The sequence below is a fragment of the Balaenoptera acutorostrata genome, chromosome 15 (assembly GCF_949987535.1).
Source record: "Balaenoptera acutorostrata chromosome 15, mBalAcu1.1, whole genome shotgun sequence".
NCBI classification, from domain to species: Eukaryota; Metazoa; Chordata; class Mammalia; order Artiodactyla; family Balaenopteridae; genus Balaenoptera; species Balaenoptera acutorostrata.
In genome coordinates, this window is record NC_080078.1 from 85,673,229 (window position 1) to 85,816,172 (window position 142,944).

At 48.0% G+C, this 142,944-nt stretch overlaps 2 protein-coding genes and 2 long non-coding RNA genes across 13 annotated transcripts; 2 read left to right on the forward strand and 2 right to left on the reverse strand.

Moving 5' to 3' along the window:
- Nucleotides 1-20,541: 20,541 nt before the first annotated feature.
- On the reverse strand, nucleotides 20,542-52,936 carry LOC130704921 (uncharacterized). Of its 2 annotated transcripts, none has more exons than XR_009005484.1 (3): nucleotides 52,602-52,936; nucleotides 50,899-51,059; nucleotides 20,542-22,687 (listed from the first exon to the last, which is right to left on the reverse strand). It is a non-coding gene; the product is annotated as an uncharacterized LOC130704921 (long non-coding RNA). The 2 variants fall into 2 exon arrangements; XR_009005485.1 differs by lacking the exon at nucleotides 20,542-22,687 and adding an exon at nucleotides 44,394-44,518.
- On the forward strand, nucleotides 41,960-43,127 carry LOC103004158 (neuroendocrine secretory protein 55-like). The gene has a single exon (XM_007185236.2). It carries the CDS (start codon nucleotides 42,356-42,358, stop codon nucleotides 43,088-43,090), a length of 735 nt encoding a protein of 244 aa, XP_007185298.2. The 5' UTR covers nucleotides 41,960-42,355; the 3' UTR covers nucleotides 43,091-43,127.
- Nucleotides 52,937-55,329: 2,393 nt separating the features above from the next.
- GNAS (GNAS complex locus) lies at nucleotides 55,330-109,931 on the forward strand. Of its 9 annotated transcripts, XM_057528451.1 has the most exons (14): nucleotides 55,330-57,279; nucleotides 57,501-57,620; nucleotides 95,295-95,367; nucleotides 98,305-98,349; nucleotides 102,607-102,661; nucleotides 102,748-102,867; nucleotides 104,611-104,708; nucleotides 107,863-107,917; nucleotides 108,055-108,128; nucleotides 108,260-108,318; nucleotides 108,427-108,547; nucleotides 108,714-108,844; nucleotides 109,061-109,128; nucleotides 109,406-109,931. In XM_057528451.1, the coding sequence occupies exons 1-14, from the start codon at nucleotides 55,332-55,334 to the stop codon at nucleotides 109,550-109,552; spliced, it is 3,114 nt and encodes a 1,037-aa protein (XP_057384434.1). In that variant the 5' UTR covers nucleotides 55,330-55,331; the 3' UTR covers nucleotides 109,553-109,931. The 9 variants fall into 9 exon arrangements, with proteins under 9 accessions (XP_057384434.1, XP_057384435.1, XP_057384436.1 ...); XM_057528452.1 differs by lacking the exon at nucleotides 57,501-57,620; XM_057528459.1 differs by lacking the exons at nucleotides 55,330-57,279; nucleotides 57,501-57,620 and adding an exon at nucleotides 88,915-89,055.
- LOC130704829 (uncharacterized) lies at nucleotides 87,055-88,677 on the reverse strand. Its single transcript, XR_009005312.1, has 2 exons — nucleotides 87,970-88,677; nucleotides 87,055-87,677 (listed from the first exon to the last, which is right to left on the reverse strand). It is a non-coding gene; the product is annotated as an uncharacterized LOC130704829 (long non-coding RNA).
- Nucleotides 109,932-142,944: the final 33,013 nt, after the last annotated feature.

Here is a 142,944-nt window from a genome sequence, read left to right on the forward strand (position 1 = left end):
CAGAAAAAGCCCCTGAAGCGTGTTCTTTAGAAATGTGGGAAGAAGTGGCTACAAGAGCAGGTTAGGGATTCCGGGGTGGGACAAGGGACTGTCTTTTCCCTCAGGAGTGTATGGAACTCTTTGGCTTTTAAATTATGTACATGCATTACTTTGATCGAAAGGAAAAGTTAAAGCAGTACTAGATTTCCTTAATTCATATAATCAGAGTGAGCGGTTCCGAGATGCAGCGATACGGGAATGGGTTACACCAGGTTCATCCGAGGGTCATTACTTACAGGATGGTGAGGCCATCAATTGCGCGTACGCGGCAGTTAAAAAGAATGAGGCAAATCCGATGTACTGATGACAGAGCAGATGCACGTAGTGACCTCGCGTGGCGGAAACACGGAGGGTCCACCCCGCGCAGCTCGAGGGAGGCGGGCGGTACCCCGTGGCCAGATCATGGATGCTTTCCCTTCCTTTTTTATCCATTTCATCCAGGGTTTAATTTTTTTACGATAAACACGGATTTCTGTTGTAATCAGAACAGAGCTTATGCCATAAAAATATATAAAAATCAATTCAGGGGCTTCCCTGGTGGCGCAGTGGTTAAGAATCTGCCTGCCAATGCAGGGGACACGGGTTTGAGCCCTGGGCTGGGAAGATCCCACATGCCGCGGAGCGACTAAGCCCGTGAGCCACAGCTACTGAGCCTGCGCGTTTGGAGCCTGTGCTCCGCAACGAGAGGCTGCGACAGTGAGAGGCCCGCGCACCGCGATGAAGAGTGGCCCCCACTTGCCGCAACTAGAGAAAGCCCTCGCACAGAAACGAAGACCCAACACAGCCAAAAAAATATATAAATAAATAAATAAATTTATAAAAAAAAAATCAATTCAGAGGAAATAAATGTAGCTTCATGCTTGGACTAGAGAAACACATGACTCAAGAAACACGGGGGCTGGGGGTGGGCGGGTGGGAGGAAAGAGGCGAGAAGGATGCGTCAGCCTGGGGGTGGGGGGCCGTGAGGAGGGGATGCTTAGGGGCGGGTCCCCTTACTCTTCCTGTTGGGGTGCCGACACACACAGCCCCCCCAATCACACTGGAATTTCAGATGAACAATGGATAATTTCTTAGTACGAGTCTGTCCCAGGAAATATTTGGGACATCCTCATGTAAAAAAGTATTTCTTGTTTATCTGAAATTCTGATGTAACTGGGTCTCCTGTGTTTACATTTACCAACTCTGGCAGCCCTGCGTTTTGGGGACCTGGGCCCTATGAGAACGTGATGAAAACCCTAGGCCTTCCTCTGAAAAAATGTCCAGGCCCTACTTTGCAAACAATTCCAGGGAATTCACGGAACCCTCTGCAAATCCATCCATGGGTTTAGACCGGGGCTCAGGAAACTTCTTCTACAAAGCACCAGATAGTAAATATCTTCAACAAAAGCAGCCATAGACCGTACGTGTATACCAATGGGCGTGGCCGCACACCAATAAAACTTTACGGGAAATTCAAATTTCAGTTCCCATAAATAATTTCCGTCAGTCAAGAAAAATGGTCTCCTTCTTTTGACGTCTCCCCACCCCTGCCCAACCATTTAAAAATATAAAAACCGTTCTTGGCTGGCAGGCGGGACTTGGCCCTGGGGCCGTGGTTTGCCAACCCCAGGTCTAGAGCCCCCAGCTGGTTCCCTCCTTCGTGCCCCGCGCCCTCCTGGTCCTGCTGCAGCCCGGGTGCTCCCTGAATGGAGAGGGCAGTACATGTGCCCCCATGAAGCGTGAAGTCTTCGAAAGGTGCCAGGGAGGTGTTTTTAGGGAGACGGTTGTCATGGAAAGAATACGGGCTGGTTTCAGCGCGGTCTTTCTCTAATGGTTAAATCACACGTGGGCCCGCAGCCTCGGGGCTCCCTGTATCCCAGCTGCCGGAGGGTGAACGTGAAGGTGGTCTTTACCGTCGGGTGGTCCAGAGAGAAAGGCGACCTGCAGGGCCCCCTGCGGCAGGAGGAAGAGGATGCCGGTGCCCCACACGGCTCGCAGGAAGTGCTCGGTGCTTCCTGGAAGAGGCGGGGGGGAAATGGATGGTCAGGGGGCCATGCGGCCTGGGAAGGCCCAGGCAGCTCTCCTTCTGAGGCCAGGCCCTGCCCTCACCTCTAGCTGGGTCACTGGAGATGCGTCCCCAAGCGAGTGGTGGCTCCACTGGGATGTTTAGGAGGAGAAATGAAGTGAGCCGTCCCTTCTGGTCCCTATCACCCCCTCTCCTTGAGCTATTTGCTCCTTTGCTCTGTTTGCTGGCAGGACTCACAGCCGGTCTGTGTCCAGCCGGGCCACATCGGACCCCAGGGTGGGACCATATTGGATGTGTGTCTGTGCACATCACCGTCTAGAGACACGTGCGTGACCTCCCCGTGGCAGGGCGGGGTCGCAAACTTGGTGGCAAAGTGCTGGCGAGCACATCAAGGCCTCTCACGAGGCTGGTCCCGCTCTTCGGGGACGTGAGCCCAACGGGGACAGAGAGTGAGCTTTTCACCAGGCTGGATGTCCTCAGTTCAAAGGGTGATCTTTGCAGGCAGCGGGACCTGGTTTGCCCTGGGAGGCTCCCGGCAAATACTGGTCGAGGGAACACATTATTTAATCAGGCCTGAGATTCAGCCCTTCTTGTTCGTGTCGCCCTTAGGGAGTCCAAACGCTCTTCCTTTTATGAGAAGTGGCCTTAGAAGGTGACTGCTTCTTTTTTTTTTTTTTTTTTTTTTAAAAGGATTTTCTTATTTATTTATTTATTTATTTATTTATTTTTGGCTGTGTTGGGTCTTCGGTTCGTGCGAGGGCTTTCTCCAGTTGCGGCAAGCGGGGGCCACTCTTCATCGCGGTGCGGGGACCGCTCTTCATCGCGGTGCGCGGGCCTTTCTCTATCGCGGCCCCTCCCGTCGCGGGGCACAGGCTCCAGACGCGCAGGCTCAGCAATTGTGGCTCACGGGCCCAGCTGCTCCGTGGCATGTGGGATCTTCCCAGACCAGGGCTCGAACCCGTGTCCCCTGCATTAGCAGGCAGATTCTCAACCACTGCGCCACCAGGGAAGCCCGTGACTGCTTCTTAATGGCCTTTCTTGATGAAATAAAAAGTGGCAATCTCCCCTCTAATTTTTTTTTTTTACTAGTCTATAAAATCCCAAATCTGGGGATCAGTGCCTTAAGTGAAGAGTAGAAACAATCTTCCAGTGTGTTAATTTACTGGAGAGGAGTATCCCTAGACCCTCTGAGAATATTCCATATTTATCCATCTCTCCTACTGCCTCCGAAGGACTTTCTCACATGGAATGCTTCTGTGCTCCTCCGCCAGCTTTGTAAAACGAGGCATCGAAAAGTGTTTGACATTGATCCCTAGGAGGATACTGAGGAAACTCTCTGCCTGGAGCCAAAACACATAAAAAGGCTATTTTTCTAAAGGCTGGACGGTGGAATCTACAAGTTTGGCGTGTGATTTTGTTCACCACTCCCCCCACCCCGACCCACCTGCGTGCCTTGCGAGGGGGATGAAGGTGGCCTACCTCTCATGGAACTGGCCGAAGGTGAGCAGAGCAGCGAGCTCAGAAGCAGAAACGCCAGGTAGACCACTGAGAAGCCATTGTACCTGGAAAAAACAGCTGAAGGAGAAGGAAAAGTGAGCTGGGTCTAAGGTGCCCTAGGAGCCCCACAGTGGAAATGAAGACAAACAGGGGAGTGAGCGGGGAACAGATGTGCTGAAATTTCATTAAGAGGATCTTGAAAATCAACCTGTCAGGATTAGATGCTTGTTCTTTCCAAGTGGTTTTTGAATTCTCGGGGTTTTTTCTTCCTTTTTTTTTTTTTTTTTTTTAAGGAAATAAATACTTCTATAGATTCTTCTCCCCCAATCAGTTGCCTGCCTTTGAAATTAACCATTTCTCTGGCTCTCCCATTGATTGGGACCACATCCCCCCCCCCCCCCGTCAGTCTTTCAGAAGTGCTATTGTGCCGGCCGTGATTCGCTCCACACACAATGTAACTTTGAAATGTGATGGAAAAAAAATTAGCATTTCCAGTGAACTGGAAAGAATGCATCTGATTTCAAAATGTGTACTTAAAAAAGAAAAAAGAGCACCCAAATTGTCGCTCCCAACTACAGGGCTTATTCTGTCAAGCCAAGTCTGAAATGCATTTTTGCAGAGGGGCAACTTTATTTATGAATAAAGAGGAAGGGAAGGGAAGATCTGGGCACAGGGAGGAAAGCAATCTTTTTTCTTTTAGAGGAAGGGAATATGAAGATCTAGGCACAGGGAAGGAAAAAAAAAAAAAGAAAAGAAAAGCATCTTGAGGATTTAATGTAGCTTGGATTAATCAAAGCGCCGGCTTTTAAGCTGTGTGTCCCCACGGAGGAGTGAATTAATGAGCGATTTATGCAATGAATATATTTTTTTCTTTAATTATCTAGGTATTTCAGATGAACGTGCTTCTTCTGACTTGAATTCTCCAGGTACTTCTCTGAAATTTTAGCTTCACTTTGCATGTATAATTACAGCCTCAAGTTCTTCAGGGAACAAGTCTCAAGGTGGTGGAAAATGTCTCTGGGCCTCCCCCCTCATGCAAAGCAAGTCAGTTGCTCACCACTCAACCCCAACTCTCTCCTGAATCCTCTTGAATGAAGAATCTATTTTGGAATTATCCTTAGGCCAGCGTCTCCAAGGCTGGTTTTGGGGGAGGTGGGGAGAGGCTAATCAGAACCCGGGCCCTGGACTCCACCCTTGGAGACTCAGAACCAGCAGGTCTGGTATGGGGCCTGGGAAGCTGTATTTCTAAAGGTCCCCTCCCCCCACACACACACACAGTGAGAAGAAAATGCTCACTTAGGCAAGTTCGCTTATCTGCTGCCTGCCAAGGGCGAGCTGTAGACCCCAGGCTGAAGGCTGGGAAGATGGATTTTCCCCTCTCACAGCACAAACTCAGTTGGAATTTGGATCCCCAAGAAATGGGGAGTAGGGGCTGAGTTTGCAGCCTGCGCAGCTCCGGGGGTCCCTGACCACCCTGGGTTGGGTCTGCCGTCATTGTCCTGGCTTCCAGGAAATGCGGAGGGGGGCTGGCGGCACATGGCAGTGGAATGCCCAGGCTAGGCCCCCTCGTGTGTCAAGGTCAGTCTCATCTCCCCCGGCAGATTTACCGAAATGGATGGCCAGGTTGCAAGAAACAACGGGTTGAGGACCGCCGAGGCGGCTGGAGCTATTGAAAGCTCGGGGTGGCAGATGTCGGCTGGTGGGATGTCCCTTCCTCCTTCAGTAGCCATCGAGCCACCTTACCTGAGAACAGGTAAGCAGGGCTCGGAAGAGGAGCCGGGACGTCACATCTGAGGCCAGGGCCTGCGGGCCGCCTGGCCGACGCCCTTGTCTCTGCAGGGCCTCCTACCTGTCCTCTTCTGGGCACCTTCCCTGAGCGAGCCCCTGTCTTAAACCAGAGGAGGGGAGTTTGGGAAGAGCTGGAGATCACCGTGATCCGAAGTGCTTGGTCAGTGGAAAGAATCGATCCTTCTGCCTTCTCTCCTCTGCCCCCCACTTGGCCCGACTTCTGAGAGAAGGAGGGGCCTGGTTCTGAGACAGGCTGAGATAGATCCCCCCACCGGCCTCGCTCTCCTCTCCCCTACCCAAGAACTTTCGGGAACCAGAAGCTTCAAGCTCAGGAAAGTCCGAGAGTGGCCCCATTTCCATTAGCACCGAAGCCGCAGCCTCCAGGGCCCGGGCGGCTTCCTGGCTTGGGTAATTATATTTTCATTAGTTCCATTCACACTCACCTGCAACCTTCATTAGACCCTGGGGCATATAATGGTCATCTCTTGGCACACACGACCACCTGGGTTCGTGGCCCTGCCTGCCCGGCCTGCACCCCACGCCCACTCCCCCCACCGTGCAGTGCTGGCATCCGGCCCCAGTCTGCCCTGCACATCGCGTTGGGACGAAGCTGGCCCCGTGCGGCCTGCACACCCTCCCCCAGACACCTCCCTTGATGCCCGAAAGGCCCCCGTGAACTGAGCATCGCGCTGGGCTGAGAGTCACTGTATTCCTGGGCCCGGGAACGTGCGTGGGAAAGATCCCATAGGAACGGGGGAAGCAGTTGCTCCCCAACCCCGAGGTGCAGCCAGAGCACCTTCAGAGTCTGGAGGGGTCTCCCTCTGGGGCTCTGAAACGGCCAACTGTATACACTCACTCACCAGCATTTATTGAGCGCCTACTTTGTGGCAGGCACTGTTCTAGTGACTGGACTTCAGCAGGGAACCGAGGAAACCCATCTATTTGGTGACGACATGTGCAGTTGCCAGTATTTGGTGGTCTTTGACTCACGAAGGCCAGCCCTGACCTCCCTGGCCCCCTGGCCTTGGCCGTCCTTGGGTCCCGACTCAGGAGAACCCTGGCTGGCCTGGCCCTGCTCCCTCATCCTGCCTCTCAAGGTGGCTCCCGCCTCTGGACTCAGACCTGGATTTGAGTCCCGTCCCCATGTTCTGGGTCTGTGTGGCCAAGGGCAAGCAGCCCACCTTCTCCGAGCCTCTGTTTGCCCGTCTGTGAATGAGGATCACGCTAGCGCCTCCCTCGTTAGATCCAGTGGGAGGGCACGCGCACATCTGCAGTCTGCGCTCAGCCATGGCACCCAGCTGGGTTTATTCACAGCTGACAACGGGAGAGCTGGAGGCCCCCGACACAAAGTCTACTCATGTCTGTCTGTGCCTACTGGCCTCCAGCACCATTTTAAAACCTCAAAAAGACCTTCCAGAAACTTCTCCACAAACCAGCCAGAAACTCTAGCTCCCCAAGAACCTGCCTTTCCCAAGCTCAAGTCTAAATCAAAGTTGGGCAGAAAGAGTAACTAGGATTTCTAGAAGAAAACAACCAACCAATGGGGAGATGACCATGAGTTCATGCACGGGAGACCAGGCTGTAACCAGATGCCAATGAGCGAGCACTTTGGGTATTCCGAAGGCAGATGGGAGGGCTGGGGGCCTGAGAGGTGCTGCCTTTGTGTAGCAGTGACTCCTCTTGGTGCCCTTGGCCCGCCCTGCTGGAATGCCCTTTGCCCTAATCAGGACAAGCCCTTCTCCACTGGAACCCTCCCTGAGATTCCGCGGTGTGATTTAGCCTCACTTGTATTTAAGTATCTTGTAAAACAATATTGCCATCTCACGTGTTAACCAGTTGTTAGATCTTCTGAGGGGAGCTTTATCCCAGGACCCATCTCTGGCAGTCTCTTTATCCCAGGACCCATGTCTGCAGTCTCTCTGAGAATGCGTTGCAGGCAAGTGTCGATCCAGCCAAATGCTGGAGTTCATTAGGCTTCCCTTATCAGCTGAGGATTTGTGGCACTTAAGGCAAGAGTGACATCAGAGAATGGACAATATGTTCTAGAACAGAACGGAAAATACATTCTAAAATGGAATAGAAAGCAAGGGTCATCGTCTCTGAACAGAGGTGGGCAGACCCAGCAAAAGAGCACGGGGCACTTTGGGGAGACTCCCCACCCACCTGCCTGATTACAGGGCACCTGGATTTGCTTCTCGGCACGGTCACCGAAAGCTCACTGCAAATGCCTCTTTTTTCCTCTTTTCTTGATCATATTGAGTGAGAGAGTCCAAGAGGCCAGGTCATCGAAAGTCAAGTAGATTTGCAGGGGAAGAAGGGGTGATGTTGTGCAGAGCTGTGTGTCCCCAGTTTCAGCCCCCCGTGGCCCAGCTCTGTGGTTTGTGTGTAGCTGCAGGCTTAGCTGGGCGATTGTTTACTTAATATTGCTTTGCTCTTGCATTACTTATAAATTTATTTATTTATTTATTTTTGCTGTGTTGGGTCTTCGTTTCTGTGAGAGGGCTTTCTCTAGTTGCGGCGAGCGGGGGCCACTCTTCATCGCGGTGCGCGGGCCTCTCACTGTGGCGGCCTCTCTTGTTGCGGAGCACAGGCTCCAGACGCGCAGGCTCAGTAGTTGTGGCTCACGGGCCTAGTTGCTCCGCGGCATGTGGGATCTTCCCAGACCAGGGCTCGAACCCGTGTCCCCTGCATTGGCAGGCAGATTCTCAACCACTGCGCCACCAGGGAAGCCCCTTGCATTACTTAAATAAATTATTTGAAAGGGAACTTTTACAGTCCCATAGTGAATGGAAAAATCCATATCACTTGCCACCCATAGGAAATATCCATAAAACAAGTCCACGCTTATCAGCATAATAACGCACCCCGTTATCAGCAGCCACCTTGCTTAGAGGAAGGAGGTTCAGAGGCAAGGGTTCTAGAGTAAGTTGTGGCCCACGACTGCAGGCTGTTGTCAGCACGCTCTAATTTGGAGACACCCAAAGATCACAGCATATTAGCAAAGCAAAGAGTCTCGGAAAACAACAGCAAAATGAAACATTCCAAGATCCAGAGAGGTGCCCGGCTTTGCCCAAGGGGATACACTGGAGTTGGTTTTATAGAAATTCATCATCCCTTCTGCCTGAGGCGTTTTTCAGAACAAATTAGCAGGGGTGTGTGGTTGTTTTTTTCTTTTTAAAGGAAACTTGATTTTATAGATTAATTTCTGAGCACTTATTTCTGGTTCAAAAAATCAAAACATAGAAAAGGGTGTGCAGGGTCTCCCCCCCCCCACCCCGTCTCCCCCTTCCCCTCCTGGGACCCAGCCAGCACGATTCCCTAGTATATACACACTAGGTATATACAAGCCAACGCATACGTGTGTATTTTTTCCTTTTTTTATAAACACAGATGGTAGCACGCTATAAACACTGTTCCCCACCGTGCTTCAACAATGCGATGACGATGACGCATCTCCTCTCACTATACAATGAATCTCCTGGTCTGTTTTTAGCACGACGTGGTAATGCCATTGCAGGGAAGGAATGGGGTTATTTGACTGGTCCTCTACGGCGGGTATCTATGTGGTTTCCAGTCTGTTGCTATTACCAACCGCTCCGCAATGAATAAACTTGTATATTCATCATTGCCAGACCGAGCGAGGACAGCAGCAGGACAAATTCCGGGCAGTGCAATTAGCATGCGTTTCAGAATGCTGCTTCGCAGGTGTTTGTAATGTTCCCATCCCCATGGGATGGAGACCTGGGCTGAGGAGGTCAAGACCAGAGGACATGAGCTTCCAAGAGTTGCTTTTTATTTTCTCCATTTCAAGAAAATCCTTCTCCTAGCCTCAGTCTTAGGAAAAAAAAAAAAAGAAAAAGATAATTCAATTTGAGCTGCCCACCCCCTGACTGGGTTCTCTATGAATTATGGATTTTTAAAAAGACAGGAAGGGAGGTGAGATATTGAATTTCCAAACTGGTTTTATCTTAGTTTAAACTTCATCTCTTGATTCTAATGTAGGTGCTGGCATACCAAGTGACCGCAGTGGCACATGTCCTGGCCCTCTCCCAATTAGCAGGGGGCTTTGTGCACGGCCAGCGGGTTTGCTCTGGTCACTCAGCTGGAGCACAGCCTGCCTGACTGTCATTATTTGTAGGGAAACCGGAGCCCCAGACCTCACCACCTCCTGCTGGGACTTGTCCAAAGGACTCGGGGGCTCCCGGACCACCACGGGTCCCTGCCTGGGTGAGGGGCTGTGTCTCAGGTTGGAGAGACACAAAGGGAAGACTTTTGAAGATGGAAAACAGGGGCAGTGACTCAGAAATGCAGCAGACAAGCGTCCTGACTCAGGAGCCTGTACCATTGCTTTGAGGTCCTCTCTTTAAAACACCAGGCATGCCCGGCCAGTGGCTCTGCACCAACGTGATCTTGGCACTCCCCCGCCAGACCATTTGGCCTTGACTGGAGACATTTCGGGTTATCATGACTTGGGGGAGGAGGGGTGCTATTAGCATCTTGTGGGTGGAGGCTGGGGAGACTGCAAGACACCCTACCGTGTCCCTGCTCCCCCCCGCTCCCCCAAATGTCAACAGTGCCCTGGTGGAGAAACCCAGCCCTAGCCTGGCCTTGAGATGAAATCAAAGCGATCTGGGAGCTAAATGCTGTCTTGGAAAGGTGGGAGGACCCATCCCGCCCACCCTGAGAATAAGAGCACGTGGACCCCACTCTGTTTCCCAGTCCCTGGCACGTAGAAGACCCTCACTGAATACCAGCCTCCTAAATTTCTATGCTGCAAAAATGTACACATCACCTCAGAGGGGAAATACATGGGGAAAGCAATATCTCAGTGTTCTCAACGGTTTTTCTCCTCTGAGCTCGGAGAGCCTCTTTCCAGGACAATGTTACTTTATATTCCTACAATATCACGCAAGAAGGATTGTTCTTCTCACTTTCCAGATAGACATATTTTCCAGAGAGCTGTTCCTGACAGCTAGTTAGTGAGGGAACCAGATCAGAATTGATAAGTCCTGGATCCTTTTTTGCTTTTTACAAAATGAAAACAGCTGTTCTTTTCAGATTATTAAAATGATACACGCACCTTGTTCCTTACAAAATTCAAACAGTACCAAAAACATCAGGAAGAAAAATAAAAAATTACCCAAACCTGTTCACCAAGAGATAAACAAATTGTAGACGTTTTGGTGCTTATCTTTCCAGCACTTTCTCTGCGCCTGAGCATATGCATATATTTTACCCACACCGTTTTACCCACATCAGGGTTTCCCGACCTGGGTGCTGTTGACGTCCTGGGCTGGATAATTCTCTGTTGTAGGGCGTCCTAGGCATTTGTAGGACATTTAGCAGTATCCCTGGCCACCAGATGCTAATGGGATCTCCCCACCCCTGAGCTGTGACAACCAAAAATGTCCCTCGACATTGCCAAATGTCCCGGGGGGGGGGGGCAGCGGGGGGAGGGGAGCAAAACTGCCCTGAGTTGAGAACCACTGAATCCTGTACCGACTGTTCTGTATACACCCAGTGTCTGGAAAGAGAGAAGGGTGAGGCCTATGACTTCTGTGTCCTTTGGCTTTAGCGTCAGAACTAGGCATCAAAGCCCAGCTCTGGTATTTACAAGGTAAGAGCTCTAGGAAATTACTTGACTTCTCTGCGCCTCAGTTTCCGGTCTGCAGGCTGGAACAGCGATGGGACGTCTGTGTCAGGAATGATCCCACGGGGCCCATCCAAAGATTATGCTGCCAGGTTTGGCCCGCGTATGCCTCGCCCTGTGCTTCCTGCCGCAGGGACCCCAGGACCGGAAGGAGGCTGGCCCCTGCCCAGGCAGGAGAGGCGGGCTGCGGCGTGATTTAGTCCAGGCACCGAGGCGAGGGGAGCTGCGAGGGGCCTGGCGCAGATGGCGTCGTGAGGTTCTGTTTGTGGGCTTTGTTTTTTAATTCAATTCTTTCGGGAAACAGATAAGCACACGTCTGCTTCAATCTAGTGTGCTAGGTTTTTTTCTTTTCGTGTAAACTTTGGTTTCTTTTGAGCTTCAGATATTAAAAAAAAAAAAAAAAGACAAATGTACTAGATCAGTGGAGGTTTAAGCAAATTGGTTTCTTCCACTGCCGGGGGAATTGGGGTGGATGAGTCACCATCCCGGGTTTGTCAGCTTTTTACCGAGAAGCGTATGGTTTCCATGCTGATGAAGAAGAGGCCTGCAGCCTCCTGTTGGATGGGAGGTCAGGCCCCTAGGTCCACTGGCCCATTCGGGACCCTCCCTTCTCGGCCCCCAGTGGTCTTGGCTGGGCCTCTGCTCGCTCTGGCCTATGGTTCCTCGTCCATGAAATGATCCCGGAGACAGATCTGATTACGTCCCACCTCCTCCTTATAGCATCAGCGCATCCCCTCCCTCTCAGGACACTAAGCGCCGTCCTTTTCAGGGTCCGCGAGCCCTGAGCCCTGCCCGCTGCTCCGCCAGCTTGCCCGGCCTTCCTTGGGCGCCCCCTGCCTGCCCCCGGGTTCTCTCCCACAGGGCCTTTGCACCTGCTGGCACACTCCTCCTCCTGGCAGAGCCTCCCCGTCCTCGGCTCTCAGCCCCGCATCCCCTTCTCGAGGCAGGGGCATGGGGGGACCAGCCTGGGGCACCCCCTCATTTGCAGTGGTTGGTTTGGCAGGTGCTGCTGTGATTAGCCAATTAATGTCAGTCTCCCGTTCGGCCACAAGCACCCAGGGGGCTGGGGCCCTGTCTAGTTTTGTTCACTCTCCCACTACCAGCATTTCACACAACGCCAGGCACTGTCAGTAAATAAAGTTGCAAGGAAGGAAGGAGGGAAGGAGGGAAGGGGACCCTCCCATCTTTGAGAGAGAGATTTTCTTTTTTACCTTCCACATCTCACTCTTCCATATTCAGGTGGGACATGAACATAAGCTCTCTCGGATGCCCCCTCCTCTCCCATGAGTGACCGGGAGCCGCATCCATGAAGCCACCTGTGAGGGCCCGGCCACCTCCAGGCAGCACGTGGGTGAAGCCATGACTCAGCGCTTCCCCGGCACGGGAGCGTACGGAGCTGCCAGCGTTCCCGGGGAGCCGTCCCCGCCAGTAATGGAGAAGTTATGTGAGGCATCATTTATAGTAAAAATCAAATGAACATTAATTCTGGTGAGTCACCCATGCAGAAAGGGCACCCGGCGGCTGTGGACGTGGGTTGCGGGTGAGGATGGCTGGAGGTTTAATCAAAGGAGGGAAGGCGCTGCCGTCACGGTTCCCGAAGTTTGGAGGGTGGGGTAGGGGTACGGGGTCCGAGCCTCTCCCGGTGACCACAGTCCCACATCTGCAGCATCTCGGGGCTCCTGGGCTCGGAGGGGATTTGGCCAGTAGCCCAGCCAGCTCCCTTATTTTACAGATGGGGACTCGAAGAGCAGAGAGACACCGAACTCACGGGGTGTCTGGCCCCAAAGCACCCCTTCCCCGGCCTCGCCCATCCCTGCCGCGTCCTTGGTGGCCCCTCTGCGCAGCCCCCGGCGACCAGGGCCACCTGCGCCTGGCGCTCTGCCCTCCTCCCCCTCCCCCCCGGCCCAGTGCATCCACCTCTCAAGGGGCGGCTCCAACAGCCTCTCCCTGCACTTGTGTCCCCACTTCCCCTCTGGCCTCAGATGGCATTCTCGAAGGAACTTTCCAAAATGCAAATGGATTGTCACTGGTCTGAAACACTTCAATGGCTCTTTCTTCCCTGACCCCTCAGTCAAATCCAAGCTGGGAGTGGGGCTTGGGGGAGCTCTGCAAGGTCAAGGCCTTCCCATTCGCTGCCCCCTCCCCCCATGGGCACACCTCCCTTCTACCTAGTCATCTGGCTTCTCATCCCATGTACATGCCACCTTCTCCGAGAAGCCCTCCCTGCTTTTCCTGGCCAAGACCCTGCTATTCCCATGGCCAGGGTCTGTGTCAGGCATGGACTCTATGCTCCATGAGGACAGGCCCGTGTCTAGTTTGTCCTCCCCTGTGTCCCTGGGGCCCACGGCAGGGCCTGGCTTGCAGTAGGTGCACTTATGTCTTTTCACACTGTCTGCAGGGAGAGGTGGGTAGTGACTGGCCCCGGAGAGCTGGTGATGGCACTGGGCACCCCCTGCTCTTCTTCTTCCCCTGGCCTTTCAGGCTTCTTCCCAGAGGGAGCTGGCCCTCAGGAAAGTTGAGGGGCGCCCTTGCTCGCACCCACCTACCCTCCACAGATCCCCGGCTGCCCCATCCCAGCCCCTCCACTCGGCAGGAGGCTGCATCCTTCCCCCCAGCTCCGGGCCTGGACCGCAGGCCCAGACCTCACAGTGAGATGTGAAGGGACAGGCCCCAGATGGCTCCCGTTCGCAGGCGGGTGCGAGTGCCCAGGACACGGGCACGTTCTCTTCTCGAGAGGGTGGCATCAGTCCCAAGCCACCTCGGATGACGAGAACATCCTGCCTTTTTGAGAAAGGGAAGAATGTCGGGGGGGGGGCGGCGATATTTGGGGCAGACGGGGCCTCCCTGGATCTCCATCTCCAAGAGTGTGCTCTGAGTTTTCTTCACCTTGTGGAAACCACTGCCAGCTGCTAGGAAGGCTGGCGCGACACAGCCTCAGGGCCGCAGGGCAGGCTCTGCCAGGCAACCGGCCAGGGAGGCTCTGGAACTAGTGGTTCCGGCCCGAGGAGGCCTTTTCCCCAGGATGTCCTGGTGCGCACGGCAGGGGCATGTGGTAGCTTCCAGGGAGCAAAACCCCGCCACACCTGTCCTGTGCCTTAAACTCAGACCCAGCGCCCACCCCCGCACTTGCCCAATGCCTGTCTTTGGTGCCGAAGCCCCAGGCACCTCCTGTTCACCGACCTCCTCTTTCCTGCCCCCAGACATCCCCTCACAAGGGGCTGTCTCCCTCACCTCTTCCACCTGGACGTCGGCTGTGCACCTGCTGGGTGCCAGCACACCTGGGACTTGGGAGACCCAGTGGGCAGAGCAGAGCCCCTCCTTCTGGCAGAAGAGGGCCCCAAGCCCTGTGAATACGCACACAACAGTGCGACGCGGGGAAGCGGCATCGGGAGCCTCACTGGGTGGGGCTGGGACGAAGCACAACTCAAGGGCCCCGCAGTGGTTCTCTCTGCAGCGCCCAGCTCCGTCCAGGAAGGCCCGGTCCTTTGTTACTGTTTCTCATGAGGCTGAGCCCAAACTGTTTCCATATGTATACACCTGTATATTTTTTTATGGTGTTACCTCTAATTTTATTTCTGTACTGCTTTTTTTTTACCATTTTGGAGTGCCTTTTTCTTTTTCTTTTTTTAATTTTATTGGAGTATAGTTGATTTACAATATTGTGTTAGTTTCGGGCATACAGCAAAGTGATTCAGTTACATATACACATATATTCATTCTTTTGCAGATTCTTTTCTCATATAGGTTATCACAGAATATTGAGTAGAGTTTCCTGTGCTATACAGTACGTCCTTGTTGGTTGTCTATCTTATGTATAGTAGTGTATGTATGTTAATGCCAAGCTCCTGATTTATCCCTCCCCCCAATCCCATTTCCCCTTTGGTAACCATAAGTTTGTTTTCCATATCTATAAGTCCGTTTCTGTTTCATAAATAAGTTCAGTTGTATCATTTTTTAAAAATTAGATTCCACATATGAGTGATATCATATGATATTTGTCTTTGTCTGGCTTACTTTACTTAGTATGATCATCTCTAGGTCCATCCATGTTGCTGCAAACGGCATTATTTCGTTCTTTTTCTGAGTAGTATTCCATTGTGTATATATATATACCACATCTTCTTTATCCATTCCTCTCTGTATTTCTTTTTTTTTATTGAAGTATAGTTGATTTACAGCATCATGTTAATTTCTTCTGTATGGCAAGGCAATTCAGTTTTATATATATATATATATATATATATATATATATATATATATATATATAATGTCCTTTTTCATATTCTTTTCCATTATGGTTTTATCTTATTTTATTTTATTTTGCCGCACCTCACGGTTTGCAGGATCTTAGTTCCCCGACCAGAGACTGAACCTGGGCCACGGCAGTGAAAGCCCGGAATCCTAACCACTAGGCCACCAGGGAACGCCCTGTACACTTATATTTTAAGTAAACTTTGTATTTTAGAAGCTTTAGATTTACAGAGAAGTTCCCAGGCAGCAGTTTCTGTGTGCCCAGCACCTGGTTCTGCCACTGTCACGTGCCATGGTAATTCATCACAACTAATGAGCCAATATTGATACATTATTATTACCTGGACTCCCCCCGTTATTCTGGTCTCACTAGTTTTCCTCTGATGCCCCTTTTCTGTTCCGGAATCCCCTGGGGGACCCCACATGACACTCTGCTGTTATGGCCCCTTAGGCTCCTCTTGGCTGAGAGTTTCTCACATCTTCCTAGTTTTCGATGACCATTTTGAGGAGTGCTGGCAGGTATTTTGTAGGATGCCCCTGACGTCTGAGTCATGGGTTTGGGGGAAGCCCACGGATGCGAAGGCCTTCTCATCATGTCCCTTCAGGTCCACGCTCTCAGAAAGGCTCCACCACTGACGGGGGATGTAGCTCTAGGCTGTGACATTCCCTCTCCCTCCTTTCTACACTGGACTCTGGAAGCGAGTCCTCGCGTGCCGCCGAGACTTCAGGGTTGAGGAGTTATTTGCCCCTCCTTGAAGGGGCATCTGTATGAATTCTTTGGAGTTATGATATCCATGTGGTCTCGTGGACATAGATTTTACACACTGGGTTATGACCCAGTACTATGACTTGGTTAGTCAGATGGTCCTAGTCTGGGGCTCCAGGCTCGTCCTGCCGTCCTCGTCCCAGCCCAGGACTAAGCTCTTTTTGCAAGGAGACTGATTCCTTGTACTGGAAAGTGGTATTAGAAACCAAAATCTGAGCGTGGGGTGTGGTTGTTGCTACTGGGTGTCATTGCTTCTCAGAGCCCTGGATAGAGCTGGGAAACTTACGTATGTACACTCGCCCGTGTAGACACACTGGCCCGTGTAGACACACTAGCCCCTGTAGACACACTGCTCGAGGACCATTTCTTCATCCATCCATCAGTCTCTACATCGAGCTAAACATCCTCAATCAGCAGGACCCTTGAAGGGCATCTTCTTTACAACTCAGCTGCCCTGGTGCATTAAGTCTAGGTCAAGTTTAAAGAGGGCAAGAGGTGATGTGCTAAATCTCCTTTTTTTTTTTTTTCCTTTTCTCCCTGCCAAGCAGGTCAAGGTAAAATTTGTTTAAGCTACTTTTGCACCAGTAGTTCTCAACTAGGCATGAATTTCCCCCAGGAGGACACTGGGCAGTGTCTGCAGACGTTTTTGATTGTTACAGCTGGTGAGGGCGGCATCTCGTGGGTGGAGGCCAGGGGTGCTGCCCCACATCCCACAGTGCCCAGGACAGCCTCCACAGCAGAGGGTGATGCAGCCCCAAATGTCCCTGGTGCTGAAGGTGGAGAAGCCTCCAGGCAGAAAGATACAAGTGGGAAGTAACACTTGAGGGGCCCCCATTAAAGTCGTAACCTGCTTTCTTTTCTTCTCATGAAATTATACATAAATTTAATAGAAGTGATGTGTTATACTTTCTCATCCATGATATTCCAATCCTTTGATTTTTTAATTTTTTAAATTTAACTATAGTTAATTTACAGTATTGTGCTAGCTTCAAGTGTACAGCTTCAGCTTCTTTTCCATTACAGGTTATTACAAGATTTGAATATAGTTCCCTGTGCTCTACAGTAGGTCCTTGTTATCTATTTTATATACAGTCATGTGTATTTGTTAATCCCAAACTCCTAATTTATCCGTCTGGCCCCTTTTCCCCCATAAATTCATTTTCTATGTCTGTGAGTCTGTTTCTGATTTGTAAATAAGTTGAGTGTGCTATTTTTTTAGATTCCACATATAAGTGATATATAATATTTACCTTTCTCCGTCTAACTTACTTCACTAGGTCCATCCATGTTGCTGCAAATGGCCGTAACTCATTCTCTTCTATGGCTGAGTAATATTCCATTCCCTCTCTCTCTCTCTCTCTCTCTCTCTCTCTCTATATATATATATATCTCACATCTTCTTTATCCATTCATCTATTGATGGACACTTAGGTTGCTTCCATGTCTTGGCTATTGTAAATAGCACTGCTATGAACATTGGTGTGCATGTACCTTTTCCAATTACAGTTTTCATTTTTTCTGGAAATACGTCCAGGAGTGGGATTGCTGGATCATATGGTAACTCTATTCTTAGTTTCTTAAGGAACCTCCATTCAGTTCTCCGCAGTGGCTTCACCAATTTACATTCCCACCAACAGTGTAGGAGTGTTCCCTTTTCTCCACACCCTCTCCAGCATTTATTATCTGTAGACTTTTTGATGATGGCCATTCTGACTGGTGTGAGGTCACACCTCACTGTAGTTTTGATTTGCTTTTCTCTAATAATTAGCGACGTGGAGCATCTTTTCACGTGCCTGTTGGCCATCTGTATGTCTTCTTTGGAGGAATGTCTGTTTAGGTCTTCTACCCATTTTTTGATTGGGTTGTTTATTTTTATGATTTTTTTAAACATTAAAAAAATTGTTATTCATATATATATGAATCACTCTGCTGTACAATTGAAACTAATGCAACGTTGTAAATTAATTATACATATATATATTCTTTTGCACTATAGGTTATTACAAGATATTAAGTATAGTTCCCTGTGCTCTACAGTAGATCCTTGCTGTCTACCTGTTTTACATATAGTAGTGTGTATATGTTAATCCCAACCTCCGTATTTATCCCTCCCCCAACCTATCCACTTTGGTAACCATAAATTTGTTTTCTAAGTCTGCAAGTCGGTTTCTGTTTTGTAAATAAGTTCATTTGTATCATTTCTTTAGATTCCACATGTAAGTGATATCATATTTGTCTTTCTCTGTCTGCCTTACTTCACTTTGTATGATCATCTCTAGGTCCATCCGTGTCTCTACAAATGATCCAATTTCATTCCTTTTTATGGCTGAGTAATATTCCATTATATATATATGTACCACATCTTCCTTATCCACTCATCTGTTGATGGACATTTAGGTTGCTCCCATGTCTCGGCTATTGTAAATAGTGCTGCAGTAAACACTGGGGTGCGTGCATCTTTTCGAATTAGAGTTTTCTCTGGATATTTGCCCAGGAGTGGGATGGCTGGGTCATATGGTAGCTCTATTTTTAGTTTTTTAAGGAACCTCCATAATGTTCTCCACAGTGGCTGCACCAATTTACATTCCCACCAACAGTGTAGGAGGGTTCCTTGTCTCCACACCCTCTCCAGCATTCGTTATTTGTAGACTTTTTGATGACGGCCACTCTGATTGGTGTGAGGTGATACCGCATTGTAGTTTTGATTTGCATTTCTCTATTAACTAGCGATGTGAAGCATCTTTTCATGTATGTGTCTGTTGCCTATCCGCCATAGAGACCACATTTGGAAGAAATGTCTATTTAGGTCTTCTGCCCATTTTTTGATTGGGTTGTTTGTTTTTTTGATACTGAGTTGTATGAGCTGTCTGTATATTTGGAAATTAAGCCCTTGTCTGTTGCATCATTTGCAAATATTTTCTCCCAGTCTATAGGTTTGTCTTTTCGTTTTGTTTCTGCATAGTCTGCTTTCTTGCTTCTCCTACCCCACTACATTTTTCTGCAGAATTTATCAGTTTCTAATACACTACATAATTCCTGTTTCTCATTTAGGCCTTCCTCTTCCCACCAGAGGAAACTCCACGTGGAAGGGATGCTGGCCTCTCTTGCGTGCTAAGGGACCCCAGCCCCACGACGGGCCATGTGCCCATTGGCTTATTGGAGGGGCGGGAAGGGGGAGGTGGGAGTGGGGTGGAAGCCACAAGAAGGAAGGTTGGCCTTGGAGAGGATGGTTGCATTGTTCTCCCTGAGACAGAAGTAAGGGCTACAGTGAGAAACGGTTGGCAGTTGGTGTTACAGAAGGAGGGAGGCCAAGCCCACAGCAGCGCCAGGGGCAGTGAGAGACGCGGGCCTTGAGAACAGAAAAGGTTTGGAGCAGTGATGGGGCGGGTGGGAGGGGAGCAGGCGATCGAGGTGGGCAGCTCTGTGCCCGGTTCTGGGTGTGGAGGGGCACTCAAAGAGGAGACGGCTGGGGCGGGGGGGACTTCGCTGTAGAGCTCATGACCAACCTCCTACACAGTTCCCGAAGCGACACGACACTGCTTCTCCCAGCTCTGAGGGTGGCCTGGGAGCAAGGGCCTCACCGTAAACCTCGTCTCTTGGCCTTCCCCAGAGCCCTGGGCCTCGCCGTCCTGTTCACCCAAGGCCTCTTCTGCCCGGTACCTTGTTGTGGAAGGCACCCAAGCCCGGCTGGCATAACTCCTGGGGCAGGCAGAGGGGTGGCCGTCTCTGAGGGCCCGGCTCCCCAGCGCAAAGCCACTGTGGACCTGGCACCTTTCCTGCGGGGCCCCCTCAGCTCCCCTTCCCCGGCCTGTGGAACCAGGTAACAGCCTGCGAGGTCCGTGAACGGGGCCCAGGGGTCCTCGGGCTGCAGGAGCTGTACATCAACTACGTGTTGCCATTGGGATGGGGGGTCAGTTTCTCAGAGGAATCTGTCTTCAAGAATTCATGGCTCTACTGGGGACAAGGTGTCTTCCTACTGCCTCTACTCAGTACTCCCTGGGGACACGTCCTGCCTCCACACCACCCGCCTGTGCCCGGCGCGTCCCAGGAATTGCCGGGAAGCCACTCTGCACTTGTGACACATTCTTCAAGTTCAGTTGCCTTTTCCACACCCTCAAGTGTCTGAATCTTTTTGTTCTGTCCATCCATCCACCCACCCACCCACCCACCCATCCAGCAATCACCTGAAAGCCTATCTGGCTCTACGTGTGCTCTCTGGGGTTTAGTGTGGTGGGCAAGATGGGCATTAAGGAGATAAGCATACGATTCCCTGCTGTGCTGAATGCCATGAAGGAAAGGAGCAAACTGTACCGAGAAAAATGGCAGCGAAACTGACCCGACGTGGTCTGGGGTGGCGTAGGTGGGGTTTAGGCTTCCCGCGGGACCCCCAAAGCATCGACCATGAGTTAGGGGTACACTGGGAAGGGCCGATAGGGACGAGTGCACGTACACAGGCTACACGTGCGGAGCTGAGCTCAGTGGAGAAAGAACAAAGACAAAGAGACCCACCTACTCGTTCTACACAAATTTATTAGGCACCTACTTTGTGCCACGCGTGGAGACAGAAGCTGGAGAGCGTAACAGTCCGTGTGGCGGATCTGGCCGTCACCTTGGGGTTCAGTCTGGAAGAAGTAGAAGGCGTGGGCAGCAAACAAGCGTCCAACAAAGGGACCGAGACGAGAGGGGCTGTGACGCCCAGTGAGGGCTGGACGGTCAGGGGGCTTCCCAAGGGTGGGGAGGACTGGCCAGGCCAGGTGGGCAGCCAGGGTGAGAGCGAGCAAGACCCCCAGGAGGGGAGGAACAGGTCGGGTGCAGGCCTGCAGGCAGCTGTGGGCTAAAGAGCGTCGGGGGCCTCTGGGGAGCTGCAGGTGCTCAAGGCCAAGGTTGGCGCGGCTTGCATTCCAGGCGGTGGGGAGACACCAGAGACCTGGGGCAGCAGAACAGCAGGCGGGCTCTCATCTCGATGCCCACTGGCCACCACGGGGCGGCTGACCGCGCTGGGGCGTCCATGGGGGAGCAGGCAGGCGACGTGGCCGGGCCAGCCTTTCCCTCGTCCGACTCCCCACGTCCTGCCGCCTGAGCACACAGCCTGTGGGTGCAGCACTCCTCAGAGCCTTCAGGAAAGCCTCCGCCCAACCCTCTGAACCAAGCACAACAGGATTGGGGGGGGCCCTCCGGAAGGGTCCTTCACGGTCACTTCCCACAGGGCTGTGCCTGATGCCCCCTCCCAGCCCTGCCAACGCGGGGCCCAGACGGACTTGGACCTCCCTGTCCGCAGCCCAAGTTCTCACACGATCGTGAACCAAAGACCACGCCCCACCCGTTCAAACACGCACGTGGAAAGCTGCCTCCCAACTGCCCGCTTCCCCTCCCAGTTCGAAGGCAGCACCGTTTACTTTGAAGAAACAGCCTTTGAACGTGGGCTCGGCAGCAGGCTCAAGGCCCCCTGGAAAGGAAGAGAAGTGGATCGCGGCTCTGCCACCGTCTCACGCATGACGGCAGCCTTGACATTTCACTTCTGAAGGCTTCTCTCGGGAGGCTCTGTAGCCGCCTTGATTTGAGTGGCGGGCCGCGCCGACGATGTCGTCCTGCGTGGGGACCCGGGGTGAGCCGTGATGACGCCTCCCCCGCCCAGCCAGCGCCACGGCGACGGAGACCCCGCCCAGTACCGAACAAAAGCTGCAGATCAAAACGGGGCTGGCAGCCCACCGCGAAGCCAAGCAAAAGGCCCGTCCTTCGCGGCCCCAGGAAGCCCTCCTCGGCCCCCGGTCCTGTGTCCCGCCCCATAGGCCGGCCTCCACGACAGGTCCACGCGACTGACCGTGGGGGCTCTCGGCTGATGGGGCTGGACATCCTGCCTGGGGACAGTCGCTGTGGCCTAAAGAGAGTTAGAGACCCGCAAACGTGGCCAGAGCTGGAGGCAGGGAGCCTGGGTGCAGCCAGGACGCGAGTGATGCCCGGGGCTCCGTGGGGTGGGGAGCTCTGCCCTCCAGGGTGCTGCTTGGGGGCCGGACGGCCACAGATCTGAGTAGCCCGGCATCCCGGACGAGCAGGGACTGGGGGACGAGCCCGTGGCTACCTCAGCCAAGGTCACTACATCCAACAGGCTCGTTTACTATGCAGCAGTACAAAGTGTTTGCTCTAGGGCTGTGCTGCTGTTTATTTTATTTTTATTTTTAAACAGATGGTCTAGAGTTTCCTGCTTATCAGCTGATATGGCCTGGCAGTAAACTGGTACAGTAAATCCTCCTGTCTCAGGCGGCTACGGGCCATGGGGTGGCCACCATGAATTAATCAGAGCATCTTAAAGAAGCCCCGTGGTGAACCTAAGGTCAGCTGTGACGAGGTATTTCTAAGAGGCAACTTGCTGGGCCTTTATTCAAAGCTAGACGTGACCCAACTCTAATCTGCAGATCATGCAACATGGAAACCCTTAAGAACAGGCAGGTTCTGGTGGAGGGTGGAGACCGCGCCTCACCTCCCGAGACTGTGCATAAAATTCTGTTTTCTTAGCAAACCTTTCCTTCAGAGGGCGAGGTTAGACTACCATCAAGGAGGGGCTGAAGCATGAAGGTTTCAAACCAAGGAGGTGGCATCATGGAGGTTCAGTGGTACCGACAGAGTAGTGCTGGGGCTTCAGAGGGGGGGACACCGCTGCTGACGGCTCCAAGGACGCTCGAGAGCAGAAAGGCTTGGGGTAGAGAGAGAGAGAAGGGGGCAGAGGGTTAACAGGATGTAGGCAACCCCCACGCACACCCCACAACACCCCAAGGACACACTCGGACGGACCTTCGACTTGGCGTCCTTCTTCTAATGGCCCAAACAGCCCTCAGGGCAACGTATATCTACGGGCGATCTTTAGGCTGTCGTCTGCTACTGATTTAGGGAGAAGCGGTCATGGTTTTGAAAATGGGGCCCCTTTTCAGATGAAGGGGAGCAGGTTGTTAATGAAATGCGTTGAGTCGAGATCCCCCAGGCCTTTTCTGTGATCTTAGACAAATCCCCTGCCTGGAGCTGACTCCTTCGGGGCCCTAGCCAGGCTTAGAGGAGCTTCTCTGAAGCCCGTCCGGTTGACCGGAGGAAGGAGTCGGAGCCACGAGCTCCCGCTGTTTCTGTGGAGCAGGAACGGGGGTGGGGGCCCCTACCGTGTGGCGCTCGGGATGGAATGACAGAGCTGGTGGAACCCGTGGGCCCTGCACGGGTGACACGGGTCGTGTCACTTACCTGTGAGCACACAGCCAGGTCCAAGAGCAGGTCCAAGGTGTCCAGGGTGCGGGGAGCCGCAGGAGCCCCTACCCCGGAGTCTCCTGAGAAAGGGGCGCGGCCAGCTTGGTTACTGCAGCTGCGCCACCTGGTGGCGGGGGCCTGGGGCACTTCGTGCCAAGGCTCAGGCCCCCGGGAAGGTCAATCACCCAAAGAGAGGAGGACGCCGGGTGGGGCTCCAGTGGGAGCCTGGGGGTGTCCCAGAGACCCCTTCACAGTGGACCCACAGCACGAGACACCCACCCAGCCCCCCCGGCCTGCTGTTCCCGTCAGGGGGCTGGAGAAGCGGCCCCCAGCACTGATCCTCTCCCCAGGATCACTTTCCTCACGGGTCCAAAAACCCCCGGAAAACCTGTAACACCCTGGCAAGAGGATGGAGACGGGTGGCCCCTTCAGAAGGGGGCCGGTGGGAGGGAGGCGTTGCCGGAGCCTGGGTCACCGTGCACACTGGTGTCGCCAGTCTTGGCCATCTCCCCAGTGGGGACAACCTCCCCACCACGTGGGCTTCAGGCCAGAAGGAACCAGCTCCGAGGACAGGCTGAGCCCCAAAGGGCTGAGGAAGGGTCCAGAAGTACCAGGGACCCTCTTCTACACTGTCAATAACAAGGACTCAGAGGAAAAGCCTCCCTGAGACTGGTCCTGGGAAGCAGACCCCAGCCACCCCAAGTCACCGCTGACCCCTCTCATGCGCCCACCGGCCGTGCTGTGAGCCCCCCAGATCATCTCAGACACTCTCCCCGCCCACTGGTGGCTCCGGCCAGGCCTCATCTGGACGGACTGGTCCCCCGCTGCTCCCTCCTGCCTCTGACGATCTCCTCCGCGGTAGCAGGGAGGCTTTGTTTTTTCCTTTTGGCTGCCCTGGGTCTTCATTGAGGCACGCAGGGCTCTCTAGTTGCAGTGCGCAGGCTTCTCTATTTGTGGCGTGCGGGCTCAGCAGTTGTGGCGCGCAGGCTTAGTTGCCCTGCGGCACGTGGGATCCTCCCGGACCAGGGATCGAACCCACGTCCCCTGCGTTGGAAGGCGGATTCTTAACCGCTGCGCCACCAGGGAAGTCACAGCAGGGGGACTTTAGGAGGCGTGGGTTCAGACCACGGCTTAGACCCCTCAGCCTGCTGCCCTCCTCTCCCACCCTGCCGCTCCCCCCACCGCCTCCTGCAGTCAAGCTGGACTCTGCTGTCCCTACGGCCCACAGCCAGCTCTGCCCACGCCAGGGCCTTTCCCCAGCTTGCGACCCAGCAGGCTCCTGATTCAGTCCAAGCTCCATCTCAGACCCCTCCCTGGGGCCCCCTCATGCCCTGAGCAGCATTTGAAGGCAGTGGTTTGGAGAGTGAGCTCTGGAGCCCGACCCCCCCAGCTAACTTCCAATCTAGGCTCCCCCATTTTCCAGCTGTATGGCCTCGGGCAAGTTACTTGACCTCTCTGTGCCTCCGCTTCCCCGTAAGGTTACTGTAAAGACTAAGTGAATGATGTATTCTCCTCGTGTCTGGGAGAGGGCGGGCACCATGAGACACATCAAACGAAGAGGAACAAACAAATCAGGAGTAGGGCTTCTCCACGCCAAGACCGAGCGTGGGGCAGGCCGTGTGCTGACAGCCAACCCAGCGCTTCTCCCACAGGAGAAACGAGAGAGGAGGGACCTCCTACTAAGCCTCCACGTAGGTGGCCCTAAAGGCCCAGCCGCAGTCATGGCTGCCATGGCTCCTTCCCAGGGGCCTGGACAAGCAACAGAGAAGTCTGAAGTGCAGAGGACAAGGAGGAAATTCTGCATAGGAATAGGAATTAACTCAAGGGCTGCCCGCCGCCAGCCAAGGGCCCCAGGGGCCCCAAGAGAACCCCACCCCCAGCCCGGCCCCCTCCGCTTCTCCTTCCCCTGTGTCCAGGAGCTACACCCAGGTTTCGGCCCTGCCCTGGCCTCCTCACACCTTCCTGAGCCCCCGCCTGGCCACAGCCGAGAGGCCCAGAGACACACAAATGCCGGTGTAGCCGCGGTAACTGCCCTGACCCTGTCGAGTGTCTGTTCAGGCTACGAAGCGGCCATGGGGAGAAAACTGGGCCGCCTCGTTGGCCCCATGGGCCTGGCCGAGGCCTGGCGAGGGGCTCGCTGCCCCCTTCCTTCACCCGCTCCTCCCCAGGCTGGGCCACTCAGGGCTCATCCATGAGCCCAGGTCTCCCAGCCCAATGTCACGGCAAAGTCAAGGAGGCCCCGGCCAGCAGCTCAGAGGCTAATTCTGATGGCCCTCGTTCCTTCTGAGATAATAATAGCTCCACTTTACTGCCGGAGGACAAGTGCAAATGCCTACAGAGGCCAGGCCCTGCTCGGCCTTGAGTGACGGAGCCAGGTGATGGCGCGGTGGCGCGTGTGCGGCTCGCCGACAGGGGGCGCCCAGCCCTCAGCTTCAGGGGCCTGTGGATGGCGGGCCCCAGACACCCAGACGCTCCCTTAGGCCAAGAGAAGTCAAATCTCCAAAGCTTTTGGTCAGATCGCCTACTATCAAAGCGCTGGCGGCTATCAGAAGTCGGACCTAAACACATCTGCGCAGTGGAGACACAACCCGTCCCTGGGTGGGCTCAGGCCTGGGGGGGGCTTCCACCTCCACTCGAGGGGGGCGGCTGTGCACCGACGAGGTTCTGCTGCTGACAGCAGCAACGACGCTTGGCGGCTTGGTCCCCCAGAGCCCCAGGCCTTCCGGGGGAGGGAGGAAGCGCCCGGGCAGATGAGCCGTGGCCCAGGGGCGTGGGGTGGACGGGCAGGGCACTGAGCCTGGCGCTCCGGTCTGTTTGACACCCAAAACCAGGGGCCTGGACCACAGGCTGCATCCTCATCCCGTCCCTCTGAGCGGGGGGCTCAGTCCTGCCAACCTCCCACCTCCAGACCCGTCCTGGGCACGTCCCCTGCCCCCGGCACCTGCTCCGAGCCCTCACCTGCCCCTCCTCCGCCCGCCAGGGCCTACCACTCACTCCCATGACCCTCCTGCTCCCTCTTCACATGCTGGGCTTCTTCCCAGATGCTAATCCTGCCCAGCTCTCCCGACCAAATCTAGCTATGGCGAAGTGGTGTCCTCCAAATCCCCCTGCCCCTCTACCCTGCTGCCGACTGGGCTTCCATTTGTCCTGGGACATTTAAAAATATCTGTCCAGCCTTGGCATATAGAACCCAATACCCCCAGCTGTTTGAATACCGGGGCCTCACTCGGCCAGCACATGCCTCCGCTTCCAGTAAACGCGTCAGCTGACCCGGAACATGGGGTCGGCCGAGCCCTCCGTCCCCATCCCGCCACTCTTCGCTTGGCTCTTGCATCAAGCGTATTGCCAGCTCGAGCCCATTCCCGACCCTACAAGGAAAAGACAGGCGCGGGCTGGGGGGCCTCTGAGCCATCTGTGTGCCCGTGACACGGAGCACATGCCGGGAGCGTGGTGTGATGTCTACCACAGCTGTCCCTCTCTCCCTGGCTTCCGACCCCGACGGGCCCCGTGGCCCTGGTATTAATATAGCACAAAGGGGACCGGCAGCTGGCCGTGGCAAAATCTTTCCACACGGACGGTGACAACTGACATCACACTGATTTGGGGCCCGTATGTTCCAAACGGGCATTCTTTTAGAAAGACCGTGGCTGCAACCTGCCTGGTCACTGGAAATGTGTCCAACTTTGCTTTGGGAACTGGGGACATCTCCACTGAGCAATCGGGGGGCCGGAACCCAAACGATGGGTGGTGGCTTTAGGAGCCTCCTGGGGCTCACAGGAGTTAAGGGTCGCCTCCCCTGGCGAGGGTCCCCTCGGTCTGTGCGGTGATTAAACGCCTCGTGGAGAAGAGGCAGGGAAAGCAGGGCCCGTGACCCTGACACGCACTCCCTAGGGGCGGAGGAGGAGGGCGGCTTCAACAGACCCCAAAAGAACTCAGGAAGAGTGGGTGCAATGAGATGATTTCTGGGATTTAGATGCTTTAAAGGCCGCTGGAGAAAAGGTTGGGGGTGACGAGGGAAGCAGGGCGCCAGGGCTTATGGCCACGCAGCTGTGCTGGGGCCCTGGGCCTCAGCTCCGCCTGCCTCATCGCTGCCTCGGGGCGCTTGGAAATTCCCATTGCAACTTTACAAATACACACGTGAAAACAATATTCAGCAAAAGTTTGCTGAGGGCCTAGTGTGCACCGGAACTCTCCGGGCGCCGGTGAGCCTGTACACACAGCAGAGAAGCGAGCAGGCCCTGGCGGTCCACGGCACGACGGGTCCACTCCCCGCACGCCCTGGACTGGTGTCAGATGTCCCTTCCACCGATGCAGACCCTTTAAATTTAGTGTTTAAAAATCCTACAATGGGGCTTCCCTGGTGGCGCAGTGGTTGAGAATCTGCCTGCTAATGCAGGAGACACGGGTTCGAGCCCTGGTCTGGGAGGATCCCACATGCCGCGGAGCGGCTGGGCCCGTGAGCCACGGCTGCTGAGCCTGCGCTTCTGGAGCCTGTGCCCCGCGACGGGAGGGGCCGCGATAGTGAAAGGCCCGCGCACCGCGATGAAGGGCGGTCCCCGCACCGCGATGAAGAGTGGCCCCCACTTGCCGCAACTGGAGAAAGCCCTCGCACGAACCAAAGACCCAGCACAGCCAAAAATAAATAAATAAATAAATAAAAATAAAATTAAAAAAAAAAAAAAAAAAAAAAAATCCTACAATGAGCCCTGTAACCCTCCAGCCGACCCAAGGAAGCACAGTCGGTCACCTATCGACTAGAACCCCCTGCTCCCCTGCCCTGCCCACCTTCTCCACAGAGGCAACAAAGATGTCAGCTGGGGTTTATCGTGTGCTTATCGTGAACATCATTTCGGCTTCCTCATGCATATACCGCTTGCTTTTGAACTTTATGAAACGCGGATCCTACCACGTCTGAATATGGACTTTGAGGCACGGGCTCTTTTCTGGCATTTTCTGGCAGCCAGTCAAGAACAGAGAGCACGATGGAAGGAAAGACCCCACTGCCCCACGGAATTCCCGGAAAAGCCCCGAAGGAGAGGAGAGGCCGCGGCTCTGAGGGGAGAGGGCGGCCCTGCGAGACGCCCGGCGGGAAGGAAGAGGGGCCCGAGCCTGAGTGGCCGCTGCTTGCGACGCGGCTCGGCCGAGGCCAAGGGCACAGGGTGAACCCTCCCGGAGAAGCATGTTTCTTGGCTGCGTCTGCAAACAAAAACATGCGAAGTGACGGCAAATGTCACGGTAAAGGCAGAGCAAGACAACTACATCTGTCGATTTATTATTAGAAGGCAAATGTCATGGAAAGAAAATCCACCCCGAGCCATTCGGTCCTGTTGAAACTCCACAGGGTGCAGCTGGCTGGAACCAGAATCCTTCCCACCACGCCTCCGCTAGGAGCGGCCTTGCTCCATCCTGGGGTCAACTCTAATGTGTCCCCTTTGACGGCAAAAAGTCACTGGCGAGGGAGACAGGAAGACCACCTGTCTTCACAGCCTCCCTGGGGTCCACGTGAGTATGTGTCTCGGAGAAGAGGGCGCTGGACTAGATCCAGGCGGCGGCCGAGGCGATTGTGAGGGGCACGAGGCAACAGAGGGGCGGTCCGTTTTAAGAGCTACTCGCTGATCTCAGCGTGTATTTAAAAAATACTCAGCCAGGGGCTTCCCTGGTGGCGCAGTGGTTGAGAATCAGCCTGCCAATGCAGGGGACACGGGTTCGAGCCCTGGTCTGGGAGGATCCCACATGCCGCGGAGCAACTGGGCCCGTGAGCCACAATTACTGAGCCTGCGTGTCTGGAGCTTGTGCTCCGCAACGGGAGAGGCCGCGACAGTGAGAGGCCCGCGCACTGCGATGAAGAGTGGCCCCCGCTCGCCACAGCTGGAGAAAGCCCTCGCACAGAAACGAAGACCCAACACAGCCAAAAATTAAAAAAAAAAAAAAAACAACTCAGCCAGAAGCTAAGTGACGCTGGTATAATTTTCCTTTAAAACCAAACTCATTTACGTGAAGAAAGCAAGTCGGTTTAAAGAAAACTATTACGTGCTTAGAGGCTGGGGATACGACAGAACTCGTGAAGGCAGAACAGAAATACGTGAACTCTGAGCACAGATGATCTCGATGTTTCTAAGAGACTGTTGTAAAATTTTTTCTAACTTCTAAGGTACTGTTGAGCTCAGAAAGTTTTGACTATGTTCTCTGCCTAAAAATGGCCATTCCACAGAGCAGGCCAGCCACCCCAGCCTGGACTGAGCCTTCTCTGCTCGAGGCCCTGTGCTTCGGGGCGTTTCCACGGCTCTGCCGGCCCAGAGCCCACCCCCCTACCCACTGCAGCTGCTGCCAAAGGAAGCCCCAACAAGGGGGGTCGCTGGGCTCAGCTCTCGGTCAGGAACCCCAAGGAACCCCTGGAGAAGCTCCTGTTTCTCCTCTCCTGAGTTTGTTCTTTTCCCCAAGTTTCCACGATGACCTCAGAAAGAAACACAGATGAACAAATGTCACTCTTCGTGTAGGCAGTTCACCCAACTTAACAGGTGCTCTCAACGGCAGACCTTGCTCTCATCACACACAAGTCTATTTTAAAAATACTTGAAATGGGAACTGACTCTTTGAAACATGTTAAAAATAATTATATTATTGTTCACTGTATTACCTCATTTATTTATTTATTTGTAGTGTCACATTATTAGTAACAGTATTATTATTATTAAGGAAAAACCAGGTGCCCATACAGCCCAGTTTGCCAGGGAAGTCCTGCCTTACCTGTCATCCCAGTATCCCCCCGCAGTTAGCACTGCCTTGCACACTCAAACATGTCCCGGTTGGCTGACAAATGATTAGGTCACCCTAGTCACGCACCATGACTAACTTGTCTACGTCTGCAGTGAGTAGGGTGGGAAGCAGGGGAAGGACAGAGACCTGGATTTCAAAGGCTGGAGGGCATTCTTTAAATCGTGGCCATTCCCAACTTAAACTGTCTAGATCCGGAATTAGGAGAGGAGGTCTCCCGCTCAGGTTCAAAACAAGCCAGCGCGGCGGAGCTCTCCACCCCGAGGTAGTGCTGTGAACAGTGCTGTTTCTAAAGGAGCTCAGTTACCTTCAGGAAGAACTAAAAGTGGCCCCGACCCCAGCACACCCGGCCTCTCTCTTCTCAGATCTTTCAGTGGGGTTTCCCACCCCTTGTCTTCGTGGCAGATCTCTGAAACGAACTTCACTGAAGTTCAAGGTTTTTTCTTGACTGGTTCGAGACAAGAATGATGAAGCCAAGGTCACAGCCCCAGAGGCCCAGCCCCAAGCCCTCACTCCCAACCCAGGGAGGTCCGGGTTCTCTGGGTCAGAGGAACAGGGTGGTGTTGACAGTGGGGACACATGCACCGCTGGTGGGGACGAACTGGCGGCCTCGTACTGAAGGGCGGCTGAGCCAGAGCCCCATGTCTACCTGGGACCCAGCAGTCCCACTGCTTGAGATGGACCTGAGAGAAACCCCTGTGAACACGCACACGGAGCAGGTGCCGGGATGGGGGCAACGCTCTTCCAACAGGGACCAAGCGCACGTCAACAGGGAGGTGACTGTCAGTGTCTTCTATTCAGACCAGAGACAACGGGTGACAATCCAGGCAGCTTTCGGAAACCAGTGCAGAAGGGTCTCTAAGATACGGGGCCAAGTGAAAAGCCACAAAGTGGCATAGACGCTGCTTGTGTTTTTTTTAAAAAGCCATTTTTCTGTGGAAACTGGCCAGTAACCTCAGGGGGATTCGAGAGGTGGGTTATGGAGCCCGTGGCTGGTGGAGGGTCACTAAGGCAGCCTTTAGCCTTAGCTCTAGTTAGTATTTTTAACTTCTTATGTAATGTATCTAATTCATATGTTCCACATGTAATTAAACATTAAATCTTTTAAAGTAATGGCTGGGAGAAGCTGCTAATATACCACGGGTTTCATGGAGTAGACATCCTGAGAAAGGGTCTTGAGGAAGATTAACTTGCCTTTCTTGTACCTAATTCCCATATTTGAGGGACGAGCTTTAGGTAATAACTGGTACTTATGGAGTTGGCTGGATATTTGAATAACCGGCAGAAAAAGAGAGTGTCGCCAAACAATCTTCGCTTTAACCGCGCCCAAGTCCTTCTCCTGGCTGCCGTGTGGACTTTGCCAGGCTTGATTACTAAGGGCATGGTATAGTTCTATTTCTAGCTTCCAAACACTTGTAGCCAGCTCTTGCTTTGCTCTTTCTTTAATAAGGAGCCGGCAGAATGTCAGTTCTAAAGTGATCAAGAAAAGAATGTGAAGCTGTGAACTGTCCATTTGGATGCTGACAAAAAATAGATCTGGAATCAGGGGGCTGACATCCGAGCCCTTGGCTCGCATTCCGTGTCTCCGTGAAGGCCCCCGGTTGGCACAGCGAAACAGGCACTGAACCTGGACCACAAAAGATCCCGTCTGAGAGACGGCTTTGCCACTAGCTGGCAGGTCCCACCCACCTCTGAGCCTGTTTCCTCACCTGCACAGCCAAGGAGCTAAGATTTGGTCTCCCAGGTCCCTTCCAGCTCGGGGACAGCTTCTGTCCTCCATCGGGGTGCCCCTCCCTGGTGCCCCCCTTAACGCCAGATTCCTTCCGCTCCCACGGCTGCCCTTCCGTCGAGCTCCAGACCCATGACCTCTTTCTGCCCAGTCGACTCTTCCTCACACGTGGTCCAAAGGCACTTCTAACTCCACAGGTTAGGGACTTCCCTGGCGGTCCAGTGGTTAGGATTCAGCGCTTCCACTGCGGGGGGCACTGGTCTGATCGCTGGTCAAGGACTAAGAGTCCGCATGCTTCGTGGCATGGCCAAAAAAAAAAAAAAAAGACCCTAACCCCACAGGTTAGTTAGAATGGCCGCCTCTCACCCCACTCACCCCATCAGAACTCGAGGTCCCCCGTCCCCTCGAGCCCAGGGAAAGGCACTGACTTCGGCCAGTTCCGCCAGGTGTCATCCTTCACCCAGCCAATGCCCCACATCCATGCTGCTGCCAGGCCTTGTTGGTCAACCTCCTAAATAGCTCTCAAAGCCGTGCTCCCAGCCGCCACCATCTCTCTGCCCCTCAAATTCCATCCCCCTACCCCGCGGCCAGAGAGACTTTTGAAACCGACAACTTGATGACGGCACCTCCTGCCCATCAGGACAGAGGCTTCCCTGTTCAAGACACAATAAAGACCGCATTTCGTCTTGCCAGGCCAACGAGGCCCTGCGTGGCAGCCCCTGCCCACCCTCCAGACCCAGCTCACTCTGTGCCCCAGTTCTGCTGACCTTCGGCTGGTTCCCCTAACACGTCATCCTTTCCACTAGAGGGCTCGTGAACACGCTATTCCTGACCTTGGAACTGTACGCCCGACCCCCACCCCACGTTCATCCTTCAGTTCACAGCTCAAGTGTGCACACATCATTTTCTCAGGAAAGTATTCCCTGACGTGCCCAGATCGAGGGCAGCTTCCTCCGCCGTATACTCTGAAAAAAAAAAAAAAGCACGTTTCTTTTCCAGTGCCCTTAGCTCGAGTCGGGTTGTAATGAGAACCTCCTTCACGTGGTGGTTCATTGTTTCCAGATCCCCAGCTCTGGGTGGAGAGACAGGGTCGGAGAGAGCTCACCTTCATATCCTGGTGCCTAATACAGAGTATGGCCCATAGTGGGTACTCAGTGCATTTCTGTAGATCAAACTATGGCTTCTAAGACCTTCCATCGAGAGGCCACAAAGAGCTCATACAGCTTACTATCAAAAAAACAAACAACCCAATCAAAAAATGGGCAGAAGACCTAAATAGACATTTCTCCAAAGAAGACATACAGATGGCCAACAGGCACATGAAAAGATACCGAGTATCACTAATTATTAGAGAAACGCAAATCAAAACTACAATGAGGTATCACCTCACACCAGTCAGAATGGCCATCATTAAAAAGTCTACAAATAACAAATGCTGGAGAGGGTGTGGAGAAAAGGCAACCCTCCTACACTGTTAGTGGGAATGCAAGTTGGTGCAGCCACTATGGAGAACAGAATGGAGGTTCCTTAAAAAACTAAAAATAGAGCTACCATATGTCCCAGCCATCCCACTCCTGGGCATACATCCAGACAAAACTATAATTTGAAAAGATACCTGCACCCCTATGTTCACTGCAGCGCTATTTACAATAGTCAGGTCATGGAAGCAACCTAAGTGTCCAATGACAGATGAAAGAATAAAGAAGATGTGATATATAAGAGGGCACTAAGAGACAAGACCCAACATGACTGGTCTCTACCACTTTCCGTTAGGTCCTTTCTGCCTCGCTGGGCTCCTCCCAATCCTTACGATCACTTTCCTGCTTCTTGACCTTTACCACCACCATCAGTGACAGCTACCCTACCACTGACTGAACTCTCATTTCAGCAGCTCAGTACCAGTTTGCTTGCTATCAACCACTACTAATCACTTCCTATTTCTTTCCTCATTTGATCACCTCCACAACCCTGGAAGGCAGGTTTCTTTGGACCCTAGAAGGATCTTATTTTGCAACTGTGGAGGCAGAAGACCAGACAGGTAATGCCACTGGTTAGCTATGAAGCAGAAGGAGGCAAGGTGTATATTCAGCCCAGCTGGTCCCAAATCTGGCTTCTTGCTTCTCATCCCAACTCCCTCTGTTGAGTTCCTCTCATTGGATACCATCTTGTTTCCTTTTAAAACCCACCTAAATACTATCAGAAAAGACATTAAGAGAAAATCCTTTAAAGAAAGAAACACAAGGAGATGCCCCATTGCACCCATCTCATTTAGAAAAGGAGCAAAGATTCTTGTCTCTCACATACTTTCAGAGAACATGGCGACACACAAAGGAAGGGTGAAGAAACCAGAAAAAGATGAAAGAAGAAATAAAAACACCAATTTAACTAAATGATATGGCTAACTAGAAGACAAAAGAATAAACGAAAAATTATCTTAAATTTAAAAACAGCCCAGAATTACCAAATATCACAAAACTGTGGAGTCGGAAAGGACATGAGTTGGAAGTTCCTGATTTTGAGATTTCAGATGATGCTAAAATTTCCAAATAAATATGGAATGCCAACCTGGGTCGCCACCCAGTTTTTCTTTTTTTTCAATATGCTAAGTAAAGTCATTTAAAAAACTAAATAAAAACCAAATTTAAAAACAAAATCTTAAAACAAAAAACCCCATATTACTATCCATTGTCATTCAAAAAGAAATGACACTGAAATACCAAAAGGTAGGATGCTTATGCAGCCTCCATCTCAAGGACAGTCCCTTCCCTGAATAAATTTAACCTGATGAAACCCCCACTACATCATCTTTATTTTTCTCACTTCACTGCACATTGGCATTTGGCAACCACCGACTTAGCTCAACTCTCTCCCTTGTGCGGGATTGCCTTCTACAATATCCTCCTGCAGCAACCTCCTCTGAGCGTTTGCTTGAGCAGGCTCCTGGCTGCCTCATAAACCAACCAATTCTAAAGGTAGCAGAATAGGAGAAAAATGCACAAAACTCAACACCATTCCTATAAACACAAAATAAACAGCCTGAATATAATGATAAAAGAGAGTCCGTTCACAGTAGCAATAAACATATCAAATACTTGGGAAATATATGATATATATTCACATATCAAACTCCACATATATACATCAGAATTATATAAAGAAAACACAAATCCTTAATGGGAGAAATAGAAACTCAAACGAAGAGAGAGACCATACTTCCGGCTGAAGGCTAAACACAGAAAAAAATGACGCTATTTCCTAACTTGTAGATTAAATGAAATTCCAGTCAAAGCATCACCAGGGTCATTACGGAACTTGACAAGAATGATTCTTAAATTCTTTTTTCTTTTTTTTTTTGGCTGTGCTGGGTCTTCATTGTGGCGTGAGGGCTTAGTTCCCCTGCGGCGTGTGGGATCTTAATTCCCACATGGACGCGGGGATCGAACCTGCGTCCCCTGCATGGGAAGGCGGATTCTTAACCACTGGACCACAAGGGAAGTCCCGAATCTTAAATTCTATAGAAAAATAAATGGACAAAACCATCAGAGGAGTCTGAGATTAATACGCAGTAAGAAGATTCTTGCCCCAGCAGATCTTAAAATATAGCATGAAACGATATCATTAAGGCTGTAAACCAACTAAACCACTGGGGAATGATGCCACAGCTTAACAAACACAGCAGAAGTAAACTCGCTACCAATAAAAGATACATAAGCCGCACTATGCCACCGTAGTCTTGAGGACAGACTGATGTTTTTCAAAACTTTCCCATCTCAATTTGGAATAGGAAGTTTCAGAGTTTGTTTTTTTTAAACTAATTAAGCAACATCAGAAAACTTCAAAGTGACAAAGATGAAGATTTCCTGACAATCTAGAAAAACCTTTCGTATTCCTGTGTGTTTCGTATTCCTGTGTGTTTTGAATTCCTGTGTTTTGAATTCTTAGGGCCATCTCAAGCTCCCACCTCCGAGGCTCTCCAAAACACGATTTGAAATTCCTTAGATTCATCTTGTTCTCTAGTTGTGAGTGTGAGGGTGTGGTGGCGGAGGTGCCAGGGAACCTTCTGGGCTCCTTAGTCAGGGGCCGCGGCCCACCGGCCCAGCACCCAGCAGGCCCCACAGGGCCCTCTTGCTGTTCTCGACTTCCTAACTACACGGATGGTTCTCAAGGGCAATTAGGCCTGAAGTCCTCACTTGCCGCAAATCAATCAGACCTCAGCGATCTGGAAAAACAAAAGTCTTGCTCTTCCTTCTTCCCTCAGGAGTGAAGAGGTGGGAGGGAAGTAACAGCTCTTTTAGGAAGGAATTTCTAGACCAGCAAAGGGGAAAACTCCCAATTTATAATGATTTTTAGCCAAAAAAAAAGGATGAAGGTGGGAGGGTCCAGAAGTCATCATCACCAGACAGTAATGAGTTTTCATTTCTGATCTAAGACCTGTTCTTTTTTCTTCTAGTTTTGTGACATCTTCTTTACCTTGGGTGGTTCATGTCTAACTGTGGGCCCTGCTGGGACCTGTATTATCCTGGCACTGGAGGTGACCTTGTCCATCATCTGCCCCAACATCTCAGGACCCTCATGCACAAGGGAAGAAGCGGGGGGTAGGCTTCCACCAGAAGCAGGAAGCAGAGGTCGGTCACCTGGACCACACCTGGCCGTGGACCTGCTGACAGGGAGCTGATCCAGAGCATTCCCCGGCCCCTGCCTGGCTGACAGGTCCCACAGCCTCGGGGTGCCACAGACCCTCACACCTGTGCGGGCAGGATGGCCCTTCCCCGACTGCCACGGGGAAAAACAAAGCCGAGAGCAAGTAACAAATACCTTAGAATCCTCTTCAACTCAAAGCACCGCCACGGTGAATGAGGCTGATTCCCCCAGTTATGAGGACGGGCTGATTACAGAGCCCAGCATCATTTGCCTGAAGATAATTGCCTCAATTCTCCACTTCACTTTGCACATATAGAAATAGTCCCAATCTACCGAGGCCTCAATGACTAGATATGTAAAATTGGTCTAATCATGCCTTGAAGAGCTTGGGCTGAAAGGACAGCTCTGAGTGCCATCCTGAACCAGGACACCAGCGAGACTCTCTCCCTCGGCCCCGCTGCTGCCTCGCTCCCCCACCAAGCCTGAAGGGGTGAGTCAGACCCTCAGCAGAGGACAGAAAAACAACCTTGAGGCTCTCTGTCAGTGCCAGTGGCCGGGGGACCAGGTGGGAGACTGGACGAAAGCTAAACCACGCGCCGCAGGACGGTCCTGACAGCTGAGTGAGTGGTCCTCTGCGATCAGCAGTGTTTTCAGCCACCGCCCACTAGCCTCAGAAGGGGCAGCTGGGCAGGGCAGAGGACACAGTGGACACCAGCGCCACCTGGGCCACGGGCAGCGCTGGCCACGGGAGAGCACCAGGCAGGCTGGGGCAGGGCAGGTGACAGAATCCAGTCGCCATTTCTCCAGGACAGAGCCAGGCAGAGGGCCAGAGTCCAGTGTGAACCAGGGACCACATCACATGAAAGCTGAGAGCCAGAGCCAAAGCAGAGGAAGGGAGGCACCACGCCCCAGGAGGACCTGCCCACCCAAGCTTACATTCTGCCTGGGGGAGGGGCCTTCCAGACACTTCCTGTTGGATTAGGAGCCTAGAAATTGCTCCTCCCATGACAGGAGTAGGTAGGCAGGCAGGCAGGTGGATGTAGCGTTGGTAGGATTACCTGGACAGCACACAAAGCCAAGAGAAAAGAAGGGCCATTCCTGAGAGGACGACCCAGCAGCTCTGCACAGGGACACAGCCCACTTCTGATCCTATCTCCCTTTAAAAACGAAGGGCACAAACAGAACATTGTAATCCCAACAAAGGCCTGGACAGAAGCCAGCCGTGTCAAATAGATGATGATTTCCCCCTATTGTTTGCTTCTGGCTCTAGGTGGCACCCCCCCCAAAATCACAAAATCAGGAGCCCGGGCTTGTCGCCCGTTCTACTGGTGAGAGCCGACAGATGCCAGCGCCGTCTGAGTGACAGCGACGGGGCGCCCCAGAAAAGCGAGCCACATGCTCCTGTACTGTACCCAGACCTCTTTGCGGGGGCGGGCAGCAAGGCAACGCCAAACTCCCAGTGGGCTCGAGCCTTTCTGGCTGATTGCCACAGTCAGTGGTGGGGAGCACGTCATACTCCCTGAGTTCATTTCTACCCAGAGGAAAGTTTGAAAAGCTCGCCATCTCTAAAAATAGTCCTTATCAATGATTGTCCAAAAAAATGTGTTCAAGAGTGATTGTACCCACTCGCCTGGCGAAGCAGAACCAAACTTTCGTGTCTCATCTTGGAAAACGTGTTGGTGCCAAGGGGACCCATGACAATGGCCTGGCGAGCCTTTGGAGAATTCACGTGAGTCATCTGTCTCCCCCAGAGTGACCAGAACAGGGCTTTGCACACAGTAGGCGTGCGGGAACAGGTGGCTTGAAAGCACTCCTCTAACGGGCTTCGGAAAAAAAGAAAAGAAAACCTCACAGTCAGACGAGGTAAAAGTCCACCTCTTTCAGAACACCACCAGATGAACTCTCCCTGATTGTAACCATGGGCAGGCAGCTTCCCTCCCTGGTGTATCTATCTGGTGAGGATTTAGAATGTGGCACCTGTTGGCAATCCGCTCTTTAATAGTTGGGGGCATTTCACATTGATATGCATGTTGTCAGAGGACAGGGGTTGGTCACTTCTCAATCACCTCCGTCTCCCCACGATGCCTGGAAGAGTGTCTTGGTCACAGAAGTGACTCAGCGTGTGATTGCTAAATAGCCAATTTCACTTTTAATTTCCGAGACAGCTCAGGGAGGGGAGGCAAAGAGGCCCGATACAATTAATAGACAGAGACGGATTTCTTTGCTTCAGCAAATGAGCTGCGGAGAGGAGAGTCACAGAGCCCTACCCTGGTCACAAAAGGTCCACCGCTGGCCGAGCCTCCATCACTGACACCTGTTTGCTCGTGTCCTGAAACTGCCACCCAGACATTCCTTCCTGCTGCTGAGCCACTTGCACTTTCAAATGCTTCTAAAATAGAAGCCGAGTCGGAAGAGCATGTCCATCAATAGAGCCCCCGAGCCCCTCTCCCAGGGCCTCCAGATCCCTTTCATGAAACCAGAATCTGACTTGAAAAGAACTCGGTGAGTGTGGAGTTCTAATTCCACCTGGCTCAGGAGTCCCAGGGAAAACATCTCTAATATGTGGTCATCTGTCCTTTGATTTAACGCCGCTTCTGACAAAGAGCCAACCATCTCCTGACAGCCGTTCCATTTCAGAGCCCTAATTGTTGGAATATCCTTCCTTGGGCTGAGCTGAAATCTGCCTGTTGAAACTGCCTCCCATAGGTTCTAATTTTGCCCTCCCGAGCCACATAAAATACATCTTAATGCCTTTTCCACAGGACAATCCTTTAAGGGGCTGAAGACAATATTCTTCACGATTCATCCAAATAAGAACCTGATCGTAATGAACTGGGAGCTGCGCTTTCCCGTCCAATGGGTTCAGGAGCCTCCCTCTGGCAGAGCCCCGCACAGAGCCCCTCGTTCCTTCCACTGGTAACAACCCGAGGCCGTTCATCACCCACTTGCTCCTTTTAGAAATTCACTCTGCAGCAAGCACTTTTAAAGTCATGCACGTAATGCGTTTTAAAGAGCGCTTTCTGCACAGAGCCGTTTGCTCAGCCTCGGCACTAAGCACGAGATGGAAGAGTATTTCAGCGAGGCCCTCCTGCTCCCAGAGCCCGAGTCGAATGTACGCCAGAAATGTATCTGTAACTATACATGACTGGGGCTCTAAATGCAGTGCTTTGTTAAATGTTCATTTGCTGATTAAAATGCATCTTGCGAAGAAAGTGCATTAGTAATGCAGAATCTAGTCCAAAAATACGTATTATGTAATGCACATTTTTTAATAATGCAGGCAATCTCGGTGTATCTATATTAGTGGATCGGCTCCAGGCTGCCAGCTCCATTATAGGCAGAAAGCACTCCTTTTGCAAAACGAAGTACTTTCTTATGTACACTAAAGAATCATAATCCACCTCGTTGCTGACAGCTGGCATTTGTCTCCATTGAAAGGGCATTCAGCAGCACCCACATATTCCTGATTTTTTCCCAATGTGCCCTGAGAACCACTTGAATGATGTCTTTATGTTCCACTCACTGTCAGGGGGGCCGCGCTGATTGAAGAAAGAAAGCGGGTGGGTCAGTGTGAGCAGAGCCTTTGGAAATGTCTCAGGTTGGGGCTGAGAGACCAGGATTTGAGATCTGCAGCTCCAAAGGGCCCTGTCCCGTGTCCCCTAATACCATCCACATGATGACTGGAGCCATCCAGACACCTGTGATAATAAAACCCTTTCAGTCGCTCTGCAAAGTGGTAAGGAGGAGAGCACAACGAGAACGCAGACATCTGTCCTTTTACGAGGTTTGCAATCAATCCCACTTTATTAGACCAATTGGTATTTTAATGCTACGAACTAACTCGAAGAAAACAAGATGCAAGATAGACACAGCCAAGAAGACAGGGCAGGAGCATTCAAGACCATCCCCAGCGAAGATGCAGAAACAAAACCTCCACATGTCAAAACGGTCGCTAGGATCTCACTAAGGTCTTCACTCTGGGCTCAACAGCTCTAAGGCAGGCATGGTGCGCGAGGGACAAGGGGGAGTCACGCCACACCAAGGAACAGCTGTGGGTGCAGGACACTTTGGGCACCAGCAAGCAGTGCCCGGAGGGGACACCTGGTGGACCACCTCAGAAGGGAAGGCAGAATTACCTCATGGACTCTTCAAGTTTCCCCCATGTTGATTCAAAGACAAGAAAAACCACCTGTCCCACCTGTAAAGCCTTGTTGTTGCCTCCACAGATTCTAGGAAGATGGTTTTGCTCTGAGTTATACCACCGGTGGGCCTGTCACAAGGGCAAAAGCGGTGCTCCGTATTTTAACGGGGAGGGCATGCACAACCCAGAAGCAGCAGTCAGGTTACAGCTGGAACCCCAGAGCTTCCGAAGTTCCATCCTGCCTGAGCAACGACCACTCCAGGGATTCCCCTCCAGGAGGACACGGAGCTCATTTGATTTTCCAGGGCTGAGAAAGAGATGGACTCATTTCCTTTGGGGTTCAAAGACATGACCTAGGGTGTCTAGCTGTCCCTTAGCCCTAATGCTCTGGTTGATCCAATAACTTTCTCACTAGAATGCACGCCGGGTTAAACAATGTTGGTGGGTAAGGAGGGAGTCCTGAGTGATTTAATGCTCTTAGTAACAGCAGGTTAATCCTAAGTATCCTTTCCTTAATGTAAGATTTTCTTTTCTTTCCTTTTCTTCTTCCTACTCTATCTTCAGCACCTAGAACAGAGCTTGGCATGTGCTAGGCACTCAATATTTGTTGAATGAACTCACTTGTTGAATGAACTCACTTGGTTGAAAACCTATTTATGAAAAGAGCTTTGAGTGGTACCCAGCGGTTTCCTTGATAGCTGATCACCCTGCAGCGCCCCCCAGGGGCAGAGAGTTGGCTGCACCTACTGAATATCAGCACAGATATTAACTAGTGGTTCCAGCTTATTAGACTTTCGGCACATGTTCTCAGCTAGAGCTCAGGGTGGTCCACCAACAGGCTTGGGGACGTGTAAACCATCACTCCGTCTGTCTGTGGGGGGTCCTTCTTAGGGAAGATGCTCATCTATCCACCAGGTAACTAATTAGTCTCTTGAGACCGCACTGGTGGTTGGAGGGATTGGAAACTGCTCAGATTACGGTCACTGTACCAGGTCTGCCAAAGGTGATCTCATGATTAATGATTGCCTGAGGTTACCATGCTCAGACTATTGAGCCCCTGGAAAATGCCCGGAACCGCACCGTTAATACTGACGTACAGATGCTCATTCCTCCGGAATATCCGCAATTTTGCGGTCTGGTTTTTAGCTGCTTCGGGCTTTGTTCAACTTATCGATAACCCTGGAGAAGCTGGGGAGCGGCACGGACCCCGTGGAGAACCCATGCCCAGCTGCGCAAGCACTCTAACCTGTAGCTAGCTTGCTCCCTCGCTCCTTGGCACCCGCCAGGCCCCCAGCCGCTCCCATCGCCCAAATCCTTTCAAACAAGGTTCCCTCCTGCCACCTGCCGGCCCATTAGGGTCTATGCCTCGGGCTCGGCGCCACTGCGCAACTCGCGCGGAGCCGCCCCCGCCTCCCTACTGCACATGCCCGGCAGAAGTCCGGGCGCGCAACTTTGCAGAACCTCTCCGCCCCGTTTGTCTTCGCCTCAGTCTCCTCTTTCCTCTCCCAGGCGAGAGGACCAGCGGAGGCACCTCTCCCGAGTCTTAGGCTGCAGAATCTAAGACTTAGAGAGAGGAGCCTGGGAGGAGATATAGACCTTTTCACCCCTTTTCCCATCCCTTCTTTTTGCCCAGAGAGGCAAATAGAGGCGCGGAGCTTTAGAAAGTTGAGTGGTCAAGAAGGTAGGTGCTTCCCTTTTTCTCCTCGCGCCGAGGTGGGGCTGGGACCTCCGCACCCAGCTTCTTAACCTCGCGAGGAGCACCTTTTTCGGCTCTAGCAGCCGATGCTCTTCGGAGCTGCTCTCTGCAGAGCCAGAGGGTGGGTCGGATTCGCCGAGTGTGCGTGAGGATGGATCGCAGGTCCCGAGCTCAGCAAGGGCGCCGAGCTCGCCACGGTTACAACGATCTGTGCCCACCCCTAGGCCGCCGGGCAGCCACCGCCCTCCTCTGGCTCTCCTGCTCCATCGCGCTCCTTCGCGCCCTTGCCACCTCCAGCGCCCGCGCCCAGCAGCGCGCGGCTGCCCAGCGCCGGAGCTTCCTTAACGCCCACCACCGCTCCGCCGCCCAGGTATTCCCCGAGCCCCCAGAATCCGACCACGAGCACGACGAGGCAGACCTCGAGCTCTCCCTCCCCGAGTGCCTGGAGTACGAGGAAGAGTTCGACTACGAATCCGAGACCGAGACCGAGTCTGAAATCGAGTCGGAGACCGACTTCGAGACCGAGCCTGAGACCGCCCCCGCCACTGAGCCCGAGACCGAGCCCGAGGACGAGCGCGGCCCCGTGGTGCCCAAGCGCCGCACCTTCGACCAGTCTCTCACTGAGCGTCTCAACGCCCTGAGGTTGCAGAGCCCCGACGCCTCCCCGAGTCGCGCGCAGCCCAGCACTCGGGAGTCTGAGAGCCCCAGACAAGGGGAGGAGCCCGAGCCGGAGGACAAGGATCCGAGGGACCCCGAGGAGTCCGAGCAGCCAGAGGAGGAGGAGAAGCAGCGGCGGCGCCGTTGCAAGCCGAAGAAGCCCACCCGCCGCGACCCATCTCCGGAGTCTCCTTCCAAAAGGGGACCCATCCCCATCCGGCGTCACTAATGGAGGACGCGCCCCAGATTCTCCTTGTTTTCTTTGACCCAGGTTGGTGGCCCACCGCTAAACTGGGGAGTCTGGGGTCGGTGCAGGAGCGGCGGGAGGAAGGGAGGGAGAAGCAAAGGCAGGTTAGAAGGAAGGCGGGAAGAGAGCGGGCTCAGCTAGCTAGCCCTGGAGGCGGGGGCGCAGGGCGAGCTGGGAAGAGCTCCGCGAATCTCCCCCTGGGCGCTGGCGGGCGCCCGGGTGGCCAAAGGCTTGTTGGATGGAGGGGCGGCGGGGCGCTCCTCGCGCCCCTCTGGAGACAGCCTGAGGTCTCCGAGCTGGTGTCCAGGATGCACGACTGAATTCCGAGAGCGCCCCAGGTTTCGAGCTGCACACCCAGAAGGCACGGGTAAGTCACTTGCTTTACGTGCTTTTTTCCCTCCTAGAGTAAGTAGTCTCAAACCAGTTGGCCTTGGCGGGTGCCAGAAACGTGGTTCGGAGGTGCTCGCGCCAACTTTCAGAAAGCAGAGCCGCCCGGCTGTAGCGACACTGTTGCAATGTGCAAATACTAACCAGGCTGGGATTGGGCGACAACTCCGGAGACTGCCGGCTCCCGGGGAAAGTCGCGCGCGCACGCGCGAGCGCGCCGCTTAAGACGCTCGGAGCCTAGAGCTCAGGTCCCGTCGCTGTCAATTTGGAGCCGCCGGACCTCGGCGCCAGTGCCCCCCGCGGCTGCGCGCCGGTCCTGGCCGCCACCGCCCGTCTCCGGGCGCTCGCGGGGCCGGAGACCGCAGCAAAGAGCGTGCGCACCTGCCCGCACGCCCCAGAGCCGACCTCCAAGAGCCGGCAGGCGGTTCCCCACGAGTCACCGGTGCTTGGAGGGCAGGCAGAGGAGGTACGGGAGTCTTGGGAGGTGCCCAACGGGCTACCAGGGTTGGTGGCGTGGGCTTGGTCACGTCGGGGCATCGCTAGCCTTTTGGCGCAGCTAGTCTGGTGGCGGGGCTGGGTGCAGCTTGGCTGGAGAGGTCCCGGGCTGTTTGCGCAAGGGCCTGGGGATGTAAGAGAGGGGCTAAGAGGTCAGCGAGGTGGTCACGAGCGGAAAAGTAAAGCGGAACAAGGAACAAGCTGGAGAGGGAGTCGCGCCTATCACCAGGGAACCCTACAACGCGTCCCCAAAGAGCGCGGCACCCGCCGAGCTGGGGAAAGGTGTTGGATCCGACGCAAGTCCTTGGGCGATCGGTCGAGAGGGGGCAGGGGCCGGCGGCTACGGCAGCCTCGAGGAGGGGAGGGGAGGGGTGGGGAGGCTGCGCGCACCGGCCATTTTCAGCTGGGGTGGAGCTAAGTTTGGAATCTGTAACCTGGAGGCGAAGCTGCCCTGGTGTCGGAGCACAAAAGCGGCCGCAATCCGGTTAACGCATCTTCGGTGCGGAAAGTGTGCCTTTCTCACCAATCCTGGGGGAAAAGACTGGTTAGTGAAATGTATTTACAAAACCTCACCCGATTTGGAAATTGGCCGTATCTTGGTGCGCGCGCGTCTCGTTTGGCGTTGGTTTGAGCTGTTCTGATGAGAATGATTTGGGGAGGGGGGGGGGGAAGTGAAACGTTTTGAGACTTGAAAAGACGGGTCAGGTTCCTGGACTCCTAAGATAAGGTTGCGGCCAGAAGAAACACACGTTAAAGGGTCTTCCTTCCAGGTCTCTTCCCTGGGAAAGGCGTCGCGGAGCCCCAGAACTTAGTTATGCTGGGCTGCGGCGCTGACTAATGGCTGTTGGATGCTGTTCTGGTCTTCACTAGTAAATACCGGGAAGGGGGCTTCCCTGGGCAGCGGGGAAATGTCCAGAAGTCTGGAGGCAGACTTGTAGAAGGGTCCGGTGTGCCCTGGCTTTGGCTTGAAAGCGTGAAACTGCCTAAGTGAAATGGGGCTACCCAAAGCTGACATTTCTACTTAGTGTAAAAACAGCGGTTCTGTGTTCCTTTCCGTGGCATTAAGTGTTCTGTTTTTTCTCTGTTAACGTCTTAGCAGCCTGAGTTCACCCAGTAAAATGTCTCTGGTGAATAGGCAAAATCAGCCAGGGTGCGGTTGGCTTTTTTGGTGTGCTTTTCAGTGCGAGGGCTGCCCTCACAGGCTGGGGAGTTTGGGGAGACCCGTTTTCCTGCAGAGCTGGGGTTTTCATTAGAAAAATTAGCATATCGCCTTGTTGCAAGATGAATATACAAGTGTTTTGTAAAAAGTCGTCAGTGCCTAGCCCACACCTGCCCCCCCAATCTTGGGCTCTTTTTTAACCTGAAGCGTGCATATGGAGAGGCTGGCTTTCTTAACTGTAACCAATATACCAGGTTAGTTGTTGCGGGGCCGGGTGGGGGGGCATCTAGGAACACAGTTTGCCATCTTTCAGACGCTCCTCCATAAACTACCTGATTATGAAAACCTGTTACCCACCCAACCCTCCCCCACTCAGTTCCCCTCCCCCACCTTCCATCCTGATTCCAGGGTGGAAGAGTCATTAGGCACTTCCAAAACAACTGAGGAGCATACCAAGCCCCTATGACCAGGACTCACCCCACGGAGAGGGGGTTTTGCTACAGAGACGCTTCAAAAAAAACCCTCTTTCTACCTAAGGCACTGGTGTTTAGCTGCCTCTCTTTTCTAGAGGCATTTCTGGCAAGTTTTCCAAGCATTCCCAACTCACTAGTCTCCCAACTAGCCCTTTGTCTCGCCCTGCTCAACTGGGGTGTTAGCATTTGAATGGGCTTACTTGCCCTTGCAACTTAGGAAATTGTCTCAAAAAAAGCAGACCTTAGAGTTGACCACAGGGGTGAATTACCAGCCAGTTATAAGGTTTCGATTGGAGAGAAAGAGGAAGAGGAGGGGAAGGAGGGTTAAAGCTAGTTAAGTAAAGCTACTTAAATTGTATGCTCTGATATTCAGGATTTTTAATTTTGCGACATTCATCATTTGCTTAATAGAAATGTGCTTTTTCTTGGACAAAGGTGCTCTTTGAACAGAACTTTTTGAGTCGGAAAGTCATGCAGCAGTGTTCAAATACTGTGTGGTGTCCACAATCTGGTGTAGGTTTACGTCTAAGGTTTGGCAAACAAGACTTTTAATCTGTTTACCAGAATTCAGGAATTGGGAATTTTAAAGTTTGGAATTGTTTTAAGATGATGTTTCTTTAACGCACTAGAAACATTTTCCCCCTGGAATTGCTATCAGCCCTTTACCCTTCAGCCCTCATTTTTAGCAGCTGTGATAGAGGGTTTAATGAGAAAGAAAGCTGAAACTTCAGTGTTGGTTAGGTTTGTTTTTTTGTTTGTTTTAAATAACCTGCATGGATTTTACTTAATTTGTCTGTATTATTACTGCTTTTCATGTAAAGGGAGACTATCGAGAGGAAACTGAGCAGAAACCTTGGTGTTTGGGAAAGTATGTCTCTTTAACAGAAAGGTGACCTATAACAGCAAATCACTAGAATCAAATTAAGCTTCCAGAGTGATGTCAGATGCCAGCTCAAGTGCTGCCCTTCTCTTAAAAATTGTCCAGCAAAGGGGGAATGAGATTCTCATATTACATCTTTAATCCCCATGTTCCAGAATGAGGGATGGAATTCCTCGTCCTGCTCTGCGGGTTTGACATTAATGACGCTATTTTCTAAATCCTGATGCCCCAGAACTGGGCAGCAGGATCTAAGACCTCAGGCTCTCCTCACCCTGGCCCTGCCCAGCAGCCTCGGGTCAGACCCAGTGGCCTCTGGCCTCAGTTTCTTCACGTGGAAAATGAAGTAGCTGAAGAGATGGTCCTAGCATCCCTTTATGCTCCCAACACGTGGAGGTTGATTAAGAAGCCCGGAGTTGCCCAATTTGACTCATACCAATGATTTTAATGCTAAAGGAGCCCCCCCCAACGTTAAACGTTGATAGAATAAAAGCACCAGTTGTGAAGAAATCCGTTTTGTGTTGATCTAATTTGATTTTCCCAAATCTGGTTTTGAATTGGGGGCAAAAATGATTTCGAGGCCAGTTAGAAATAAATAAATGATAAATAAGTAAGTAAATAAGCAAGCAAGCAGGCAGGTTAGAGAATTCAGAATTCCACTGTGTCCTGTTACTAACCAGGGGGGAAAAACGGCCTCCTCAAGAGCAGATACTTAGTGTTTGCCTTAGGTGTGCTCGTTTTCCCACCCGCTCTCCCTGATCTCAGGGTCGGAAGACAAGCTTTTCAGGGCTTTTCAGGGTCGGGGCAGGCAGCGCTGGAGATGCTGGCTGCTTTGGGAGAGAGCGAACTTAACAGCCCCGCTGCTTAACTGACCACAAGTGTTGAATATATTCTTTGGTAACACTTTCAAGTGCCCTGATTAGGTGAGACCTGAAAAAATGGCCCAGAGGCTGCAGCTAGTTAGGACAAACCAGTTTTCTCAACCTTTGTATCTTTTTTCTCTATCACTCCCTCCCAGGAGCTTCTTCAGACATCTTTTTCTTAAACAGTCCTCGCCCATGAAATGTGGACACCACAAATATAGAGATATACCGTCTATGTTTCTGTACTGCGGGATCTGGTAATACTTAAGGTTTTTTTTGCACTCCCCCCAAACCAATCTTGCCTCTGTTGCAAATGCATGAGATAAAGAAAGCAAATGTTTAAAAAAAACTGGTTTATGTCAAATTAAGTGATTTAACATCCCGTTTTTGTTTTGTATTTTAAACTTTTGGGGGGCTACATATTAAAAGGCTCTATGTAAGGTGAAGTTTACTGATGTTTGTTTTCTCTTTTTTTCCATCTCGTGTTTTTTCCCCAAGCCCCCTGGTACCGATACTGATGCTAGTGCCTAGTTAGTTCACGTGGCAGAGAAGCCAGCGTAAACAGCCGAGTGACTTCGTTCTCCCAAGGCCAGGAGCGTGCAGCGCAGGGCCACCATCACCTGCTGACAGCGCTCAGCCAGTTGAGGCAGGACACCTGACAGGAGCTGGCGCCCTGGAGCCCGCCCCCCAACGCCCTATTCCAGGGCAGAACCGGGAAGGCAGCCCCCCCAGCTTCACATGTGGACACGGCCTGTTTTTATTCTGCGGGCTTAGTTTAGGCTGAGCGCGTGGCCAATTAGCTGGGGGGGCACAGCTATCAGAAAGGCCATAGCTAGAGGGTTAGGTGGTGGCTGTAATGGGGGGTCGATGTGAGGCCGACAAAAGGAAAAGAAGGTTTGGGAGGATCACAGGAAAAAGGAAAGAGGGAGACAAGACACCTGACAAGGAAAAGATGAGGTTTGGAGATGGGGGTCACAAAGCCTGTACATGTGAGGGCTAGGAAGAACAGGCTGAAGCAAGAGATTGGGGGAGAGAAAGGTTTAGGGGCGACTCCGTGGCAGTCTTCAAATGCAACGTCAGCTTAGCATTAGGAAGAGCATTTTTCACAGCCAAGGATGACAGGGGACGGCCGCTAATGGGGGTCTCGGATTAGTCACCCTTAACGTCCCTGTCCCTCTGAGAGTCTCTTCCAGGCCTGGCCCAGAAATTTCAATTTCATAGGTGCGGTAGAGTTGTCATACATATACCTCAGCTGCTTCAACTAAATGGAAAGATTCACAGCCTAGGAAATCTTGCTTTATATGGCTCAAATCCTAAGTCTTGGATTCTGGTTCAGGGAGAGTCCCCGAATCTCAAACTTGAGGGGTGTGAGGGGTGCAGGGCCAAAGTCTCCCCCACCCCGCCCCCGCTGAAGAAGACAAGTTTCTCCTCCCCGACGCGAGAGCTGGCTTCTGAGTGCCCTGGCTTATGTTGCTGTCTCAGTTAGATTTCATTAGGAAACTTCGCTCTGGGTAATTGAGGTTGTGCGCGAAGGTGAAACATACCATTCCCCTTAAATTCAAATCACGTTGCCAAGAATCACCCGGGGTGCCTGGAATTTCCACCATGAATTACCGAAATTTCAAACAGAGCTTCCACTAAAGCCAAATTTCTCTTCCGGGATTCCCTCCCGCCATCCCAGCCCCCCACTTTTGCCCCCCCTCTCTCAGTCCCCTTCCTGGGGTGGCACTGGAACCACCACTTCTCCCCCTGAAATTCTCTGCTGCATCACCAGCCAGCCTGGAGTCCACAGCTTCGTCCAGGTGACTGGAGAATGTCTGGACCCACCCTACACGTGCAGGGGGTCAGATGCCTGCCGGTCTGGCTGCAGACCCGGGTGGCCGGTCCAAGATGAGGGCTGCTGAGTAGAGCTAGTGAGCTGAACTATAAGGAGTCTGAATTCATGGTGGGAACCCTTGGCCCCTGGGGCTCCAGCCTGGAGCTTTTTAATCTGAGCAGATCAAGTCTTCTCATACATCTGGCTGCCACTGTCTTGTACCATCATCCCTGCATCTGCTCCTAACCCTCATCCATTTGAGGCATTTTCCTTGCACTTAGCATTTGCCTGAAACAGCCCGGTCACGCAGACCCTTCTGCAGACAGCAGTAGGCTGCTGCCGCCTCCACCAGCCATGGCTGGCAGAGGAGATGCTGAAAGGTAGAAGGATGGGCGCAGCGAGTCCTAATTGAACAGTAATTAATTGAACAGCTTCAAAGTCTTATTGCTACTCAGTCAGCACTCAGAAAACATTTGTCACCGGGAGGCTGAGAAACATAATCGCTGCCTGGATTCTCCCTTTGTCCTCCCCTTTCTGCTTTTGCCTTTTCCTCACAACTGGTGGAAAGATTCTCCTTCTCCTCATTTGACAGTAACCCACTGACAACTAATGACTCGAGGGGGCTGCAGAGAAGGCTCTTCTGCAAACTGCCCCCCACCCAGCCCCCTGCTAGGAGGAAATGCCACCGCCAAAGACTATTTTTTCCTGGTTTCTGCTCTCTTCTCTCTTGCCTACCCCGCCTCCCTCTCAAGGGACCCTCTTCCACTTTGCTTTCTCTTTCTTGAATACAGGGATGAACTAAAAAAGAAAGCTGACAGGCAGCTACTTAAAATCTGGATGGGCCTCGTGCCTTAGGCAATGCGTAAGAGTCCCCGAACGACGATCGTTCACTGATGATGATGTGTGCTGCCACGGAGGCGTCGCTCTAGCGCGGGATGGAGTTGGGGAGGCCCAGGGAGTCGTGTGGAGCCACCAAGGAAGGGGGCCACGTCCCCGCAGGTGGCACTGGTGCCTTTCAGGTCAACAGTGAAGAAATACCGTCTTTCCATTTGGGGTTACCTCTTTACAAAAAGCCAGCCGATTGCTGCCTGTGGCACCTGGGCCGTCTGGTCTGAACAGACTGACTTTCCTTAGAAGTGCAGCATTTAACTGAAACATGAGTAATTTTCCCATCCTTTCTTAATGCATCAAGTGGAGAAAAGCTATCCTTTTCAAGTAGCTGAGAATATATAATTTTCAAGAACCCTTCACCTGGATACTGAGAGCCAATCCTCTCCTCCTCTCACGGGCACCTCATCTCACTGCAGCCCCTCGCACACTCCCTGTCGGGGAGGGTCCAGACCCTGGCCCGCAGCTTCACCCCAGCTCAGCCTTCCTTCAGGCACCCTGACTAGCCTAAAGAGCCTTCCTCTTCCTGGGCTGCGTGAACCCATTAACTAACTCTCTTCTCCCTTCCTGCTCATTCCTAGAAAAGATTTACCTCTTCCCCAATAGAAATCCATCCAGAATTGGAATCTATGCCCCAGGTACTTTGCGATTATAAAATTACAATGGCAGATCCTAAAAACTGTGCCCTCTGGCCATCTCCATCCAGGTCAAGGCCACATTTCTGTCTTAGCCAACAAGATCGCCAGCCCTGAATAGGCTCGCCAGACAGTCCCACCAATCAGGGTGGCCCCCAGTCAGCCCACCAGCTGATCACCCCCAGCTCTTACCATACCTGTTCATCGGGTCCCTGTGGCCAGGCTACCCAGCTGCCTTTCAAACATCGGCCACATTGCTGCAGTCTCTCAGGTCCCACTGCTGATCTGTGGTGGAGTTTCAGCTCTGATCCCCCCTCATCCAAGTGATTTGGGGTTTTCAGATTCTGGTAGCCAGTCACTAGAGAAAAATAAGAGTGGACAAAAAGGGGAACACTGGAGTTAAATGCTGGAATTTTTTCTCCTTGGTCCAACTTTAACTGTTAAAGTTCCTACTCAAGTCTAAGGGTCCTTTCTCAGCCCACAGCAGTGGGGCAGTTTCACCTGGGGGCGATTTTGCCTCTCAGGGGACGTTTGGCAAAATTTAGAGGATTTTTGGTTGCTACAACTAAGGGGATGCTACGTCTAGTAGGTAGAGGCCAGGGACGCTGCTAGGCGTCCTTCAGCGCCCAGGACAGTCACCACAGCGAAGAATTACCTGGCCCCAGATGTCACCAGTGCGGAGGTTAAGAAACCACCATCGAGATGAGATCTGTTGGCCAATTCTTACACTCTTCCCTCCGGCGTACTCCCACCCATCCCGTCCTAGCCCCACTGCTCTCTCCTGTAATGTCCCCCCTTTTCTTCTCCAGTGCTCCAGGTGTTTGAGCTTCTATCACCAAACATAGTTCTCCCCTTGAAGGTTTTATCTGATCTAGTGATTTCATATCCTAAGGATAACTGTCCCTTTGAATTTGGGGTCTTTACCTTCCTTCGAAACTTCCGTCCCCTCCTCCTAAATAATAAGCTGAAGAAAATCTCCACCCAGACTGTACATCCTTCCTTCCCCTCTGCCATGTCTAAAACCAGACTGGCTCCACCACCATGCCAGCTTCTCTCCAGATCCTCCACAACGTCCCTATCCCACAGGTGTCCCATCATCCAGGCGCCAGACTTGACTCCGCCACCCTTTGTGCGTCGCACAGAGGTCGCCAGAGGGTCCTCTGGGATCCCTCTTGAGTCCCTCCCTCCAGCCCCTCCTGCTTCCTTCCCTGTGCGTGGTTCTCTCTCCCTTAAAGGTCATGACCAGACACAGCCTCCTTTGTTCTCTTCAACAGGACCATCCTCCGCACTGCCTCAAACCTGTCCTAAAACTAGGCTCAAATCCTCACTTGCGGGACAAAAAAAAAAAATTCAGTATCTCTTCCATTTCCTACCAAAAGAGCCTCAAAACTGCTTGCCCTGAGAAATCCTACCCAGTTTTTCCTGCCTCTCTCTCCCACTGCTCCTCTCGGACCCGGCGAGGTGGCCTGTTCTCTTTACCCAGCCATGTGCCACGTTTCCCACTGTTGGATCTTTGTTCGTGGTAGGCCAGCGTCTCCCATCCCCCCCCCTTCTGTTCACAGCCTAGACATCTATTCCTCCATAGAGGCCCACCTGAAACTCCATTTTCCCCAGCAAGGTCCCCCCAGTTGCAGGTCTTTTCTTTCGTTTTTACGTTGCTCAGCCTCTGCGAGGGAGGCCCGCTGTCTGCCCAGTCTGTATCCCGCCAATGCCTGTGCTCTCCTGGCGAACAACCAGGATGCTACCGGCTCGTGAGGATGTAGAACAGAGACCCTGTGCCCATTCCTTGCTGACGTGGGCGGCGCGCGAGGCCTGGCGAGCGCAAACCGTCCCTCTGGGGGCCCCCATCGTGGCCCCCATCGTGGCCTCCCTGAGGCTCCACACCGCGACGTCTACTAACCTTCCACTTCGGCAGGGCTCAGCACCCCCGCGACCTCAACTCCTTATCCATCTGGGGCCGCTCCTCTGCAGCGGGGCAGTGAGCCCCTCTCCTCAGGGTCTGGGCCCTCTACCTCCAGGCCCTGGAAACCCTGCTCCTCGCCTCACCCTGGCGGCGGATCCCTGTTAGGTGGGCTCGCCCACCGCCATCAGCGAGAACAAGGGTTGGTCCCTGAGAGCCCTCACCTCCCCTTTCAGCCTTGGTGACTTGGGACGCCAGGAAGAGCGACCCCCCGGCGCCACCCGGCCTCGTGGCGGTCCAGGCCTGGCCGCCATACGCCCGCCCACCAATCTGCTTCTAACCACCCCGGCCGCATAACCTCTTAGGGCGTTCCAACGCGGCGCCCCCTATTGGACCTCCCACTCATATCCGGTTTCCGGTCCGACGCCCCCTGCTCATTCGCCAGGCAGCCTTGATTGGCGTGACCCCAGCCCAATGGCCGACCCAGCCCTGGGGTCGGAGGGGAGCGAGTTGACTGTTGCGACCCAGTTGGCCCATTCAGTGGATGCCCAAAAGGTTGAGCCGTTACGCGTGGGGATAGTTGTCCAAAGTTTGAACCAAAGTTCAGTGTTGGCACTTGGAAGTGTGTAGACCCGAAGAGCTGAGAGGAGACGCCCTTGGGGAGGCTCCACACGTTACCCGGGGTCCAACTTGGTCAGCTTTCCTCCTCGCAGCGCGGCCGCGTGCGGGGGCAGTGAGGCGCTCTGGCTGTGACCCCCTCGTTTGAAGAGGGTTGCGTTAGGTTTCACGAGGTTGGAGCGTGCGTGCGTACATGGTTCGCTCGACTGCGGCTGGCAGATACAGCGATCCAGGCGATGCGATTCCGGCGATGCGCCCCGCTTGCCGCATCCCGCCGCCCCTCCCCCCGCCCTAAGGCCAGGCGACCACCTGACTCTTGCCCAGCTGCCTTCCACCGAAAAGTGGCTCACAGGTCCCTGTCACCCACTGCCGAGACAGATATGATGCCCGAGTCCCGGGTCTTACGCGAACCGCAAACAGCAAATTTTTCCCGGGGCTCAAAGCCAGATTTCGCCGACCCCACACCCAGATCAGTGTGCATGCACGCGCGAGCCCACCCAGGTGGTGTGGGCATTGATCCCCGCCGGCTCGGAGCCCACCACGCGCTACAGCGACGGGAATGCAGCCTGGCGACTGCCGGGTTCGTGGCCGGACTTGTGTGCCTCCTCAGCGGGCTCAAGCACTGGAAAAGTAAAGCAGCTGCTCTGGGAGACCCACAGCGAGAGCAGAAGTACTGGAAGGGGGCTGGAAGAGGGCTAGAGAGGGTCTAGAGGAGCAGGCTGACCGACCCCGCAGCCGCTGCCCGAGGCGGGGAGCAGCGCACCGCGGCCGCAGCTGCCCACGCGGCACGGTGTGTATTTTTGGATTTGGTGCGCATGGGGTTTTTCAGTCTCTGAGACCACCCTAAACCGGCCATAAATTTCAACTGAAATTCCATTTAGCCCTTCCTCCCGCACAGTAGGACCCCCGGAACTCTGGGGCCTACAGTCTGTGGGGTCCCTGTGTGCGTCCCATGCCCCCCCGTTCCGTGCCGCGGCAGCTACCGCTTAGAGAGTCTCGGTGGTAGATACCCGAGACCCTCTTATTCCCCTGTATTTATCATAGTCCCCATAAACGGGGAGGAACCCTGCCTGCGCCACCGCGGGCCACTGCTGAGACCCCAGAGTGTGGTGGGGATGGGGGACATAGAGGTGCTTTATAGGAGCCAGCCTCGGCAACCGGCAAACAAAAACTGCAGAAGCGATGGGAAGTACCCCAACACATTTTAAAAACAAATTGCGTGCTCACACTCGGCACCCCTTGCCCCTCGCCTCCTGCCTGCTCCGCCGGTGGGCTCACGACCACCTGTCGCATCCCCGCGCGCGCCTGCACCCCCTTCCCACGCGCCCAAAGCCGTGCGCTCCAGACTCGGAGCTTAGGATCCGAGGCTGCTGGGGGCTGGGGCTCAGGGGTTCAGGGGTAATTTGGGGTTATGAAACACTCCTGCAGTCCCCCCTCCCCTCGAGGAGAGTCTGTTGGGTCTGGGAGGGAGGGTTTCAGCTCCTGCGCTCAAGCAGCCCGGGGCCCACGTCTTGCATCACGTGTCCCGCAACGCAGGAGAGCTCTCTCTCTGGCCAGGGGAGAAGAGAGGAGAAAGACTCCAAATCAGTCAGGGAGAGGACTGGAAGGAGCCAAAACGTCCCTGCGTGGCCTGCGCTCATCAGCCCCCTTACCCAAAGTCCGGGGCTCCCGGCTGCCGGAGCCGGCTCCCGGAGCCACCTCGGCCGGGGCTGGCGTCCCCTGGTGGCAGAGAAAGAGCACTACGAGCGATTTTCGGACCGAATCGGCGCGCTCCTCTGATCCAAGCAGGCGGGGCTGGCCTGGAGCTGAGAGAAAGAGAGAGGAGGGGACGAGGCAGGCCAAAGGGGGGGCCAGGGGCAGCCTGAGGGGATAAAAAGTGGCCAGAAAGGAGCCAAGACTCAACCAGCAACAATAGACTTGCTTCTGCCATGGTCTGGGGTTTGAGGTCCTGAACCCCTAGACCTCACTAGGGTTAGAAAGTGAGGTTGGAGAACTTTCCAGCTGGTACTTTGATTTTTTTTTTTTTTTGGAAAATATTTTTTTCACCCTAGTTCGGTCGGGTGCTCCGTCTTACGGGGCCCCAAGTTTATTTTAAGAAGCCGCCACCGTGTTATGGGCGTGCGCAACTGCCTCGACGGCAATAATATGTCAGGACAACGCAATATCCCCCTTGAACTCGGGGAACAGCCCGAGCAACCACCTTTGGAGACCCCAGGGGCAGCTGCCCCCAGTGCTGGGCCTGGCGCAGCCGAAGAGATGGAGACCCCACCGCCTCACAGCGAGCCCGTCCCCGTCGAGATTGAAGGCGAGGCCTGTGGACCCCCAGAAGTCTCCAGGCCCAAGTTCCAGGGCCTCAGCCAGGCCATCAAGGAAGCCGGAGCCCATGGAGGCTACAGCCCACCTCCTGAAGAAGCCATGCCCTTCGAGGTCGAGCAGTCCAGCTTGGGAGGCTTCTGGCCTACCCTGGAGCACCCTGGAGACACCACTGGGGCCCATGCAGGCCTTGAAGCCTTCAGCCCACCGATCGTGGAGCCCGGAGCCTTCGGTGAGGCCAGGCCAAGCCTGGGAAGCTACAGCCCTCCTCCCGAAGAAGCTATGCCCTTTGAGTTTGAGCAGCCTGCCCAGGGAGGCTGCAACCAACCTCTCTTGCAGGTCTCAGACCTCGCTCCAGGAGGCCCAGGTGCGGGGGTCTTCAGGGCTCCTCCCGAGGAGCCCCGAGCCCTCAGACCTGCAAACGCAGGCTTCAGAGGAGGATGCAGCCCCTCCCCTGAGGAGGACATGCCATTTGAGTTTGATGGAGCAGCCTTTGGGGACGACAGCCCACCCCCTGGGCTCCCACGAGCTATCCCACAAATCGACGGCCTTGGCGGCAACCAGATCGCGGCAGTCGCGGCCCCGAGTGCGGTCCTCCTCGCTCCCGCCGCGAACGAGCCCCCCCTCTGGGTCCCAGGCATCATCGGCAGCCCATCTCGAGAGGCTGTCAGACCTCCTCCACACTTCGCGGGCGACAGCCCCCCGATGGAGATCTCCGGACCCCCGCGCGAGATTGGCAGCGCCCCCGTTGGGGTCGACGACGCTCCCGTCAACGTGGACAGCCCCCCAATCGCGCTTGACGGCCCGCCCATCGAGGTCTCCCGAGCCCCAGTTAAGAGAGAGCAAGCAGAGGGAGAGAGACCCCCAGTTGAGGGAGAAGCAGCCGAGATGGAAGGAGGCTCAGCCACCGCTGCCGCGGAGAGAGGCAAAGTCCCCGATCCCGGAGACGGAGCCCCTGACACGCCAGCCGCCGGGGCAGCCCCTGCCGCCCCTGACACGCCAGCCGCCCCTGACGCTCCAGCCGCCGGGGCAGCCCCTGCCGCCCCTGACGCTCCAGCCGCCGGGGCAGCCCCTGCTGCCCGTGACGCTCCAGCCGCCGGGGCAGCCCCTGCCGCCCCTGATGCTCCTGCCGCCCGGGCAGCTCCTGTCGCCCGGGCCGCTCCTGTCGCCCGGGCCGCCCCTGTCGCCCGGGCCACCCCTGTCGCCCGGACCGCTCCCACCGCCTGGGCAACCCCAGCCTCTGGAGCGCGACCCAAGATCAGTTTCCTCAGACCCCCCAGCCCCGAGATCCAGGCTGCCGATCCGCCTCCTCCGCGGCCTCCTCGCGCGTATGCCTGGCGGGGCAGGTCTGAGCGCAGCTGCTACCGCGGCGGCGACGACGACGACGACATGTCGGCCAGCAGCGACAGCGGAGACGAATCCGACGACGGGACCTTCGGATGGCGCCGCTGGTTTCGGTCCAGGCGAAACCGCCGCCGCCGAAAGAGCCGGCGCAACTTGCTCCGCAACTTCCTCGTTCAGGCCTTCGGAGGCTGCTTCTGCCGATCCGAGAGCCCCCAGGCCAGAGGCTCCCTCAGCCCCAAGGTCAAGAAGGTTGCCCTGGCGGAGAAGCGCAGACAGACCCGCAAGGAAAGCATGGAGAAGCGCGCCCAGAAGCGCGCCGAGAAGAAACGCGGCAAGCTCATCGACAGGCAGCTCCAGGACGAGAAGATGGGCTACATGTGTACGCACCGCCTGCTGCTTCTAGGTAATGCGGCGGACTCTGCCCGCGGGGAGCAGGGCCGCCCGGGGGCCCCGGGAGCGGGCGGCAGGGCTGCCCGGTGGGGCCTGGGGCCCGGCGGCGGGAGGAAGGGGTCTGGGCAAAGGCGGGAAGAGCCTGCCAGAAAGTTCCAGCTAGGGGCCCTAACTTGGCCCCGGGAGCGGGAGGGGTCTCGGGTGGGCTTGGGTGGCGAAGTGTATGCCCTTTAGGGAGAAAAGTGGTGCCGTCCAACACTGAGGGTCGTTTCCAGCTGGACAAACCAGCGCCAGCGACCGTAAGACGTCGCCGAGTCGTGGGGTGGGGGACGGCAAGCAAGGCGGGGGCTTCAGGTGAGCCAGGAACTGCAGGGGAGGGCTCCGGGGTCGCTCAGGCTAGGCTGGCTGGGGCCGTTGGTGGGTTGGGGTCACTGGGGAAGGTGCGTCCCCGCCTCGCCTGGCACGGCTGCTTGGACTAAGACGGCTTGTTGTTGGTGTGTGTTGGTGTCCATATTGTGTCCGCCTGTGCATGATATGCTCAAGCGTTCTCCCATTCCCGCCCCTGGCACCCCCAGATTACCCGCCGACTGTGTACTTGTACCGGGGAACGGGCTGTCTTGTGTTTTGCGCCATTGCGCGGGCAAAAACTTTCCGTGTTCGCACACTCGGGTGGTACCTGTGCGCTGGCGCTGTGCAGCGGGCGGCGCGAAAGCGCCCGAGAAGGTAGCGGGAGAAGCCGGGCAGGATGTCGGGCCGCTGGCGGGGCGCGGGGAGGGGGCCGCCTCCGGCCGGCCTCCGTAACCTGTTTTCTGTCTGTCTTTCTCTCTTTTCTCCCTTTGCGCTAAGCGTTTCCTCACTTCTCATTCGTTCGCCCAACCCTCCCGCCTTTACGGTTGAAAAACCAGACACTCAGGTATCTGGGGCGTCCGGGGCTGCGCGCAGAAATTCGGTGTTCTGCACACATACTTTGCCCACCTGGCGCGGGATGGAGGGAGGAGGGGGAGAAAAACCCCCCACTTAACCCGCTGTAGGCGAGTCCCACATCCCAAACCAAACGGGGCTGGTTCTGGCGGGGGGAAGGGGGTGGGGGGGTTGGAGGGGGGCGTGGCCATGTTTAAAAAATATGAAATCATTTTTCTTCCTAGGGAAGAGCCTGAGGTAAGCCAATCACTTACCCTTTTACAGAATACAGTAGGAGGGGCTTGGTGTAAAGAGAGAGGGGTTATGCGTTGGGAGTGGAATGCCCATCTTGTGTTTGAAATGCAATTAAAATAAAACTTTTAAAAAAATGCTTCCAGTGTATTTTAAGTGTGTGGACAAAATGTGATAAAACTGTGAGACATGTAAATGTTTGCATGTGAATTTTTTCAAGCAGCTTTAGCTGGGGGCAAAGAGGCTCAAAGGTAAGATCCTCTGCATATGGGCTTGGGATACAGAAACATTAAAAAGATGTTCATAATCCCATTGAAAGGGTACCTTTGGTGGCCCTGGCCTTCCCCCTCCTCCTCCCTTCACCTATGCCAGCTTTCAGGGTCCTCTCACTTCTCCAGGACCTCCCTCCTCCCCCCACAGCAAGACCCTCTCCCGTATCTCCAAGTCCCTCCCTGGCCCCGCCCAATTCCCCCCTCCCCCTTCCCTCTTCCCCCTCCCCTAGACTCAGCTCAAACCTGGGGCTTGACTCTTGTGCCACAGCTAATCAAAGCAGCAATTAGCAAAGGTCTGAATGTGGGGCTTAAGTGAAAATTTCAGATGTGAAACTCCACAATCTTAATTTCTTTATTTATTCTCTAAGACCTCTCAAGGGATTTCAAGATCACAACTTTTCAGGCGGTGCTACATTTGTTTGCTAAATATTTTATAATGTGTGATGGTGTCTATTAAGGACCTTATGGGCATCACTGGTTGCTGTTGTGATATGTGCCTCTTACGCATCACAGTTTTAAATGTGATGGTCATTCTATTTATGCCCACCCAGGGAAATATGGACAACATCATTTACCCAAAAACATACAGGAGGGAGACAGTTTTAACATTTCAGATGCCTCAACTGCGTGGAATGCACAGCGCCTCAAACGACAACGTGCTGTTTTCCTGCAGACAACTGATTTTGCCACAAGAGCCCCATTTCAATATCCCAAGCATAGCTCTGGGTAGCAAACCTGTGATTGGGGAGGCGGCCATATTTGGGGGCAGACAGGAGAGCCAAGTGACGGTGTGCACTTGCCCCCTAATTGGCCAGTGCCCCTCATATACCGGGGCCTCAGTTGCCTCATTTGTGAAATGAAGCTTTCAAGCAGATCTTCACTAAATTCTCCTTTGCTCCATGGCCTGAATCCCCTATTCTGGGGGTTTGGGATGGGGGTGGGGAGCACCATCCACTTAAATCAGGACTGGAGCCTTAAACCATAGATTATGCACGCATCGACTCTGTAGCAAACAGTCCGTGTCTGGGGCTGAGCCTTAAGAATATTAGAAGTTTCCCTTGCTTACCCATGTTTTATATGCAGGGGGAAGAATTCACCTTAAGTAAAGGAAGTTAGCTGGGGTCACCCTGCCATCATCCTGGCCCTGCACCCAGGTCAAGCACGTTCGCATGCAGTGTAGTCCAGTGAAACGTGGGCCCTGTCTAGCATGAACCTGAATTCAGAAAGCCAGATTGCCTGCTGTGGCAGTGCGGCTTGTTGAGCCAGGCTGCAATCTGACAAGGTTTCATTTTGCCAAAGTGACAAGAGAGGCACCCCGCTGGGTCTGAATTACTGATTGCGGAGGGGGAGAGGAGGCAGGATGAAGACCCACTTCCATTTAAGACAAGCCTTTTCACTAACATTTAAATCCTAACATATAAAACAAGACATCCGTATACGCTGACCACTGAAAATGCAGATCAGATGACCATCCTTTGATAATTGGTGACATACAGATTCATCTGTTGCTTTAAAACTGTGTGTGTTTCTGTGTATATACCCTCTCCATTTTTATTGCCCAGACAGCTTAACCACATTACAGGGAATCTTAAAAAGGAAAAAGGTAGATAAATAGTTAGAAATAGATAAATAGACAATCAGTAACATGACTGAAATTCTAGAATAGCTAAGAAGTTGAAGCCTTTTTCTTACTCAACACTAGCCAATAATAGACTTATTTCCATGTTTCTGTTGCCTTTCTGAATAATTTTGGTGGCTTAAACATGTTTTGGAAACCTAATTTGGGTGATTCCCTCATTTTTGTTAAGAATTGAAGGGACTGCTAGACTAGAATTTCTTAGTAGCTGCTGAATTTATTAAAATTGTACAGGCAAATGCTATATATAATAATGGCTATTCTGCCATGACACTTTATTTATACAGTGAATCTCAATTAATTGTATGATAATTTATTTATGCCACCAGGTGCAACAGTGAGACATCCATCTCATCCTGCTGGAGTGCCCTTTTTCTTTGCTTTGCTTATTTCTTTATTTTTTATTTTTAATTCAGAGATTTTTCCGTATTCAAAATGCCTCCACTGAGCTGTTTGGTGCAGTGGGAAGGACATGGCTTACCAGGCCAAAAATCTCTTCCTTGCCTTTTAAAATCCAATTTCCATAGATTTTTCTCAAAAAAAAAAAAAAATGCCTTTCTATACAGCTATGTTAATTTTTATCATTCGCCTACGTTACATATACCATGGAAAACCGGTATTAAGCAAAAAAAAGTGGGGTTTGTCACCTTTTTGTACATTCCTCCCACCCCCAGCTTGAGAGGGGTAGCCTCACTGCCTTCAGAATTGTTAGTAACCTGTAAGAGTAATGATTACACATAATGATAGCACTTTTTTTTTTTTACTGTAGTTTTAAAAGCCTTTCATCCAGTCACATTTGTCCTTTGCAACAGCCTTGGGCAGTAAAAATGTGATGGGACCCCATTTCATAGGCAAGTAAACCAAAAGCTCAGAGAATAAATGTCAGGGACTTTTGCTCAAAGACTGCAAGGTAAGTGAAGGAATCAGACGTTTCTAATTCAGTGCTTACCCCCAAAATGCGGTAATAAGCTATAAACCGTCATTTCAGCGTGAGGCATGATTATTGTTAAGTGCGCTATGTGCTCTTAAAATCCCTTGTCAGATGACAGGTGTCCCGCAGTCTTCTGCTTCCTGAATTATAGCCAGAACCAGACAGATCCTTGGTTATAAATGTCCATTGAGTGTATGTGAAATGTGAGCCTCCTCATTGCTGGGATACCTGTCACTGCTGTGGTGATATTTTGTTTCCACATTTGCTGTAATTCATCTGCCAACACTGCAGTCTTTGTTTGTTTGTTGGACTTCTTTTTTTAAATGCAGGTTTTCTTTAAAGTCTTTTTAAAATCCCCCAGAAGTGTTCTTTAGCAAGGTCTAAAGCTTTTTTCTTTACTCAGGTTTCCACTAAAAAATCATTATCATCATCGTTTAAAAATACAGTTGCTTTTATGCATAGCCCCTCCATTATTAGTGTTTGAGTGTAATAGACTGTTTAGAATCTCCTGGCCTGGATCTAATGACCCTATTAAAATAACTCTTGCTCAATATTTTTCATAGTGATTATTTTTTAAAAGTATTCCTTCCTTTCAGTCGGGGCTAATTCCTTCTTGGTGAGTGTCAGTACATAATCTTGGAAATCACCTTTGACTTTTATGGGGGAAGGTTGGTATTAAGCAAAAAAAAAAAACTTTTTTAGAGAAGGTAACCTAATTGACTAGATTTGAAATTCTCCATCCCAACCGTGTGTCTTCTTTTTAGAGTCAATTTCCCCACCAAATAAAATATACCCCTCACCCCCAGCAAAACCATGGCCCTCCAAATCCCTCTCCATTAAGTGACTTTTAGGAGGCATGTAAATAGCAAATGAAAACTGGTCTCTACACTTCTTGGTTTCTTTAACCTGTGGCAAAGGCGGGGTTCTTCCCAACCCACCTTGTGCCTCCTGGGGTTTCTAATGGAATGTGAAATTACCATGCCAGTTGTCCATTTCAAAATCGGATTCCTCTGCAAGTGTAGCAATTTTCAAAACAGAAAGGGCAGGGCCAGTTGCTGTGACAGGGTTCCCACCAGCAATTAAAACAGTTAGTCAAGTCAGTCTAATTAACCCTCTCCAGCTCTGGTGGCCCCCTAGTAAGAGGAACTCAGACTCTGGCCCTGTTAACACCAACCTCAACAGATTTCATTGAATTAGACTGAAAGGGTCTTTGTCCCATCAGATTCCTGTTCTGGCCTGTGGTCACCCTGGGCATAAGAGCCTCATCTCTTCAGGGAGTGAGAGAAAGATGGGCCTGAGTCTCTCTCTTTGGGATTCTGCTAAAGAGTCAGCAAGTCAAAGTGGCCTTTATAAAACTGAGGAAGGCTAGTGGGAAGCCCCAGATACAAACTGGCCATTGGAGTAGGCCCAGGGAGGGGAGGGGTGTTTGCAGAAGAATCAGAGGAAGATGTGTCCTTTTCCTTAATTCCTCTAAAATGAGGGCCAGATACTAGAAATTGAGAGAAGCCTTTAACCCAGGGCCTGGCACATGTAAGTGTCTGATAAATGGTAGCCATTATTTTTAGAAATTTACTTTTCTTCCTGGACTTTTCTCTCCCTGGTCCAAGTGAGGGGTTTTTTTTTGTTTTGTTTTGTTTTTGGTGTTTTCTGTTTGTTTTTAATATTTTCTTGGCCATACCGTGTGGTATATGGGATCTTAGTTCCCCGACCAGGGATCGAACCCATGCCCCTTGCATTGGAAGCATGGAGTCTTCACCACTGGACCACCAGGGAAGTCCCTGGTTGTTGGTTTTTTTGTTTTCTGTATTCCCCATGAGACCTAAAGTTCTAAAAGTCCCAGGCTCCCATCCTGTCTTTCTGTCTCGACGTTTCAGAGTACACTCTTTGTACACGTTTTATAAATAAGGGTCAACCCAAGCCGTAGACTGACGACACTTTGCCAAATTTATGATCGTGTGGAGTCACTGGTAGGTATGGAACAGGATGAGGCGGGAACTTATTTTTTACCTGTCCTGAGAAAGTGCCGCCTAACCCCCTCTCGGAGCCCACAGCCCCCTCTGCCACCTCCCCCTCTTTTTATTAGCCCCCATCTATAAACCAACCGGATACTATGGTTGAGCCCGGGGTCCTGAGCACAGATTGCTCTGTGCTTATTACACATGCAAAAAAAAAAAAAAAGATTGTCTCTAGTTTTCCTTCCCGACAGCCAGATGGTGATGAAGGCCAGCCACTGGGAATGGAAGATGAGGAGACCTCCAAGAACAAGGTAGGGAACAACATACACACACAAAAAAAATGTTGGAATTTTCCTGATTGTTGATCATCACATGCTCAGTTGAGATATGGGATGCTCTGGTCTCTGACAGACAGCAAACACTTGAGAGGTGTAGCCCCCTCCAATCAGAATTACTGGAGTAGTTTTACCCAGACAGCAACTGGGGGCTGTAATAGAGAAGGATGTTAGGTAACTGATCTGTGACAGAGCAATGAAAATCAAGGGCGTGCGCCTCTGCCGTCCTTACTTAGAAGGAAAATCCCACGTTGCATTGCAGAGTAATTTGTTAAACCTCAGGAGAATTCCCGAGCATTTCGACTCTTGGAGTTCTGCCCACAGAACTTGAACATTAGATCTTACTAAATGTTTCTTAATGATTCAATTTGGGGCGAGGAGAGAGGTATAAAGGTAGAAATTGTTACCGGATCCCGAATTTATTATGAGTCAGTCAATGTTTCTGAAGTTGTCACACATACTTGGTGTGTGGGACAGAGTACGTACCTTAAACTTCCTTTAATGAGTTGATAATGGGAAGGAAAATCTCTCGTACCCACTTCTGAAGGAGTGCCACAGTCAAGCTTTCACGAGCTCTGTGTCAACACGGAGCGTTGATTCTTCTAAGGGAAAAAGAACTCGATTTCTCCAGCTCTTGACTCTCCGCCTCAATCCGAAGACCAGAGTACCTCTCTCCTCTTTCCTATTTGAACAGTTTTGCCTTGCCTCAAACTGATTGCTAATTTGCAAATGACCTTGGAGATTTTTTTTAATAGGGAACCTCCATTCAGGTAAGTTTGCAGCTGTGGGATTTTTGCAAAGAAAGAATAATTCGTATGATGAGGCACACAAACTAAAATCAGGCATTGTGATAGAGTCCAGGGCCAAGAAGGGCTGCTTGCCAGGGCTCAGCCCAAGGAAATAGGAACAAGGTCCTACACCTCAGCTAGTGTCCATCCCAGCACCCTGCTGACCTTGGGGACCACATGCCTAGGCCTGTTTCTTTAGCTGTAAAAGTAGCTGATTGTTACCTTTGAAAAAGAAAAACCAATCTGTGGAGAATAGGCCATGTTACTTAGGAAGTATATAGCTACTTAAATTGTTGGGGCCACTTGGACACCCCCTTTTAAGTAGATGCTACTTGCTTCTCTGGTTATATAAGGTAACTCCTAAGGTTTTTGGCCTTTGTGGGCTGCTGAAATCATAGAAAGTTCATCTTAATTCCTTATAGCTGTTCTCTATATAGGTCTGTTAGGCCTACAAGATGCTTAATTAACTTATTAATAAGATCATATACGTCGTTCGGGGTCCTTCCCCCCACTGCCCCCCCCAATATGAATTTTTTAATGACTGAATCTAGAATGGCGCAGAGATGGTGAAGGTGAGTTGATATTTCAGGTGGCCACTAGATGGTGAGACGGTACAGGCAGAAGAAAGGTGTCACATCTATAGTGAAAATGAGAGGGGAAGGGGAGAGCCAGCAGAGGCAGAGGAGGGTCCCACTCCAACTGCACCCTCCCACCCCACCCCAGGACAAAGCCTGGATTTAACAGGCCCCAGAGCTTTACTCAGACCTAGCCTTTTATGTTTAAGCTCTGACTTCTCCCTGCTGGCTCTGTGCTGGGATTTTGGCATTTTCAGGGGGCTCTGTCTAACAAAGGGGTCTTCCATAGGTGTTCCGTTGCCATGGGGACCATCCTGTGCAATGTAGGGTGTGTAGCAGCCTCTCTGACCTCTACCCACTAGACGCCAGTAACACACGCACACACACACACACACACACACAGCCTACACCACCAAGCAGCACCATATATACAGCGTGACAACCAAAACTTCCTGTAGTCATTGCCAAGTATCCCCTGGGGTGGGGGTGGGGGGGCAGAAATCATCCCCAGTTGAGAACCACTGCCCTAACATTATCAACATCAAATCCTGGGGAAGGTAGAGATCATACAGGTCAGAACTTGAACACCTTAAAAATAAAAAATCATCTTCAGAGAAAAGGCTGTTGACTTCAGTTACTAATAACCAGTCAGAAATGTTTATGCCAGTGTTGGTGATCCTACATTCCGGGGTAGAACTAATTTCCAAAAATCTCTGAAAAGAAGGTGACCTAAAAAGTCACCAGCTGACCCTAAATAGAATAGAAAAGGGTGGAAATTATGAATCGGTCTAAGACTCTGATTAACCAAGTCAGTCCCATAGCTAATCAATGGGCCAGGATAAATCGGGGCTTACATAGACTTTAACCCTTAAATGATCACATCTACCACTTAGGGGTTCTTTAGGGGCCTTTGTCTGCAGCAGGCAGGGAATTCTCCCTGTCTGATGTGCGTAAATTAATTCACTGTGCATCGTGGAGATGGGTGGCCAAGATAATAAGGCCTGGTACTCAGATGGCTGCTGGTCACATATCAGCTCTGGGATGGCTGGGGACCAACCTTGCGTGTGTCCCACAAAACGCAAATGGAGCCTGTGATTGGCAGTGCGTACACACCTGCCATGGGCGTGGGCCCTGTTACCTGGGTCACCTGAGTTCCACGACCACAGGGAACCAGCCCACTGAATGGAGGTGTCCCCTCACCTTTAGCAACTGATATTTCAAGGCAGGAAGCTGTAGGGGTGGGATAGGGGGCAGTGGAAGGAATGCCTCTGAATGACTGTACTGAGGAAGGTAAAATAAGATCTTTTAGGAATAAAACATACTTGTGCCAACAGGAATAAGAACCCAGGGACATTTCCTGATCAAGAGAGTTGCACTTGGTTTTCGATAAGATGGTAGATGCACGCTGCCCCCCCCCACCCCATCCTAGGGTAGATTCTATAACCAATATCTTGGAATAATCACAACAGGAATAAATCATTTTTTAAATTTATTTTTTACAAATTTTTTTTATACTGAAGTACAGTTGAATAAATCATTTTACTTTTAAATAGTGGTCTAGGCCCCCAGCTTGCACCTAACGAGTCTCTCCCCCAAGTATCCCTTATGGAAGGAGACTTTATCACTTCTTTATTATATTTTGAGCCTAAAACACTTACATTTGTGCCCCCTTCTGATCTTCCAATACAGTTATTACAGATTCATCAGAGATTTAACTTTTTTTTAAAAAGTTTTTTTTTTTTCTTTTTCCTTAGAGAATTTGGAATTTGTGACCTTTAAGTTAATTGCAAAGTCTAGAAGGAAAAACAGAAAACAAAAAACCCACTCTCCACTCCAGACACCGATATGAACTTGGACTTTTGCTTTTACTGTTAAGATTACTTTAGGGTAAAGGGTGGAAACTGATTGGTAGTTTGATAAATTATATATTGGACATGTTAAATTTAAAATATCATTTTTTTTTATAGGTTCCAAGTTCAGTTAAGTGAAGTGCCTCCTAACTGAGATCTTCTTATTGCAGAATCCTCGAAACTACCCAAGGCATGTTTTTTGAATGTTGATTTTGACTTTTTGCCTGGGACCAAGTGCAGCATCTTTCCAAGGAAATGCTTAGAAGGCTCCAGGCAGAACCCAAAAACAAATGCCAGACGTTAGGGGAAAATTTTTTAAAGTTGGATTGCCAGAAAATAATAGCTATTTATAATTCAACACTTAGGTGATTTCATTTCTTCCTTTTTAGCTGCTAAAACGGCAGCGTATTAGATCATTTTGTTTCGCAAACAAATGGCCAGGGCTGATTTTAAGATGGACACTTGATGGAGGGTTCCCCTTTCCAAATGGAAGTCTTTGGGCCTTTTCCCAATGGGATCCGGTCATTCCCGAGCGCTATCAGGAAATCTTTATCCTTGGGCGGTTTGGGATGGGGTGAGCTTGTGATGATCATCCTTCGCTGTCTCCCCACGTTGCCTTGATTGTAGAGGGGGCGGGCAGAGGGGCCCAGGATCGTGGAAAGAGCACACTGGGTAAATGTTAGCGGGCTCTCATTTCCGGAACCTTGGTTGATTCCATTGCTCTGTTCAAGGATTCCATGAAATTTGCCAGGTGACATCCAGAAAAGGCCAAAGTTTGACTCTTAAAAGTACCAACAAGGCTCCGCGTCGTGATGATTCTGCCACGGTCGGGATAGGGACTGAAATTGGGCGGGCCGTCCAAGAGAAAGCCAGGGGGGATCTCTCTGTGTTCACCTTTATGTAGAAAGAGGTAATGACCCAAGGGACAAATCCAAAACCCTTGCAGACATCTTATCCTGAGACTTAAGTTGCCAGACGGCAGAGGCCCCACTTCTTTCTTTCTGGCCCTAGAACCTTGATTCCCCAGAGGTAGGGTCTGACTTCCGATATTAAGGCAGGCTCCAAGCTGGGCACTGATCTTTCATTCTGCCAGGAAGAAAGGGTCAGGAGACAGACCACCAGGGCTGCCTTCGATGGAGAAAGCGGGGTGCCCTGTCCCATTCTCCCCAGAGGTCCACACAGCTCAGAAATGGGGGAGCAGAAATCAGCATCTTAAGAGATTCCCTCATTTTTTCCTTGCTTTCCCTTTTTTCTCTCTCTCTCTTTTGAGATTTTTTTTTAAAAAAATAGGAGTCTTATTTTAAGGGGGTTTCTGAGCAAGAAATACCTTTTTTTTTTTTTTTAAGGGAAAGAGACGAGAACACCAACTATTTAGGGCTGAGAAGTAGAGACAATAAAATAAAGCAAGGCTGCTCAGAACTGGCTGGCAGATGGCGCTCGGCTTTTACTATTGAGAGCCTGGCTTTTCAAAATTCACCGTGTGCTGGTGCCTAAGGCAGAATTCCACGGCCCCTCCCCTAATCCTCTCTCCCAGGGACACAGCTCCCGCCCCCAAGGCCCAGGGATAGTTTTAAAGGTGTTCCAGTTGAACAACTGATATCTGAGGTCAAACCCTGTCCCTTTTATTTATTTTTTTAATATTTATTTATTTATATTTATTTGGTTGCACCAGGTCTTAGTTGCAGCAGGTGGACTCCTTAGTTGCGGCTCACCAGCTCCTTAGTTGTGGCACAAGAACTGTTAGTTGCAGCATGCATGTGGGATCTAGTTCCCTGACCAAGGATCGAACCCAGGCCCCCCTGCATTGGAAGCACAGAGTCTTATCCGCTGCGCCACCAGGGAAGTCCCAATCTTGTCCCTTTTAACTAGTGGCTCTATTAGACCCTAGCCAGTGCAGGAACACACACTATCACAATGACCTCTAAATTCCTAGGCCGTGTGTGTGCCCTGGGTCTTCTGGGAACCAGTTTCTGAGACCTTGGGCAAATTGCTTTATCTTCTGGGTCCCAGTTTTTCTCATCTGAAAAATGAGAGGGATGTCCTTCTCACTTTAAAACTTCTTTAATTCTCTTATTAAAAGTTTCAGTAGAACTGGTATGCCAAACCACCCCCCTGCCCCACCACACACTCTCTCTCTCTTTCTTAAAGTATCCTTTTCAAAATGGCAGCTTGTACAGGAAATTTTAGGCCTATCTTTTGCCCTTTGGTACATAATTAATAATTTCTGGGAACCCATCCCTGGGAGAATCTCTGCAGGATGCAGAGGAGAGTGGGACATTCTTTCTCACCCCAGTCAAGGGCTAGAAAAGAAATTCAGAGGTGGGTAGAGGTCCTTTTTTCCATCAGGGAAACCCAGGGAGCCTTCCTGGAGGAGTTAAGCATTTGAGACAATATGGGAAGAGGCAGGGAAATGCGGGAGTAGACTTTGGGGCGAATGCTCGGTGCTGTCTTATAGAGAAGACACTGGCTGAGAGTAAATCCTTATGGTTTTTTCATTCATGGAAGCATCATTGGGTTTTTGAGGGTCTCGGAGATTTCAGAGCTAGTTTTAATTTTCTCCCCTTTACAGCCCTTCTCTACCTCTCAGGGCTGCAAACCTGCTGAGCACTCAGGGGCATTCTTACTAAGAAAAGTCTTCTCCATCTAAGGATGGGACCCGCACCCTCCATCTCAGGCCTAACCCTGGACTTGGGGGAAGGTCACTTCTGTCTTGTTTAGGCCAAGTTTCCAGTGGAGGGGAGGTGAGATCTGATGGTGTCTGGGGCCAAGTTCCTTGGTTCGAAGAGAACAGGCATCCTTGCCATTTCTTCCCCCCCCCCCCCACCTCCCCTCCCCTCCCTGCAGCAGCTGTAGAATCATGAGGTCATCTATTTGAGAAGGGCCACGTGAACTTACCATGCCAGGACCTACCAAGTCCCGTCATGGGAGTTTATTCCTTTCCAACGAAACTTACCCTCCATATACTGTTCTTAGATACTCTCTCTCCCCTCCCTCTTTTATAGTTAAACAAAATCAAAGGGACTGAATAAAATATATTAACTTCGGGCAAAAGCTTCCCCCGCCCTACTAGTAAAATCCTCTTCTTTAAGTCAACAAACTTTATTCCGACATGCTTCTCTTAAGCTCCTAATCACCTGGGGCTCCTTTAAAGCTTTTCTGACCTTTTTCCTCCTCACACCTTCCAACCTATAGCCCTGAACCTTGGACGAGGCAGGTTAACAAAGCCCCCCCCCCCGGGGAAGGGGGTTCCTCTGGATGCTGGGGTCCCTGGGAAAGCAGGGCAGGTGCGCTGCCCAGTTTCTAACACCTTTTCTGGGCCAGTAGAGCTCCTCCCCCACCAGAGGTCAGCAGAGAGCTCAGAATGGCTGGGATGCCCGCAGGAAGTGGGATCACTTAGAATTTTCTAGATGAAATGTAGGAAAGCCCTACGGAAAAAAGCCCCAGGTTTCAGGGGATATCTCAGGCTGCGGTCTCATCCTGTGCTGGGTCCCTGGGAGTTTAGTTTTAACACCAATCCTGCCATTCTGTGCTTTGGGGGAACAGGGGGCTTTGGTCTGTTCATTTGATGGGTTTCTTTGCCAGTTTCTCCCCACCCCTCTCCCCACCCCCCGGACAGCACGCACATCTTTACCTTCTAGGGGGCCATGCCCTCTTAGAACTCAGGGTCTCCCCCACGGGGCCAAACCGCCCACTTTCGCTGCCCACAGGACTGGGAATCCACACCCCATACTTTCCCTGACCCCTTTCCCTTTTTCTTCCAGAAGTCGTACTTATTGTTAAAATGACATTATAATATTACAGGAAATCCCCCCCGTCCCGCCCTTATCCTGTCAGGATTTTATATCTCCTTATCTCCTCCTGTTCTTTACCCAGACGTATGGATGTTTCTAAAGAGGGTACTAATCGTGGTGTGCAAACAACTTCACCTTTAGCTCACCCCCCAGCCAACACACACTGACTTCCTGAGAGCTTTTCCCACATTCTCCATTGTGTCTTTTCACGGTTCTTTTACTTGCTCAGCGCTTTCCCTGGGGTGGGATGGGGGGGTGGGGGAAGGAATCTGAATTCCTTTTTTTGTGTTTCCTCCCCCGAACTTTTGTGAACTACTCCGAAGTTAAAAACCAGCTCCCCCCAAGCCAGTTCTTTATTGTTGAAAGAGAGAGAAAGAAGGTACAAAAGGAAGGAAAGAGCTACAGAAACACAGAGATGAAATGCAAAGTTTGAAAGGGAGAGAAAGAGGAGGGAAGAAGGGGGAGAGAGAGAAAGAGAAGGAAAGAAAAAGTGCCTTTGCTAAACTTAGCTCTAGACACTAGACGTGGTCCCTGCCCTCTAGGAACTTAGAGTCTGGAAGGGAGGAGGAGGAGGCGTGGGGTGCAAGGAATGGAAGTTGCCCCAGGCAGAGGATGGAGAGCTGCCAGGGCCTGCACAGCTGAGGGGCCAGGCTGCCCTTGACCGGAGGACTGGGGAGGCAGGCCCGGGAGTCTGGCGGGGGGTGCATCGCCCCCTCCCCGTCCCTCTGCCCCATGGGCCCCATGTGGGTCCCAGGAGCCCACTGAGCCCACAGGGACCTGAGGGCTGGTGGAGAGTGCCAGGACCAAGGCCCCCGCCTCCCTTCGCTACTGTCCCCGAGCTCTGACCACTGCCCTCTCTCCCACAGTCGGCCCTTTTTCACTTTCCCGAATGTTCCTCTCCTGACCCTAAAATGATAGCTCAATTTTTTTTTTTTAATTAGTAATAAGCCCCCTTCTAGCATGACCTAACTTTTTGAGTGTTTTCACCAGCCTTACCCCACTGAGTGGTTTGATTTTAAGAAATCTGGCACCCGTTGGACCTTTTTGACCTAAAAAAAAAAAAAAAAAAAGGCCAGTCTTTATGAGTTCTTTGATAATTACTCAAAACAAAGCAAAGCAAATCTTAAGGCTGAAAGCAAACACCCTGTATATTACGTATACATCTCAGACGTTGAGGAAATCCTTGGAAGTTTATAGGTTAGTGTCCTCAAGAACTTGGCTCCGGCCAGACCCAGTATAGGCATTGTGTGCTTTTTTTTTCCTTCCTTCCTCCCTTCCTTCCTTTCTTCCTTCCCCACACTTTTGAAAAACAAGTTTTATTCTCCTGGGTATGTTCATTAGAGAGGGGAGACAGTTCTATTCAGTGAGGAAGGGGGAGGGGGATTCTGCAGCAGGAGACAAGATTGATTGCTTTGTGCTGGGGGGCCCCCAAGTGCCCATCACACCCAGATGCAAATCTCTCAGGCTATTAAAAAAAAAAAGTACAACACGAGAGCAGATTTCAGCTTCCTGGCATTAGTGGGGAAAATATTCCGTCAGCTGCCTCTGTGTCCTGTGCTTTATTCATTAGCTCAAGTGAAAAAAAAAAAAACAAAGTCTTGTCCTAATTTGTTGTAGTAGGGCTCCATTCTCCTAAGTTTGGGACTTAAAAAAAAAAAAAAAAGGCACAGCCCCCTGAGGCAGAAGAGGTTTGCTAGGTTGACCAGGATTTGGTTTGTTCTCAAGGTTTAACTTCCCTCCACCAGGAAAAGTTCACACTTTTCCCAAGCCCCCAAAAGTTAGAAATGTGTTACTAATTGATTGGAGCTAAATTTGCATTGCTTTGAAATCCAGCAAAATTGCCGATTAGGGGCCAGTAGGGGGAAAAACAATTGCTGTCCTAATAGCCAGGAAAGGGGATTTGCCACCAATATGCTTATCAAATGGACCTTCTGTGACCTTTAAGAATCGTTGAGGGAAAGGGGGTCGTGGCTGTTCTTCAGAAAAAAGAAAGAAAAAGTTGTTGGGAAGTGATTAATGGGAATTTAGCATAAAGTGACACGCCTAATCGACAGAAATCATGGTTCCAAATGAAGACAGTTGTCACGAATTAATTTTTCAAGTTTCTGACTATTGGCAGATCTGAGGTTTACCTCATAAGTAGACTGTGTCCAGCTTGGCAAAGAGCATGGAATACTGCCCAGTTCTCGGTGCAAATGCTCCCATTTTCCCTCACCGATAAGTTCTTTCCTAATTTGGGGGTTAAATGGGATGTCGAAATGGCTGTTTCCTTTTTGCCTTTCTAGTAGCGTCTCTTAACTTGCAGTAGCCGCTCATGTGTCTGCCAAGCCTCCCAGAAGGATGAAATCCTTGCCGGGTCGGTGAGTTGGCCTTCGCTGGGGCATTTTCATTTATTCATTCATTCAGTCAATATACACCTAATATGTGCCCTTCCCCGTGGGGAAGATAAAGGTATAAGACATTGCTGCTCCCTTTGAGGGTCTCACAATCAAGACAGCCCCAGGAAGCTAAGTGTGGGCCGTCACTGCCCAGTGATTAAATAGGGTAATAGACATGGCAGCTGAGAAAAGATGGAAAGGTTGTCAAAAAACAGACTTTAGCGGCCTTCCGACACGACTCCAACCTAGTTGAGCAAAGCAAATCAGTGGTTACATGAAATTATTGTTGAGTTCTGATAATGAGATTGCAGAAAACCCCGAAGGATCTGCTTGGGTCAAAACTAACACCCGTGTGTAGATATTGGCCAGGCATACGGTTCAGATTTCCATGCCAGTCTGGGGCTGAACAGTTATATGCCAACAGCGGGCACGGGCCTTCTGCAGGCGCCGTGTGGGCCTCGGAGATGCTACTGAACGATGCCTTTCTTCAGGAGGTCTTGCCCTGGGTCACTGGCAGAGCTGAGGCGCGGGCTTGCTTTCAGAAGGGACTCCAGAGGCCTGGCCCTGGGGTGGTGAGAGAACTGCCCTTGGCCCCATCTCTCTTCCTTTTCTGATCTGTCTGGAGCCTATGCCTTCCAGGATCTTCAAGGACTGAGAATTCTCTTTGGGGTAGCCCCAAATTCTTCCACCGAACCTTAGGATCTTCTGTGTCTAGGGTTTGTATTCTGAGGGGTGGGGTGAGGGAGTGTTCGTAGTGTGAAGCCGGAAGTCCTGTGGGGTGTTTTCACCTTAGCTTGGGCCCTCCATCTTAGCTTCTGGGCTGCCCTCCATTTTGGCTCCAGTCCTCCATCTTAGGCCCTGGCCTGCCCTCCATCTTAGCTTCCGTCCTCCATCTTAGCTTCCGTCCTCCATCTTAGGCCCTGGCCTGCCCTCCATCTTAGCTTCCGTCCTCCATCTTAGCTTCCGTCCTCCATCTTAGATCCTGAGCTCTGGGCCTCTTTTTCCTGTCTCCTAATGCAAATAGAGATCCGCGATATTCAATAGTATAATTAATTCCCGGTCATTGTGGAAAGAAAAATGCACTCTTAATTCCAGAATTTAATTTCCAGTGTTTCTTTCACAAACTTTGCAGTCATCTCTTCAGTAGCCTTGGAAGAGTCGTTTTATCTAAAGGCCTCCTGTAATGCTCAGCACCATGGTATGTGATTTTTATAAAATATGTGTGTGTGTGTAGATAGGTAGATGGAGAATTTTTATCTTAGCTATACGATGAGGGAAGTGCTTCTGTGAAGGTTACTGAACTGAAGGAACTCCCCGACGACGGGGACTGGTTTTATTCCATGAGTAAAATTCAGGTTTACAGAATTATTAAGTTTGGGCTTCTCCTTGTTTGTGACATTTTCATGCTCTTCACCTGAGAGGCACACTAAGAAATCAATGTGAGTGAAAACCCATTTTCAGGGCATAAAGCAAAGCTTGTTTACCAGCTCAGGAAAAAATCAGTTTGCCAAGTCACTTTGAAAACGTCCTTTATTACAAGTGGCTGCCTCTGTAAATGAATTAGTTATGTGCAATTACTTCCCCACTGCTGGCCTGATGCTCCTCTCTTGAATCCGGACCACTCTGCTAGGATACCTTGAAAACGATGTCCATCCTAAGAGAAATGATTGGAAAGAGATGGGGCCACCAAGGCGCCAAGAATTACAGTGAGCAAACGATCCCACTGCTGGGACTCAGGCTCGGGCTGCAGAGTCCCCTTTCAAAGACATCTGAGACGGCGAAGGCTGAATTTTGCTTTCCGCCTGTTCAGGGATGAGCCTTTGGCAAATTGGAGAAGGTGGGGTCGGCCCCCAGGCCTCCTTACCTCCCTGCAGGTGGCTGTGTTCTGTTCACTTAATCCCATTAGCTGACAGAGGCTTATGGGGCTACCCTTAAGGGACGTTTGCATTTTAATAAAGAGCTCTCCGAGGCCAGAAAGCTGAGAGAGTCACATTTTTAATAGTGGAATAGAATTCTAACAGGAGGCGGTGGAGGAAGACAGGGGAGGGAGCGTTAGGGCAGTTGACACCTGAGCCCCGTTCTCCCCAGCCCAGCTCTGTGCACCCCCAATGCAGTGAATTCAGCCAACTGGTTCCCTCTCCCCTGCCCCGTAACCCCAGGACTTTCTCCCCCAGCCCAGCTCTCCAGGTACAGCTTAGTGGGTGGTAGGAGGGGGGCCCCATCCGAATGGCAGAGTCAGGTCCAGATGGAAGCTTCGGGTGCCTGACTCATTCCGGCTCAGGCCGGTAATAACAAGCCCCATGTTTTTCTCCAGCGTCCACTGCTCTGACACACAGAATAGTCAGGAAATAAAAGATTTGAGTACTATACAGCTGCTTTGCTTTCTCTAAAAAGGGGGGGGGGGGGAAAGGTCGGGGGTTGCGGGGAGAAAGGAGCAAGGAGGCAGGAGGCCAGGCCCGCAAATAATGAAGCAGCAAAAACAAGCTTGCTGCTGGCGTGTTACATAAACAGCCCCACCATCCCGCGTTGCAGCCCGAGGAAAAAGTGGTGCTTTAGTGACACTAGGGTTGGTTTCACACCTGAGCTTGGAGTTACTCAGAGGTGCATTAACAACTAATGATTCAATTGAGGGAGGCCTGGATTGCCATTTTGACTTGCCAGATATTAGCATACCCTTCTAGAAACCCGGAAGCCTGCCAATTAAGCTCCCCAGTGAAACTCAGAAGGGGCCTTTCCAAGATGCATGATATTTAGGAAAAGGAAATTAAGCTAATTTTGAAATGTTTCCTTAAAATCGAAGTAGTTGAAGGCTGGGATGACTATTATGAATTCCTCACATGATACGAGTTGGAATAATATGTCATGGATTCCAAAGTCACAGCTCAAAAGTACTCAGGGTCCTGGGTTCCTTTTCGTTCTTTTCTTTTTAATCTTTTTTCCTTTTTTTTTTTTTTCACCCTTAAACATTACTGCATTGCTCACCTGAAATGTCCTTTTTAGAAAGTTCTCTGATAGCTAACAGGACAGAGTGACGTTTTCACAAAATTAGATGAGATGCCATTTCCAGAGAGAGCCCCGGGCACTGCAGTGGCCGTGACAGGAGTGTCACCCAGGGACTCGGTAGCACTCGGCGGGGAGGAGGAGGGCATTTCATTATGCGTCTAAGTTATAGCTTTATTTCAAACACAAACACGCAGGCTGACGAGGATATTAAATATGCAGTCACGCTTTCCCTCCGAGCGAGGAAGGCGCTTGGATTTTATCTTCCCAGATCCAGAACCTGTTTACTTCCTTCCAAGCAGCTTCCTCCTGCCCTTTAGATAAGTCAACGGGGGAGAATCGACCTCCAAATGTGGCTAAGTTGCGACCCCTGACAATGTCTGGTAATTAGGGAGCCGGGCGTGGATGGAGCCGGAGGGATGCGGCAGCCGGGAAGATAGCCCTGCAGCACTTAGGCTGCTGCCGCGGAGGGGCCAGCTCCAAACACACCGATTTCTCTCCCCTCCCTCCCAGGGTTAGGATTCTGCTTAGAACTCTCTGCTTCCTGCTGAAATTTCCATCACCAAAGGGCCTGATTTCAGGCAGAGAAAGGACCACTTTAGCAAATGAGAGGAGAGGAAAGCAGAGGGTCATTTCAACTGCGGCAGAAATCAGCCATGCCATTTTCCCTGACAGCACTTCAATTATGATGAAAGAACAAGATGGTTTTTGGTTTTTTACCGAGGAGGCTTGTGGGGGGGGGGAAGGGGAGGGGGCTCGGAAAGAGATGCGAGTGGAGTGCAAAGCGGGCTGTCACCGCGGGCTGATGTATACACTGAAGGAGGGAGGGAAGCGCCTCCTCCCCCCCCCCCCACCACCACGGTCCTGGGTCCCGGTCCCCGTTGCGCCGGTCAGGCCCGCTGTTTGCAGCCAGGGGTGAGCCGGGCATAGGAAGGGCCGGTAGGACAGAACTTAGCCAGCTGCCGGGGGCCGGCCTCCCCCTTCCCCTCTGTGGGGTGAGCTGTGACTTTAACCCCGAGCCTTGGGGGAGGTGGGGGGGTCTAGCTTGTGTTCTGCTCCATCGGCTTTGAAAGCAGCCGAGGGGTTTGCAGTGGCCGTATGTCTCATTCTTGAAAATGGTGGGTGGTTTTTTTTTTAAGTCAGGTGCTTGGTTCAAATGGCCATTCCAGGGCCTTGGAGCTGCAGAGGAGGCCAGAGAGAGCCCTGCAGGCCCGGGGCTGCTGTTCTGAGGGCAGAGGCGACGTTTTAGCGATGGGAAAAGAGGTGGAAAGCAGATGTTAATCAGTTTCATTCAGCTCAAGCGAGAATCAGGGAAAGGGCCCATTTCCCCTTCCACCCACCCTGCCTTGACCTTAGACACTGAGCCCTCAGGAACTCCCACCCACCCCCGCCCCCAACTGGGTTGCTAACAGCCCCTGAAGGTGGCCCTGGGATTCGTGCTGGCAGTGTCTCCCAGCTGAAAAGAGCCTTAGCTCCTGGGCTTGGGAATGTGAGGAAGAAAGCACCCACGTGCATCCACATTGCCCGCGGGTCCCCAGGGATGGAGGGAGCAGAGGGGGGAAACAAAAAGGCATAGAAGGTGCATTATTTCAGCCCCCTCCTCCGTTTTAGGACCCTTTCATGCCTTGCAAACACCAAGCGCAGGCTGCTGGAGAGCCTCTAGGACAGAACTACACAGAACAGGAGGGATGATCTGACCCTGCTCATCTCCGCTGCTTTTGTGTAACTGAATTACCCGATGTCTCTGTTAAAAGTGATGTCGCCCACGGAGAGCACCCCGCAGCCTTGCGATAAACACCGAGGGGCCTTACTCCCCTCTCCCCAGGGAGGCTCTCTATGCGGCAAGTTCTCCCAAACAATCCGTGATTTTCCCGGGATCCCTTATGCCCCTCACTGAATCATCATGCTGCTGGAGACCCTTCTGATTTTGATGATTATTACCGGGCAGAGGATAATGAAACAGCAGGGACTTAGGGCTTTGTGTGGTAGGTGAATGATGGACATCTCCGAGTAAAGCCACTTTATTTCTTGCACTTACCAAGAGGATTCACAAGCCAAATGCAACATCTGCAAGATCTTATGGGAGGGGGTAGTGGTCTTGGGATGCCGAGGTGGTACTGCAGGGATGCAGAGATGCCTCCTTTTTCTAGAACAACTGCAGTGTCCCCATCTAGCCCAGCCAAAAGGCAAATTCTTTATCTGCATGCACGGTGATTCTGCCTGCTGCATAGATGGAGGAACCGTGATCCTGCTGATTTCAGTGGACCGGTTGAGGAGAAAACACGAGGAAAAAAAATCTTTATTTTTCTCAGTTTTCCCTTTTCTGCTTGGAAAACAATATTAGGAGCCGGCAGTTCGGTCTGCAAGGAGAAAGATGCAAGGGCAGCATCCCAACTTACGACCGTTGGGGTGTTTAGATATTTTAGAGGGATTTTAGTTTGGAGGAAAAACACAAAAAAAGACAAATAAGATACAAAAGCTTGCTGAGTTGGGGGATGGGGGCGTGTCAAAGCAGCCCACGTTAGGAGGCTGTACCTTTTCAACGTCGGAATAAGGAAAGTGTGTGAGGATTTTGGTCCGCTCTTAGAAATAAATAGGCACTTTGGAAAAGGAAAATATCCCGTTCTTTGAGAAACAGGGTGAGGTGATCGGTTAATGTCGGGTGGTGGTGATCATAATCCTGTTTGAAGAATTGGTCTCATTTTTCATGTCAGAATTAATATTGGTTGAGATTAGATGGCTTCTTAATTTAGACCATTTACATTTTATAGAGTGCTAAAAAAGAGGGCTCCAAGCCACTTTCTGGCAGCAGCAAAGCCAAATAAATAGGAACAATATAACCTTTTAAAAAATCCATTCTCTCTGCCGTCTCTTCACTCTGGCAAATTTTGAGTCATTTAGCACAACCTGAAAACTCAGATTTTTGTTGCTAGAAAAAGTAATGCTTCCTACTATAGTATGGTTTTTTTTTGTCGCCCACAAATTTCCTATTCTGGTGATCTTTTTGACTTGAGTTTTTGTCTTCTTGACACCAAAGCATCCAATCAATTTGGTCGAAAGTTCAATCATGAAAAAGCATCTGGTTGTTTTGTCCACAGACAGCCAGTTTGTCAAATATTTGAGAAAAAGCTCATCTGACCACCTACCCTGACATCCCCCCAACCCAATGCCGTAGGGAAACTTACTTTTAGGAATTGGAGGGAACAGACCTAGAAGCCAGACCTAGAAGCCATTCCTCTGCTCTCTGAGGAATGAGGAAGTAGAGAGGACACGAATAAGATGTTAGACCCTCTTGCTTTCTCTGCAGTGGCCATCTGAAGTCTGCGGTAGAGGGGAGGTGAGGACACCGGTCTTTACAGACAGGCATGCAGAGGGGAATCTCTATGACTAGGCTCTTGGCAACATCACGGTCAGGGTCAAGATTTGTCTGGTGCCTGCGGCCATCTTAGGATGTGGTGAAGGCTGAAGCCACCTGCCCTCATTTTGTTTTAGGGTACCACCAGCCCAGTGCAGCCAGTGAAAAAATAAGGACAAGAAGTGTTGCTTTTATAGAAAAAAAAAAAAAAAAAAAAATGGTCATGATTCAGTTTCTTGAAAAAGCCGCCCCCATCCTTTTATCTCAAAGTCACCATAACTAGGACTGCATCATCAATCTTTTTCTTTCTTTCTCATGTGGATAGCTAATTGAGGCTCTCTGGGCTACAGGTTTTTTTCCTGCTCTTTCAAGGCACTCAATAGCCAGGCAGGTGGGGGAGGAAGGGGATGCTAGGAGGGGCAGAGGAAGGGGCAAGGGCTCCTGGGCGCACCCCCTGCTGTACTTCAGTCTTGTGCAGAGCATTCCTATTTGCAAGCAGCTCAGCCCAAAGCAGAGCGTAGCTATTACCCCCAGATGCTGTTTCTAATCGATCTGCCTTATTTTCCCCCTGGGGTGCAGGCAGGGCAGAGCCCAGATGTGCTCAGACCTCCAGAGCCACCCAGCCTTGATCCTTTATTTTTATGTTACGGTCACAGAACCTTGAAAATATGTTTTCAGCAGTTTAACCACATACCGAGAATTTCAGGGGAAAAAAGGTCAAGAAGTGATGATGACTTACATTTATTAGGGGCCCCATTAAGCAGACCTCTGAATTCTAATAAAGACAAATCAGTGTCATGTTTCTTAAAGAGTGACAGCTGGGTGATTTCACAGAATTATCAGGTGTTGGGAGGAAGGTAAAGCAAGGGTTCAATTACTATAAATGAGAGTGATTTTTTTGTTTGTTCCCCTGGGGTTTTCATGCTGCTGGTACCTTTTTTGGTGTGTTTGTAGTTTTGCTGAAATACACATATATTTTTCTCTCAATATCTTTTCTACTTTGGCATCCATTTTAGAAACTAAATTTTTGTTGTAGAGTTCTATTCTTTAGTTTTCTTCTTCTTCTTTTTTTTTTTTTTTAACAGAGTTGCCCTGTCTGCCTTCTGTACCCTCAGTAAATCTAGAGGATATGTAGTTATGCCAGGTTGAGGAATACACATCTACTTAACACATTTAAGAATGTGCAAGGCAAATGAAATACAAAGTTATCTTATATCTAAGATTAAAACATTAAGTGTCCTTGGGGATCACCCTAGTTAGCCCACACTTTTTTCCCCTATTTTGCATTCAACTAACTCATGGCAGATTACTGAAATGATGTATTTAGACTAATTACTGATTTAACTAATAGAAAACCGTTTAAGAAATTCACTTTTAAGGCTGAGAATGACTTTAAGTTCCCCTGCTCTAGGGCGCCCCCCTGAGGCCCGGGTTAATAATAACATCATGATAGGATGGGGTCAGTTAGGTTTTTCTAGACATTAGGATGCTTTGAATGGTTATGAATACATGGAATATCCATTTAACTTGCAGATTAGATGTCTTTGGGTCCCAACTAAGTTTTATATCAACTTCCTTTGAAAAATTCTTTCACAGCTAGGCTTTTTGAAGCAGCTCCCAGAGAGTACAATTATGAAAATATCCTGGTACTCAGAAGGTAGAGATTTGTCTTTTCAGGATAAGGAAGCAAAAAACCTAATGCTGCTTTAAGCTGGTTGATGCCTTCAACCATTATAGTGAGACGCATCCTTATTGGAACCAGTCCCCAGAGTGGGAGATTTGTCAACTTTTGGAGGTGGTTCTCTGTCCGTCAGCCATCTGGCATCATCTTGCTAGAGGATAGGGACCCAGGGCCTTTGTGGCTGGTGGGATGGACCAAGGAAAGCTTTTTCATCTAGGCTCCTTTTTGGCTTAGCAGAGCCTTCTTTCTGCCCTCTGCAGACCAGGACACCCCGTAGGTATTTTGCTCAGGCCGGACTTTGACATTCCAGAGTTGCCCTCTTACCAGCATGCTGACTTCATACCAGAGCTCCCAAGGTTTGGTCGGGAGCCTCACTGGTCCTCCTCCACTGTTGCCAAGTTCCCTCGAAAGTCGACTACCTTCGTGACTGCTGATTTCTAACCCCAGGTCAGATTAAAGGACTCAGTGAAACCTTTGCCCTGTGGCCCCTACCCTCAAGGTGTTCATGTCTTGTATACGTGAAGGGCTAGTTTTCTAGAGTTTTTATTTCTTGGTGTTAGGTCACTGCAACCCTGGGATAAAAATAGGTGTAATTAGTATGTTACAGATTAGACTCTGTATTTCTAGCTTTGTGCCACTTCCTCTAATAATACCAATTTTGGTGACACATTTCCTAGAATCCTGGGCTTGCTTCGTTTGCTAAAATCCTCCAAGAGCCAATTATAGGACAGATCTGTTTGCTTTAAAACCTAGAAGGGTCTGATCCTGACCAGACCTCTCAGCTCCCACTTCCTCTTTCCCCTGTCTTCTGAGGTCTGTCTTGATTTTCTTGTTTTCTATTCAGGGAGCAGGGCCTCCATCCCCCTCAAAGGCTGGCATTTTTGTTGACGGCTGAGCACACATGGTCTTCCGTGGCAAAAGGCCCTTTCCTGGCTGGCTCCAGAGTCCCCACCAATTAATCGGGGGCGGGGGGGGGGGGACTTGAGTTAGGCATCACTTCAGCCAAGCTGGGCATACATCGAGCACACCTGTCACTTGTGCCGGTGTCCAAAATTCAGCCCTAAGGGTCACAGCTGTGGCATTATTTCAGCATGAGCAATTCAGTATTTAATGTTCCTTAGAAAAATAAATCATTCCAAGCTGCTACTGTTCACCTATTAACCCTTAGAGGATTTCATAAAGGGAGGGCGGGGGTGTCATCCATAGTTTTCTTGGCCAGTAACAGACACTTCCCAGTTCTTTTAAAAGACCATTTCTTATATAATGGCGAACAGGAGCTGCAAAACCAGCATCCTCTCATTCTCTGGCAGCCACAGCCTCCCAGAGTGAGAAGTTAGACTTTCTTTTCCTTTCATTTATATTTTTACCTGCGTAGTACATAGCTTTCTACACATTGGCATTCCATCCCTTTCCTTTTTCATGGTAGCTTATATTAGTCTGCCATCATTGACAAGTCTTTTTTTTTCTTTTTTTAAGTTTTGGCCACACCGAATGGCATGCGGGATCTTAGTTCCCCAACCAGGGATCGAACCCGCGCCCCCTGCAGTGGAAGCGCGGAGCCCTAACCACTGGGCCGCCAGGGAAGTCCCTGTGGCAAGTCTTAATTTACAATTAAGTGCTGGAGGGTGGGGTGGGGGAAGTTCGTCATTAACCAGATTTGGGATTTTATGTAAATGGCCCCCCAGAGCAACACACATGTTAGATGTGTCCTCCCTTCTGTCACCTGGGTCTTCATAACTGTCCATCTGCAGTTAATCCACATAGTACAAATCATTTGAAAGCTGAGTTGTCTGCCTTCTGAAAGAAATTGGCTATATTTAGTTTTTAAAGCAAGCCTGCTTTGTGTTCTTTGTAAAGTCAGCGACATTCTTTCAATTTTTTCAGTGTAATTAGCACAAAAGGAGCCGTAATCTGAGAAGGTAGTAGAGACTTAAGCGACTGCGAGACAGGAATGTTGGAGAAAGCGGGCAGAGGCCTCTTTCCCCTTTCTGGGCGGCGGGCAGAGACCCCGGGACGTGGGTGTGGGTAAAGCTGAGGTCTGTAGCTCGTAACAGCATCTCCTTTTCATCTGATCCCCAGACTGATTGCAAATGCCTGATGCTTTGGCTGGATAGTTTTCTCCTCCTGCTAACTTCCAGAGGTCGGCAAAGACCTTAGGAAGCCACAGTGCCATCTGGGCTCCGCTGAGTCGAGTGGGCTCCTGACTTGTCAGGGAGAGAGGGCTGTGCAGGCTGCCAAGCCCTCCGTAAAGTGCTGAGTGAGGGAGGGAGTGCAGGGCACAGCCTCTGGCTGGGACTTATGTGTAGCCACGTGCAAAGGAGGAAGGAGGCTGCCTTCGTCCTGCGGGAGCCAAGCATTTGTGCGCCCTCAAAATAAAAACCCGGGGAAAGAGGTGGAGCTAAACTATAATTACACGTTTTTCAATTTCAACGTGTGTGGGCAAACACAGGCGGATGAAAAGGTACCTACATTTTTAGATAAATTAAACGTGTGACTAATTAGGTCCCATTAATCGCTTAATTCCGGGTTTACCAACAGCAGGCGGAAGTGGGTTTAGAGAGGAGGGTTCAGCTACGAAGGCAGGTGACACCTACAGCCCCATCAGAACCTCACTTGTCCCAAACTGAGGCTAGTAACTAAGGGCAAGCCTGTTTGAAAACGGTCACCGATGCTTGGTTGGTAGGTAAATAAAGTAAAACCCCAAGATGTAAAAGTTGTATTTAGCAGTTGTTTCCTATGTATATATGTATACACAAAGCAGCATTTAATGAAAGGAAATTTATTACCTGATTCATCCAGAGTGTTTAACGCTCTGAACTCTTAATTATATGGGGCTAAATTTGAAGAATTGAATGCAATGAAAAGAAAAGGAAAAAAAAACACTGAAATCTTTAAAATCAGAGCTCTTTTATCTACAGAGATCTTATTAGGACTTTGAGACTCTCTTGCTTGCGCCAACTTGCTTTTCGTTTTGTTTTTTCCTGTTGGTACTTGTTAAGTAAGATGTTGGATCAAAATGTCACTTAAATAAGGCATCTTGTAAATAAAAACAAAAGTTAGCTGACCTGCACCTGTTTTTAACTAGTCCTCCCTGCATTATTCCCCATCCTGGATGAGTTTCCATCCTCAAGGCCAAATTAAAAGTTCTAAGCAACAGGCTTTCCCATTACCTTAGTCCTCATGAAATCCCACCCCCAAGGGAAGCTAAAGATATTTTAGTTTAGGAAAATTATAACTTTCCTGCTATAGAGTGGTAACAAATTTACATCTTTTTGCGCCCCCAGGATCTCCAGTAAGTGGGTCCATTGGTCTGTGGTTGATGTCAGTAAGCCCCTAATCCAAATTATCCATCTAGAATCTTTTCAAGGCTACCATATGTATCATATTATTTAGGTTTAAGTTTTTAAAAGGAACGCTGTAATGCACGTAGTCTCTATTGTTTCCCCCTTTTAAAATAGATGGTGGCTTTGGTAAAAGTCCACTCCCACTTACTCTGGGGCTCCTGGGGATGTTGTGAGAAAGGCACTAATCGTCCTGGGAACTGGGCATCCATGGAGACCAGGAAGTCCCCCTCTTCGATGGTGTCCACCCATCAAAGTCAAGGAAGATCCATAAAGGCACAAAAGTCCCAACTGCCCTCATTTTGTGAACTGTGGTTTTAAGTAGATGTTTGATTGGAATCTCAAAGCCACTGGCTCAAGAAATTGGGTCCAAACACATTGGCCAATGTGCCCCTATATTTTGTTTGGATTCGAGTTGTTCTAAATTAAAAACAGATTATTTTTAAAATTAGTTGATAGAAATTAAATAGGGAGATTTCATATGGCCTTGTAGTTAGTCTCTTTTTTTTTTAATTATTTATTTTTATTTTTGGCTGCGTTGGGTCTTTGTTGCTGTGTGTGGGCTTTCTCTGGTTGCTGCGAGCGGGGGCTCTTTGTTGCGGTGCGCAGGCTTCTCATTGTGGTGGCTTCTCTTGTTGTGGAGCACGGGCTCTAGGTGCACGGGCTCAGTAGTTGTGGCACGTGGGCTCAGTAGTTGTAGCTTGCGGGCTCTAGGCACGTGGGCTCAGTAGTTGTGGCGCGCGGGCTTAGTTGCTCCGCGGCATGTGGGATCTTCTCGGGCCAGGGCTCGAACCCGTGCCCCTTGCATTGGCAGGCGGATTCTTAGCCACTACGCCACCAGGGAAGCCCTGTAGTTAGTCCCTTAATGTCAGGGCTTTTGAAATGAGGTTTTACTAACTTGAGCACCATGTTTAGTTCTGAATGCCAGTTTTGGATTACTTTGTGGTTGCCATTATTAACTAGTGAATATGACAAGGGAAAAAAAAATGCTCTAGGTAATCACTACATTAGATTTTTAAGAACTTTATGGTCCTAAGTAATAGAACCTTCTCACCGGGGATTAACTGGGACTAGGAAAAGGCTTTTTACAATACCTGCTTCATCATCGGTATGGTGCAGGCTTCAAGTCACATTCATTTGCAACAATTTCAGTAATTCTACTTAAATAAAGTGCGAAATGTGCTTTAAAGACAGAAAGCACCATTGAAGTGCTAAGCACTATTATTAAAACCTTACAGCTAAGGTTTCTGTTTCAGTGGAAATCTATTTATTGTTTCCTGGGCTATTAAAATAATACTATATTTCTATTTTCTCTGGGATCTTACAGTGACCCCATCTAATGAAAGGCCAAGAAGAACACCCTTGTCCAAAAACTGAATTACATCATTAAGTGTAAAAATGTTTTCAAGATACTAAGCTATAGCGAGTCTGTTTAAGAGCAGACGAGGCATTCTTTCTCAGACAGGAAGATGCAAAAGGGCCAAGGAACACATCCACCCATAAATACGAAGCTTACAGGACCACAAAATTCAAACCCCGACATGACATGCAAATCCATCCATTGTTGTAAAATATGCATTGCTCGAAAGAGCTTTTGCTAGGCCGGCCCTGTGTATAGCAGTGGGACCCCCATCTGTCTTACCAAGTTGTATCGTGAGGTGACCCTAGTGCTTTAGGTTACGGTTTGTGTTATTATCCCAACTTGCTGGCTTTGGCATGAAGCAAGTCACCTGAACCAGACATTTTACACCCAGGACATTCTGGCCCTTTGCCCCTCTCTGGAGCTTGAAATTTCCACAACTTCCATCTCTCCCTGAGCCAAAAAAGAGGCCCCTTCCACTGGAAAACTCTAGAGTCTGGACTGTTCCAAGAATTATGCTAATGGGTTGCTCACTTGCAAAGCATAAACCGGGCACTTAAAATGGTAACAACCTATTAAATTACTAATTCATATGAAAAGGTCACGCATGGTGACCTCCAAACCTGAAAGCCTTTTTTTTTTTTTTTTTTTTTTTTATTAAAATGTTTAAGGCCCAGGTAGGTCAAATGCTAGACCGAAAACTGTAGACGGGTATCAGCTCACCACGCCAATTAAGTAAAAATCTCATCTTTCACTTTGTGTCTGGTGAAAACAGAAAGCTGAACAGACCACAAACGAGCTTGTGTTTCAGAGCTCTCAGTGGCCTTTGCTTACCTGTAAACCCTTGATTCCACCTGCTGTCATTTATTTACAAAGTAAATGCTTTATTTGTCCATCAGTGGTTGGTCATAATAAAATATAGGTGAAACCTACACTTAAAAAAATTTTTTTTTCAAGGATGGCCTGCCGGGTTAGAAGTTGAAATGACTGAAGCCTGACCTTGCTTTATTCTAGGACAATAGTCCCGATTGTGCCTTGCCTGGAATATATGTCAGTATATGACATGGGACAGCTTCACTCCTTTCAAAGTTCAGGTGTGATATTTATCTAAAAGGGGGGAGATGGTAACCCAACTCAGGGATTTCCAAATAAGGAGCCTTCATTATATTCATTGTAGTAATGTGTAGCTACTGGCATAAGTATCGAGGTTGTATTGGTTACTATTTACCTTCTTCCTCTTAAATACAATGTATTTGCGCTTTGCCACATTAGAAGCAGGAAGGAAGATGCTTTGCAACAAATGGAGCATAACAAAAATTTCTGGCCTATTCCGCCTCCTTATAAGTATTCACCAATTTTTAAAAATGACAATCAGTTGATTAATCAAATTCAACCAACAGGTTTTTATTTAATACATAAAGGTATAAAACTTGGGCCCCGTCTTTAGGTAGTTTCTAATCTAGTTGGTGAATGATTGTGTCATGATCTTTTCAAACAGCCTTACTGTCGAATTTGCTTAGGAGAACATTCCCGTCTATAGGGTCAGTATTTTTATCGGCTTTTGTTTAGACGAACGGTAGTTCCTTTGAGTTTTTGTCGAAAGAAGGTGTATTTTTGTGTAAGAAGGAGAGGCCATATCCAGAGTGTGCTCAAGACCTGGCTTATTTGGATGTGAGGAGGAAAGGGCAAGCACAGCAACTTTTCTGCAGAGTTCGAGCGAGTCTGAGACCCGCAGTCAGGCGAGGTAGCAGATGCAGATCATGAGGGTCTGGCGTGAAGATTTCGCTTCCTGTTCTTAATTCCAAGTGTTCTCTGCTGGCTTTGAATTGCCCTCCGCTGTCTTTCAGGTCCATAAAGTGAGGCCTTGTAGAAGGAGGGTAGAGGTGTACTGGATGGGGCCAAGAACAATAATAGCTGACATCTTCATCTGTCACAACTTTTCTTACTTTGAGTTGAGCAAACTGAGGAGAAGCGGGGGATTGCAGCAGTCCCGTTGAATGGTTAACAGTGTCTATTTTCAAAGAAAACAACACTATTTGGACAATTTACTCAAGGCCTCTGACCAAACCGAACAATCACCCCACCCCCTAGGTATGTTAGCTGCGTTTCCATTTACAAGTAGGCAGCCTCTTTCTTTCTATCCCCCCAAACATCCAAAGTTTTACTGTTTCGAAGTGAAAGAAAGAAAAAGGCGAGAGAGTTCACGACTACTTTGTGGATTTGCGTTGACCGGCAGGCAGCCGTGACCCACCGAAGGCAGTTGCCAAGTCTTAAGATTGACGGCCGGGCTACTCTTGACTCACCTGGGCCCAAGGTGGGCCGCACGGACCAAACTTTTATTGACTGAATGAATGAATTGTACCCAAGCAGACACGCGCAGGGCTCAACCGGGAGGCTCAACCAAGGTCCCAGGAAAAGTGAGCCGCGGCCGAGTCGTTGAGAACTTGGTGTCACTGCTCTTCACCCTATCCTCATATGGGACAGGGCTGGGGTGGGACTCTTGAAAGTCTTTAAACAATTCTCAAACAAATTCGTGTTCAATAAACTACTTTTCCGTCTGTTCCAGAGCATCCCCCCGCGGCGCCCCGGCCCGGCCTCGTATAACCGGGACGCCCTGGCCCGCCACCTGTCCCGCCCAGGAGGACTCCGGGGGCGCAGACCGCGCGGCCCCGGCCACCACCGCTCGGCTCTCGAGTCGCCGGCGCCTGCTTGCTCTTGCGATGCTCGTTTTTCGCGCTCACATAACACCTCTCATCGGACGACCGACTGCCGGGCACGCGCCGCCGGGAGGGAGGGGTGGGTGGCGGTCCCCGCGCGCGCTAACCGGGAAGCTGGAGGTAAGGAGGCGCGCAGCAGGGGTAAGCGCCGCCGTCGCACACTTTGCACGCCGCCCAGGGCTACACCACTCACCGAAAATTGGGAGGCAGGTCTGGGAGGCGGGGTCCGGCGCCCACCGCCTTGGGCGCCCCCTCGGCCCCCGCCGCCACGTCCCCCACGCCCCGCGCCCACTCCCGCGTGGACCCCGCACCGGCCTGCACCTCCGGGGTGCGCGGCGGCCCATTTGGGCGCGTCCCCGGCGGGCCGATTTTTCGGCTTCCCCTTCGGTTTATAGGGGCCGCCACGGTGGGTCCGTCCTCTGAAGAGGCTGGGGCGTCATCGGGCTGCTTAGGAGCTCTGCTCTCCGGCGGGGACACTCAGTCGCGTCGGCACCGCGGAGCGGGCTGCGTCAGGTGGCCGGCCCGGCGCGGCTTGCTCGCTGGCTCGCAGGCTCTCTGGCTCCGGGCTGCGGCGCCGCGGCTGGAGCGAACCCCTGTCCCAGCGCGGGGCGGCGGCGGGCGGCCGGCAGGCAGGCAGGCACTGCCTTGCGTGTGAGTGCACCTCACTCACATGTAAGTCCGGGGGCACCGTGGCCTCCCGCGGAAGTGCGAGTCGCCCGGCGCGGGGAAATAGCCACCGGGGCCGGGACGGGGCAGGGGTGCCCCAGCACTGCCGCCCTGCCCGCGCCTCCCGGGCACCCCCCAATTCTCTCTCTCCTCTCTTTTCTCCATTGGCGTGCCCAAGAGCCTAACCAAGGAGCGCCTGAGGGTAACAGCAACCTCGTGCCATCGCGCCTCTGCACTTTTCTTTTTTGAGTTGTTTGACATTTCTTGTTGCTTTTTGATTTATCGTGTTGTTGGGTGCTTTTTGGTTTGTTCTCGCCCCTTTTTCGTTTGCTCACCCTTTTTGGCGCTAACTCTTAGGCAGCCAGCCCAGCAGCCCGAACGAAGCCCGGCAGCCGCGCTCCGCGGTCCCGGGCAGCGCAGCGGGGATCGCAGCCGACTCCCCCGACACGGGGCGCACGGGGTCCGGCCAGCCCGAGGCCGGGGGCAAGCAGGGCGCCCGGGCCAGGCGAGAGCCAGGCACCCCGAGGTGGCCGAGCCACCATGCTGAAGATGGCCATGAAAATCAAAGCTTGGGCGGTGGAGAGCGAGAGGAAGACAGCGCTGGCTGCGGCCGGGGTGGCTGCCGAAGCTGCGGCGGTGGCTGCAGCGCTGGCCGAGCCGCACGCGTCGCGGAAGAAAGGGGACACCGAGAAGCCCCCCAAGAAGCCGGAGCAAGAGGCGCCCTCCGAGAAGTTGCTGACCGAAAAGGAGCAGCGGAAGATCGAGAAGAAGCTACTGGAGCAGAGAAGAAACGAAGAGAAGAAGAAGGAGAAGGAGAGGAAGAAGTTGGAGAAGATGCAGAAGAAGAAGAAGAAGAAGAAGGAGGAGAAGAAGAAGAAGAAGAAGAAGAAGAAGGTGCCAGAAGCCCAGGAGGAGGCCCGAGGCCCGGAGGTCGCCGCCGCTGCCGCCGCCGCCGGCGCAGACGAGGGCGCCGCGGAGGGCGCCGGCGGGGGCGGCGTGGGCGCCGGCGCCGGGGCCACGAGTAGGATCTGGATCGAGTGGGACACGGACTCGAGCGACGAGGACGAGGACGACCTGTTCGACGCCTTGCGAGGCTTCAGGGGCGCCGTGTGGGGGTCCGGGCTGCTGAAGATCAGCGCGCTGAGCGCCCACCTGCCGCTCCTGACCTTCCTGGTCCTCTCTGTGCGCAGCCCCGCGTGGGTGCTCGACTTCCTGCTGCAGAAGCGCCCGGAGCAGGGCCGCGGCTGCGGCTTCTTTTTCGGGGCGACCTGCTGCTTCCGAATGTTCCTGGGCTGCGCCTTCTTCTCCTTCGTGGGCGGCCGGGCCAAGCGCAGAGGCCGTGGGCGCTCCGGGACCTCGGGTGCCTTCGGCTCGGGCCATGGCGCCCAGCGCCAGGGGCGCGACGAGCGGCTCATCTAGTCAGACCCCCGCCCCCTCCCCCGCCACCAGACACCACCATCGCTGTGTAGTGTGGAGTTTTATTGAGTATTTGTGTGTGTGTGTGTCTGGACACATTTTCCTTTTCGGTTGCTCTGTCCTTTGGTTCGTGCTCGCCTCGCTTCTTCCACACTCCCTGCTCTCTAGCTCTCTCTGTCTCTCTCTTCTTTTCGAAAAATTTCCTAAGTCCGGGCTCTGGCTCGCGCTCCCTCCCCTTCCGCCCACCCCGGCCCCTCGGCGGCGCCCGCGGGAGGGGGGAGGGGGCTCGGCCTCGGGGGCCGCAGGGCGACGCGGCCCGGGGGGTGGAGCGTTGGCGTCGTGCGAGGGGTCGTCACCGGCTCGGTAGACGCCCCCTCTCCCCCCGCGGCCGGCCCCGCTTGGGGCCCGAGCCAGGGGGGCGAGGGGGCGTCTCCCAGGCCCGTCCCGTCCCGGGCCGGGCGCGGGCAGAGGGACCCCCTCCCCGGGTACCCGTGGGGGGGGGGCGCCTCCCTCCGCCAGCTCCCGCCCTCCCTGCCGCCGCGGCCGCTGCCGCGGCTGCTCCTCATCCCTCCTCCTCCTCCTCCTCCTCCTTCCACCCCCCTCGCCGCCGCCGCCTCCTCCTCCCCCCGCCTCCCCCCGCCCGCCGCGGAGCTTTGGGTCGGGGCGGCGGCGGGGCCCCGGCCGAGGCAATAAGAGCGGCGGCGGCGGCAGCGGCGGCAGCAGCTCCCGCAGCTCTTGCTCTGGTCCGCCTCGGTCCGCGGCGGCCATCAGACCCCTCGGCTTCGGCTCGAGGGGCCGGGAGCCGCGCGCTCGGCTCGGTCAGACCGACACCACCCTCCCCGCGCGGCCCGCAGTCCGCCCCGCGCGCTCCTCCCCGAGGAGCCGAGCCCGCGCCCGGCCCTGCCCCGGCCCTCTCCGCCCGCGTGAGGCCGCCCGCGCCCGGCCCCGCCGCCGCCGCCGCCGCCGCCGCAGCCCGGCCGCGCCCCGCGCCCCGCCGCCGCCGCCGCCATGGGCTGCCTCGGAAACAGTAAGACCGAGGACCAGCGCAACGAGGAGAAGGCGCAGCGCGAGGCCAACAAAAAGATCGAGAAGCAGCTGCAGAAGGACAAGCAGGTCTACCGGGCCACGCACCGCCTGCTGCTGCTGGGTAAGGGCGGGGCGGGGGGCGCCGGCCCCGGCCCGGCCTGGGGGCCCCTCGGGGCGCCCCGCAGGCCGCGCGCGCCGAGCCCGCCCCCCGCCCCGGGCGCGCGCTCCCGAGCCCGCCGCCCGCCCGCGGGCTCAGTCTCCCGGGGGCGAGGCCGGAAGGGGGACCCCGGGGCGCCATTCGGCCGGGCGGGGGCCCAAAATGGGTCGGGGGGCCGTAGCGACGCGGGCGCGGGTCCCCCTTTTCTGGCCGCTCGCCCTCTGTCTCTCTCTCGCCCTCCCCCTTGCTCTTTTCTCTCTCTTTTTCCGCGAGGCCTACACGACGCCAGGGGTTCGGGTGCGTGTTGGGGAGGGGGAGGGGGAGTCCCACAGGGCTCGGGAGACTGCGACAAAAAGAGGGTTTCGGGGACAGGAAATGGGGTGGCGGGCCGAGGGAGGGGGACCCGCCTCCGTTGGGTGTGTGATTTGTTGGGAGAGGGAAGGGGAGAAAGCGAGAGGGGCCGGCGGAGAAGGGGGGGCGCCGCGGTGGCGGAGGGGGCCTCGTCGAGGGGAGGTTCGGCGGGAGAAGTGGCCGAGGAGAGTGGGGGGGCGGGTGACATCAGCCCCTCGGAAGGGCTCGGAGTGGTAAAGGTGGTGCAGCGAGGGGGAGGGGGCGCGGGCGAGTCGTGGCGCCGGAGTGGGGGGGCGGGCGGAGGAGGGAGCGCGGCGGCCGCTGGGCGCGACTTGGTGCGTTGCGGGCAGGACACACTGTGTGCGCGGAGCAGACGTGTCCCGGGCCGGGCCGGGCCGTGGAAGGAAGAGAAGGAGAATCGAATAAAATAAGGCCGCAAAAAAAAAAAAAAATGGAGTTAGTACTCTAAGTGCCCAGTGAAGCCAAATGACACGTCATTTTACAGTATGACCTTTTTTCCCCTTCCAGATATGCAGGCTCTTTGAAAAGCAAAGAAGAGAATTAACTGTAGCAGCTGCCGCCCCCCCAAACCATTAACACACACACACACACATTTTCCTGTTAGTCGGCCACATTGAGAGTGCTTTGTGAAAAAAATGGAAAGAAAAAAAAAATGCACAAATCAGAACTGGAAAATGACATTTGTCTGTAAATGGCTTCTTGGTCTGGAAATGGCGTGGTTTTTTTGTCCTTTTCAAGGTGGGAGGGGGGATTGAGAACGCTTTAAGGAAAAGACTTTTTTTCCAGGTGGAAGGAGATGAGACTACATTAATTAGTTGTTTGTCAAGTGACATTTGGTTGTTTGGTTTGGGGTTTTCTCTTTTGATTGCGGTTTTTCCTCTTTGGCCAAAAAAACAAAAAACAAAAACGCGGGGGTGTGTGTGTTAACTCTTAAGGAGATAGCCTTTTCCCCTTTTGTCTTAAAGGTGCTGCTTTGGAAAAATAAATCAAAAGAAGCATAAAAGAAATTGTTGAAATAACCAGAAGAATTACACAAGCATTAATTAGTATGGAAGTTTTCCACTTCCTTAGTAATTTGGCTATCTGAGTTAATTTGTGAATTTGCTAGGTTAAGACCTAGTTCATGGTCACATATCAACAGAACAGCTTGATTATGAAGAATCAAATGTAAAGGGCTGTTTTTTCTTTGTGGTGGCGTCTGCTTTGCTTTTTTTTTGGATGGGTTACGTCTTTGTTCTCCTGGGTCCAGATTTATGTAAAGCAGAAAATTATTAAGTGAAAATAAGTCCCTTTGGTGTGTGTTTATGCATTTGCAGTTACAGTAATTAAATGGTACGTATGTTGAGGTGTTGTCAAAAACTTCTAAAGGTGGAACTATGCTATGTGAATATTAATGTGCATGTAATTTGATTTCAAAGTATAAGCCTAGAAAAGTCTAGAATCTTTCCTAGGAACACTCCTGCTGTCTGAATACTAATTTAAAAAAAGTGTGATGCTAATGGTACCTTAAATTTCTAACACCCTTGCACGGACATCACAAAGTCTTCACCTGAGACTGTTGCTCTGAACATACCTGGCATCACTGGGCTAACCTTTCCCAGGTGTCCTAGCCCTGTTACCGTAATTGATGGAAGGCTCTGGCATATGGGGGTCTGCAACCCAAGGCAGTGCCACACATTTTGCATCTTTAAATGGTGATTCTCACCAAATGATGCCCCCCCCCCCACAAAAGAGGGAAAGTAGTGATGCCCAGAATCCTCTTTTTTAATTTAATGATATGAAATCTGAGTGAATTACAGTACCACAAAAGATCTTGCAGTAATTTTTCAGTCCAATTCTCTAATTTCCTAAATGGGGAAACTGAGGCACGGACCTGTTTGTGCCCGTAAAGAGAGGTGATACACAACACATTTTAACACGAGAGTGTTGGAGATTCTGATTAAGACTGTGTGTTCTCTTCATGGAATCTCTTAATCGTACCTTTAATATTTTAATTTATGAGAGTTAGGCTCATTAAGATAGAATGTTTGCTTTGAAATCAATGTTTCTGTGGAAACTGATTTTAACTTTTTACAGATATTGATTACAGCCTTGTGAAAAGGCAAGAGAAGGAGGAATGCTTTGCTCTCTGGGCAGTAAAACAAAACAATAAAATTAAAAGTGTAAAAGAGGACTAAAAAATCAAACAGGTTTGTGCTTGAGGAGGACAAAAAATTGTCCCCTCAGGGTTAGTTGTTAGAGTATCCATTTGCAAAAACAGAAAATGAGAAACTATCAATCCTCCTTCTAGCTTGATGGAAGTGTTTTTTCCATAAAATATGTTTTTACAAATGAAAGGTGATTTAAAATGGGGGCATGTGCCCCTTCTAGCTCTGTTCGTTGGGAAGGGCTTGGAATCTTTGAAAATTCAGTGGTTCCCAGGAATATTTTCCCTTCTGATTAAAGTCCTGTCCTTTTAACATGCTAATAGGGTAGTTCTCAAGCCTTGTATTTAATATTTAAATGTGTTTCTCGAGAAGTTGACAGCAAATCAATGGTGTCCTCCTCCCATGGTTGTCATATCCAGAGAGAGTTTATCTTTAGAAAAATAAAGTTAGCAGGGAAAGGGGGAGGGGTGTGGAGAAGTGGATAAAATGTAATATTATGGGGCTTAGGGGTTGATTTTTAAGTAGCCCAGGGGGGCGAGAACCCTGCAGAGAAGGCAGCAGCCTTAAGAAAATGTTGAAGAGGCAGTTGCTGCGTCAGTATGTGATCTGGGGGCGCCTGCAGGGCCGGGGCATTGTTTGTGAATACTGGGGTATTTTAACCATGAAACATCTGACAAGCAGTAAATTATGTGGCCGTATACATTAATGTGTACATTTTTACCAGTGAACGCTCATAGTTCAAACATCCAGTTTCATGGCTTTAACTGTAATTTTCTTGACCCCCCCCTCCCATGACAGAATTGCATCATTCTTTCTTTGCCCCTTTGCCCACCCCACAAATTTTAAGGCAACCAAAAGGAAAAATAAAAAGAAAACAAAACACCTGAACAAAGCAAAACCTTTAATTCTTGTTTGTTGTTCTGATGGTGAAATACTGCAGGTACACACAAAGTTGGATGTTTATTTCATTTTCTCTGCGTCGAAATGTCAAGGAAAATTGCAAGTCTTTTGTTTGTTTTTTGTGTGTTGCTTCTATGGAGAAACTGGCAGTCCTCTCTCTCTCTCCTCCCTGCCCAAAGTGTGTAAAATGCCTCCCTCTTAACCTGAGACTTACTTTCATTTTCTAGGTGCTGGAGAATCTGGTAAAAGCACCATCGTGAAGCAAATGAGGATCCTGCATGTTAATGGGTTTAATGGAGAGTAAGTGTCAAATCTGTGGCAAGGGCACAGGCAGAGTAGCACATTGGATACTAACCTTTAGGAAGTTTAGGTAGCTTTTGGGGGCTGGGCAACGTCTGCTTGATTTTTTTCAGCCTACATGTTAGAAAATCCAGGGCAGAGCTCTTTAGGGGTTGTTCTCCTCTCCCTCCTTTTACTCTTTGGTGCAACAACGAAACAGTAATAATAATAAAGCCCCAGTGTTGGCCCTGTGACGGGTCTGCGGCAGATTTTGGTGCAGTGGGTCTCCGACATAGCTGACACTGGCCGTGGCCACCCTTTTGCCTGGTGATGCTGACCACGGCAGAGACGCCCCCCGCCCCCAAGCACATTTCAGCGCAAGGCACCAGTGCAGGATGTTGTAAACTACTAGCGAAACATAGTTTCAATGATATTGTCACATAAAACAAAGTTGGAAGAGTCAGCCCTTGTTCATAATTGCTCATTCCCCACCCCCCCTTTGGAATTATCATGGGTAAATCATTGTTTCCCTTTTTAAAAATCGATGGTCTTGCCTAAAGAAAAGAAAAAGACGTTTAAATGATGGAAAGGCTGGGAGTTGGGCACTTCCGGCCAGACCAAGAGGTACTTTTGCCTTTGAAAAGTCCTTCAGGGCATTTTGCTATAGGACGATGTGACAATACCGCAGTGAGAATAAAGATGAAACGAGAGAGTGCCTGTATCAGGGATGTAAAAGATGGGAATGGCCTTCTACTTGCCAGGAAGGATGTAAATAAGGGGCGCAAGTTTCCCCAGACCCAGCCTCTGTTTTCACGGGGGTGAGAGCAGTTAACCTCACTAGATTACAAACACCTGAAGGCACTAGTTTGCAGTTACTAGTTAGCAATCCTATTCCCTTTCTTAAACATGGATTCAATTGAAAGTTGCATTCCCCCTTGGTTTCAAAAGGGAAGATTGAGTCAAAGGGGCATGGTTTAATTCAGTTGTGCACCCCAAACAAACCAGTTAAAAAAAAAAAGTTACTGTCGCCTACTGGGGGTGGGGGGACACGACAAAGATGAATTTTATCACCTTTCAGAGGTAAAAGAACTGCGCTGAAGGCAGTTTACGGAAAACAGGCTCTTTATGGAAAATTCTAGAATTTCTTAGACCAAATAATGGGGGGGTGGAGAAAAGGATGACATCACTCATACAAATGGACAGTTTAGGATGCTTTTTAAGCTTTAAAATTCAGAGGGATGGACTATTAATTTTATGAATGGCTCCTGATGAGTTACTGATATGCACACACATGCTGTTAATTAAATAAGTCAGTTCACTTGTCACAAACCAGTTCTGCAATTCTTAATTTCTAAAGCCTTGCCACCAGAGTTGCCATCCGTCAATTAAAACAAAAAACCTGAAATAGGCTTCTTGCTATGATTTTGTAATTTAAAGAAAAATCTTGCATGATTTTCCCCCCTGCAACTTGCTGGGGAGAGCTGCTTCATGAGGCTAGTTAAGCAAAAATAATTTGACCATGTACCCTCTAGATAAATATTTTGATTAAAACTGGACATGGCTCGAATTTTTTAAAAGGATGCAGCAGCCACTGTTTACCTTAGCTCGAGTCCGATAGAAGATAGGACATCCTTGACATAATTCACTTAAAGTTTTATTACTCTGCAGATTGCCCTAAAATTTTTTAATTTTTAGGGAAAGGATTCTCCTCCCTAAGTGAGCCCGTCCGTAATGCAGACGAGGCATTTAAACCAGAGCTTCTCTTTTCTATTTTTTCAAAAGAGGAAGCGACATTCCCAGTTTGCCTGCTTTGTAGAGGAAGCCATAGGTAATCTCCGAGGATGTTAAATTTAGCCCGTGAAAGTGACATACAGGGGAATTCTTTATGTGAGTCTAGAAACCTTATTTTTATCTCGTCCAACTGAGCCTCCTTTTTTCTTTTTCCTCGCTGTGGTATTGCAACAAAAGCGGTTTCCTTCTCCACTAGGAATTCCCTGTGAAGTGGGGACATCCGTCCACGAAAGGGTGTTTTGTGTGGTGCAGGGTCTCTCCCTCCTTCCTCCGTAAATGTGCGCTTTGTCAGGGCTGGGCTGAGCTATTACATTTGCCTTAACTGTCCGCAGACTGCTGTGCCGAGTACATCTGCAGAGTAACATGTCATTAATCTGACCTTCAGAAATACAGAGGTCAAATGCGGATTTTCCTAACTCAACGCTAACTCTCTATCTTACATTTTTTTTTAAAAAGTGCCATTAACACTGGTTGAGCTAATAAGCTAATCAAGTACAAACCCACGTAGACAGCTTAAGCCATCTTGCCCGTCCCACCTTCAAGGAGGAATTCCTACCATTCATGAAGATTGGGTTTTGGGGGGTGGGGAGGGTTGGTGGTAGTGGGTTTTATTCTTTCTATTTTTTGTTGCCTTACGGTCCAGGCACACTTTTAATTGATGACAGTGTATGGGGAGCAGTTATATAGAAATAAAAACATAGGTAGTTTCCCGACTACAAAAAGGGAGGAAATTAATATTGGCAGCAGGAAATCATGGGCCAAAAGCACCCATGTCTGTGTTCAGATGCAACATGGTGAAGACTGAGGTCTGGGACAATCAGGGGCCTTATGTGCTGCTGTATTCTCCAAAGAATTGTGAGATAAATCACTGCTTTAGCTCCCTGATGCATGTACATTTAGTGAAAGCACAAGAAAATAATTATCCGTCTCTTAATGTACCCGACGGGAGTCCCCAGAGGACTCTGCTAATACTGCAGCGAAGGTGTGGAATTCTTCCCTCTACGGCCTGCAGTCTCAGTAGACATTCCAATTTAGCCAGGAAGGCGACCTAAGAATTAACGGGAGGATGGTGGCCATTTGTTTAGGAATGTAGAGAGGCTGTGTGGGGTTTTTTGTGAAATTGCGGTGCCTTGCAGATTAGGTGAGCTTTCAATCTCTCTTTAAAAGGGGCGGCGAAGAGGACCCGCAGGCTGCAAGGAGCAACAGCGATGGGTAGGCACATTCAAAAACAGAAAAACTTTTTAACACACACACTTGACACACATGAAGATCATACTGGGAAACTGAGGACACAGAGACCCGGGAAGAAAACCAAAATCATTTAAGGGCCATCAGCCATCTTGGTATACGTCTGCAAACAGCACGATTTCTTAACATTTCAGAGCAAGTGAAGTGCAAAACCATTTTTTTTTTTTTTTTTTTTTTTGGCCAACCTTAAAGTATAATTAGATCCAGCTGGGGGAAGGCTATAGATTTCAGCTTTAGATGATCAGTTTAGGGTTTCTCGAGAATTGCTGTTTTTCCATATGGTTTCCAACCCCTCAGCTCACCATTTGAATTGGCTACTTGCTTTTAAAACTGGCTACTTGTTTTTAAAACTACTAAATTCCATCTACCCAGTGGTTGGTCTGATTTTAAAATTTCAGACCTCCGGGGGAAAAAAAATTTTTTTTTACCTCTATTAAAATACGTGGTGCTGCACTGTCCTTAATTTTGGAAAAAAAAATTGCTCGGCACGTTGAGGAGGGGAGGTCATTGTTGAGAATGATCTCGAAAAGCCTCTGGTCTTTTTAAAATTGTCAAATTTATTTTGACCCAAGGCACTTTACGTTAGCTAGTGGACAGGAAATTAATGATGGCCTCCATCTTTTTCCATTCATTATCAAATTATTTTTTTCTTCACTTCCTGCATCCGCTCTGCCCATCACGCGTGCGCGCGTGCACACACACACACACCCCCACATACACGCACACACATGCATGCCAGGTAATCCTCTCTGAGCACTGCTTTGCTTATTCAGCTTGCAGTGGGGGAGCAGCTATTTCTCCTGAGAACATGCAGAGCCGACTGACCTAGCCTAGGGCATCTCAAAGAAATAGCTTCTGTGGCCTGGGAGGGGAGGGGCAAAGGATACTGGGGGGTTGGGACCAAGTAACTGACACATGTTTGTTCATCTGTTTTTTTTAGACAATATTACCCCTAGATGATGGCTTCAATTTCTCATCTTCCCGGCTATGTCCCATCACACTTTGCATGCTGGAATTGCCCGTCTTAGGAACTTCTAATAAGAATACTATTCTGTTGGGGAGGGGGGAGGGGGCCCTACCACCTAACCTCTAAAGATAACAAAAAACACCAAAAAAAAAAAAACAAAATAAAAAAACAAAAAAAGGAATCCCTAATTGACAAAACTGTAGTGTATCAACCATCCAAGGCATCTACATAAAAAGTGATTGACAGTTTACTGTACCAAAAGTTGGCATTTGAGAGCTATGACACATCCATACTGAGCCACCTACTGTGTACTAGATGCTATGCTAGACCCCTGAACCCTTCTAATACCTACTAACAGCCTGCTCTTCTATCTGTGACTCTGTTCTACAAGTAGAAATAAGTATTAACATGTGATAAATAAAAATTATCTGCATGTCTCAGCAATCCCTGTATCTTGCGTCTGTCTTCTGTCTTCTGTCTTTTCCCACCAAAGGAAAAAAAAAGGCATAAATATAAAAAAGGTATAGAACTTAGTATGACATAGCCTTCCCCTAATACTAGCTGAAGGGGGGAGCGGGGTGGGCAGCTCTTAGAATTCAAACCTAGCATAGAAAGCAGCCCTGATCTGCTTTATATGTGGAGGGGGGGGGGAGGAGAAGCTATAATATCCTAAAAGTACTTCCAGCCCCCATTTTTCAGTCCATCAGAATTCTAGCAATTGATACACAATTTGGCTTTGTTAAGTAGTTTAGAGACATATGAGGAATCTTCTCCGAATGTCACAATCAACGTTAAGTTCATTAAGCGATAGTAAAAATTATGATAAACCTGCCAGCCCCCAGAATCATAGCTCCATCTACAGAGTAACTGCTTCAATGGAGGAATTTTTATGTTTTAGTATTACACGCCCGAATTAGATTTTAGATTTCTATTTTAGCTGTTTTAGACTTGATATACTCCCACACCTATTCACATACGTAGATGAATACTGAACACGTTCTCAAAATATCCGTATTTAAGACTGGAAGTTTTCCAATTATCATACTACTACTTAGACCAAAATATCAAACTGAATGAAAGAATCAGGTTTCTGGAAATAACTTTTCTCTTGCTCTGTGTTCATTTGGGTATTAAATACCCGGACATATCTAATTTTAACTCTGGTGGGACCATAAAACCAAAGGTTAAAGGCTCTCAGTACCATGGAAATGGAGCTTGTTTCTAATGAATGGGAATGGATTTGTCCTATGGGGTTTTGAATTTGAATTCCTGGGTGAACGTTAGGGACAAACACGTGTCCTTTTAGAACTCCAACGTCTTAAATACCTGATTCAGACTGTGGCACCAAGTCTGGACACGATTAGTAATTTTCAGAAACGTACCAAGCAGAATAGTCCCACAGAGGGGTCGGGACAGTCTCCCTTTAAGCCTAGGGTCGTTGCGTTAAGAGTCTGGGGGCTTGGGGCACGGATCCCACTCTCCTGGTTGGAGCACAGCTCTCATATGCGTGCCTGGAGTTCTCCCGACCATGAGGGGGTTCCTGGTACCACCTGTCGCCCCACACCCTCAGCCCCCGATGAGCACAGCATCTCTAAACCAGCTCCGGATTCCGGTGTGAGAGGGGCGGGGTCTCAAAGGCTAGTCTGACCCTGGGGTAGGGATGAAATGCGATGAGACCATTCAGAAAACGAGGGCCCACCCCTCAAACGAATATGCAGAAACTTATTTTGAAAGGATAAAATGGAAGGAAAGGCCAGGTTCTCGAGGGGGCCGGGCTCTTGCAGGCGAGCACGTGACATCCCCCATCCCCCGCCGCCGTGGTCCCCCGACCCGAGAGCCGCCTCCCCACGTCACATGTTGACCTCCCCGCTGGGCTGCACTTTGCTGTTACCCCCCCACCCCGCGTGTCCTGTGCATTAATGTCCTGTCGTGTTCTGCCCCTGAGGGGGGCTACGTGGTTTAATTTCTACCTCCATCCCACGACTCTTGGGCAATTAACCCCGTGAATACGTCAAAAATTGGGACTCTCTTTGAAGAGATTTCTTTAAAAATCCCGGCAAGAAAAACGTAAGCTCTGTCTCCCCCTCTGTCCTCCTGCCTCTGTCACTCAGACCCTCCCTCCCTCAGCCTCAGTTCCCTCCTCTGTGAGGACAGCACCTTAGTTCCTCGTGACGGTGCTGTCACATCCCAGGGCCTAATACGCAGTAGATGTGTCATGGCTGTGGGTTCAATACCCCATCCCACCCCCCAAACCAAGAGGCGACGCCTGGGCAGTAGAGTGGCAAGATTTACACCCTGAGCAAGAGGTCCTTAACCCCTAAGAACACAAACCCGAGAATGTTTCCTGGCTGTGCCTGTGATGAAGGACAGTGTCTGAAAGACACAGGGGGACAAACAACATCAGGGCACCCCAGCGCCAAAGGGCGTGGTCTTTACCTGTGGTCCCAGGGACCCTGAATGTAGATGGTCCCACATGTACACAGGCTGTCCCAGGTGCCCAAGTTAAAATCAATAAGCAACAAACGCTTACCTCTACTTAACCGAGGGACATGGGCCACACCGCCTCCCTCCCCCTCCCCCCAATAAGTCCCAGATCATAAAGCCTTCCGGGGGCAGAATCTTATTTTTACCTTATTCACATCGAGGGATCAATCTATATTAACATCATCAACTAGAAATGTCATCCACTGCTGCTGGTTGCAGTGACAGACACACAGTGACTACTGAAATAAACAAAAATAAATAAGCAGGGCCCCAGAGCCCTCAAATCTGTAATTAACACTACCACCTGCATTTCATCCACTGGTTGTCCATGTGCTAATCCAGTGACTGAGGAAGCCCCGAGGCACACCTTGAACTTTTCCCCCTCCCCAACCCCACCCCCAAAGCAGGGATGCTAGCAAGGGCCAATAGGAACCTTTTCGGAAGTGCTGGTGTGCGGTGTGGGCCTCAAGAAAATGGAAGCACCTCTGAATAGTGATGAGCCAGCCCCCACTTCTGGTACAGTAGCCTTGATCCTTATCTAGATGCCGACTTGGTAATCTGCCCCGATTGGGCGTGTCCTCGGGACACAGTCTGGGAGGTTATCATTTGAAACCACCTTTACTCAGGAACCTCCAACCTCTGCACAGATCTGAACCCACCACTCCTTCAAGAACAGAATACTATTTTAGTTGGAAAATCGTGATTGAAGCGACACTGTGAGTCAGCGTGATGCAATATGATTTTTCTTTTCCTTTTCAATCCCACTGTAGTGAGAAGGCCACCAAAGTGCAGGACATCAAAAACAACCTGAAAGAGGCCATTGAAGTACGTGCCCGGTCCTTTTTGTCGTTCTTTTAGCCTCCCTTTCAGACAGCGCTGTCCCCCTGACCGCTTTGCTCCATCATTTTCAGACCATCGTGGCCGCCATGAGCAACCTGGTCCCCCCCGTGGAGCTGGCCAACCCCGAGAACCAGTTCAGAGTGGACTACATCCTGAGCGTGATGAACGTGCCAGACTTCGATTTCCCTCCCGTAAGCTAAGCCCACGCCCCTTCCCACCCCCCACCCACACCCCCTGGGATGCCCCCCCCCCCCCACAGGCGCACTAACAGCGAAACCCATTTCTGTGATATTGGTAGGAAAAATAATCATCAGAGCTTTGGTCAAGATGGATGAGCGAATTTCTATCACCCCTCGTCAATCTTGGCTCGCCCGTCCCCGCAAGTAAACATCACAGTTCAGTACTACAATTCTCACTGTATTAGACTGTAAATCTTTATGAGAGAAAAAGTCATGAGTCGTGGCAGCCTTAACTATTCCCTTATACACATCTTGTGACAAACGAAACTGTTCAGTGTGGCACCCAAATGCTAATTGTCCAGCTAATCGAAAATATCCTAAGATACCAAGGAATGCAGAAATGAAGTGCCAGCTCTGAGTTTTATAAACGGAAGATATTCTCATTTTAAACAATTTGCCATTTAACCTTTATTAAGGTTTTTCTAAAGTCAGTCCTTGTCTTGGGGCAAATGAAGTCTTTTCTCATTATTCAAAAAAAAAGAAAGAAAAGACCTTCACCTAAATAAATCATAACCCAGGGACTGTCCTCTGTGCACCCTGGCTGGCGTGCAGGACACTGCTTACAAAGATTTGTCTGCTCCATAAAGAACTATTTTTAGGGAACACAAAATTGCCTGTGGCCCAAGCATATATGTTTTGACCCCTTTGTGGGGGAAGAATAGTTTATAAGAGGGGAACAGGAAACAAGATGGAAAGATGGGCAAGTTTATAAGGCCCAGAAGGAAAAGACTTGTCTACAGCAAAAACAATGACTTATTGTTGCCTTTTGTCAGGCTTTCGTGGGAATTTGTGTTTGTGTATTTTAAATGGGTTTGGCTGCAAACTTCTCCTAGCAAGGAAGCAGTTATTAGTAAGTATGGCTAGGTAACTTCTTTTAAATGGAAAAAAAGTCGAGCAGTAAACACAGCACACATAATGCCAAACACAGACTTTTTCATGAGACGTGATTCTGTATTTCTAATAGGAGAAAAAAGGCAGCCCGTTAAAAATAAACCAGGATGGTGACCTCTTAAGGGTCTTCTGTTAGCTGAACTTCACGTTCCTGCCTACTTTTGACCCTTTTCTTGCTGCATTCACATTGCAGAAAAACCTTCTCTTTCCTTGTAAGGGACGAATTGCCCCGATACAATTAAAAATGTTTTTCTGTTCAAATGAAATGTGAATCATGACCTACTGCAATTTAAAACCACGCAGAGGTCATTTGCTCTTTTGATTGACAGGCATTGACGGACAAGGTCAGATTTGCCAGCGACTCCCAACCATAATATTGTTTTCTAAAATTCAAATTTTCCTGGAAGGAAAATTTCGATCCCACCACATCTTCACAAATGAAAACGTCCTGTTTCCACGACATGGAATCATATATTGGCAGCGCCTCCTAATTAGATTATACGTCCTAGATGAGCCGTTGGGTGAAGAAACAAAGTTATTCAATAGTTTACTCTGGCCCCTCCCCCCACTCCCAAAAATACAGGATGACAACTACCCAAGAGCAGTAATTCACAATCAGAGGACAGCCGGATTCAATTTTTGAATACGTTTAGCACGCCGAAGGTCTTTATGAACGCCCATTCCTTAGTTTGCCCCGAAATTGGGAATAATCTCACACCCAGGGTTGGTGGCAGAGTGAACTCCGGTCTCACTGACTTGGAGCAGCTCCCGCGTCTAAACCTTCCCTCTCGTGTTCACTTTCAGGAATTCTACGAGCACGCCAAGGCTCTGTGGGAGGACGAGGGGGTGCGTGCCTGCTACGAGCGCTCCAACGAGTACCAGCTCATTGACTGCGCGCAGTAGTGAGTAACGCCGTCTCCACATCCGCGCACAGGGGCACGCGGAGAGAACCTTACAAACCTCGACTCCCACTTTCCAAGTTACTTGTAAATGAGTTCTTTTCATAGGAGCCAGCAGCCAGTTATTCCCACCTGCGGTTAGAAAGTTCTAGTCTGATTCATTTGTTTTATAAAGCCCTTAATTGCACTTTTTAGTGCGGTGACATTATTTTTATACAAACAATTAATGCCTGTTAGAGCAAAATGATAATTACCTGCAATAAAGTGACATTCATAATGAACTAGCTTGAAGTAATTAACTGAATTGACCTCCGAGCATTTAGGGAGATAGGGCAGCTCTCACACTTTGGATCAGGTAGAAATATTCTATTTGATTGCTGTAATGTAAAAACCTGACAAAGAGGAACAGTGAGGACAAAAATATGCCTCCTCCTCCTTGGTAACTGATAAGTTGCTTTGCTGTTTCTGCTATCAGGTAGGTGACTACAGTAGCTGCCGGAGTCCAGTATTTCTAGTTCATCTAGAGTCGGGTATTGTGTTGAATTCCATTTCCTATCCTTATTTATTCATTCACACTGGGCCTTAATTCAAGGGTGCTCCCCCCATGGGGTCCTCGCTCTGTCCTTTCATGGGCTGTCTTCCAGTGGATGTGATAACACAGCTGGAAAGTTGCCTTTTAAATAGTTTATGACCTTCCTTATCCTGTACATAATATAGCAAATATGTGATGTTCGGAGCCATAAACAATATTTTAAAGATATCGTTTGTTTGCTGATGTTGCACAAATGTACTAAGTGGTCTCAGTTATCATTTTCTCAAGTTGGATTGTCTTTTACGACCGGGGGAAGGGCAAGAGAGATGTGTGATGTTTTAGCCTCTCTCATGTAAGTAACTGAAACTCACAAACAATTTTGCTATTGAAAATATTAAGTAACCAGGACCAAGGTACCCCGGCTGGCTAACAAAAAGCTAAAATCGCCTTACGTAGGAGCCCCACGCCGGAGGAACTTATTGTGAAAACCACTCGAATAAACAGGAGGGAGGAAGAGGTGACAGCACTCAAACAGCAAACACAAAGCAAGCTCCCCAGAATCCTGTTATAGACACATCACACAGGCTGATGTTAGGGGCTGTGAAACCTATCAATCTATCTTTCCCTGGCCCTGCTTTCCCATCGGAAATGCATTTGATTATTTTCAGTTGTCACACATGTAGCTATTTTGTGATTTAATATACAAGCAAATCTGTATATTTTTTCAAGGAGCAGAAAAACAGTCCATCTGGGCCGGTCCCTGTGACCCTCCCACCCCCACCCCTTCTTCAACAAAGCCCCTGATTTTCTCAAAAGTTTGAGCTTAAAGCTGGAAGTGCTAATTATAGTAACGCAAAACAAATGGAAATCCTGGAATTGTTTGCCTTTTGTATTTTGGATCCAAGTCAGAAGTACAGGTACAAGATTAGGAGGGTTTAACCATCCCAGTTTTGAGCGCTCTGGAAGGGGGGAGGGTGTAACAACTTCATTGATGAACAGTTTAGCCAGTTTTTTTTTTTTTTTTGAATCTCACACCATTTAAAAGTTGTTTTTTTAAGGCAAAATTCAGTTACTCCTGCAACTTTATCTGAAAATGGCAACATTTGCACAATTTATGGAAAGTTTCAAGGGAACTCCGGGGAAAAGAGAACATAGCTTGAATCTTATAAAATGTCTTCCCCAGCCCGATGATTAAAGTAGCCCTGCCTTTGCAGTGACCAACGTGTTTCTGGTTTAACGGCCTTTATGTTAAAGTTGAGCTCCTGGTACCTTGCCCATTCCTTAAGGTGCCTATTTTTATTTGTTGAGCTGGGGTTTGGCTGGCCTTACTCCAGATGTCTCTCTCACAAGATTTGGTGCTGATGATCTATTTATAGAACTGTGGTTCTGTTGCCATGGCAACGTGCTGCAGGCCAGGGCGGCTGGGGAGCTATTTCTGGCCCGGTGCTGTAATGTAAGACTGATTGGGCAAGTCGGTATATCCTCTAAGCCAGACTAACTTTAAACTGGTAAAAAGGAAGGAGGGGGGTGGGGGGGGAAACCTTATAGAATTTCTTTAAACAGACTTTTCTCTCTTTGTGATTTTTTTCTGATTAGCCCACTTTACAACAATCCAGACCCCTGCCCCCAAAAAAGCTGGTTTTAATATTAACTTTCCACAGTAATTAAATTAGTCCAGTCTTTTAGAAGTTATTTTTCCTAACAGTGTATCTAGTCAGGCAACACAAGTAAGATACTTTTTACTTTGGGAACAGTTACGGCTGTGGAGCGGGAGATAGAAAACACTGCTTTTCCCTCTAAAGCTTTCGCATCACTAATGACGGCCCCTGAGACCGCCCCCGCCCCTCCACTGTACCTGCTCCCTGCCCAGATAAGGGCCCCTAACCTGGATGGCCCTGAGGTTTTTTGAAAACTCAAAGTTTAATATCTGGACTGTTCTATTTCATGGACCAAGTAGAACGGAAGGGAACTTTGTGTCTGTTTCCTGTTCACTGTGGTAAGGGCCAAAAGGGCCCCTTCTTAAAAGTAGAAGGAAGGGATACCCTTTCTGAGTAACTCAATCTTATTTTCATTAGTCCCTTGGGGGAAAAAAAACCCTTGTTCCTTTTAAGTGTGCCCTCTTTTTCATTTTTTCAAAAAAACTGCGTGACATGGAAGGGTACAATTTTCAAACTACTCGCCGTTTTAGTCAAAGCCAAACAATTTGAAAATCTGAATTTTTTACTCAGTCTTTATCAAATGGCACAAAATCAGATAGACCTGATTTTGGGCCCTCAGCTAATTGACATGCACAGAACCAGCCTTTTAAAATTAAAGCAAGACCAGAGCTCTGCACTGGCCTGTGCTGTACCTGTAGGCCAGGGGTCCTGAGAGCCCACCCCTAGTTCCTGGTTCCTAGACCTACTGGTCAGCCAGGTACATTTATCTTAAATTCTGTTTGCTCTAACCTTTTCTAAGGCATACGCTTGGACCCATAATGAACACAAGCAAAGTCCCCATTGACTTAATGCCAGGTAACTGTGGGGTGATCATTTCCATTTAGCTGGACTTGGCAGAGAGGCAGGAATAGTGGGCAAAGTGGCATGAGTGTGTGGTCACCCCTGTGCATCTTTCTTTTCCTCCCAGCTTCCTGGACAAGATTGACGTCATCAAGCAGGCTGACTACGTGCCCAGCGACCAGGTATGCACACGGTCTCACAAGCAGAGGACGTGGAGCCCTCTTTCCAACCTAGTCAAGACTTTTGCTCCAGACTGTCAATTATTAATAATGTTTTGGTTGGTTTGGGTGAGATCCCTTGACCTAAGATTTTGTTTTAGGACCTGCTGCGCTGCCGCGTCCTGACTTCTGGAATCTTTGAGACCAAGTTCCAGGTGGATAAAGTCAACTTCCAGTAAGTAAATGGTTCCCTTTAAAAAAAGAAAAAAAGAGAGAGAGAGAGATTTCTGGACGTTCCCTCTGGCAGGGAGAACGGTGGACCAGTGTTGGCCCTTGGAGTGACCAGGTGTCATTTCTCTCCTGCAGCATGTTTGACGTGGGCGGCCAGCGTGATGAACGCCGCAAATGGATCCAGTGCTTCAATGGTACGGAAGCCATGGGCTTCTCTGCTCTTTAAGGACATTCTGGTTTTTTCATCGCTGAGGATCATTTTCTCTTCTAACATGCACTGCTTTTGCTTTCTTGTGCCGAAGATGTGACTGCCATCATCTTCGTGGTTGCCAGCAGCAGCTACAACATGGTCATCCGGGAAGACAACCAGACCAACCGCCTGCAGGAGGCCCTGAACCTCTTCAAGAGCATCTGGAACAACAGGTTTGTGCGGTGACCCCCTGGTCTCCTCCCCACTGATCTCAAGGCCCTGTATTTGCATGGCTAGTAGAAAAGAATCCTGTGCAAGTTCTTGGGCAAGCATCTCAAACCCCTTGCAGAAAGAATGCTTTCTTTTCCTGGGCGTTAAACCCGTGTCTCTCTTTCTTAGATGGCTGCGCACCATCTCTGTGATTCTGTTCCTCAACAAGCAAGATCTGCTCGCTGAGAAAGTCCTTGCTGGAAAATCGAAGATTGAGGACTACTTTCCAGAATTTGCTCGCTACACTACTCCTGAGGATGGTATGTGTGGCCTTCTGCAGTTGATTAGTGCCCCTTGGTCCTATGGGGTGTCTTGCATATGTTAAAATTTTCCGTTCTGGAGTTTAAAAATGTACGTCCTCTAAGAATGGAAACCCCCCCTCCCCCAACCACCACCACACTATAAGGGATCTGTAGGGGGAGCCAAAGAACCTTATTTTAATCACTTAAGTAACAAAATATTTATATTCTTTGCAGCGACTCCCGAGCCCGGAGAGGACCCACGCGTGACCCGGGCCAAGTACTTCATTCGAGATGAATTTCTGGTGAGTAGAGACTGTCTTTAGTTCCCTCTCTCTGCTTGTTCTCTTATTCTTAGGGCTGTAAGTTTCCTTAATTCTAAATTTGGGGATCAAACCATCCATTTCCTCAGTGTTATTTCACCAATAGCCGGTATGAATCTTAGCCTTTGTGCCCTTCAACTTGGGTTTGTTTTCACATAACATCAGTGACTGGTGGGCAGTCCTTGGTAGATGACCCCACTGCTGACAGGGGGAGTTACTGGAGAGGCGGCACTGACCGAGTTTCCCTCTGTGCCCACAGAGAATCAGCACTGCTAGTGGAGACGGGCGCCACTATTGCTACCCTCACTTCACCTGCGCTGTGGACACAGAGAACATTCGCCGTGTGTTCAACGACTGCCGTGACATCATCCAGCGCATGCACCTCCGTCAGTATGAGCTGCTCTAAGAAGGGAACTTCCAAATTTAATTAAGGCCTTAAGCACAATTAATTAAAAGTGAAACGTAATTGTACACGCAGTTGATCACCCACCATAGGGCATGATTAACAAAGCAACCTTTCCTTTCCCTCAAGTGATTTTGCGAAACCCCCTTTACCCTTCAGCTTGCTTAAATATTCCAAATTTAGAAAGCTTAAGGCGGCCTACAGAAAAAGATAAAGGAAAAAAAGGCCACAAACGTTCCCTCTCTCTTTAAGTAAGTAAAATAACAGCAGCAAACAGAAATAAAGAAATAAAAGAATAAATGACATAAATGAAACAAATGAAATAAATATTGTGTTGTGCAGCATTAAAAAAAATCAAAATAAAAATTAAATGTGAGCAAAGGATGTGACTTCCGTGAATTATTTGTTCAGGATTTTCACTGCATCAAAAGTTGGGAGGCCCCCGTGTTGAGGTGACAAGGCCCCAAGGTTATAAGTGGGTATAAAATATTGCCACTCTATGTTTTTGTTGACCTAATCTCGGGTTTCTGAAAACAATTTGCAGACAATACAAAATGTCCATCCTGTCCTCCTCTCAAACCCATGCCCCATAGAAAGCCACTAAGCCCCATCAAAAAAGTTCTAGGAAAAAAAAAAAAAAAAAAAGTTCTAGGGCTTCCCTGGTGGCGCAGTGGTTGAGAATCTGCCTGCCAATGCAGGGGACACGGGTTCGACCCCTGGTCTGGGAAGATCCCACATGCCGCGGAGCAACTGGGCCCGTGAGCCACAATTACTGAGCCTGCGCGTCTGGAGCCTGTGCTCCGCAACAAGAGAGGCCGCGATAGTGAGAGGCGCGCGCACCGTGATGAAGAGTGGCCCCCGCTTGCCACAACTAGAGAAAGCCCTCGCACAGAAACAAAGACCCAACACAGCCATAAGTTAATTAATTAATTTAAAAAAAAAAAGTTCTATACTTTGATCACTGCTGCCCTATCCAAAGAGTCTACCAACTTATACCCTTATATATTGTCTCACAGTGTCCCTGCTTACCTAGTCTCCCCAAATAGGTGTTTGAATTTCGGCTGTCTGTCCTGCATTAAGACAGGGACTCAGTTGGGTGGGAGGAATTTAGGAATGCAGTTTACAATCAGGAAAAGTGGAGTTATTCAAGAAATGGTGTACAATGTATATTAAATCATCACATTTTACACTTTAAATATCTTAAAATTTTGTCAATTATATCTCAGTAAAGGTGGGAGGTGGGGGGTGAGGAGGAATAAAGCTGGTACAAAGCTATCAAATAATCAGAAAGAAATGGTGTAGCGATTTGGGGAAAAAATTAAACTGGATCCCTACACCTCATTCCATACACAAATGAACTTAGTGTGGGTCAAACACATATGTTTAAATACAAAAAGTTACTTCAAAAAAGGTCATTTTTTACAATGAAAATCTTGGTTCATAGAAGGCCTCTCTAAGCATGACCTAAGATTTAAGAAACATAAGGGGGCTGGGGTGGGGGAGGACTGTATGAAAATTAAAATCAAATATGAATGGGGGTGGGAGTGGAGGCTGGGTAAAAACCTGTAACAAAGGGTTAATTTCCCTAATAAGCAAAGAGCTCTTAAGAATTAATAAGCAAGCCCATCACAAAAATGGGCAAGGTACATAAACCAGCAATTTTACTTTTTAAAAAGGTACAAATAACTAATTATCCCTACCTTGTTCCATACACGAATGAACTCAACGTGGGTCAAACATATGTTTAAGTACAAAAAGTTACTTTAAAAATGGCAATTTTTGGACTTCCCTGGTGGTGCAGTGGTTAAGAAACCGCCTGCCAATGCAGGCGACACGGGTTCGAGCCCTGGTCTGGGAAGATCCCACATGCCGTGGAGCAACTAAGCCCATGTGCCACAACTAATAAGCCTGTGCTCTAGAGCCCGAGAGCCACAGCTACTGAGCCCACGTGCCACAACTACTGAAGTCCGCGCACCTAGAGCCTGTGCTCCACAACAAGAGAAGCCACTGCAATGGGAAGCCCACGCACCGCAACAAAGAGTAGCCCCCGCTCGCCACAACTAGAGAAAGCCTGTGCACAGCAACGAAGACCCAATTAAGCCAAAAATAAATAAATAATTTTTTTTTAAATGGCAATTTTTATAATTAAAATCTTGGTTTATAGAAGGCCTCTCTAAGCATGACCTAAGATTTTAAAAAAAAAATAAAGAAGGGTGGGGGATGACCGTACAAAAATTAATATCAAATATGAATGGGGTGGGGGTGGAGACTAGGTAAAAATCTGTAACAAAGGGTTAGTTTCCCTAATAAGCAAAGAGGTCTGAAGAATTAATAAGCAAGCACCTCGCAAAAATGGGCAAGGTACATGAACAAGCAATTTTACTTTTTTAAAAAGGTACAAATAACTAATTAACATTGGGGAAACCATGCAACCTCACTCATAATGAAGTGAAATACAAATAAAACAATCTTCCACCACTGTTGGGGGAGGGGGTGGCCACCAGCACTCATGGGCCCCACATCAAACTCTGAATCCTTGGTGGGTTATGGCTTAGACCTGAGGTCCACTTGGGCTCCCTAGTCCTTCACCCCCCAAGGCTCATCCCTTAAGTTCACGGTCACCCATGGTGTGGCTTCCTGGAGGGGTGGGAGGGAGAGACCAGTTTGCCCCCAGCATCAATCATTGCACCCTCTGAAACTGGCCAAATGGGACAGTAATCAAGTTGATTCTGTAATTCAGCCCAAAAACCTACTTCCTGTTCCATTTTCTAGGTCAAATTAATCCCAGCCAATTAATCCTCAAGCAGAGTATACCAGAGGTGAGCAAAGCATGCCCCACGGAGGGCAGAAAAAGTAGCAAATACCCCATGTCCATAAACCTTCCCAAAGCTTCCTATGTAATATTCATTCCACATAAAAATTGTTGGCTTACTAGGTAGATTTCATTACAAAACGACCCTCAAACCCCCCCAAATTAACATATAATCTACACGAGTGCTTGCTATGCAAATATAGCCAGAAGACCAGTCCCCAAATTCCCATAATCGTCCAAAGTACTCCAAATAAACACAATTAACTAAAACCTAGGCAACAAGTACAAGACCAGCCCACCATACAAACAACCGTCCAAGTAAAGTGCTGGCGGAGAATAAAGTCCCAAAGCCCCTCTTCCAAGATGGCCGCCTGTATGCCCCGCCCACACAGAAATTCTAGAGCCTTCTTCTCTGAATAATCCACATAAGATTGCCATAGCGCTAGCCACATAGCCATCACAATTAGGAAACAAATTCTCAGGCTATAGAACATTTATACATAGAAAATGATATCCCAGAATCCCCGGCCCTTGCTGGTCAAAACTGGCAGAGACTTTGTGATGACGTCCAGAAAGAGGGTAATAAAAGTCACGGTTATCCACCCCCTACTATGTGCCAATTAAATCACTGCCCAATGAGACAGGTTCAGCTATTACTGCCATTTTACGAGGCCTAGAGAGGCCAAAGTAACTTGCCCCAAGAGTTAAGCAGGGAAAAGGGGCTTCAAACTCAGGTAGCCAAAGCCCACTGCTTGGCTACTACAATATCCTGTAGTTCTAAAACATACAGAAAAAAAGAGAAGGTCTTCTGCTGTTCTTTCCTGGATGCCAGTTGCCAGGAGCCCAGGACCCATGACCCCAAGGGGAAATCCTGCATGTCTCCATTGATTCCATATCCGGTGGTGATGGGGGGGGGGGGTCGTGAGCAGGTCGGGGAGGGGAGAGGGACGTCCTCGTCCCTCAGAGAATGGCACTGGACACACTCCTGCCTTACCCCCAGTTCAGAGGTTTGCCATGGGGCCACCTCCAGTCACTCAGATGTATTTCAGGGTCCCTTCTCCTCCTTGGGATTTATCCCTTCTACTAAAACAATTTCATTTTCGTTTTCCCTTTGACTTGGTACCAAACATAACTCTTAGAGGGCTATTTTAAAATCTAAATTCTAGGATCTTCAGAATTCCAAAAAATCATGAAGAATTTCATCTAGATATTTGATTACAATAAACCATTAGTTTTTTAATTGTTAGCTGAATTTTACATCCCTACTCAAATGCAAAACAACATATTTTTCTAAAAGTAACAATTTGTGCTCCACTTTATAAAGCTGTAGAGGCCAAATATTAAAAATAACTATTCTCTGATCTTTTTGAGATTAAAAAATAATAATAATAAACCACTAAGCCCCCTGAGGGTTTAGTTTGAGGCAGAAATTTTACCCACCTTCACTTTTATTTAAATGTAGGCAAAATTATCCCCAAAGAAATGGCCACCTCAGAACAGCCTTTCTATGTCAGATGGTATTCTCTCATGATAATGGTTTCTTGGACATTTTTGGTGATCTTTTTACTCAACAAATATATAGAGAGTACAGAACCTATGCCAGCCACTGGGATTTCTGCTCTCATGGGTAAGTTCTATCAGGGGAGACATGCATTTATGAAATAAATAACTAAAAGAATTACAAATGATGAAAAGGTCTCTGGGCTAATAAACAGGATGGGGGTGATGGGGAATGGCAGCTATTTGGGGAGGAATTCCACTTGAGATAGAATAGCCAGGGAGGGCCTCTCGGAGGAGGTGACTTTTCTTATGGGAATGCAAAGGATGACAAGGAGCTAGTCATCTAAGTATGAGTAGCAAACATCACTATTCTTTAATCAATATTACTTATTAAACCATTATAATTAACATTTATGGAGCACTTTACCATGTGCCAGGCACTGTCCTAGGCCCTTTATATGGATTATCTCATTTAATCATTTTGAAACCCTAGGAGGTTATACCCTATCATCTGTACAAGATGTAACCAATCTGTATCCCATTGTACAAAAATGAAAAAGGTTAAAATATATCTAAAACACTGTGAATAATTTATGCAAATTATGCTTTTAACAATGGTTACACTAAAAAGGCCATGCAATATGCACTTAATTTGTGTAATTGCTACTCACATTCCTAACTTAGAGTTGGGAAATTTGGTGTCTCTACAATAATTTTTCTGTATATAAACATTTACATACTATGAACAACTAAAACTGTCTGGTTTCGCCTAAAGACTGTCTGGTTTCGCCTATCTTACTTTCTATATCAGTTAGGAATGTATTCAGATGCAAATAATGGAACCCTGACTTGGAGCGGCACAAACAGAGGCTTATACCTCTTACTTACCAAGAATTCTGGAGGTAGGTGTTTCCTGGTGTTATCTCAGCAGCTCATCAATGGCAGAGCCTATGCCTCCACAATTCTCTTGGCTTCTCTCCTGTGGTTGCAAAATGGTATCATGTCTTAGCCTAAGGCAGAAAGGAGAAGAGAAGGACAGCCCAATCAATTCTCTCATCAGGAATGCAAATGCTGTGTAGATGCCCTTTGTTCTCTCTACCATGTGAAATATACATAGATACCAGGATAGCAAGATAAATAGTTAGATGGCGAGATAATAGCTAGCTAGCTAGATAAGACAGAAAAGTATGCGTTCAGTAACACTATTACACACACACACACAGATTTATAATTTTTTGTCGCATGGACCATGATGGAACTTTAGAAAGATACACCCAGAACCTGTAGTTTTTAAGGATTAGGGACTATAGCAGGTAAAAACATTCAAATCATAAAGGACTAATTTGCATAATTATATATAAATCAGTTTGAAAGCTTGGATGAAATAGATAATTGTCCAGAAAAATACTGTTTATCAAAACTGACTGGAGACAAAAAAATCTAAGCAGACCGCTTAACATAGGAGGGGAAAAAAAATACAGAGCCTAGAGAGCACCATGACAAAAGGGCTTCAGGCTCTTGTTGTGGGAACCTAGTGAGTGGAAGGAAACATGAAGGAGCTTATGGGGCACCAGGGCCTGCTTCTTGATCTAAATGCTGATTAAACAAATATACTCTATTTGAGAAAATTCGCTGAACTGTACACCTATGATTTGATATTTTTTTTCAGTATATATACTGAAAAATAATTTTAGGATGGAGGGGAGGAAGGAAAATTTTTTTTTTTTTTATAATGAGGAAAAGGAAAAAGGCACCAGACCCTTGTAATTCTATAGGGGAATTCTACTAAACCTTTAAAGGTCAAATAATTCCAATACTACTTAAAATTATTCCAGCATATAATGAAAGGAAACTTTCAAAAGTATTTTTATGAAGTATAACACTGACTCTGAAACATGCCAAACATTGCAACCAAAAATAAAATTACAAACCAATCTCATTTATGAATATCAATCATAAAATCTTAAAATATAAGCAAGCAGAATCCAATATTAGTTTAAAAAAATAAAACATCATGGCCTAGGTAAGATTTATTCTATGAATTCAAGCCTGGTTCAATATTGGCAAAATAGTAATATTTGCCAAATTTTAACACCCATTTATATTTTTTAAAATCCAATAAAATAGTGATTAATGGACGCTCCCTTAATATGAGCCTATGTAGCATATATTATATAAATGTTATATATATATATAAATTATATATGTATGATACATATATAAAATATATTTTTCTACAAAACACAACATTTTACTTAATGAGGAATATCTAAAAGCTTTTCCACCAATGTCAGGAACAAGAATCAAAAAAGACAAGGATGCCTCACATTGCCATACTATATTTATCATTTTATCGAAAATATAAGCCAGGGCTTCCCTGGTGGCACAGTGGCTGAGAATCCGCCTGCCGATGCAGGGGACACGGGTTCGAGCCCTGGTCTGGGAAGATCCCACATGCCGCGGAGCAACTAGGCCCGTGAGCCACAATTACTGAGCCTGCGCTCTAGAGCCTGTGCTCCGCAACAGGAGAGGCCGTGATAGTGAGAGGCCCGCGCACCGCGATGAAGAGTGGCCCCCGCTTGCCACAACTAGAGAAAGCCCTCGCACAGAAACAAAGACCCAACACAGCCATAAATAAATAAATAAATATATAAATAAATAAATAAATAACAAAAGTAAAAAATAAAAATAAAAAAAAATAAGCCAATTCAATTAGACAAAAGAAAGCAATCAGAGGTCTGAGAGTTGGAAAGAAAGAAGTAAAACTATTCTTTATTGCAAATGATATAATTAAATACCATAAGTCCCCCCCAAAAAAATTCACAGAAAAACAATTACTAAAAAAATGAGAATTGGGGCTTCCCTGGTGGCGCAGCGGTTGAGAATCTGCCTGCCAATGCAGGGCACACGGGTTCGAGCCCTGGTCTGGGAGGATCCCACATGCCGCGGAGCAACTGGGCCCGTGAGCCACGACTACTGAGCCTGCGCGTCTGGAGCCTGTGCCCCGCGACAAGAGAGGCCGCGACGGTGAGAGGCCCACGCACCGCGATGAAGAGGGGCCCCCGCTCGTCGCAACTGGAGAAAGCCCTCGCACAGAAACGAAGACCCAACACAACCAAATACATAATTAATTAATTAATTAACTTAAAAAAAAAAAATGAGAATTTAGTAAGGAATAGGTTTATAAGATCAACATACAAAAATCCATAGCCTTTTAATAACTGATTTTCTTTCTGGATGTTCTATCCAACAGCTGACTTGAACAACACAATAGACCACATAGACACAAAGACCTAACAGATATATACTACTGAATAAACCTTATTCTCAAATGCACATGAAATATTCTCTAGGATAAATCATGTGTTAGGTCACAAAACAAATCTTAACAAATTTAAGAAGATCAAAATCATGCCAAGTATCTTTCCCATCTAACATGGAATGAAACTAGAAATCAAAACACTAAGAAAATGAGAAAATTCACAAATGTGGCAAGTAAATAACACATTCTTTTTTTTTTTTTTTAAATTTTTATTTATTTATATTTATTTTTGGCTGTGTTGGGTCTTCGTTTCTGTGCGAGGGCTTTCTCTAGTTGCTGCAAGCGGGGGCCACTCTTCATCACGGCGCGCGGGTCTCTCACTGTCATGGCCTCTCTTGTTGCGGAGCACAAGCTCCAGACGCGCAGGCTCAGTAATTGTGGCTCACGGGCCTAGTTGCTCTGCGGCATGTGGGATCTTCCCAGACCAGGGCTCGAACCCGTGTCCCCTGCATTGGCAGGCAGATTCTCAACCGCTGCGCCACCAGGGAAGCCCAATAACACATTCTTGAACGATTATTAGGTCAAAGACGAAATTTTTTAAAAAGGAAATTTTAAAAGTATTTTGAGGGCTTCCCTGGTGGCACAGTGGTTAAGAATCCGCCTGCCAATGCAGGGGACACGGGTTTGAGCCCTGGTCCAGGAAGATCCCACATGCCGCAGAGCAACTAAGCCTGTGCACCACAACTACTGAGCCTGCGCTCTAGAGCCCACGAGCCACAACTACTGAAGTCCACATGCCTAGAGTCCGTGCTCCGCAACAAGAGAAGCCACCACAATGAGAAACCCGCACACCCAACAAAGAGTAGCCCCCACTTGCTGCAACTAGAGAAAGCCCACACGCAGCAACAAAGACCCAACTCAGCCAAAAATAAATAAATAAATAAATAAATAAATTTATTTTAAAAAGTATTTTGAGATAAACAAAATTGAAACTATAACATGCCAAAACTTACGGAATGCAGCAAAAGCAGCACTAAGAGGGATGTTTACAGTGATAAACTCCTACGTTAAAAAAGAGGAAAGACCTCAAATAAACAACATAACTTTACATCTCAAAAAACTAGAAAAAGAAGAACTAAGCCGAAAGCTAGTGAAAGGAAGGAGATAATAAAGATTAGAGCAGAAGTAAATCAAATAGAGAATAGAAAAACAATAGGAAAAAAACCAGGAGTTGGTTTTATGAAAATATAAACAAAACCAACAAACCCTTAGCTAGACTGGCAGAAAAAAAGAGAGAAGACTCAAATTTTACAAATCAGAAATGAAAGAGGAGCCATTATGACAGATGCCTCAGAAATAAAAAAAGATCATAAGGGATTATTATGAACAATTATATGCCAACAAACTGGATAACCTAGATAAAATAGATAAATCCTAGAAACATACAACCTGCAAAAACTTAAGAAGAAACAGAAATCCTGAACAGACTAATAACAAATAAGGAGATTGAATTAGTAAGTAAATCCTTCCCAACAAAGAAAAGCCCAGGACCAGATGGCTTCTTGGGTGAATTCTACTAAACATTCATAGAAGAATTTATACCAATTCTTATTAAACTCTTCCAAAATAATAGAAGAGGGAGCACTTCCAAACTCATTTTATGAGGTAGGCATCACCCTAATACCAAAGCCAGACAAAGATAAGAAAAGAAAGCTACAGGCCAATATCCCTGATGAACATAGATGCAAAAATCCTCAATAAAATACTAACCAACCAAATTTAATAACACATTAAAAAGTTCATATACCATGAACCAGTGGGATTTATCCCTGGGATGCAAAGATAGTTATACGTGTGCAAATCAATCAATGTGATACACCATATTAACAGAATGAAAGGTTAAAAAATCACATGATCATCTCAATCAATGCAGAAAAACATTTGACAAAGTTTAACATCCATTCATGATAAAAAATCTCAACAAAATCAGTGTAGAAGAAACTTAACACAATAAGGCCACATATGAAAAGCCTACTTCTAACACAATAATCAATGGGGAAAAACTGAAAGCTTTTCCTCTAAGATTCAGTACAAAGCAAACATGCCCACTCTCATCTGTTTTGTTCAGCATAGTACTAGAAGTTGTAGCTAGAGCAATTAGACAAGAAAAAGAAATAAAAGGCATCTAAATTGGAAAGGAAGAAGTAAAATTAGTTCTCTTTGCAGACGACATGATCATATATGTAGAAAACTCTCAAGACTCAACAACAACCAAAAATACTGTTAGAACTAGTAAATGAATTCAGTAAAGTTGCAGGATAAAAAAAAATCAACTTACAAAAATGAGTCACAATTCTATACAAAAAACAAATTATCCTAAAAGGAAGTTGAGAAAACAGTTCCATCACAAAAGCAAGAAAAAGAATAAAATACTTAGAAATAAACTTAACCAAAGAGGTGAAAGACTGGTGCACTAAAAATGATAAAACACTGATGAAAGAAATTAAAGAAAACATAGGTGAACAGAAAGACATCCTATGCCCATGGATTGGAAGAATATTGTGAAAATGTCTATTCTACCCAAAATGATAGATAGATTCCATGCAATCTCTATCAAAATCCCAAAGGCACTGCTTACAGAAATAGAAAAAAATTCCTAAAATTAGCGAGGAACAACAAAAGATCCCAAATAGCCAAAACAATCTTGAACAAGAACAACAAAGCTGGGGGCAACACACTTCCTTATTTAAAAGTACATTACAAAGCTACAGTAATCAAAACAGTATGGTACTGGCCTAAAAATGGACATAAGGAAAAATGGAACAGAATAGAGAGCCCAGAAATAAATCCACACATCTATGGTCAACTGACTTTTGACAAGATTACCAATGAGGAAAGGATAGTCTCTTGATTAAATGGTATACGGAAAACTGGATATCCACAAGCAGAAGAATGAATCACTTCGCTGTACACCTGAAACTAACACATTGCAAATTAACTATACTTAAATTTTTTTTAATAAATTTATTTTATTTATTTATTTTTGGCTGTGTTGGGTCTCCGTTGCTGTGTGCGGGCTTTCTCTAGTTGCAGCGAGCGGGGGCTACTCTTCGTCACGGTGTGTGGGCTTCTCATTGTGGTGGCTTCTCTTGCTGCGGAGCACCGGCTCTACGCACACAGGCTCCAGTAGTTGTGGCTCGTGGGCTCTAGAGCACAGCCTCAGTAGTTGTGGTGCATGGGCTTAGTTGCTCCACAGCATGTGGGATCTTCCCGGACCAGGGCTCAAACCCGTGTCCCCTGCAATGGCAGGCGGATTCTTTTTTTTTTTTTTAAAGTTATACAATTTTTATTTATTTATTTATTTATGGCCGTATTGGGTCTTCGTTTCTGTGCGAGGGCTTTCTCTAGTTGTGGCAAGCAGGGGCCACTCTTCATCACGGTGCACAGGCCTTTCATTATCGCGGCCTCTCTTGTTGCGGAGCACAGGCTCCAGACACGCAGGCTCAGCGATCGTGGCTCAGGGGCCCAGTTGCTCCGCGGCATGTGGGATCCTCCCAGACCAGGGCTCGAACCCATGTCCCCTGCATTGGCAGGGAGACTCTCAACCACTGCGCCACCAGGGAAGCCCAACTACTTTTTAAAATTATGAAAAAAATAAAAAATAAAAAAATGAAATTATCAGGAAAATCTGAACAATAAATGGGTATTTGACAATATTTTAAAAATTGGTGTTAATTTTTTAGTATGTGACAGGGGAATTATAGTGATAATTTTTAAGGAATTCTAATATTTTAGGTGTACCCACTGAAACAAAATAATATGATGTTCCAAAAGAATCCAGTGGGGTAGGAGTGGGAGCAGTGGGTAGTCTGGTAATTCCTTAACAACAGGCTCTCCAGCCCGGAGGTGGGAGAGAGAAGGAGGGCTTGATTTGTAGTATTTGCCAGTTTCCATGATGTAAATACCCCCATCACAGTTGGTTGCAAACTCCCAGCAGTGTGTCGCTGAACATGGAATTGGGAAGAAAATCAGGTCTTGGCAGGCAGAGCAAGCCAGATCCAGGACATCATTGATAGGGGGCAGAGGCGAAACAAGATTGGCTGTGAGTTGATACTGGTTGAACCTGGAGGATGGGTCCATGGGGGTTCATTATACTATCCTAATTTTTTAAATTGAGATGTAATTGACATATAACATTGTATTTGCTTTAGGTGTACAACATAATGATTTGATTCATGTATATATTACCAAATGATTACCACAATAAGTTAACATCCATTGCCACACAGTTACAAAATTTTTTTTTCTTGCGATGAGAACTTTTAAGATCTGCTCTCTTAGCAACTTTCAAATACACAATACTGTCTTATTAACTATAGTCACCATGCTGTACATGACACCCATCTAATTTTGAATATGCTAATTTTGTAACAAAAATTTTAAAACAAGGAAAAAAAAATCCTAAATCTCAAGATTAAATTTTTAAAAACTTCTAGTGTTATGAGTGGCAATTGCAAATAATGATGAACAAGAATTACATGTAGGGACTTTCCTGGTGGTCAAGTGGTTAAGAATCTGCCTTCCAATGCAGGGGATGCAGGTTCAATCCCTGGTCCGGGAACTAAGATCCCACACGCCCGTGGGACAACTAAGCCCACGCCACAATGAAAGATCGTATGCCACAACTAAAACCCGATACAGCCAAATATATAAATAAATAATTTTAAAAAAAAAGAATTAGATGTAATCACATTAGTGGTCCACGAGAGACATGCCAAAGTAAATTAATGACAAAAGGAAGAGCTACAATGTTGAGTGCCTACTACCTGCTTGACCCGGTTTAGTGCTTTACAAGGAATAACTCGACGGGCTACTATTGTCTGTGCTTTACAGGAACTCAAGGAGTAGAAAGCTGAACAACTTCCTTGGTCTACGATCACACAGCCATAAGTGGCAGAGCTGGGATTCAAATCCAGATAATGGGACTCTAGAGCCTGTGATTTTAAACTCTGACCCAAGACTCTTGATTCAAAAAAAACACCCAAAATTGTTGGACTGGAAATAAACTCAGTGATGTTGCTGAATGATAGCCAATCCGCCATCTAGGAAACCCTTTCCCCATCACTGATTCACCCAATGCCTCCAGTAGACCAGTGCTGGACCTGCTGATGGCGACCAGGCAGCTTGGCCCCTGTTCCCATGGAGTACTTCTCTACCGAGTGGCAAAGTGCATTTCCAAAATGGGGATTTCGTTGACATGGGGCTCAATGGGACCGGGGCAGGAGGATTGTTAATATAAATTTCTGGGTTCGTTTTTTATCGCCATGGTGTTTTGGTAGTTTCTCTGCATAAATCTGTTGAGAGTAATTTTCTCTCTTTGTCACAGCATAGACTATTTTATCCACTCAGCAGATATTTACTGAACACTTACTATCCCCCAAACACTGTGCTAGGCACCAGAGTGACAGCAGTGAACAGAGTGGGAAAGCTCTGTCATTCTAGAGACTGAGACAGTAATGGTAACCTAATAAATAATCGAGGTGAGTCAGAGGGTCACAAGGTCTATGTAAAGTGACATGATGTGATGCGGTGGTGGAGTTGCTTAGAAAGATGTGGTCAGGGAAGGCTTCTTGGAGGAGGTGACACTGGAACCGAGACCTGAAGGGTAAGAAGAGTGTGAGGGTCTGAGGAAGGAGCTCAAGCCGCTGGGCACAACCCCAAGGAAGGCTGAGTGCCCTCCATGTCTTTCAAGCACACATTTTGAGACACAAATGTGCTTTTGTAATGAGGGTCTTTGGGGACTTACTATGTAGGTGGTCTTTGGCCTTGCATCCCAGATTCCTTCCTTTCCTAAGTGAGGTTCTACAGAAATACACACGAAGAGCTGAGATTCTTGCCGAGAGGAGGTCGGACTTGGGGGTGGGGCTAGGAAGAGAGTGAAAGACGGAAAGACTCACATATCAGAATCTGGAGTCAATGGCCTCCACCACAGAGCCCAGAAGAGCACCTGGCACAAAGTCATGAGTTTGAGGATGAAACACCTGGAGAGACAGGAGGGCGTTTGCGTCAATTTTCTCTTGAAATTGACGAGCTCATCAATATGGCTCCTCCAATAATAGGAAGGTGAGTGTAGGACCTCCCTGACCCCACCTACCAATACTGTTCCTCCCCTTTGCTGCTTCAAAGATGAAGTTCAAGTCTGAGAATAAGTGAGATCAGCTGCTAGAAATGAGGATCCATGGACCAGTAACAAGAATTGGTTCTGCTCTTTTTCCAAGAGGAGAGAAATAGCTAAAGAAAAAATGTACTGTGACCTTGTTCCCCAAGGTCGGGGTACCTCGAAGGAAAGACAGTCTCTATTGAGTTGGGTTTCAGGGAACAAGGTCTTTGAGGAATGGAAAACCACACACAGGGTTGGGATTACCGAACAGCCCCCGAAGCAAAGGTTAAGAATGCTTTTGTGTATGCTCACCATTTATTCCCTGATCATCTGGCATTTGCTTTAGAATTTTATAGATTGGCAAACTGGGGATATCGTAGTAACTGATCAGTGGGGGCATTCTAAATTATGTTCTTGGGGTTTTATGATTTATTAGTGTTTAGCAAACATCTCAAGACCCATTATAAATCCCACTGCATTTAGTAAATCTTTATTCAATATTTCTCCCGCTTTCTTTCTTTCCCAATTATCAAGTAGCCTTTGGTGGCAGAGTCCACAATGACAAAATTTTTCTGATGGCTCTCAAGATTGTAATGTCTTAGATTCCTTAGGTTTGATGAACCCTTTATGTAGTTTCATTCATGTGATTTGATTCTACATTTTTTCTCTTAATTTCAAACCACAACCTTTTTTAGTATCAGATCGCAAATAGATTGGCCACTAAAAAGCTGTAGATCAGAAAAATAGGGGCTCCTAAAGAAAAAACGGTAAAAAGGTGAGGGAGAAATCAGACTGGTTTTAAGGAAAAATTCAAATTTTCTCGCCTTCTCAGAAAAAGAGAATTATTGTCACGGAAACAGCTAGAATAATTCTTATTCGTCTCTAGTAACCAGAATCCAGTGAAGAAATGAATACATTTCACAAAAGTGAAGAGGCCTTTCCTTAATTACTAACTGGAAAATCTAAAAATCAGCAGGTAATCCAGGTTAAATTCAAAGCGACAGCACATGATAACAAAGCATTAAACCTTTACCCATAAAATTATAGCTCATTGTACAATCAGTTGACAAATTACCCCATAAAGAATTCCGTAATTGCTTCTATCCACAACTATAAACATTTCCATTATCTTCATATAGAGGTTCAAATATTCTTATAACAGTTTCAGCAATTAATTGAAGTCATAATAGTAGCTTATCATTTGTCTTAAGGCTTTTACTTTTATTAAGTAGTAATAGTAGCTGAGACACCATGAGGTCCCTGCTGTGTGCCTGCAACAAGTTCAATCAATGAAGGTTCAACCCTCAATGAAACCTGTAGTGTGCTCAAAGTAAAACTGTCTTACCTGTGCTTACCAAAGGGGAAATGTGGGCGGTGGGTGGGGAGACATAAATCAGGAGCTTGGGATTAACATACACACACTATTATATATAAAATAGATAACCAACAAGGACCCACTGTATAGCACAGGGAACTCTACTCAATATTCTGCAATAACCTAAATGGGTAAAGAATCTGAAAAAGAATGAATATATATCTATGTATAACTGAATCACTTTGCTGTACACTTGAAACTAACACAACATTGTAAATCAACTATACTCCAATAAAATTAAACAAACAAAAACACCGAAACAAAGTAAAACAGTCTTCTATTTCTTTCTCTATAAAAAAGGATTTGTTTTACACCTATGTACCGCAAATAAAAATTTAACTGATGTCACTTTTTTTTTTTTTCCAATTAGGAGTTTTAAATTCGGACATAGAATTAACTCATACTCACATCTGATCAAGAGCTTTTCCAGGTACAATTTAGTGTGTCTTCTGAAACTCTAACCTTCACTGTAAGAGTTTAAATTCAAATGAGTCTTGAGAGTTAGTCTCTGCCCTTGTCCTCAAAATAAGCAATTATGACAGATTTTGCTTTGGGTTTGTCAAAGCTGGATCCACCGGTTGATAGGATTTAGAGGAATGTTGTCATGTTGGACTTGGTTCTGGCTCGTTTGGTTCTTCCCCAAAATGATATTGATCCTTTGCCTCCTGACCCTGATGCTTGATGTACTTTACAAAGTGAGAGATGAATTGAATCATAGCAAACAGGATTCAGACCATAGCAAGATGGGTTTAGGGACAGAATGCAAAGATGAGTATAACAAAATCCATCAATATGATTCCCATTTAACAGGTCAAAAGAGAAGACACCTTCAGTAGCTCGTTGGGGACTGAAAAGGCATTTGAGAGCATTGGGTCCCTTCCTGGTTGCTTTGTTTGTTTGTTTGTTTGTTTTTTAAGGCTTTGGCAGACTAGTAATAAAAGGACACTTCCTTAATATCACTGTTTGTGAGAATGGATCCAACAGCTAGCAATACTCTTAACATTCTTTTTTTTTTTTTAAGCCTTTAGGCAATTGGTTCTTAATTTTATTTATTTATTTATTTATTTATTTATTTATTTTTGGCTGTGTTGGGTCTTCGTTTCTGTGCGAGGGCTTTCTCTAGTTGCGGCGAGCGGGGGCCACTCTTCATCGCGGTGTGCGGGCCTCTCACTATCGCGGCCTTTCTTGTTGCAGAGCACAGGCTCCAGACGCGCAGGCTCAGCAGTTGTGGCTCACGGGCCTAGTTGCTCCGCGGCATGTGGGATCTTCCCAGACCAGGGCTCGAACCCGTGTCCCCTGCATTGGCAAGCAGATTCTCAAACACTGCGCCACCAGGGAAGCCCTACTCTTAACATTCTTGAAGCCAGGAACAACAAAACAATCTACTCTCATCACTGTTATTTAATTTTGCTCTGAAAGATTGCACTTCTAGTACAATTAGACAAAATAATAGTAATAAATGGAATTAAAAACACAAGAAAGTAGAAGGTAATATTGTCATTATGTGTGGATGACATGATTGTATAGCTTAAGAAAATCTCAAAGAAAACTTACTAAGTGTAGTAGAATATAAAATTAACACAAGCACTCGGCACTGATTTAATACTCACCTACTACATACCAGTAAAAGCTAGCATCAATGGAGTAGTCACCATGGGCCAGGCACTGTTTAGTACTTTGCTACTCATAAACTATACAACTATAACCATAAAATTTTATACTTACCGAGTGCTGCTTATGGGCTAGGCCTTGTCAAAATACTTCAATACTTTTAACAATTGTAAGAGGCTTTAAATCCTATTTGTGTCATAAGATACTTAGATTATTAACAATATATTACTAGATATATTTATATAATATAGTTTACGTTATTATCACACCTATAGGTGAATTTTACATATTAGATATTATTATATATTAAATTATAATTTATATTGTACATTATAAATTTTATTTTATTACAGATTATTAGTAATGGTTATATTTTTATATTACCACATACTGATACAACTTTTCACATTATAATTACACATGTATAAGGTGATATATTATGTTACATATAATTTATTATACCACACTATATTTTATGATATAGATTAATATGTATTGATATGTTACATTACTACATATCTATATATTTTATATCATAATTACATGTGTATAATGGGGTATAATATCACAGATTAAATTACATGCAACTAAATTATATTATACTACATTACATTATGTTTTAATCCCACCACCTATGGAGAATGAAACAGGCACAGGGAGGTGTCGCTTGGCTGAGGTTATGAGGCTCCTGGAGCTCCCATCCCACTCTGGTTCCAGAATCCCTGGATTCTGGGATTTATTTCTGGCCCCTCTGCACGGCGTGCAGGATCTTAGTTCCCCGACCAGGGATCGAACCCGTGCCCCCTGCAGGGGAAGCTCCCAGTCCTAACCACTGGACCGCCAGGGAGGTCCCCAGAATCCCTGCTCTTAACGTTGCCTCTCCACCCTCTCTGGAACCGGCTGAGCTCTCTGTTGGCTGTGGGAAGCTTTGCCTGCTCTGCCCACTCCGCGCCTTGAAAGAAACAGAAATGGTTCTGCTGACGGCCAAAAGCTCCATGAGCGTGTCCGTGTGTGTCTGTGTGTGATTTTAAAATTCCAAATGGCCCCATTCTCCCAGCTGCAGGGGACTGAAGGAGGGAGGAACACGTGGAGACGCAGGGCACCTGCAGGGCACAGAAGGGGAGGTGATGTCATCAGATTTCCTCCCTCAGGGATGTGAGGAAAGAACCACACTGAAGCAGCCACCGGGTGATGGGTGCTGCAGAGGAAGCACTACAGGGGACCCAGGTAGGGGCAGCTGGACCACTTTGGAGCCGAAATCGTAACCAGGAGCACGTTGGAGGAGCCAGATGGCCGAGGTGGGAGAACGGAGCTGATAAGCAGGTAAGCAAAGGAGCCGTGAGGAGAGAGCAGAGGACCTCCAGCAGAAAGGGCAAGCAAGCAGCTTCTGGGTTCTCACCCGCCTCCCAGGTCCCGTGCCTCTGCGGTTGGCCTCGTCTCCTTACCTGGATTCCCCTCGGCCACCACTCAATTTCCCCGACGCCCGACACACACACACACACACACTTTGATTACTTTGAGGGAGTCTCCATTTCTTGCAACAATTAGACCCACCCTAAAACCACTTGATAGACTAGGTACAGAATAAATACACTCAGAGCCTACAGCATATATACTAACAATAACCTCTTGCAAAGGAAAACTGGAAAAAGACACCAGTCACAACAGCAAGAAAAATTATAAAATACCTAAGAATAAGTGTAACAAGTGCAGGATTTTATTAGATAAAAACTTAAGTTGGGACTTCCCTGGTGGCGCAGTGGCTAAGAATCCGCCTGCCAAGGAAGGGGACACAGGTTCGAGCCGTAGTCCGGGAAGATCCCACATGCCGCGGAGCAACTGAGCCCGTGCGCCACAACTGCTGAACCTGCGCTCCAGAGCCTGTGTGCCACAACTACTGAAGCCCGCGCGCCTAAAGCCCGTGTTCCGCAATAAGAGAAGCCACTGCAAGGAGAAGCCCACGCACTGCAACGAAGAGTAGCCCCTGCTCGCTGCAACTAGAGAAAGCCCACGAGCAGCAACGAAGACCCAACGCAGCCAAAAATAAATAAATTTATTAAAAAAAAATAAAAAGAATATATATGTATAACTAAATCACTTTTCTGTACAGCAGAAATTAACACAACATTGAAAATCAACTATACTTCAATAAAATTTTTAAAAAATTAAAAGTAGAGAGAGAGGCTGGGAGATATGTGGCTTTAGCTTGGCAGCCTGGCGTCCAGCTAGAAGTCAGGGCTCCCAAGAAAGAGAGGATGGACGTTGGTGTCAACTGGTGGTCTCTGCCCCAGGAGTCACCTGCACGTGGGTGGTGATTGACGCTAAGGGCATGAGTGAGACCAGGTGATAGAGAAGAAAGCCAAGAGTAGATGCTGGTGTGCCCTCACCTTTGGAGTTTCAGAGAGGACGATAATCAAGAAACAGACTGAGGAAGAAAGGTCTGGAAAGGGAAGGGGCACCAGGAGGTGTTTGTGCCAAGAAGCCAAGGGAGCCAATGTCTCAAGGGAAGGGAGACGTCACCTCTGTCCAGCGCTGCTGCGGGGGAGGGATAGTGAGATGAGATTTTCTACCAAATGACTGATTCATAAATACTGATAACTGAAGTTGGAGGATGACGGTTCATGATACTCTTCTCTCTACTTTTGAATATATTTGAACATTTCCATACATCACAAGAAAATAAAGCAAAAAACCTATTTGATGTATTGACATGGAAGTCACTGGTGACTTTCACAAGAGTAGATAAAAAGCAGAAGCCAGACGAGAGAGAAGAGGGATTTGTGCACGCTGAGGCCATGGAGGCTGTGATGGTTAACATGGAGGGCGGAGCTTCCCACAAACGCCCACAGCAGTGATGCTGGCTTCACGTGCTCTTCTAGAACCTTGCCTCTGTGCATCCAGATGTGGACTCTATCCCCAAACCCGGGAATCTGGGGGCACCTGTGACTTCTTTCACCAACAGAGAACAGGGGGTTTGATGGCATGCAGTTTGTGAGGCTGCATCATAAAAAGGATACGGAAGGATACAGCTTCCCTGGTTCATGTTTATTCTCTCTCTTTCTCTCTCTCTCTCTCGAGTTGTGTAACATAAAATGTACCAGTTAAAGCGTTTTAAAATGTACAGCTCAGTAGGGTTAAGTCCATTCACATCATGGTGCAACCCATCTCCAGAACTGTTTTCAACTTGCAAAACTGAAACTCTGTCCACATTAAACACTAACCCCCGACTGTCCCCCCTCCCTAGCCCCTGGCAACCACCATTCTACTTTCTGTCTCTGTGAATTTAACAACCTCTGGTTCTGTTCAATACATTCATCCTTGGAATCCAGCTGCCACGCTGGGAAGAAGCCCAAAGTAGTCCATGAAGAGACCACTTTGATCCCAGCTGATAGCAATCGCCCACCTCCTCACGTGAGTAAACAAGCCTTCACGTGACGCCAGCCCCAGGTTTTGGGATAACCAGCCAAAGCTCAGACATTGTGGAACAGAAACAAGCTATCCCCACTGTGCTCTATCTGAAGTCCTGACCCAAAGAAACCAATAATAAATGTCACTAAGTTTGGGGGTCATTTGTTATGTAGCCATAGTAACTGGGACACTTGGTAATCCTTACGAAGTGTTTGTCTGCGAAGGAGAGAAGGAAATTGGGGGGCGGGGGGTGACCCAAGGAAGGTAGGTCAAGGGAAGTTGGTCTTTGTTTTGCTTCTTTAAGATGGAAGCAATCTGAGTGTGTTTAAGCATTGAGGGGAAAGAAATATCCATGTGAGAAGGAGACTTGAATATTCAGATGAAAGAGGACAGGTCTGTAGAGACCGTCATACAGAGTGAAGTCAGTCAGAAAGAGAAAAACAAATACCATATGCTAACACATATATATGGAATCTAAAAAAGACAAAAAGGTTCTGAAAAACCTAGGGGCGGGACAGGAATAAAGACGCAGACGTAGAGAATGGACTTGAGGACTCGGGGAGGGGGAAGGGTAAGCTGGGACGAAGTGAGAGAGTGGCATGGACATATACACACTACCAAATGTAAAATAGATAGCTAGTGGGAAGCAGCCGCATAGCACAGGGAGATCAGCTCAGTGCTTTGTGACCACCTAGAGGGGTGGGATAGGGAGGGTGGGAGGGAGACGCAAGAGGGAGGGGATATGGGGATATATGTATGTGTATAGCTGATTCACTTTGTTATACAGCAGAAACTAACACACCATTGTAAAGCAATTATACTCCAATAAAGATGTTAAAAAAAAAAAAAAAAAAAGGACAGGTCCATAGGGTAAGGCTCCTGATGCTGCAGAGGAGAGAGGGTTCTAAGCACAGGGGGAGGGTTAGCCCACCTGTGAGGAGGGACCACTTCTTTGTTATCAGGCGTAGGAAGGGGATGCTTAGGGGAGAGGACCAGGTGCTCACAAGGATATACCCTTAGTGGTGGGAACGTGATGGGACACTTGTGTGACAGCCACTCTATTTCTCTGTAGGGGGAGGTGAGTGGGGAGGGGTGAAGTCAGAGGTTTGGGGAGAGAACAGAAAGTCTGAAACATCTTGGCAGAAAGGGGGAGAATGTGATGACCCAGAGGAAGCAGTAGGACGTGAGGACAGATGGTTCGGTTGATGCTGGTGATTAGGAATTTCTAGGGAATTGGGTTACCCTGTCGTGTGCTTTTTTTCTCTGCAGGACTTAGCTACCCAGGTGTAGGCATGATACAGAGTTAGATTCACCCAGGATTGGGGTTCTGAAAGCACACATGATAAAAAGATAACAGGGCAAAGGAATCAGGGCTTTAGCAAAAGAATGATTACACGTGATGCAGCATGAAAGTTAAGCTAGAGAAGGAGGGAAATCATGGTGGGTTGGGGCAACTGAGGCATACATTTTGACTCAGCATCTCCACTTCTAAGAATTTACGTGAAAGAGGGCATTGTGCAGACCACTTCCGGTTTCTGAGTCCCTATGTAAGGAACTTAGAAGTAATCGCTCCATCCTAACCAGTAAAAAGCTGAACAGATTGAAAGAAAATCAACAACTCTTCTTGGACCCCTAAGACGGAGGAGGACACAGGGCAAACCGCTGCCTCAAGACTGGAGAGACCAACCAGCAGATGCAGGGACTCATTACTTACCAGCCCCCTGGGGACCAGCGCCAGGTAGGAAAACCTGAAGTGTAATTGACAGACTGCTGGAGGCTCGGTGTGGACAAGAGGGGCCCTAAATATCATGAGATTTACCAGCAGGCGCTCAGCCAGGTTCCCCTAGTAAATATCTGAGAAAAGTCCCCTCAGGCTTCCAGGAAGGAGAGGGGGAAAGGAACCACTGGAACCATTTTAAATACTCAGGGCAATCCGTTCTCCTTAGCAAGGCCTGCTCTCAGGGAAAACAAGTAACCAACACATGGGGAAGGGCAACACCCAACTGTAGCCCATTCAGCCATTCTGTCTCACCTAAGCGTGGAGAAGAAAAACGGAGAAACACTGATGAAGTTCTCGGTCTAGAGACACAGGCTCACGAAAGACGGAGACTTGATCACAGGCTATAGGACCCTCCCCTCCCCACACTCCTCACCACCACCACCACCATGTTACCAAAGGGCTATTTACAGCCGTTCTTTTTACCCAGTACACCATGTCTGCCTGTCAAGAAAAAAACTACAAGGCACACCAAACGGCAAAAACAACAATCAGAAGACTCGGAGCAAGGGTCAGAACCAGACATGGCAGGGATGTTGGAATTATCAGCCCAGGAATATAAAACAATTACGAAAAAAAAAAAAAAAACAAGAAAATACACTCAGAGTGCTAATGGATAAAGTTGACGGCATGTAAGAACAGATGGGCAATGTAAGCAGAAAGATGGAAACACTAAGAACCGAAAAGAAAGGCTAGAGATTGCAGGAAAGAAAAAAGAAAAAGCTGTAACAGAAATGGACAATGCCTTTGATGATGGACTTCTTGGAAGACTGGACATGGTTGAGGACAGAATCTCTGAGCTGTGGGATATACCAATAGAACCCTTAAAAACTGAAAAGCAAAGAGGACAGAGACTAAAAAAAAAACAAGCAAACAAAAAAACAATCCAGAATATCCAAGGATTGTGGGACAACTACAAAAGGCGTAACATATGTAATGGGAAGACCGTGAGGAGAAGATAGAAAAGAACAGAGAAATATTTGAAACAAGAATTTCCCCAAATTAACGTCAGATGCAAACCACTCATCCAGGAAGATCAGAACACCAATTAGGATAAATGCCAACCACCCTCCCCCCCTCCCCCCAAAAAAAACCCCTACACCAAGGTATATCATTTTCAAACTACAGAAAATCAAAGATGAATAAAAAAATCCTGAAAAAAGCCAGAAGGAGAAAAAGCCCCACCTTACTTATAGAGAAACAAAGGTAAGAATTATACTCGACTTCTCCTCAGAAAGCATGCAAGCAAGAAGAGAGTGAAATGAAATATTTAAAGTGTTAAGAGAAAAAAAACCCCACCAACCAACAATTCTTTATCCTGGGACGTTATCCTTCAAAAATTAAGGAGAAATAAAGATCTTCTCAGAAAAACAAAAAGTAAGGAAATTTGTTGCCTGTAGACCAGCCTTCCAAGAAATGTTAAAAGAAGTTCTTTAGAGAGAAGGAAAATAAAGTAGGTCAGAAACAGATTAAAGTAAGGAAGAGCATTGAAGTAGAAATAGTGAAGAGAAAATAAAACCTTCTATTTTTCATGTTCTTAATATATCTAACAGATAATACTTTGTTCAAAATAATAATAGCAACAATATATTTGATTATGTGTGCTAATGTATATGTATATAAATATGCTTATGTGTGATTATGTATAAATGAAATGAATGATAGCAGTAATACAAGGGATAGGAGGAAGATATTATGAATAGTTTCTTATTATAAGGTATTCACACTACCTGTGAAATGGTATGTTATTTGAAAATGAATTTGGACTGGTTGTAACTGTATATTGCAAACTCTAGGACAACTACCAAAAATAGTGGAAAAAAAAGTACAATTGATATGCTAAGAAAAAAGAGAAAATGGAATTATTTAAATACTTGATTGAATTAACAAAGGACAGAAAGAGAGACAAAAATAGGAAAAAAGAATAAGGGTAACAAATAGAATACATTAAGGAATATAGTAGGTATTAATCCAACTATATCAATAATCACTTTGAATATCAATAGTCTAAATGCATCAATTAAAAAACAGAGATTGTCAGAGTGGATTAAAAAAAAGAAAAAAGACCAAGGTATATGTTGTCTACAAGAGACCCTCTTTAAATATAAAGACACATATAGATTAAAAGTACAGTTGACCCTTGAACAACATGGGTTTGATCTGCATGGGTCCACTTATGTGCAGATTTCTTTCACTAAGTATGTACTACAGTACTACATGATCCAGGGCTGCTTGAATTCATGGATATGGAGAGCCAGCTATAAAGTTGTACATGGATTTTGACTGCACAGAGGGTCAGCTCCCTACCCCCAAGTTGCTCAAGGGTCAACTGTAAATGGATGGAGGAAAATATACCATGCTAACACTAATCAAAAGAAAGCAGGAGTAGCTATATTAATTTCAGACGGAGCAGACTTAAAGTAAGGAAGGCTACCAGGGATAAAGGGCATTACATAATGATAAAGGGGCCAATTCTCCGAGAAGACATAACTTCCTCAATGTATCAATACATGCACCTAACAACAGAACATCAAACAATGTGAGGAAAAAACTAATAGAATTGCAAAGAGAAACAGATAAATCCACTATCGTAGTAAGAGACTTCAACACCCCTTTATCAGAAATAGACAGATCCAGCCAGCAGAAAATCAGAAAGAACACAGTTAAACTTAACAACACCATCAATCAACTGGATATAATTGACATCCATAGACTATAGCATCCAACAACAGTAGATTCTTCTCAATTTCACATGGAACATTCACTAATATAGACCACATTCTGGGCCACAAAAAACACCTTCACAAATTGAAGAGAATAGTAATCATACAATAAGACATTCAGAACCTAGTGAAATTAAACTAGAAATCAATAACAGAAAGCCAACTGGAAAATCTCAGTGATTAAACAACACACTTCTAAATAACACATGGGACTAAGAAAAAATCTCAATAGAAAATTTGAAATATTTTTAAATACGTGAAAATGAAAACACAATTTGTCAATGTTTGTGGGATGTAACAAAACAGAGCTCAGAGGGAAGTTTGCAGCATTGAATGCATATATTAGAAAAGAGGAAAGATCTAAAATCAATCATCTTAGTTTCCACATTAGGAAAATAGAAAAAGAAAAGGAAATTAAAGTGAGCAGAAGAAAATAATTAAGAATTTGAGCAGAAATAAATGAAATTGAAAACAGGAAATCAATAGAGAAAATCATGACACCAATGCTGGTTCTATGAAAAGATCCATTAAGTCGACAAGGACTTCACTAGAGATTCTATAGACATTAAAATGATAATAAAGGAATAGTATTAGCTATTTGATAACGATGAAATGGACCAATTCCTTGAAAGATACAATCTACTAAAACTCACACAAGAATAGATGATCTGAATGAGCCTATCTATATTAAAGAAATTGAATCAATAATTAATAACCTTCCAAAACAGAAAACAAGAGCCTGAGAGGGGTTCACTGATAAATTCTACTAAACCTCTAAGGAAGAAATTATACTGATTCTCTACAATCTCTTTCAGAGGATAGAAGCAGGGGGAATCTTCCTAACTCATTCTATGAGACCAGCATTACCCTAATACCGAAACCAGATGAAGATATTCTGAGAAAACTACAGACCAGTATCTCTCATGAACATAGATACAAAAATCTTCAACACTGGAATTCCCTGGCGGTCCAGTGGTTAGGACTCTGTGCGTAATAAAATATTAGCACATCAAATCCAATGACGTATAAAAAAAATTATACACCATGACCCAGTGGGATTTACCATAGTTATGCAAGGAAGGCCGATTCATCATTCAAAAATCAACTAGTGTGATCCACCACATCAACAGGCTAAAAAAGAAAAATCACATGATCAGATGCAGAAAAAGCATTTGTCAAAATCCAATACCCATTCATGATAAAAAACTTAGTAAGCTAGGAATAGAGGGAAATTTCCTCAACCTTATAAAGAATATCTTAAAAACCCCACACTTAATAGTGAGAAACTCAAAGATCAGGTACAGGGGAAGGATGTCTTCTCTTACCACTGCTTTTCAACCTTGTACTGGAATTTCTAGACAATGCAATAAGACCAGAAAACAAACCAAAAAGTGTACGGATTGGGAAGGAAGACATAAAATTGTCTTTGAAGAGGACATGATCATCTACGTAGGAAATCCAAAAGAACTGACCAAAAAAAAAACTCCTAGAGCTAATAAGTGATTAGGGCAAGTTTGCAGGATACAGTTTTAAAATGCAAAAGTCAATTGCTTTCCTATATACCAGCAATGAACAAGTGGAATCTGATTTTTATAATACCACTTACATGAAATACTTAGGTGTAAATCTAATCAAATACACAGAAAATCTATATGAGGAAACTATAAAACTCTGATGATTGAAATCAATGAACTAAATAAATGGAGAGATATTTCACATTCATGGATAGGAAGATTCAATATTGTCAGGTTGTCAGGTTCTCTCAACTTGATCGACAGATTCATTGCAATCCCAATCAAAACTTACTATTTTGTGGATATCAACAAAGTGAATCTATAAGGTATTTAGAGAGGCAAAAGACCCAGAATAGACAACATAATGTTGAAGGACAAGAGCAAAGTTGGAGGACTGATGCTACCCTACTTTAAGACTTAGCTACAGTCATCAAGATAGGGTGGAGTTGGCAAAAATACAGACTAATAGATCCATGGGACAACATAGCTCAGAAATAGACCCGCATATATATAGTCAACTGATCTTTGACAAAGGAGCAAAGGCAATACAGTAAAGAAAAGATAGCCCGTTCAACAAATGGTGCTGGAACAAGTGTACTTCCATATGTAGAAAATGAATCTAGACACAGACCTTAAACGCTTCACACATTTAACTCAGAACGGATCATAGAACTAAATGTAAAACACAAAACTACAAAACTCCTAGGAGAAAACCAAGATGACCTTGGGTATGTTGATGCCTTTTAAGATAAAGCACCAAAGATATAATCCTTGAAAGAAATAACTGATAAGCTGGACTTCATTAAAATTAAAAATTTCTACCCTGCAAAAGACATTCAGTGCTGGAGGGAATGCAAAGTGGTACAGCCACTTTGGAACACAGTTTGGCTTTTTCTTCTAAAACTAAGCATATTCTCAACATACAATACAGCAATCGCACTCCTTGGTATTTACCCAAAGGAGTTGAAAACTTATGTTCATACAAGAATCTGCCCGCAGATGTTTATAGCAGCTTTATACATAATTGACAAATGTTGGAAGCAACCAAGATGTTCTTCAGTAGGTGAATGTGTAAATAAACTATGGTGCACCCAGACAGAGGAATTACTATTCAGCACGAAACAGAAATGAGCCATCAAGCCATGAAAAGACATGGAGTAGACCTAAATGCATATTATTTGTGAAAGATGCCAATCTGAAAAGTCTACATACTGTATAATTCCGACTATATGACATTCTATGGAGCCAGTAAAAAGATTGGGGGTGGAGGATGGGGGTATCAATAAAAGGACTGAGCACAGAGGATTTGGGGGGCAGTGAAACTACTCTGTACGATACCATCATTATGGATATATGTCATTATTCATTTGTCCAAACCCATAGAATGTACAACACCAAGAGTGAATGTTAATGTAAACTATGGACTTTGGGTGATCATGGTGTGCCAGTGGTGTAGCTTCTGTTGTAACAAATGTACCATCTGGCGGGGGATATTGACAATGGGAGAAGCTGGGAGTGGCGGGGAAGGAGTATAAAGGGAAATCTCTGTACCTTCCGCTCAATTTTGCTGTGAACCTAAAACTGCTCTGAAAAATAACAAATCAATAAGGATCCAATCATAAGATTCCTTGACATAATTTCCAAGTTCCTTTGGGTCCATAGGTCCCCCTCCATCTCCCTTTTTTCTTCCTTGAAACAATTTATTTCCCACAGTCTGGACTTCATAGGTGGGGCTGTTACTTTCATTAGAAAAAACATGTTGTCTTGTTTTCCCTCTTTTTGTCGGAAGTGTCATTGATGCTCAGTGTCTACATCAATTCATCAGGGGCTGAAAGATGGTCAAAAACTCATAGTAGCATTCCTTTTCCATGTATTAGCTGGAATGCTTCTTTTGAAAAGAAACTTGCTCTCATCTATTTGGTTACCCAAATATACAGCGTGTATAGGATAGGCAAGGTAAGTGCTGGATTCTCCATCTTTATTTACTAGTGTTCAAAATAATATATTTACCCTCTAGCATCCTTCAACTGTGACCAAGTAGGTTTCTGTTGTTATTATTATCATCATCATTAATTCTAACCTTTTAAGCATCTATTAACATTTTTTTCCCCAAAGAAATTAAAAACTTTATTCTAAAAGAAGACTTGGGGTGACTATTTCCAAATATCTAACACAGGAGGCCAGGGAAAGAAAAGCATCTTTCTTCTTCAGTGGTATTAAATACATTCATAACGTTGTGCAACCATCACCACCATTCATCTCCATAACTCTTTTTATGTTTTAAAACAAAAGCTCTATACCCTTTAAACAGTAACTCCCCAATCCCCAGCCCCTGGCATCTACTATTCCACTGTCTCTATGATTTTGACTCCGCTAAGTAACTCATATCAATGGAATCTTACAGTGCATTTCTTTTTGTGACTGGCTTATTTCAGTTAATATATGTCCTCAAGGCTCATCCATTTTGTAGCATGTGTCAGAATTTCCTTTTCTTAAAGACTGAATACTAGTCAGTTGTATGTAGTATAGACCACATGTTGCTTATCAGTTAACCCATGGAGGGATACTTGGGTTGCTTCTATTAATACATTTCAGCAGTTGTGAATAATGCTGCTACAAACATGGGTGTAAAAACCTCTCTTCAAGATCTTGCTTTCAATTCTTTGAGTATATACCCAGAAGCGGAACTATGAATAATATGGTAATTTTATTTTAAATTTTTTGAGGGGGGAATTCCCTGGCGGTCCAGTGGTTAGGACTTGGCACTTTCACTGCTGGGGCCCAGGTTGGGGGAACTAAGATCCAGCAAGCCACGCAGTGTGGCCAAATAAATACATTTTTTGAGGGACTGCCATACTGTTTTCCACAGTGGATGTACCATTTTAATTTCTAACAACAGTGCACAAAGATTCCAATTCTCCATTTCCTTGCCAATACTTGTTATTTTCTGTTTATTTAGGGGTTTGGTTGTTTTGTTTTAATTTTTTTTAAATTAATTAATTTATTTATTTATGGCTGTGCTTGGTCTTCGTTTCTGTGCGAGGGCTTTCTCTGGTCGCGGCAAGCGGGGGCCACTCTTCATCGCGGTGCGCGGGCCTCTCACTATCGCGGCCTCTCTTGTTGCGGAGCACAGGCTCCAGACGCGCAGGCTCAGCAATTGTGGCTCACGGGCCTAGTCGCTCAGCGGCATGTGGGATCCTCCCAGACCAGGGCTCGAACCCGTGTGCCCTGCATTGGCAGGCAGATTCTCAACCACTGCGCCACCAGGGAAGCCCCCTTGTTTTGTTTTGATAGTTGCTATCCTAATGGGTGTGAGGTGGTATCTCATTGTGGTTTTGATTTGCATTTTCCAGAATGAATAGTGATGTTAAGCATCTTTTCATGAGCTTATTGGCCATTTTTATATTTTCTTTGGAGAAATGTCTATTCAAGTCTTTTTTTCTTTCCCCAGCCGTGCCTCACGGCTTGCCAGGATCTTAGTTCCTGGACCAGGGATTGAACCCGGGCCCCCAGCAGTGGAAGCATGGAGTCCTAACCACTGGACCGCCAGGGAATTCCCAAGTCCTTTGTTTTTTAATGAGGTTTTTTGGTTGTTGTTGAGTTTTAGTTTTCTTGCTATAGTTTTCTTGCTATATTCTGGATACTCATCCCTTATTGACTTGCAAATATTTTCTCCTATTTTGTAGATTACCTTTTTACTCTGTTAATATTGTCTTCTGATGCACAAGATTTTAAATTTTTTAGGAAGTCCAATTTTTCTGTTTTTTTCTTTCGTTGCCTGTGCCTTTGGTTCATATCCAAGAAAACGTTGCCAAATCCAGCATTGTGAAGCTTTTGTCCCTATGTTTTCTTCTAAGATTTTTACAGCTTTGGGTCTTACATCTTACATACATTAGATCTTTGATCCATTTTGAGTTAATTTTTTGTATGGTGTTAGGTAAGGGTCCAATTTCATTTTTTTTGCACGTGGACATTTAGTTTTGACAGCACTATTTTAAAAACACTGTCCTTTCCCCCACTGAATGGTCTTAACACTTTTGTCAAAAATCATTTGAGGATGTATTTATGTGTTATTTCAGGTCTTTCTAGTCTATTTCATTGATATATATGTCTGTCTATATGCTAATACAATGTTAGCAAACACTGTTTTGATTACTGTAGCTTTGTAGTAAGTTTTGAAATCAAGTAGTGTTAAGGCCTCCAGCTTTGTTCTTCTTTAACAAGACTGTTTTGGCTATTCAGGGTTCCTTGAGATTCCATATGAATTTTAGGATGGGTTTTTCTATTTCTGTAAAAAATAGAAAAATTTTAATTTCATTTCAATAGAGATTACATTGAGTCTGTAGTTTGCTTTGGGTAGTATTGACCTCTTAACAATATTAACTCTTCCAATTCATGAAGATGGAATTCATTTCCATTTACTGATACCTTCTTTAATCTCTTTCAGCAATGTTTTAGAGTTTTCATTGTACAAGTTCCTTGATGTGTTAATTTCTAAATTTTTTGAGGCTACCGTAAATGGAACTGGTTTTGTAATTTCCTTTACAGATTGTCCATACAAATGATTTTTGCATGTTGACTTTGTGTCCTGCTACTTTGCTTAATTTATTTATTAATTCTAACAGTTTTTTTGTGTGTGTATAATCTTTAGGGTTTTCTGCATGTAAGATCATATCATCTGGGAACATATGGCATCCAATTTGGATGCCTTTTATTTCTTTTTCTTGCCTAACTGCTCTGGCTAAAATATACAGTATTATGTTGAATAGAAGTGGTGAAAGTAGGGCACCTTGCCTTGTTCCTAATCTTAGAGGAAAATGTTTGTCTTTTACCACTGACTATGTTAACTGCAGGTTAACATACTCAGTGGTGAAAGACATATATGGCTTTTATTGTATTGAGCTAGTTTCCTTCTATTCCTAGTTTGTTGAGCACTCTATCATAAAAGGGTGTTGAATTTTGTCAAATACGTTTTCTGCATCAATTGTCATGTGTATGTGGTTTGTTGTTTTGTTTTTTTCCCTTTCACTCCCTTAATGTGGTGTATTACATTGGTATGTAGTTTTCTTTTTGGTAGTGTCTTTATCTGGCTTTGGCATCAGCGTAATGCTTGCCTCACAGAATGAGTTAGAAAGTGTTCCCCATTCTTCAATTTTTGGCAGAAGTTTGAGAAGGATTGGTATTGGTTCTCCTTTAAATGTTTGGTAGAATTCACCAATGAAGCCATTGGGTCTAGGGCTTTTCTTTGTTGGGAGATTTGTGATTACTGATTCAGTCTCCTTCCTAGTTATAAGTCTATTCAGATGTTCTATTTCTTCATGATTTAAGTTTGTCTCTAGGAATTTGTCCATTTCATTTAGGTTATCCAATTTTTTGGACTATAACTTTTTATAGTAATTTCTTATCTATTTTTTTCCTGTAGAATTGGTAGTAGTGTCCCCACTTTCATTTCTGATTTTAGTAATTTGAGTCTTCTCTCTTTTTTTCTTAGTCCATGTAGCTGAATGTTTGTCAATTTTGTTGATTTTTTTCAAAGACCAACATTTGGTTTCATTCATTTTCTCTGTTGTTTTCCTATTGTCTATTTTGTTTATCTCTGCTCTAATCTTTATTATTTCCTTCCTTCTGCTAGCTTTGGGTTTAGTTTGTTCTTCTCTTTTAGTTCCTTAAGTTGTAAATTTAGGTTGTTAATTTGAAATCTTTCTTGTTTTTAATGTAAGTGTTTATAGCTCTAAATTCCCCCACGAGTACTGCTTTCACTGCATCCTGTAAGTTTTGGTTTGTGGTGCTTTTTGTTTTCATTCATCACTAAGTATTTTCTTTGTGATTTCTTCTTTGATCCATTGGTTGAGTGTTAATTTGCACAAATGTATGAATTTCCCAGTTTCCCTTCTGTTATTATTTCTAGCTTTGTCCTGTTGTGGTTGAAGATACTTTGTATAATATCTATTAAAATCTACTGAGGTTTAATCTGTGGCCTAATATATGGTCTATCTTGGAAAATGCCCCATGTGCACTTAAGAATATGTATGCCATTGTTGTTGGGTGGAGTGTTCTGTATTCATCTGTTAAGTTCAACTGCTCTAACATGTAAACTTTTTAAGAAAGCACCTGATAATAAATATTTTAGGCTCTGTGGGTGAAGGGCAAACTCAATAATGTACATACTTATATAACAAGAGAGGAGACAAACTTGAAAAATTTTTAATTGATGAAATTCAAAATATAATAACTATAATTTTTGTTATATAGGTCTACTAATGAGAAGAATGGAATACTTTGGGGGGGATAATATTTGCTTAATTGGTGATCAAAGTTAGTGTCCCCTATAATCAAAATCAAATGCAAACATTCATCTATAAATGCTGATCTGTGATGAGATTCTGTTTTCCATCTTTGAAAATGCTTTTTCACACAGACAGGTACTGCCGAAACTGGTAACAGTGCGTGATTTTAATTGAGCATCTTCATCACATACAAGGAGATTACAGAATTCTATTAGGTTCTTCTCTTGATATTTCCTTTTAGCACATCATTCCATTACAGGTTGATCACTTCCAGTTGAAGGTTGGGTGGAAGCTGCTCGGTTACACAGTTAAATGGATTTTTAAATATTCAGATTTCCTTTGAGCTTGCATCAAAGTCTAAAAAGCACAACTTGAACTGCAGTTTGAACTCAAAAACTATATGCACAGCAAGTTTGTTTGGGAATTGAGATCTTCCCTCTTGTTTCAACTTTTAAAGCACGGGAAGTATATAAAGCAGCTTGACATTACTTGTGATTCAAACAGTAAAGTTGAAATGACTTAACAACAATGTGTTTTACATATAAGCTCTGTATTGACCTTTTTTTTTTTTTTGGCTGTGCCAGGTCTTAGTTGCGGCGTGTGGGCTCTTCGTTGTGGTGCACAGGCTTCTCTCTAGTTGTAGCGGTGGGTTTTCTCTTCTCTAGTTGTGGCGCGTGGACTCCAGGGCACGCGGGCTCTGCAGTTGTGGCTCACAGGCTCTCTAGTTGAGGTGCGCGAGCTCAGGAGCTGTGGCGCGCAAGCTTAGTTGCCTCACAGCATGTGGAATCTTAGTTTGCTGACCAGGGATCGAACCCTCGTCCCCTGCATTGTATGGTGGATTCTTCACCACTGGACCACCAGGGAAGTCCCTTGACTTTTTTTTTTGTTTTTTTTTTTTTTTTTTTGTTTTGTTTTTTTTTTTTTTTTTTTTTTTTTTAAGGATTTTCTTATTTATTTATTTATTTT

Coding starts and splice junctions, on each gene's coding strand:
- GNAS (XM_057528451.1), top strand. CDS start 55,332: ATGGGCGTGCGCAACTGCCTCGACGGCAATAATATGTCAGGACAACGC. Junction 102,662..102,747: donor ACCTGAAAGAGGCCATTGAA/GTACGTGCCCGG, acceptor CATCATTTTCAG/ACCATCGTGGCCGCCATGAG. Junction 107,918..108,054: donor ACTACGTGCCCAGCGACCAG/GTATGCACACGG, acceptor ATTTTGTTTTAG/GACCTGCTGCGCTGCCGCGT.
- LOC103004158 (XM_007185236.2), top strand. CDS start 42,356: ATGGATCGCAGGTCCCGAGCTCAGCAAGGGCGCCGAGCTCGCCACGGT.